This window comes from Carettochelys insculpta, chromosome 10 (assembly GCF_033958435.1).
Source record: "Carettochelys insculpta isolate YL-2023 chromosome 10, ASM3395843v1, whole genome shotgun sequence".
NCBI classification, from domain to species: Eukaryota; Metazoa; Chordata; order Testudines; family Carettochelyidae; genus Carettochelys; species Carettochelys insculpta.
The window spans coordinates 50,575,276-50,714,374 of NC_134146.1; the positions used below are offsets into that span (position 1 = coordinate 50,575,276).

Sequence of the window (139,099 nt, forward strand, 5' to 3'; positions counted from 1 at the left end):
GGACCCCACAATTTCGACGTTGCGGGACGCGGATCGTCTACACGGTCCCTACTTCGACGTTGAACGTCGAAGTAGGGCGCTATTCCTATCCCCTCATGGGGTTAGCGACTTTGACGTCTCGCCGCCTAACCTCGAAGTTAACTTCGAAATAGCGCCCGACGCGTGTAGCCGCGACGGGCGCTATTTCGAAGTTAGTGCCGCTACTTCGAAGTAGCGTGCACGTGTAGACACAGCTCATGTGTTCTACACCGGTCTGACAGGTCCTGGTGGCATCGCCTCTATCTCCGCAGGACATTGGAGCCGCCGAAAGAGAAGCTGCTCCCCGAGAATCTAGTCCAGCTATGGGAGCAGGAGCTTTTTCCAGTACAGCCCTTACAACACACAAAGCACAAAGGCATGTTCCACCCTGAGCGGTTTGTAGTCTTGCCTTGCTGCGGCTGCCCGTGATGCCCAGCATGCTTCACTGCTTAACAGAAGCCAGGAGCAGGGTAATGCCACATCCTTCACTTCCATAAAGGGTCAACATGGGGCTGCTGAATGTTCCTTCCTTAGAGCTACTCAGCCCGCACCCTAGAGCTCATCTTTCCAGAGAGACACTCCCACACCTATCTTACCTGGGTGTGGTAGTGAACCAACTGCCTCAGCGAATCACCACATCCCATTTAATTCTTTCCCCGCAGCATCTGCACCTGCTCACAAGGTGGGGTTGTTTCAGGCCAACACAGCCGTCCCTTTCCAATGGGCCCAGAGCATGCTGGGACAAGACTTCCGGCATCTTGTCAGAGTTGAGGGAGTGCTCAGCCAGCGACATTCACAGACGTTTGAACTTTGCTATTGCGCCTTATTGCTTTGATCTGAGATGACCCCAGTAAGCTGGAAGGAGAAGAGGGTCTTGAGCCGAGTATGAATGGGGAAGTAGTGAAAATGTACCCGTTCTCCTGAACTAAGATGGATGGTGGGAGATCAGCTGGTGTGTGATAAGATCCAGAATGTGGCTATCAAGGTAATGGACACTTGATACATACCCGAGGTAATGCAGAGGCTGGTGTGAACTCCCAGGGCTGGCTGAAATCCTATCCTTTTCTATCATGTTATCAGTTTTTAACACCCATAATTATGGGAGCAGTCCAGAGTCTGTTATATGACTCCCTGTAAGGAAACATGAAGTAGAGGAACAAAGCTATGAGCAATATTCACTTGGGAAAAAGGCTGCAGTGGTTTTCAGTTTACAGCAAAACTGCCCAGAAACAATTTCAAGAGCTCCATCCAGTGAGCATGGCTTCTATTATTGTCTTTCCCACGATGTACTAGGAGCTGTCCACCCACAGGCAGATATGTCCCTGCCCCAAAGAACAGTCACCCAGGCAAAACAGGAGGAAGGGAAAAGCCCTAAAATATAAACTGAAGGGTTTCCTTTATGAACAAACAGAAGCATTCTTGAATAATATTCTGTCATTCCCATGGAGCAGATGCACAGAGGGGCTAACTGACTTGCCTAAACTCAGACAGGAGGCTCAGGGCAGAGCAGGCCTCCAAACTCCTAGGCTACTCATCTAGTTACCTGGTTCAGTTCTCAGATGTACCCTAGTAGAGTTGGGTCTCATGGCAGGATTTGAGCATTGTGTGAGAAGAGGCCAACAGGAGGAGGAGGCTGGCGAGGGCCAGTGACAGAACAAACAGAACAGCCAGAGGTCTGATATGGGGACCAGGAGGACACTGGTGTGAACCATGAACTGGCCAGTGGAAGCAAAAGTTGAGGTGCATTCCCTCTGCCCAGAAGATACCTCCTCTGGAGACTGTCCTGCCTGGGCTCAGTCTTGGACCTCCAGGGCTGCTGGCTGCTTCAGTCATTCAAGGCTCTGGAATCAACCCTACAGGCCTGAAGGTTTCCCTATGCAGAGTCACCGAGCCTACAGCTCCAGCCATTTTCATGATCTGCCAATCTTATGTGGAGAAAGGGAAAACTGGGGGCAGGAGATGATTTACACTGGCTGGAGGGTGGGGGCACATCCATTCACTGTGTTGCACGCTGTGGATATGAGCCTGAGCTGTGAACTTCAGATACAGGACCTGGATAAACACTGGAGTTCTCTGCTCCCTGTGCAACAGACTCCTTCTTCCAGTCTCCTCCTGTCACTGATCCCCACACAACCAACCGCCAGCCCCATCTTGGAGCAATATTCAGGCCTGGCCTAAGCAGGCACAAACCCCATGCAGTGAATTGCAGTTGGGCAGCATAACATAAGGAGTCACTCTGGGTATTGATTTCTGTTGTCTCACCAAGCTCAGGCGACAAGACTCCAGCAGGGCCCTTTGCTAAATCAGCGCTTGCTCCTCTGGACACTGAACCTTTGGGGATTTGTTAGCGGTCCACGTACAAAGTGTACGTCCTTCCCTGCAGCACAGTGCTGGGTGAATCTATGCATCCTGCTAACGTGCAGTTCTCTGCATGCACAGTGGGCGGCACCCTCACCTCTGCTTTGGGAGGACATGCATTTCAAGTGGAATTCTGTTTAAAAGCAGCAGGCCCTTGCATTCCTGGCACGGAGAGTGCAAGCAAATTAATCAGGAGCGCTGGGGCCCAGATGCTGCCCTCAACTACAGCAATGTCGGCCTGCACTGACTAGAGTTGTTTCTGGCAATCAATCAGTCAATCAATCAGATAAAAAGGACACTCGGGCAAACTGAAACATTTCACTCATTTGTGTCCCATTTGCCAAGGTGTTTTGGTCTGACACAAAACAAAGAACTCCGAGGGAACGAAAACTTTTCATTTCAACATAGTCTCTGAGGGGTGGCTGTGTTAGTCTGTACCTTCACAAAAAGCCAAGCAGTCCTGTAGCCCTTTAAAGGCTAATAATTTATTTATTACTTAGATCATGAGCTTTTGTGGGGAAGATCCTCTTCTTCAGATATATCTGAATTTATCTGATTTCTTCAGGTTTGTTAAATCTGAAGAAGTGGGTCTTACCCATGAAAGCTCATTACCTTCCTAATAAGTAAATTGTTAGTCTTTCAGGTGCTACAGGACTGCTTTTTTATTTCAACATGAAACATTTTGCTTGCTCAGTTTACAATGATTTTTCCATTGGAACATTATGTCCTGTATTTTATTTTTAATGGTTGATTAAACCAACATTTTCTATTGGGTCCAACAGGATTATTTTTTTTCCTTCTCTGATTTTTCAGAAGGGCCAGTGAACGAGACACACAGCTCTGGTAGACTATTAACTCCATCCACCTCCATAAGTTATTCACACCTGTGAAGTAGGGAACAGGCTTTGGCTCAGGGCTCTTTGCTCCTTTTTTATTAGCATGAACTGCTGGGGCTACCTGCTTTACAAACCTACCTGATGCAGCCATCCACAATGCAGAGTTCTGGAAAGTCCCCTCGACACACCCCTCCAGTGTTTAGAAGCAGCCAGCGGGGAAATCCCTGAGGAATGTTTCTCAGCTATGTTATTTTTTTTTCCTTTATTCACCGTGGGTCTGGACAGGTTGGGACAGAGCATTTCCTGAGCCGATGGTGGTGGTGGGGAGGGAGCAGGTTTAGGGTTACCCTACTTAAACTTTCAAAAAAGAAGATGCCCCTGAGAGGGAGTCAAGTATCAGAGGGGTAGCTGTGTTAGTCTGGATCTGTAACAACAACGAAGGGTCCAATGGCACCTTATAGACTAACAGAAAAGTTTTGAGCATGAGCTTTTGTGAGCACAGACTCACTTCATCGGATGCTGGTCATGGAAATCTGCAGGGCCAGGTATAAATAAGCCAGAGGAGGGAGTGTTTCTGTATCAGTGTCTACCAACTCACAACCCTAGGCTGCCCAGTGTTGTGTAGCAGGCCAACGGTGCAGGACGTACTCACTGGCTCTGCCAATTCTTCCTGCTCCCCTGGTGACTCTGCTCCCGGCTTGCCTCCTCTCACACTCGCCTTCCCCCTGCCAAAGGTGAGCTGCCTGACACAGGGCAAGATGAAGCCACTTCTGGGTTTTGTGTCAAGCAGCCTCAGCTGTCCTAGGTCTGCTTTACTGTACAAGGCAGGCGGCAGAATACCACGACAAGGGGCATCTGAGGAGCGCCGGAGGTTGCATTGAGGGTGGAACGAGGGAGAGGAGGTGTATCATAGATGCCGTAGCTCAGGCATCCCTGCCTAGGCCCCCCGTAAGCTGTCACAGGCCCTCCTGGATGAGGCTCCCTTTTCTCTGGAAATGGGCTCAGCCTGAAGGTGTAAAGCGCATCAGCACTGATCATTGCGCTAAGGCAAATCTGTTAATAACTGTTCGTCGGTGTGGAACAGAGCTTCAGGTAACCCACAAAGAATAGCTCTGTGCACAGCCCGGGTGTGTGCACTTTGCCCGATCTGAGGGGTTGGCACCCAGTGTGGATGTGATGCCTGGTGTGCACCCACCTACAGGGCATGATGCAGACCCTGAGAAGGGCTGACGTGAGCTGGGAACTCTGCCAAGGGTGTGTCTACACTACACAAAGCAAAATAAAAGAGCTGGTCTCAACTCACTGTAGTAGCTAGGCCCAGTTTGCTAACTGGGTGAAGACAGAACTCAGGACAGCCACTCAAGTTAAAGCCTACAGAAGACTCGCATGACTTTGTCTTCACTGGTAGGTCAGCCTGAGTTAGCTAAGCCGAGTTCACAACATTCCTGTGCTTGCAGCGTAGATGGGCCCAAAGGGTTTGTCTACACCACCTGTGAAATGAGCCACCCAGCACAGCAGGAGAGACTGGGACACACACGAGGGCCCTGAAAATGGCTGTGCAGACAAGCGCTTGGACACTGCAGCTGGGTCTGTAATTTCAAAGAGCTTCTTGCCCTCTTTTCAGAGGCTAAGGAGAATAATTTTTCTCCCTCTTTTTAGGTATGTGAATAGAACAGGAAGGGAACCTCAAGAGATCATTGAGTCCAGGGGACTAGATTCATACCAGGATCTAGCACCACCCCGACAGATGTTTATGCAACCATCCCCAGGGTACGTGAAAGCTGTTATCCTGAGATACATTTGAGGCCCCACCAAGACAAACTCACAGTCCCTAGTTTTACAGGCTAGCATTCTAGCCACTGAGTTACTGATATTCAACCTGGGCTGGAGGCTTACAGCTAAGGGCAGTGCAGACAAAGCCTTTGACTCCATTTCAGACATAGCAGTCTCTGCCTTCCCCCACCTACAGACTGTCTAAAATGCTGCTGTTAATGTTACTAACTCACAGAACCCGTCCACTGGTGTTTAATTCCTGTTATCAGCCAGCTGCCAGGGAGCTCCTGCATGGCCCTTCTCTGCCTCACCCTCCTCTGGCTGCTCTCCCAAGGCCCCCTGTCAGCCCTGCATCTCTTCCCACTCTTCTCTCTTGCTATTCTCTGCATCCCCCTCTTCAGCCATTCTCCGCTACCTGCCTTCTACCTATCCCCTAACTTCCCTTTCCTTTTCTGTGAGCGCCCTCTCTTGTCCCTTCCAATCCATCTCTGCCCTCCTCCCAAGCTCTCTGCTCTTTTTCCCTTCATTAACACCCAGCTTTCCCCCTCCCTCTCCTGAGGTATTTCTCTCATGTGTCTCAGCTTGCCTGGGTTTGTGTCTTGCCTCACATGGGTTGCAAGCGCTCTCTGAAGCTTGGAATTCGCCTCATCCCCTGTGTGCCGAGCAGCTCAGAACCTTGTAAGCCCACCTTTGTGTCAGGCTTCGCCTATTATCAACAATATAAGTAAACCACCTGAGTAATTAAATGTTTCCCAGCACAGCTCTCAGATCTGCCTCCAGCCGCAGGCCTGCCAATGAGAATCCTCCTGGAGAAATTAGACACAGAGCTTTAAGATGGCCACGATAAGGATAATAAAGGCTTGTTTTCGCTTCAGGGTATAAAGCCTGTCATCTGCATTTTGGAGCATTGCACAACGGCCTTGTGTAAACTGGGTAGGGGTGAGGGGTTGTTACTTTCCACTGATGCATCGGGCATGGGCTGTTGCTAGAAGCTGGATGAAGTAGAAGGATCAAAGGGCTGTATCCAGAAAGGTCATTCTAATCATGGTGTTTGTTACAATTAGGCCCTGATATGTGCAGACAGAGGCTGGCATCAGCATGGTCCCGGTAGGCACAGCAGCCCACCAGAACAGATTACAACACAGCATTAGGGCCTTCAGGTGCCAGTAGCATTCAGCAGGCAAGGCAGAAAGTTTCAAAACTCCACAAGATCCCATTCTGGGGAGTGTCACTGCCCAAATGTACATACTCAGGGTGACTGGCTGGTTCAGAGAAATCACCAACTTTTGGTTTAATAGCTGAATTTTGTAGTTTGCCACCTGGGGACATGAAGAACATCAGTTCCTCCGAAGCCCACCATTTCAGAAACCAGAATGAGTATAAATTCTTCTCTCTTCCAAGATCAGGTCACAGTCAATGATCTTTCCTCACTTTAGCACTTAACTGCTGGCATCTAAGAGGGCTCCACCAAGCTTTCTGGGGTTCAATAATATTATCCTTGGAAGAATTAAAGTCAAACACTTGCCACACTTACATCTACTTAACCTCAGTAACAAGCTAAGGGCTTCCAAAATACACTTTTTGAGCTGCCCAGCCCATGTATCTGGGGCAATACAGGATCTTTGGTCTTCTGAATGATCACAATCGATAACATCAAGATATACTGTGTATTTCCAGACCCCTTCTATGAAGTAAACAAGCTATTCTACACTTGCGTTTGGTGCATGGCACATTTTAAATGAACAAAATTGGTGTATAGCTGAGAATTACCAAACTCAAATCCAGTATATCTGGGCGTAGCTTCCAGAATTCCATGCACCAGAACGTTACCCATCTGTACACCTCAGAATCTGAGCAGAGCTGCCTTCTTCCATGTCCAAAGCCCACCTCTCTTTTTCAGCTGCCAAAGCTATTTCTGTACTTGGTACAATTAGGTGTCCAGGTACTGGGTCTGACATGTACTAATGCTCTTGTTCCTGGCACTTCTAGTTTCTCTGCACCATGATTTGCAGTATCCCTGGCAATGTTCCCTCTAATCTTTCCCATCCTTGCGTGAATTTTTTTTCATCCATGTGCAAAATAAATGTTATGTGTACTGAGGCATGTGCGAATGTGCACCACTAGGAGAAATAAAAACCCAGGAGTGAGTGGTCTGCTGACCAGCTGGGCAGTGTTTGAATTTTTCCTGAGCAGCTGCGCAAGCACACAGCTGACAGAGAACACTGTGCCCTGGGCTCTTTTCAGGAATGTTGCAAGTAAATTCTACTGTCCTGAGCTGGCAAATCACAGATAAGCTCCTGGGCTCTGACAAGGAATCTCTGGAGGCTCTGGGTCTGGAATGTCACAGATACGAAGAATCCAGAATGAGCCTCTGCTGTGCAAATAACTACCTTGGTATTGCTGTGCTATGTACGGCCGTATCTCTGTGACTCTATAGACATGCTGACATAAGTAATCTGCCCTGCAACAATGTAACTGCACTGCCTATGCACTCCTAAAACTGATTCCTGCCCCTGTGTGGGATTACACACACTAAGATGCCTTGAACTCAGTTGCAAAACTTCCATTGACTTGTAATGGAGAAGGCTCTAGCCCTTAGAGGAACAATTGTACTTTTTCTTTGCTTCCTTGTGATAAATAAATAAAGCCTGAAAGAGTGGAGATTTATTTTTATTGTTGTCCACTCACTTTTTAATTTCCTTTCCCTTTCTTACATTGGAAAATCAGCACTTACCTGAATTGATGAGACTTTTTAGCACTCATTCTTGTTTGTTTGTGCAAGCATTTATTTAACTCCAGTACCTAAAGACCATTTAGGAGAAGAGATGTCATTGTTAATGTCTCAGTGCTCCAACTACCTTTAATTAAAATTTGACAATTATCAGGACACATCTGCTTAGGCACCCAAGGAGTTCTCTAGGGAGAAAAAAAAAGACGACATTCAAATAGTTCTATGGTAAAGCAAGAAGAAACAAACACACTTCCCCCATCTCTTGTTCCCCCCACTCCTTTTCCCTCTCTGAGAAATACACATTTTTGCCCTTTATAAAGAAGCAAGTTAGGGCATAAGCCCAATTTAAACCTCCATTTGGAAAGGAGGGCATCCAAGCCTGTGCAATCCCTAATAGCAAAAGCAACCTCTGCATTATGCCAGTAGAGTACAATGATGATCCTTTACTGAAGGGCTCTGGCAGTTCGTGTTACATAATCCCATACTTGGGTTTGATTTTTAAAATGAACAGCTGCAAACATGTTGCCACTGTGGTCCCAGTTCCCTGGAATTACACCAGGAGCAGCTTGGCTCCCTCCCTGTGTCTATGGTATTGCTTAGGCTGGTTATAATTATATCTCTTAATTTGCTTCTCCAGTCCTGTCTTACTTGTTTGGCAGCTCTCATCAGACCTGTTCCTTACTGAAGAAGGCCCTACCCATGGTTATTTCATGTTCGCTCTTGTCTAGGCTTCACACTGCAAAAGGGAGTGGGTCTTGATGCTGGAGCTAACAAATATCTACCGAATGATGAGGCCCCTCCATCAACGGGCTAAAAATAGGATTATTAGACTTGACAAAAACCCAACAACAAAATAACTGAGGCTGACCCCTCGTCCCCCTGTGTCAGTTTCTATTGTTTTTTTTTTTTTGGTCCTCTGTGCTTATAAATGTCAGTCTGTACCAGACATACTATTGATCTGATGAAGTGGGTCTGTCCCATGAAAGCTCATCACTGAATAAATCATTTTATCAGTCTTTAAAGTGCTACATTTCTGCTGTTTTGTTTTGTTTTGTTTTGTTGGAGTACAGACTAACCTGGTTACCTCTCAGTTACCTTTAAGAATCAGTTACTGAGTATGTAAACTAGAAAATGTTCAATGTGGAGCTTCCCGAAAGTTCAATTCTGCTCCCACAAGTGCAAAAGGAGCTTGTGCAGAATCGCTGAAGATCAGAGCTCACATTCACCCCTACCCTAACTCCTACAGCTTCAGTAAAGTAACTCCAGGAATAAATTTGGGCTAAGGGGTCATCTGAATCTTGCACATCCCAGATGCAAACACCATTAAGATGAACCAAGAAGTCACTAGGCTTCAGAATCAATGTCCTTCTGAGATAAACGGAGGAAGTTGTAGTGTCCTAGTCCCAGCCTATTAGAGACTCAAGGTGAGGGAGGTAATAGCTTTGTCTGAATCAACTCCTGTTGGTGAGAAAGAAAAGCATTTGCGCTTGCACAAAGGTCTTCTTCAAGTTGGACCAGTAATGTTATGTCTACATTGCGCACCTTACAATGTCACAGCTGTGCTACTGCAGCTGCACTGTTATAAGATAAGCAATGTAGCAGCTCTTTGTCAACAGAAGAGAGCTCTCCAGAGGACAAAATAAAACAAACCTCCAATGAGGGTAAGTAGCTTTAGCACTGGGAGGGCATCTTTCATCAACAAAGCACTGTCCACACTCGTGCTCTTGCTTATTAAAACTTTTGTCAATCAGGAGGAGAGTTTTCACAGCCGCAGGCCTTGTTTACGCTTACTGTAAGATCGGCACTGCAAGGATCGATCCTTCAGGGGTCAATTTAGCAGGTCTAGTAAAGACACGCTAAATTGATGGCTGATCATGCTTTTCGTGGACTCCGGTACTCCACTGAAGTGAGGAGCATGAGGGAAGTTGAGGGGAGAATTTCTTCTGTCAACCCACTGCAGTGGAGCTGCCCCAGTAACTTGATCAAAGGTCGGTTGCCTCCAGCTATGTTACTTTTGTAGTGGGAGTTGTGTGCCTTTGTTCAACATTTCCCCTTTATGTAGACCTGGCCTTAGTGACAGAAGGTTGAAGGAGGGAAGTGCAGCGTAGCCTTGATCTAGAAGACATTACCTCACCCATCTTGCCTGTCTGGGGAAATTCACACGTTTCTCAGGGCTGTTGATTTGCTCTGGGGTTGATCCTGCCTGGCACTGATGTGGAGGGCTGGGCATAGAAGTACGAGGTAACTGTGAGTCAATACGGCTAGCCTGGGCTGGAGGTCAGAGATTTGGTCACTGGCAGGTTGGGGACTAAGCGCAAAAGTTACACAGGATCCATGTGTTCATGACTGATGGCTGAGAGGAAAGGTGCTGTTGGCCTGGCCTGATTTTCAGAGAGAGTCCAATTCACCTTTGATGAGAAGACTAAGGCTATCTCTATACTGTACACACATTGTCCCCTTCTCTCCTTTCATGAGGGGTTAGAGGTGGTGCCACTCCCCACCACAGGAGATCCACCTCCAGGCCTTCCCTCTGTGTCCCACTCTCTCCATCCCATGCCACAGCCTTCTTCCACTTGCTGTTTCTCTGCACTGGGCCATTGCCCATACTACTCTTGTTCTTCAGTACCCTTGGCTTGACCAACCCAGTGGGGACACTTTCTCTGGTTGCTGGTTTCTGGCAAGCAAGAAAGGTCTGATCTGCTCCTCGCCCCCCAGTCCTCTTAAGCTACCACTACACTGTAGCCATAACTCAAAATAACTTATGCAATTTGCTCAATGCAAATTGTGTAAAAAATTTTGAGTTAACTTATTTCCAACTTGGTGCATCCAAATGGCAGAGAAGTTCAAAAAAAGTGGTTATTTTGAAGTTTCCACTACCCCTCTCATGCCAAGGGGTAGTGGAAATGAAATATTGTGCTCAAAATAGCATTGCTATTTTGAGCACTGTGTTTAGCCATAGGATTGCTGTTTTGGAATACAAATGTATCCTGAAATAGCAACCACAGTCTAGACATAGCCTATGTGACCTTTCTCTACCCTGAAGGTTGAACAAGGCCATACATCCCTGCCACCAGCAGCCACTCTATCTAGTACAGTGCTCTCCAGAAACATATCCAGAGCCCAGAGCCCACAATGATGCCTGGGTAGATTAGATTAGAGAGTAAAACCCTGGGAAACTGGCCAGTCAAATGTGGTGTGCAAATACCGGGTGTGTGAATTGCCTTGGCTAGCATTCAATGATTTAAGCGAATGATCCCCAATGAGGTTAGCATGTTACACTAATTGCAGAATACAAAATTCAGATCAAGATCTAGATTCTGAACAGCTCAAAGTTTGCAGGGTTGGTGGATCTGCAGTTATGGCTGAACCTCCACTATGGAGACAATGTCCCCTTTCAAAAGTTCAGACCTGCGGTTGGATTGTGAACGTTTGCAATATGCAGGGGCATTTGTTTTGCTTTGATCTGACCTCTGCTGTACTATTGTCAAAAGAGCAAGAGAGTCCGATTAAAAAAAAGTAACAGTTTCATGATAAATTTCATTCTACCCTCCCCTGCCTGCATTTTTCAATGATCTGGTCAAAAGTTTTCAGATTTCAACCTCCTCCCGAAAAGGGGCCTATGGAGATGAGCCAGGAAACATTCTTGTAAAATTATCTTTTTTCAACCAATTCTTGTTATCAGCAACCAAGTGACAATTTTAATTGTTCACTATTGCTGCAGTCTGTTGCATTGTCAAGGTGTGGGTGTCTTGGAGACAAATAGTGTGGTGAATTTTTTCTCTACTTGACTAGACAAAAGTTTGTAAGCAGAACAGACAAGGTTGCAGCTTCATCAGATTTCCAGAATGCTTCAAAACATGCCTGAATGTGAAGGGGTGGTGAACTAGGCTTTCTGGACACTGAGGTCCAAGGAAGGAGAAACCCCAGCAGAACAAGACTCTGTCTGAGCATAGGAAGCCAGTGAAAATGCCACACTTGCAACAGAAAGATTCAACTGTTCCAAAAATGAGGTGATTCTATCATAGCTCCTGACTATCCTTCATTTGTGACCCAGATTTTGTCTGGTCCCCTCCATGCACCTGCTAGCACCATCTCACCTTTATTACACAAAAGTCGCATGCAGAAGGAGAAAAAGGCTTCCAGACAATGCTCTTTAAACTGTCCCTCTGGCTTCTTTTAAATGTATTGGGCCGAATCCAGATTTTGTTGGCAGTGGTGTAACTTGGCTGGTTTCAGTGAAATGACAACTGATATACACCAGTGAGGTCAGAATCAAGCCTAATAATACCTTTTCTTAAGGCCCTTGTTATAGGAGATTTGTCCCCTGTACTGTCCCATAACTGCAGGGTCTTGGATGACATTCAGGGTTGGATTTTGTCTTGGGAAATAGGTGTTTTAGAGCTGAGATAATTAGGCTCATTTTATTTTCAGGAATGAATGTGCCTCTGGATAAGATTTCCAGGTGTAAAAAAACGGTTTGTTCACACAGATGTAGAAACCTACAACAGAGGGGTCTGCCCAAAGAACTCCTGGGCTCAAGCAGAAGAAGGATGCCCCTTGAAGCTTTCAGTTTGGAAAGTTCCAATGGAAATGTAAAGTAGTAATGGGCTATCAAAGTATTTTCTGGGTCTGCCTCTGATTTATGAAGCCTGGGGCAAAGGTAGGATTCAGAGATGATGATGTCAAAATCTCGTCTGCTGTGCTCGCAAGATTTCAGCTCAAAACTGAAAAGATCTTACTAGATCAGCCATCCTTGTTAGAGTCCCACCAGCTTGAGGTGGCAAAGAGGCTTCTGCTAATTTTTGAAATTATTGCAACCAACCAGGGTGTCTTTGGGGCTGGGGATTCAAATCCACCTCTTTTCTTCCCACTCTCTGGAACTGTGGGGAAGAGAAAGTGGGTTGCATTTGGGTACAGTCCATTTTAAATCCTGTCCAGGTCAAAAGTGACACCAAGTCAGCTGACGTCTGTTCTTCAGTAACATAAAGCTCTTATAAGCCGCGTCTACACGTGCATGCTACTTCGGAGTAGCGGCACTAACTTCGAAATAGCGCCCGTCACGGCTACACGTGTTGGGCGCTATTTCGATGTTAACATCACCATTAGGCGGCGAGACGTCGAAGCCGCTAACCCCATGAGGGGATGGGAATAGCGCCCTACTTCGAAGTTGAACGTCGAAGTAGGGCATGTATAGATGATCCGCGTCCCGCAACATCAAAATAGCGGGGTCCTCCATGGTGGCCATCAGCTGAGGGGTTGAGAGACGCTCTCTCTCCAGCCCCTGCTGCGCTCTATGGTCACCGTGTGCAGCAGCCCGTAGCCCAGGGCTTCTGGCTGCTGCTGCTGCAGCTGGGGATCCATGCTGCAGGCACAGGGTCTGCAACCAGGTGTCGGCTCTGTGGATCTTGTGTTGTTTAGTGCAACTGTGTCTGGGAGGGGCCCTTTAAGGGAGCGGCTTGCTGTTGAGTCCGCCCTGTGACCCTGTCTGCAGCTGTGCCTGGCACCCTTATTTCGATGTGTGCTACTTTGGCGTGTAGACGTTCCCTCGCAGCACCTATTTTGATGTGGTGCTGCCCAACGTCGAAGTTGAACATCGACGTTGCCAGCCCTGGAGGACATGTAGACGTTATTCATCAAAATAGCCTATTTCGATGTCGCTACATCGAAATAAACTACTTCGATGTAGGCTTCACATGTAGACGTAGCCATAGTGAGCAGGCGTGGTCATCCACTTCCAAAGGGGGAGCCTACATCAAAATCAAAATAATAGATGATTCTATAAAGACTACCCAAAACACTGCAATAGTACAAACGTAAACTGGTGTGGTTGGCCATTGCTAGCAAATCTGAGTGATGGACTTACTTACTGACGTAAACCATTGTATTCCAGGTGGAGCTTGGATCATCTACAAGTCTCCTCTACTTCCCTGTGTTTCAGGACAAAATTTGTAGCTAATCCCAGTAGTACCCCAGTTTTGTTGTTTTTCAGTCTAAGTAGATCTTCTCCATGTTGGCTGATGTCGTCTTCTTAGGCGTTTTCTTTGTTGGTTCCATTTCAGAGCTTGACCGCCTAAGCTGGATGATGGTTGTCTGAGAGTAAGGACTAGCCATCTTCACTTTCTTCTCAAATACTTCTTGTCCTGCTTTGTTCCAAAGCTCCTCGTTTGTGACTAAGCCTTGCCATTTTTTGCAAAGGATGTACCTCAGGCAGATGTTTATGAAAGTCTGTAGCTTGTGATTTGAAGACTAATAAAAAGTCTTCAAATCAAAATGTGAGTATATTGTGTCTATACACCTACAGATGGATGTGGGTACACACACACACACACACACACACACACACAGAATATATCTACACCACTGCTGTCACGAGCAGTCATTTGTAATCTCAACAGAGAGATTTGGGTCTGAATGGACCGTGCGGCATCAAACAACTCTCGCTTCTTTTGACTGACACACAGATAAGATAGTGCAGGAAGGCACGTTCCTTGTTCTCATTAGTTTGTGCACAAACACAGGACTTCATGGACTCCATGAATGTTTATCCAGCCCTTTTTGCAACATTCAATTCCCGGGCAAAGTGCCGAGAGGCAATAGAGTTCTGGTTCCCAAAGTGAAACTGTGCTACTGACAGGACACCACAGAGCACTTTGGGAAGCAAAGCACATTCCCAGCAGGTGCCTCTTCTGACTCGCTCTTGACCCTCCCAAACCCAGGGTTGCTCGCCTAACCCAGTGTTGTGTTTGAATGACCGGCTGCATTCTACCATTCCCACAAGAGCCTCTGGACATGTTCATTAGCAAGCACGCTGGTGGTCTGAGTAAACATTCTTGGCCACCCATTCTGAGAATCAAAACAAGGCTGCAGAGTCGGAGAGGCAAAGAGCTTTTAGTATTTCATTGTCTTCAGTGCTCTAAAGGGGAAAACGCACATTTATGCAAAGAATCCCTTCCCAGAGCTGGTTAAAAACCCCTGTCAGTTTGCAGAGGAATTCTGTAACTGTTGTGCTTGTTTAGTTTGCATCAGGATTTTTCATGGAATGGTACTGGGCTTTTCAACAGAAAGAGCTGAATTTTTTTTCAGTGTTTCTGAAAGGTTTGCTTTTAAAAGGACATGATTTTCAGGTTTTGGTTTCTTATTTTGGACGATTTCTTCGTAGCCATTTTCCTGCTATGCAAAATTTCATTTTTTCATGAAAAAAACATTTTGACAGAATTTGAAGCCACGCTGATCTTCTCCTGGACCCCAAACACTCCCCACCACCCCACTTCAAAATGAAATCAAACCAGATGCTTCATCATCTAATTGTTGATTTGTGACCATTCCCCAGGGGGCACTTCTAAACTCCGTAAAGCAGAGACAGATGGTCTTTTGGTTGAGGTATTCAGGTATGGGTTTCAGGAGGTCTTGATAAAATTTCCATTTCACCCGAGACACCTTGGACAAGTCATTTAATTGCTTCATGCCTCAGTTTCCCCAGGTATAAAATTTGCCTCTCATGGGTATGGAAGGCAAGTTATATGGGCCTTTGGTGCTCCACCAACGTTCCACAACATGGACCTGGCTCCACCCGTGTTTGGTTTTATATTTTCAGAGTCATCCCATCCAGGGGGTGGATGAGTGCAACCAGCCCTGTGCTTTGGGGGTGAGGGGGCCATGCTTCAGGGGGACGCAGGGTCCAGGATGGCCTAGACGACTAGTGCAGGGCTTGGTGCCCAAAGCAGCAACCAACCTGACCCCAGCCCACTCTGCACTGCCTCTTCCCGTGCCTGTTTCACCCCACCCCTGCTCCACCCTCTTCTCGCTCTATGCACCCCTTTGCACAAACTCCCACCACTGCCCTGCATCTTTCCATTGTCTACCCTGCCCCCTGAGTGACACCAGGAACTGGTGGGGTGGGACAGAGAATGGTAGGCAGGGCAAGTCACTCACTAACCCCCAGCAGGTTCCCCTGGACCTCACGTCCCACTGAGGTGCAGGGCCCGGGGTGCTTGCCCTGGTCCAGCCTATGGACAGGATGGTTCTGCTTGGACCATTCTGGACACCTCTACAAATGATGCAAATGCGGCACCCAGGGTCTTAGGGTTTTGTGGATATGCCTTTCACTCTGGGTCATTCCTCTAAAAGCCAGAGCAACATTCCTTCATGCAGTGGTGCAGGAACAATTTTTGGAGTGGGTGTGCTGAGCTGCACCCCTCCCCCCATACCTCTGTCCTCTCCGCTCATTGCCCCTTAGAACTGGGGCCGGGACCCCTCAAACGGGGTCAACATCCTGGGCCCAGTGGCTGGGCAGGACCCTACAAGTAGGGCCTGTCAATAGGGCCAGCAGCTGAGGGGGACCCAGGGCCCTCAGGCAAGCCTCTGCCCACAGGAAGAACAGATGAGTGGGACCTGGGGCTGGAAATGGAGACTCTGGGCGGGGAATATTGGAGCCCATGGCTAGGATCTTCAGCAGCCAGGGCCTGGAGCTGGCTGCTGGGAACTCGGACAGCAGGGGCAGCTGGCCAGGATGCCCAAAACCTGCGTGATCTGCTGCACCTTCCACACCTGTACTTCCTGTGCCTCTGCCTTCCTGGAGGACCTGTCCTTTCTCCTCTGTCATGGTCAAAACTCAACCTGAGTAGGGGGGTTGGGCTGGTCATTCAGATTTTGTTAACTTCCTCTTTGTTGTGGTTGGTGTCAGTTCAGCGTAGAAGAGGGTGTGGGCTGCAGCAGACAGGCATTTTCAAAGAGGAAAGTTTTGGAATGTCTTCTAAAGAGGGCCACCAGCTCTGTGGTCTCTCGGTCTCCTCCGGGAGTTTAGTCATGTGCTGGATGAGCAATGCTCTATCTTCAGCTCCCACTTGCTTTGTCCTGGGCCCTGAGAACTGCAGTGTCTCAGAGATCCCAGTTGCAATGGTAGTTCTGAGTTCCTAATTCAATCTCTGCTGTAGCCGAAGTACCCCCTGGCTGAGAAAGGATAGTGGGAGGTTTAATTTATGCATATGTGACCTCTATCTCACATATTAAATTGTAGTTAGTGTCTTCTATCCTTTTGCACATTGTCTGTCTTCTTACACATCGGGTGCGGATGGTGTCTATGCTTATGTTTGTACAACACCAAGCATGACTGGACCACAAGCAATGACGTCATATAAATGATACTGAAAAAAAGCATTTGTGATGTGCTTGGAGAGTCACTGATGGATGGAAAGGAAGAGTGGGTGTTGAGGTCCTCTGAGAATTACAGCTGCAGCCAAGCAGTGTTCATCTGACTACCCAACTGGATAATAGCTGCAAAAGAAAGGCTAAACTTTGCTAAAGGGAGAGGCAGTGAACTGATAAACAAGGAGTGGGCGAGTCAGACTGGATAAAATAGCTTAAGAATCAGCATGAACTGTAGCCAAAATCTAAAACGAAACATTTTTTAAAAACGTGTTTATTATTGTAGCTTTTACCCACCCTGATCGACTGTTGTGATCCTCAACTGCCAACACCCATCAAGTAGGTGGCTGAGTGTTATTTGGAGTGATCCTTGGGGTGTCATGATAAACATCAACAAAAGCTTTAATTTTTGTAGGGCCCATACCAACCAATCAGGGCACCCAGGTTAGCCCTTTTCCAAGCCTGCACGAATGGCCAGGCTTTGTTTATGTTGGAGCAACAAGAAGCCCACCCTCCATTTATTTAATTACTCAGTGCTGCAGGAATCAGCTGGGAAAAGAAACACGTTCGGAATGCGAAGGCCAAGAGCTAACAACAACGAACAAGTTAGACAGGCGTGGTCACATTTTGCACCCACCTTCCCATACTGCCCTTTTAATTAAAGGTTTTAATTCCAACTTAAATGAGTTGCACACCTTGTGCAAAGCAGAGCTTCTACCTGCTAAATCGATAACCTGCTACTGATGGCTCATCAACGTGCCAGACTGCAAAATTAGCCAGTTCTTGGACTAGTGGCTTCCAAAGTAATCCCTGGGAGGGCCTGGAGTTGTGCTGGTAATTCAGTAGTCCAGAGGGGGTGTGTGTATTGGAAAGGAAACACAAATCCAAGATCTTGCCCATCTCTGCTCATTAAGGTACCTATGACATTTTTGAAAACATATCGAGAGCCTTGCTAGCATAACCAAACGCCAGCTTACATACATGGATTGGTGTTCTGTAATTTCTCCCTTATGCTTCTGAGCTAAGTGTGGGTTCAGTCCAGGTGAAAGATGAAAAATGGGACAGTCTAATGGTTAATGTTCTCATGTGAGCTGTGGGCAGAGGTGGCTGGTGCAGAAACTGCAGGAAGGACACTGGTCATGTGCCCCTGCCCTGCCCCCACTCCTCCCATGAACCACCCCTTCCGTGCCCCTGCCTTGCCCAAACCTGCCCCTGCTCCACCCCCACCTGCCTCTTTCAGTGGGTGGTGCTGGGCAGCCCCTCTCTTTTTGTGGATTGGCACAGCCGAGGAGTAGCACGAGCTAAGCTTTGCTGCAGCCTTACAGATTGTGAGGTGCTCAGAAACTGTAACAATGAGGGTCTGGAATTTACGTCAGTGATGTGAGGTTTGTGTCTATATTGAGCTTAGCCTCTCAAAGGCTTACCGTTGAAGGGAGTGCAGACTTCCGGCAGCAGCCCCATGGCTCAGGCTGTGTGTAAATATAATAAGTAATGATTAATGGAAAATCTGTTAGGTGAATAGAGGGACGTGTTTATCACCGGGGTGACAAAGCAGCCCTGTTCCATGGGCTAGGAACAATTAGCTCTCAAATGTCAGCCTTTTGGGGCAGGGAGTGTCTTTTATTCTGTACTCGTACAGCTCCTAGCACCAGGGTGGTCTGGGTCCTATGCACTGCTCCAGTACAAGCAAACTAACAGTAATACCACCGAGCACCACAAAGGCACTGGCAGTAGGTAATCACCATGGAAAGGGATGTTTGTAGGCGGGGTTCCTACAGGGCTGGTCCTATGCTGGAAGCTTTTCAACATTTTCATCAATGACCTGAGCACAAAGATACAATCACAGCTGAAAACAATTTGCAGAGTGGTAAATTCAGATGAGCACAGGGCAGGCCTAGAGTAATCTAGAGCAGTGTTTCTCAACCTTTTTTCATAAAATTATAACTACCCCAGATTTCTCTCACCTCCGTGAAGGGTATGCATACCACCACTTGAGAAACATGGTCCTAAGGGAATCTGAGGTTTGGAAAGAAGTGCTGTTCAGCCTTTCCAGAGTACTGTACCCTTTGCAGGAGTCAGATTTGTTTTGCATACCAAGTTACACCTCACATAAAAACTGCTTCCTTACAAAACCATGCAACAATATCACAGAAGACTCCTACTGAAAACTTGCTGACTTTCTACCATCTGATTATCAAGTAAATGAATTGGAATAGAAATTCAGTGTAAAGCCTACGAAGCAGTAGAAACAAGTCATTGTCTGAATGAGCTTTTAGACTGTGCTGATTTTACTACGGTTTTCTGTGTAGCCTGTTATAAAACTAGGCAAATATCTAGCTGTGTTGATGTACCCCACTGGAAGATCTTGGTGTACTGCCAAGGATACACGTAGCCCTGGTTGAGAAACACTGATCTAGATTGTTGGGTAACCTGGGTCCACTCAAACCAGCTGCTTTTCAATACAGACTAATGCAAAGTTCTACATCTCCTTAGAAGGTGGGGAAGGGTGTCTCCTGGAGAACGATGGTGCTGGAAAGGACTTTGGGGTCATAGTGGACAAACAACTCAACATGTGTTTCTCCCTGTGCCATGCAGTGGCAAAGAAATGAATGTAATTCTTGGATGTACAAACAGAGGAGTAGGAGCAGGAGGAGGGAGGTGGCTTTATCACTGTATTTGGCATTGTTGAGACAGATGATAGAATCCTGCATCCACTTCTGGTGCCTGCTTTTTGAAAAGGATGTTGAAGAATTAGAGAGGGGGAAGACAAGAGCCACAAAAATGATTCCAGGGCTGGAGAAAAAGCCTGAGACTTAAAAATCTCCTTCTGCTCGGCAGAAAGAAGACTGAGAGGTGACGTGTACAGGTACCTCTACGGGAAGAGAGCTCCAGGTACTAATGGGGTCTTTCATCTAGCAGACAGAAGCATAACAAGAGCCATCAGCTGGAAGCTGAGGCCAGACTAGTCCACATTAGAAGCAAGCATTTCTAACAGTATCAGAGAGATAGCCGTGTTAGTCTGTGTCTTCAAAAACAGCAAGAAGTCCTGTGGCACCTTATAGACTAACAGATATTCTGGAGTATAAGCTTTCGTGGGCCTTGTTGTAAGAGATGGTTTAGCCAAATACAAGCTACTGGGCTCAACGCAGGAGTAACTGGCTGAAATGTAATGGCCTGTGATATACAGGAGGTGAGAGTAGATGCTCTACTGGTCCTGTCTCACTTTCGCTCTGTTAATCTCTGAATCTTTGAACCACATAATTAGCCTCTTTTGCTTTCTCTCAGCCCAGCTCTCAGAGGAAGCATTTCAAAGCCAGCACTATGCTCAGTCTCCTGTGCTGAGGTTTGCACTCCCCGCTGCCCACCCTGCTCTGCCAGTGTTCCCAACTTTATCCAGCCATTTGTCAGCCATGCGCACAATCATCTCTGTTCCTTCTTCCACATGGTTCTCTGTGCTTGATAGCCCCTCCCTGCCCACATCCACCAGCTCCCTTTCTTGTCCTTACTCAAGTCCCTTCTTGAGACCCACTTCTGCTGCCTGCATGAATTGGGTGGTCTTGCATTAAAGTTGCCTATTGCTGTCCCCCTTTCCCAAAAATCTGCCTTCCTGGCTGGGAAGGAAATGCTTTCTCAGACGATGCACCATTAACCTGTGGAACTCATTGCTGCTGGATATAATTGAGACCAATAGCTGAGCAAGGTTAAAACTGAGTGGACTTTTATTGGGATAATTAGAATATCTGTATTTACAATAGAAAAGGTTTGAACAAGAAGAATTTAGCAAAACATCATGCTCTGGGGCCTGAGCCCATCTCTGATGGATCAAGATCAGGAGGAAACAGTCCCTAGCACCAAGTTTTTTCATCACTCCCACTGTAGGGCTTCTTGCATCTTCCCCAGAAGCCTTGGCTACCAGCCCGTTAGTGAGAGCAGCCAGAAATAGAGGCCCCATTGGTCTGATGCAGGGACAGATGTGCCTCTGGATTATGAGCTTTTCAGGGAAGGGAACTTCCCTGGTGGAATGTCTGGAAAGGGGCTAGCACACATCGGGCACCTCTGTCAAGATACTGCAGGAATGAGAATAACTGCTGATGCTGTTGAATCTGGTGCCAAAAGCAAAGCAGGAACTCAGGTCTTTGCTGGCTGTGCTGAGGGGTGGGTGTATTTACTGTGACTCTTTGACAAAACGTAGACCATTTGTGACTGAATCCAACAGTCCCACCGGCAACTATAGGTGAGGAAGTAGTGTAGGAACCGAAAGTTTGCCAGATCCAAGAATCGATTCTGACATCGGTCAGAGCCACAGGACTGAACTGGAACAAAAAAGCAGGAAGAGCCCTGCTCTCCTCCCCCTACATCCTAATTCCCAGTTACTGAGAGAGGAAAACTGTTATAAACCTGCCAGGGTTTTTGACACCCACTTGCAACCGCAGCCCTGCCCCTACTGACACAGGAAGGGGGCAAGCCAAAGAAGGTTGTGAGGAGTGACTATAAAATCCTTGTAGCACATGAAGTGCTAATTGAGCATCGGCGCATTCTTGTGCAAAGCCTGTGTGTAAAGTTATCACTTCTTAACAACCTTAACTCTGCCCTTCTGGGATGACATGGCTCCATTACGAACAAGCCAGTTTAGTATTTGTGGGCTGAAGTGCAACTAAATCGGTTTTAAAGACACAGACATTTTTCGTATATTACCCCTTCTCTCAACCCTGCAGGGTAGAGTGAAAGTTGTTCAGTGCCTTAACTATGGCGTCTTACAATTCTTTGAGTTCTTTCCTTAGCATACTTGAATGTCTTCTAAGTGTAACCTTACCACTGAATTTCCATTGTGTTCTCATGCCCTTGCACAAAGCTGTTGATGTTTGGATTGCAAACAGCCTAAGGAAAAGTTTTGTTTTGCCTATTTCCAAAGAGATTTTTTCTTGTTTTTGTTTTTTAAACCCACAATCTTACAGCAGAATGTCTATGTCTAGAAAACCTCCTTTTTTGAGTCAAAGCAGAGCTGACAATTTCTTTTTTAAAAGTGGCTGGAGTTAATGAGGTACAACCTCAACGGGCGTAACGATGAATCCTCCATCAAAGTCAGTGGATTCAATGAGTTCCTGGGAACCAGGACAATTTATCACCCGCTGAGGATCTGACCCATTATTTTTGAAGGATACCTAACACCAGCCTGCTTTGTTGTTGTTTTTTTTTCTGCTTGGGCTGAGCATACTGCAGCTCCGAGGTGAACTCATAGGTTAACATCAACATGCTAAACACATTCCAGCATACAAAAATTACAGGGTGCTGGACTCTCGGTTCCCTTGTGTGCAGAATCTGACAGCTGGGACTGAAGTGACTAGATCAGTCCCTTCCAAAATGCAATCAGGGAGGTCCTTTTATTGCTGCCATCTCTCCCCACACCTGCCTGGACACACTGCCACGGGGCTGCGTCTACACTCGTGATTCCACAATGCCAATGCTTCCCTAGGGATTTTACAGCTTGGAGCACAGAATGGAGGCCAGTAAGAAGCTGTGCCTAGATCCGTTAGCCTTTACTAGCGAAACAGCCACCGGGAAGATAAAGCAATTCATTCGGAAAGCAGAGATTTTGCCACTTTCTCTGAATCCTTCGCCCCAGCTGAATCTATTCCAAGCAGACTGTTGGCATGCGAAGGCTGGTGCGAGGGTTACCCAACTGCCACAACCAGACAGCCCTGTCAGAGGTCCAGCCAAGGAAGGCAAGGTCTGTCCACAATAGTCTGCACACGAACTAGGGTGTGAGTCCGTGAGTGCTCTCACACTCAGGGCCCCCTCCTTTCCAGTTTTAGCACGGATAGTCTAACAGATCTCTCTGCTGTACCAATAAGAAGAAAAAGCAAAACGTCGCAAACCCAAAAGGTCCGTACCTGGACTATTTCACATTTTCACCAGGGATCTGGAAGAAAACCCAAAATATCACTGATCAAGTCTGCAGAGGAAACAAAAATTGCAGACAAGGTAAATAATGAAGGTCGCTGCTACCAAGTGATCTGGATCACGTGATAGACTGAGCTCAGGCAAACTTTTCAGCTTAGAGAAGTGCAGACTGAGGCAAGAGGATATGATAAAGGTCTATAAAATCATGACTGGTGTGGAAAAAGTGAATAAGGCAAAGTTATTTACTTGTTCCCATAGCATAAGAACTTGGGGTCACCAAATGAAATTAATGGGCTGCAGGTTTAAAAACAAACAAAAGGAATTTTCTCTTCACATAGCACATGGTTGGCTTGTGGAACTCCTGGCCAGAGGACGTTTTGAAGACCAGGACTTTATCAGGGTTCAAAGAACTAGATAAATTCATGGAGGTTAGGTCCATCAATGGCTAGTAGCCAGGATGGGTAGGAATGTTCTCCCTGGTCTCTGTCGGAGGCTAGAAATAGATGACAGGGGAGATTTCCAGGAGAGACAGGTGACACTTTTTCTGTTCAGTCTTTCTGGGGCACCTGGCACTGGCCACTGTTGTAAGACTGGACGCTAGGCTAAATAGACTGTTGGTCTGACCCAGTCTGGAATATTCTTATGTTCCTAACATTATGTATTTTAATACAGCTAAAAGTAAATGTACATATCTGGGAACGCGATCCATGAGGCCAACAGATATGGGTCGTTAGCAGAAGGGATTGAACCTCTGACCTTAGGGGCTACAGCCTTGTGTTTCTCAAGCATGAACTAAAAGCCAGCTATCCTTCAGCCACAGCTATACAGCAGAGACTTCACTCTCCCTTGTCAGTGGTCTCAGGGCCTCTAGGTTACAACCATACAATAGGGGGGCTCTGAGTGTGGGCCATGGAGGATGATCACATGAACATGAGCTCCCCATGTGGTACTGTGGCTGAAAGACCTAATGACATCCTGGGGTGCATGAACAGGAGAACCTCAAGTAAGAGCAGAGAGGCTTTTTACCTCTGTGTTTGGCACTGGTGCGACCACCACTGAAATCTTATTTCCAGTTCCAGAGAAGAATGATGCAAATAATTAAAGGATTAGAAAACTTGCCTTACAGTAATAAACTCAAAGAGCTCAATCTGCTTAGAATAACAATTTTCAGTCAACCTGTGGAACTCCCTGCCATAGGATGTTGTGAAGGCCAATGCTATAAAAGATTTCAAAAAAGAAGCAGATAAGTTCAGGGAGAATAGGACCATCAATGGCTATTAGCCAGGATGGATTGTGTTTCTCACTTCTGTTTGCCAGAAGTTGGGAAAAGTGGCACAGATGTGTCACCTGATAATTCCTTGTTCTGTTCATTCCTTCTGAGGCAACTGGCATTGGCCACTGTCAGAAGACAGGATACTGGTCTAGATGGACCCTTGGTCTGACCCACTGTGGCTGCTGTTCTGGTCTTATGAAAGGCAAAGGAGTGATTTTACTTGTCTACATGGGGAACAGACATGTAATAATGAATAGTAACAGAGAGGAAGCCATGCTAGTCTATACATTATCAAAACAAAATTGTTTTGATAATGTAATAATGAGCTCTTCAGTCTAGCAGACAAAGGTCTAACATGATGCAAAGGCTGGAAGCTGAAGCCAAACAAATTCAGGCCTTAAAAAATGCGAACATTTTTAATAGCAAGGTCAATTAGCCACAGGAACAATTTACCAATGGTTGTGGTCGGTTCTCTTTCATGGATAAGTTTTAAATTAAGCTTGGGTGTGTATCTAGAAACTCTGCTCTAGGCATTATTGTGGGACAGGTCTCTGGCCTGCGTTATATGTGAGGTCAGACCAGATGATCATGATGGTCCCTTCTGGCCTTGGAATCAGTGAATCTCAGCATACTGGTGTAAGTGAGAGGGGAATGTGACCAGTGTTCCCTGTAAGCTGAGCACTTGTGTGGCCACACAGGAAAAATTCAAATGCCACTCATCTGACTAGCGGAGAGCCCACTGCTGGCAGCCTGTGTTTCTGTTGGTGGTGCACATCCACACATCCTTTCATGCACATAAAATTTATTCTGCACCTGGCTGGAAAAAGTTTGAGGGAACATTGACTCTAAAACCAAATCTGGATATTTATTTGAACCAAGTTGTTCTGAAAAATTCGCTTAAATCAGGCTCTCTTGTATGGTTTGCGGTACTTCTTGCCTTTGGCAGAAATACCACAAGAAACTCTTCTTTCTCCATAGTGCTAGTAGTTCTGTTTCAAGTTCATGACACAAAGAGAAGAGTCATAGGGAAATGCCATTCAAAAAACAAGATTAAGCTCTTTGGATCCTCCAAAAAGATTCATTTCCAGTTTTTGATGGCGTGTTTTCTCGTGCTTGGTTTTCCCCACAGCAGTGACAGCGTGTTTGGGAGAAGTGCTGATGAGGAGAATGGTTACTCACGTATGTAACTCCATGAAATCTAACTGGAAAAGATCTGCCTGTGGGATTGTGCAGCCACTGACGGAAAGGAACGATGAGCAGAGCTGGTTAAAATGAGGGGAAATGTCACAAAAGTGTTGTTTCTTTTCACTGATCTTTGAAATAGTGCCAGAGTTGGGCAAAAGTAGCAGAGGGGACAGTTCATGAGAGAAAGGTAGCCTCATTTTCTGTTGGCAAATAGCCTGGGAACAGATCATTGGTTTTATTAATTTGCTCGTCATTCTGTATGATTTAGTGAATGTGTTACAGCAAATAACGGGCTACCCATTAACTATTCTGCAGGATCATTATTTGCAGTATGAGTCACTTATAAATCACTCAGTTCTATGCAACAGGCCATCTACATTACATGGTATTGCTTCTTCTGCCTGATTGGACAATAGAAATGTCTTATACTCAGATACGGGCCTGGATCATTCAGTTATGCAAGGAACAGTCCCATGAGTGTTCCCTAACACCATTACTTGTGATACTTTCCCTGATTGTGAATTCTTGTGAACAGCCATCTCCTCATGCTTAGTTTTACTGGTTTAATTTAGAAGGCTGTGAGTATGGTTAAAGTGAATTCATGATTCCTGACCGAGTGGATGCTCATGACTTTGTTGGTTTCAGTGTTTGCCTGGTTCTGCTGAGCTGTCTCCATGGCATTTTCAGCATTCACCTGTCAGTGGACAGCACTCCCTTTCACAGTTTGTGGGGCATCAGATGTTGAATATTTCGGTTGAGTCCCTTTGTCCAGTGTGACACCTATTCAATGTGGGAACCTGACATTTCACATGCATTGTTTTGACTATCACCAGCCAAACGAAGAGCCAGAGGATGAGATGAATGTCTTAACATGGAGAACCCTTTGCTTTTGAGTTAGCTTCAGAGGCAAAGAGAATCAAACATCTGTGGATTTACAGAAAGCACCTCAACTTCTCTGAGCTATTTGAAATGTCACCAGCTAACCTGGAGTATAACTTTATTTTCCATTTGGTGCAAAGGTTCTGTAAATTCCAGCAGTGCCAGGGGAGTCATAAATAACAAATGGATGCCAGTTCTCTAATGAAAGCATCATGTCCTGTCACTGGTATAACAACTGAGATCAGTAAGACAGAGTGTCAGTAACTTTGGCTGGTGGTCTGGAGAGCAGCTATCTCCTGTACTGGGTTCTTCACAATAGCGTTACGGGCAAGTTGCTTCTAGCTGGCACACACCCAGGAGACTGAGATCCAACACAAAACTTCCTCTCAGCATTCTGTCCCAACCCAAATCCCTTTGCTGTGGCTCTGGAAGTGCGGGGGTGGGGGTGGGAGGTGGTGGAGAACGGCATATAGAAATATGTCCAGGAGTATTGTGTGTGTGGCGGGGGGAGGAATTCCTTTTGCATAGAAAGTGCAAGAATGTGAGATATTCCACAGCTAGGCTCATGAAAGGAAAATATGTCCCAATTTCCCAGGGAACTCACCCTCATATCTGGTTTCTGCAGAGATACTCCTGTTTACATGGTGGTGAGATTATAACATGGTCCTGAGGAAAGCCTGCATACTGCACTCCATATACAAGTTGAACCTCTCTAATCCAGAACTCTCTCGTCCAGCAACATCAGTAATCTGGAATGATTTTAGCTATCCGGACGACCCCTTACCATGGATATGGCCAAGCTTCCCATGGTCCCATAAAGTCTGTTTCCAGATACCAGTCCTGGCTCTCAGTGTTCTGTGCTGTTATTTAGCTGTAATTTACCCCTAAATGTCTTCTCAGAGCCCAGTAAGCCGTGGAAGTGGTGGCAATGCTGCTGAACAATATTGACCTACCGTGATCTGGCACATTCTCTCATATGGCACTGGTCAAGCCCTGATGGTGCCAGATTAGAGAGGTTCAACTTGTAGGCACCAGCAAACATCACAGGAACCTTTACAACCTCGGCCAACTGGGCAACCTGGGTGACCCAGTTAGGCATATGAAGCCAGAGTGGGAATTAAAGTCCTGGCCAAATTCCCTCCTCTCCACTCCTGCAGTGCAGTATGATGTCTGTCTGGGGGTACCCAGCCCAGCCCAGCCCTTTCTGCAACCATCAGCAAGTGCAGCCGGACATGCAGATGGGAGGGAGATTTGTTTGCTGAGAACTTGGAGAGGCTCTTGGCTCCACAGGAAACTTCAGCAGAGCTTGAAAAGTCCTTGAACGGTGAGAGAACATGGGAAAAAAATTAATCTCAATGAAAGCCTTGACTAATTGACAGGCTGAAATGAGAATAACCGTGGACCTCAAACTGTGCCAAGGAACCAGTCTGCTCCAGGCAGCTCAAACTAGTTCAGCCAACAGCATGCCTGTCTGGTTTGCCGTGCCAGCTTTACACATCCCTAATTAGCTTTATTCCCTTTGTTTCCTGCACTAAGTGAATAGTTATTGAGAAGAAAGGGAGTACAGGAGACAGCTGCTCTACTGACAGCAAGGAACAAAACAAGGCAAAGTTTGCCTCCCCTTAAACAGTCTTGAAAAAGTATGGGGGTTTCAAAGAAACTCATGATGCAAATTACAAATCCCCTGGAGCCTCTTAGCTTCCATCGTCCATTATGGCTAGACAAGCCTCAGGACTCGTTAGGGCTGGTGATGCTGCTAAGGTGCCTGCTCCAGCCTTGGAAAGGGTTAACACGGCAGCCTTGGCGGGCACCTCTGCCAGGGTAGAATAGCTGGAACTCAGGAACCTCTGGGGAGGAGAGAAGGCTGTAGCCGTTTTACCTCACTGCAGGCTCAGCCACCGGAAGTTACAGCCCTAGAGACCAAACCTTTAGCTCTGCTCATCTCGGAGAAGCTGGGTTGCACAGTGAACAGGCCCAGCCAGGAGCTGGCTCAAAGGGCCCAGCCCAACCACCCAGTGCCTGAGCTCCAGACAATAGGAAATGGTCCCAGGCCTTGGCACTACTGTAGTGGTCTGGACCCAGCACCACGGGCTGATTCCATGGTGCAATGGTGCCCTGTACCAGATGCTTCAGAGGAAACATAACCTGGCTTGCCTGGAGCTGCCATCGGTCGTCAGAAAGGCCACGGACTGGGTGGTGTGGAACTTCAGTGGGTGCCGTTGTGCCTCAAAGGCAGAGAGCTGGTGCTGCAACCGGCTCTGCTTGTAGCCCTGTGATGTGGGCGGTGTGGAGTGAGAACACCTGCAGTACCACAGACCATCCCTTCTCCTTTCCTGCAGGTTGTGCCCGGTGAGCCAGTGTGCAGGGAAGCTGGGGGCCATGGAACTGCCCTGTCCCTCAACCTGACAGCAACTTTTGGGGCACATCATGCCCCCAGGGCATTAAGGTAGGTGCAGCCATTGTGCCCTTCAGCTTGCAGTTGCATCATAGACCAAGGGTGCTGAGACCCAAGCTTCTGGGCTCACTGGTTCTGCTTCCAAGCTCAAACATCCCCACTGTGTCGTGGTCCAGCCCTAGCCATGGCTGGGCCTGGCTCTTCCAGCCCTACTAATGCAGCCACACTGCTCCTTGCAGATGATCTGGTTGGCTCTGCGATGTGCCACATGCCCACACAGCACAATGACAGGGCTTGGACCCAGGTCACCGTGGGACTTGGGCTCTGACTTGCCCCCAGAGTTTTCTGTAAGCTGAGCACTTGGGCGGCTGCCCAGGAAAGATTCAGGAGCCACCCAGATAATTAGCGGAGTGTCCATGGTGGGCAACGTGTATTTCTATAGGTGGTGCCCATCTGCACAGGCCTTCGTGCACATAACTAAATTTATTCCACCCATGGATAGAAAAAAATTAGAGGGACCCCTGCTCACCCCTGAATGGTGCTCGCTGATGTGAGTGTGGCTGGAAAGGGGGCTTATGTTCAAACCTGAGTCAGAGCCCAGGCTTAGCGTGCGGTGTAGATGTACCCAGGGAGACCACACCAGTGGCAAAAGTCCCTGGAGCTCTTTGTCTGCCCCCTCCACTCAGCAGGTCTAACCGATTCAGGGACATATTGTAGAGCAATAGGTCTTGTTCAGCTGGCCCATATCCCGGAGGCCAATTGCTGCTGTGCTCTCTTCTACTCTCTGCTCACCCATCCCGTCCATTGCAAGAATGAATGGCGCAATTTGCTTTTCTTTAAAAAAAAATCCATTTATTGAAAACACTGTGTAACACTTTGTACAAGTTGTCCATGGAAAAATCTGTTCCCCTGTCCTGGCTCAGACCTGAATACAAAAGAATGGAGGCAGAACTCTGCTGCTGACAGCCCCGGCCTGGGTGCAGACTTGCCAGACCGGAACTTCCTGGGCAGTTGTTCACACGTGGTTGCCCTGGAAGTCGTAGGGGTAAGAGGGCTGCAGGACTGGGCGTAAGCCTGGAGCAGATGGATAGGTTGTACTATTGAAGTGTTCCACAGGGTCCCACTGCACAGGTGGCTGTCAGAGCACCCTGAGGTCAAACATCCCACCAGCATCACCTGCATATGTCAGTGATTGACGCTTCCCCCATGAATTGCTTTCCTCAGCAATGCCTGCTCCAGCGATTGCCTTGAGACCAGGGTTGTCTCTCTTTAGTGAGCCTAGATTCAAAACACTGGGACTTGGGATGTGGCCTGGATCTTTCTAGACAAAAAGATTCAAGGATAAAATGGTAGCATACGCCTGGGAGAGGTATCCCCGGGGGTTGCTCAGGCCCTGGACCAGGGCTCAGTTTGGTTCACCAGATTATGAATGACTTGAAAGAAGAGGCAAGCTAATTCATTCCCTGGGAGATGCCACACCAGGGACAGTTGGAAGCAGAAGAGAGGATATATGTAAAAGAAAGCGATCCAGAGAGGTTTGGAGTAAGAGCACAACTTTGGAAACGAGTGAGTAAATTTAGAAACTTGCGAGTTAATCCAGCTGGAGAATAGTTGGTGGACACACTGAGGGAAACAGAAATCAAAGTGCTCAGGAAGCAGCCAGGCTGAAAGAAGCCTGCAGGTGACAGAGGATGGCCTTTGCCAGGTGACAGTGAAACATAGAGCAGTACCAGTGAGTGATGCACCTGCAGAGGCATCATGTCATAGGTGGACAAGGTGCTCATCCCTCTGTGCAATGTACCTGGAACACAGTGCAGGGCTGTCTCACCCCCAGATTGAAGCTGCGAGTTTGGGGACAGATAAATTTAGAAGAAAATTAAGACAAAAAAGTAAAGGAGACAAACAATCAACTCAGCTAGGAGATGACTAACGGCACAGGTGGTGATTGGATAGAGCAGCTGGTAACTAATATTTGAATGGAGCAAACTTCAAGTAGTAGGGGAGTTTTTTAAGGTGGTATCCACCGGCATAGAAATGATATACATGTGTGCACAAGATGCACGTGTGTGTGTGTTTGTGTGTAGTGGTAACAGGTAAGAGAAAGGAGTAAAACTGAGCAAAGTCCAATGTAGGGTAAATAACATCAGAAATAATCTGCAGCATGCCACAGGGGTTTGCTAATGTCTGTGACTGTGATTCTGCAGTGTGTCTCCGGTGTGCTGATCTGCACATACAGAGACAGCGAAAACAGAAAGCCATAGAAAAACCATAAGACCTTATCAGACCCTCTTAGAACAGGTACTATGGGTCAGGTCTTTCCCCGAGGTTAGGGTATTTCTTCTAACACTACTTCTTCTACTACTTTGTATATGAAAAAAATATATATATACACACCACACTGGACTCCAGCTTACAAGGGGCTGAATTGTTACCATCTAATTATTTTTTTATATACGAAGCACGACTATTTGTCTGAGAAGGAGCATCTCTTTCCCTTTTTCTCCCAGTGAGCTGCAGGAGCAAGATTAACACAAGCGTGGAGGCTGCACCTTTCCAATGAGCGCATCCATGTATGAGGCTGGTCTTCCTCTTTGGGACGGGAGAGAAAGGAGGATTCATGTCCAGTAATGAGGAAGGCTATAAAAATACACACATTGGCGGTAATAAAAGGAAGGCAGTATACAGAAGGTCCAAACTCTGCTCCAATCTCTTCTCTACACCCTCCCTTGTATGAGCTTTGTTGCCGACACAGCTGGTTTCTCCCCCATCATAATTACACGTAATCCTTGCCTGTGGAGGGGGCACTCTTTGGGTAGGCTCGGGTGGGTGGGTAGGAAGTTTCTTTGTGGGGACAGGAACAGCACAGGAAGGCACCTCCCAAAATGGTGAGAGAAGCAGCCGCCCAGCCAATGAAGAGGGCCTGTCCAAATTCATATCTGGAGAGAAATCATAAATAACAATAAATATTAAAACGTCATAGGAGCAGAAGCAACAACACCGCAACAGACTCTGGCCAGAGGGCCAACCAACACGCAGCAAGCCCTTCTTCAGTAGAGTCATACTGTTGGTCCAAAATATAAGGCGTCAGGTCCCCCAAAATCATGGTATTGCCTCAAAAAAGTATGCTATTAAAAACAGAAAGCACATGGGGTTTCTTTTCCTGGCCTTCTGGTTTTGGAGCATGGGGTAATACCTGCGTCACAGCGTCAACCCTTTCTTTGCTCTCAGGAAGGTTAGAAATGTACTTTTTTTCATAAGTGAATGACGGTCAAGATTCTCACTGAATCAGATGCCCCCAGGAGCTCCGGCGTTAGAAAAAATCAAGAACTATCAGGAGACTTGAAACCAGGAGAGCTCTTCAACTGTGAGTCCCTAGTAGCCTAGTGGGTTTATGGGTCCCCCTCTGCATGACTAGAACACCTGTGAAATCCACACTCCAGTTGCTTTCGTACTTCAGGCCTCAAGCAGTCATCTGTGCTGAATAGCACACTTTTGCGATTCATGTAGAAATACACATGATGCTGTGTTCATTTTAAAGTACCATGAAGTGGGGAGGGATTATAAAATGGCATGGGCTTAACTGGAGTTTAAGTAGAATTATTAAGTGAAAGAACGCAGCAAGTGCGGGTCAGCAACAAACCCCAGGAGCCACAAGTAGCAGAGCCACACCTTGTGGATGGAGGACAAGGCAGATTCATACACATTCATAGTAATGGCTCAAAACAGATCTGCTCTGGGTGGAAACACCTCTGTGTGAGGCACCCTTGTCATGTGGCAATTTCTTTGATAAGAGATGCACTATTAAGGTCTTGCAAAGAAGAACTAATAAATCTTTACCTCACTCCCAAAACCATCCCACAGTTTATCTACGCCCAAGAGTTGATTCAGTTGGGTGGGGTTCGGGGCACTGTTTAGCGAATCTCCTTCTGATTTCCCCCATCTGAGCTACATTCATTCTAAAGCTGGTTGGAAAAGGGAGGCATGGGTGGGAGATCATGTCATATTTTGTTTCTCCTTTTTCATGGATTTTTTTTTTAAATTTTCCAGGTAGCTCTTGCCAGCCCTTCTGGAAACAAAGATGGTGTGGGTATGGAGGGGGCTAATGGACCCCCCCCTCAAATAACAGCAACATATTTATATAATGGCTTATAATTGGTACCATGGATGGAAGTAGTGAGTACATTGTTCTTCTTCAGTGCCTTTCACCTGTGGAACTCAATGTGTTTCCCAAACAGCCATTTTTTAAGCTTCACAGCTACATTGTTTTTTTTTTTCCCATGTCACAGATGATCAGACTGGGACACAGAGAATGGATCAAGTTTTGTTCAGGTCACACAGCAAATCAATGATGGAGCTAGGAACAGAACTCTTGAATTTTAGCTCTCTGGCCCATGCAATAACCATGAGGCATTACTTCCCCTGAATTACAAACATGAATCATACTTGTATAATGACTTATATATACTTATATATACTTATACATGACTAGGGCTTCTAGGTACTTTGATAATACAAATAATGGTAATTACTTGTCACAGCTAACTCACCCGAATGGCATACAGGCTAACTCTGCAAGGCTTAATCCAAAGATAAAAGTAAAGATGACACTAAAATAACACTAACTTAAATTCTTCTGCTGGTTTTACCCATGCAATCCCACTGAGGCCACTGGCCTGTCACCCTTTACACCACTAGTGTATTTGGCCAAATGGCAAAATATGTATCCTACGTTCTTTTTTCAAATGCTAAGCAGCTTGCATTAGAATTAAAAAAGGTAAAACTGACAGCGTGGAGAGAAGGCTTGGTGGGGAAAACAGAGACCTCAGATTGAGCCAAGAGCATGATTTCAAAGTCAAATGCAATGAGTCACATGAGACTTTGCAAATGAGTTACATTTCATTGCCAACTGCTAATCACCTGCCTTGCCTTGTTGGGTTTATCACTTGGTTTTGGCCATTTGATTGGCACAGGAAAACAGATTAGGTGAAGTCAGATCCCCTCCTCTATGCCAAGAAAATATGCTGTACCACAAAATAGTTTAAAGCATCTATTTGCAGAAACCATGGACGCTCGTTAGAAATAATTGGCAGCAAGGAGGCTATAAGCGTCATAGAAAGGGACATCAAAGGCAAAAAGCTTCTGCGTGGCATCGCTGGAATATTTGAGACTCATTGTTCTGATGTTTACAGCCAACTGTGCTCGAAACTGAGATGCTAGGGCTGGCTCTACCATTCACCTGCTGTGCAACCCTGAGCAAGTCCCTGTTCTTTGCCTCAGTTTCCCCATCTGAGGTAGTCATACTGGCTCATAAAGCACTTGGAGATCTATAGCTGAAAAGTCCCAAACTGAATATATTTCTTTCATGGCAAAATTAAAAATACCCATGATTTTAGCTTACTATCAAGGGACATGCCATTTTAATCACCATTAAAATTTGCTTTAAATTAAAAAAATTAAAGTAAAAAAATTGGGAGAAAAGTGAAACCAGTATGTCTTGTTGTACACAAAGAAGTTGTTTACATTTAATGCTATTTCACTATTTTGTCACACACCGGGCTCTTGACTGGCTTTCCTGTGCTGCTAAATGGGGTCCAGCTAGATCTCAGCTCAGTGAAAAGAAGGTCCTCACTTGCCAAAGGGGTTTGTGGTACAACAAGAGATGTGAAACAGTGGCTTCAAGCAACTTTAAAAAGTTGTGCTTCACTCCACTGGGAGTGAACGGAGCCAAATATGTGAACATTCATGGAGGAGGCTGGTTGGAGTGAGAGACATTCAGGGCTTGGTTCACCCTGGAGCCATGTGTCGGCATGGGTATCTGTGCTGATTGAGTGATCATTCCAGTTTGGTGGCTTTATGCCCTCTTTTTTGCACAGGTGTCAAAATGCAAGGCAGCGAGGAGCCGGGCCCCTTGACCTTTTTAAGAAAACTCTGAAAGTCATGGAATTTATGGTGCAACCAGTGTTCCCTCTAATCTTTTCCACCCATGTAAGGAGTTTTTCTATCCATGTGTGGAATATTTTTATGTGCACCGAGGCATATGCATGTGCACCACCAGCAGAAACAAAAACCCTAGCTGGGGCACTCTGCTAATCAGCTGGGTGCCACTGGAAACTCTTCTGAGTGGTCACACAAGAGCCCAGCTCACAGGGAACACTGGCTGATGCCAGCATGCAGGTCTAAATCCTACTTTTGTGACAGAATCCACGTGGGCGACAGACTCCAGAGAAGTATCAGAGAGGGAGCCGGGTTAGTCTGTAGCTTTGAGAACAACAAGGAGTCCTGTGGCACCTCATAGACTAACGGATATTTTGGAGCATAAGCTTTCGTGGGCAAAGACCCGCTTCACCCCCAACTCATGCATCTGATGAAGCAGGTTTTTGCCCATGAAAGCTTATGCTCCAAAATATCTCTTAGTCTATAAGGTGCCATAGGACTTCCTGTTGTTCTCAGAATCCAGACCGGTGGCTTGGTTTGCAGAATAGGCACATTTCTCATGTTGAATCCTTCTAACATGAGCCCCAGGACAATCACCCAAGTGCTGTGAAGGCTGGGAAACTCCTTTCAGCTGACCTTGTCAATAATCATGATAGACCCATTCTTCCATCAACTGAAATCAGTGGCAAAATGCTCATTGACTGGGAGGGGTCAGCCCCCAACTGGCAACTCATTGGCCTCAGCATTCAGTGTCATTAGGCAAGACTGGCTGTTACCTGGTGTTGACAGGGGTGAAAGGGTTGTAGAAGTCCCGAGCCACTCGATGTCCATACCAGGATGTGGCCACCAAGACAGCGAAACCTGACAATGAAATTCAGACAGTTACGTGGCTGGTTAGCCAATAGAGAAACCACCAAGGAGGTAACATGGTCCTGGCAAAGAGTAGTGCATTGTGGGTCTGCAATCCTGAGAGTCTTTGAGCATCCACACCTGGAGACGAAACTGGCTTGAAGCCACCAGTCAGCAGAGGGTGGGAGATATGAGGAGCCAGTGCCACTGAGGCAATTTGGCTAATTCATTCACAAATCCTAGGTGATCTGGACTAGAGGGAGAGTTCACCTTCCTTGCACTGGGGACAGCTGCAATCTGGTCTCTTTGGTGGTCAAAACCTGGCATCTCTGTGGTACTGGGACGCTAGAGAACAGCCATTTTGGAGAAGGCCAACCAAATGAAAGATTAGCCTAACTATGTGTCTGTAGTTTCCATGGGGTTAATAAGTGAAGGCAACATTTATTTGCAGATGTTCCCATACAACACACAGTTAAAAGCACTTTATACCCTCCTCTCAGCCAAAATACCTGATTGCAAAATAAAAAATGGGCACCTTGAGGTGTGTTTGGTCTTAGAAACGTTACCAACCTGCAACAAGGAAGAGCACGCCGCCAATGACAGCCATCCTCATCTTCATCACCTCATCATCCTCCATACATTTCATGCATTTCATGCCAATCACAGCCACAAATACGGCAATGAGACCCAGGATTATGCCAGCCACCACCAGTGCCCGAGTAGCCTGCAGACTGCCTACAAGGACAAACATAGCATTGTGTTGGTTTAGAGTTATTATGCAGTGATCACTGTGTTGAAAAGAACAGACACACAGGTTGGAACCAAAGTTATTGGGCTTAATATAGAGTTACTGGTGAAGTTCTATGGCATCTGTTATGTACTACAGGTTGAACCTCTATAGTCTGGCACTCTCTGGTTCTGCAATGTCTGTGGTCCAACATGATTTTAGTTAGCCAGATGTCCACTTATCATGGGTGTGGCTAAGTTTCCTTCAGTCCCATGAAGTTTGTTGACAACTACCAGTCTGGGCTCTGATTGTTCTGTGCTGTTATTTAGCCCTACTCCTAAATGGCTTCTAAGAGCCCAGTAAGCAGTGGAGCTGTTGGTAATGCGGCTAGACAACATTTACTTCCTGTAGTTTAGCAAATTCTCTCGTTCACTACCAGTCAGGTCCTGAGGGTACCAGCCAAGAGAGGTCCAACCTGCATGTCCAGGCCTTAAACTCTATGGAGATCTGTTTGGCAACAACCTGATGATCACATAATGTGGTGGACACACAATCACTTCAGAAGAGAAGTTATGACAGTTGAGTGCTCAGCTCCTTGCAGGATTTGTGCTTCAAGAACTTTTGATCCAACTTTTAATTCCAATTAAAAAGAATAAATTTGCTAGTTCTCAAAGGAACTACGTTTGGTTTTAGGCTCCAATTTGGCAAAAGCCTCTAAACGCATAACTTTAAGCACCAGAATAGTTCCATTATGATCAAAGGGAACTGTTGAGCATTCAATACTTTTGAAAGTCAAGACACCTAATTTAGGCATCTCAGAGCTTGTCTATATGGTACAATCATCTGCACCAAGAGCAGGAGGTACGAATTCTAACATGGACCAATGAGCTAACTGGCACCTGTAGATGCTGAAGGACCAGGCTAGAAGTTGCCTTGTGCATGTTAATCCAGGATTGACTGTAGCTTTTCTGAGGCTCATATGATGCCAAATGCCCTTTTTAATTAGAGCTGTTCTGAATACAATCAGCTTTGTTAAAATCGTTTTTCACTGGATGGCCCTGATAGGGCTATTTTTTTTTTTTTAAATAAAGCTGAGCTCATTTCAACAAGTATTTGTTTAGAAAAAAATGGAAAATGTTGCAATGCCCCATCTTGACATTTTTGGAATGAAAAGTTTAGGCATTTCATTTAGTAATTTACTTGATTTTGTAACCAAAAATAAAGGGTGAATACCGGATTTTTCTAAATGAAATGTTTTGGTTCGTCCAAATTTATCCCAGGAATTTTACTGTATAAAATTTGAAATTTTGACTTTTCTCACAAGTTCAAAATTGTTTCACAGGATGGAAACTTCATTTGCCAGCCTATTCTACTTATAACATAATGTCCCTGCAGTCCAGAAATCAAGAAAACATTACTTTTGAGACATTGGATGATGCTGACTTTTAGGGAAAAAACGCACTTGCTTGAGATCTTGCTAATCCAGAAAAAAATAATTTAACTATTAAATTCTATGTGAACTTTGTTAATATCTTATTACACACATTTTTAGCATGTGCACACACACACACACATACACACAATCATCATCGTCTCTATGCCTGATTTTACACCAGAGGAGTCAATGGCTGCAGGAGCAAACCTTATGTCTCAGTAACACTGTTGCTCCTCTATTCCTGCGCCATCCAAACTGTTCTGTGATTATGTTAATGCAATTTTCTTTCATGTAAATGACTTGGCCATTTTGACTCTGTGCATACGTCTACATTGCTGGTAGCTGGATTTTCTTAGAATGGAAATAAGAATAGAATAAAACTGTTACAAGAAGAAATCTAGATTTGCAGGGAGGGATAAAAGTAGATTGTTAATTAAGTCACACATGATTCAAGAACTAGACAAAGCCAGGAGCTTCCCCTCACCCTACATATCGCCCTGTCCCGTATTTGGGACAGGGAGATATGGTCACCCTATCAAGGGTGCTGGATTAGAGTGGTTAAAGCTGTAGTGTCTTTGGAAGAGTCCTTCCTTTAAAGCCAGGCCGCGGTGACCCTGACTAGTCCATCAACCACAAGGGTTCTTGCTTGTTGCGTTACCTCAGAAAGTCACCAATAATTTAAAGGCAAGTCAGGACCAGCCTTTACGTAAAAGTTCAACTTCTTAATGGTGTACGAGTAGGTTGTGCTGTGCATAAAAAAACCCAGACAGATCCAGATCAGTGGGAACTGACACACCCTGCCCCAGAAAAGAAATTCTCAGTTCCCCTGGAGGATTTTCACTTTCAGCATGGTGGGGCTTGGCTGGCTTGTGTTTCCCTGGCTTTCTTCAAAAGGGAAAATGCCCATCAAAGCAATCCAGGTATTTTTCATCAAGATTCCTTTGTGTCACCATTCGTCATGGCCTGCAAGCTAAGCATCCCTTGCTTACTGCGAGGTGACCCTGTGATATCAATGGAGTGTCATAGTTGTCAGTGAAATCAGAATCAGGCTTTAGATGTATAATATTATGCTATTAAACAAGCAGAAAAAAGTCAAGCTCAGTGATCAAGCACAGGTGATTTCAAACCAAAAGACTATTTGGTAACACCCTTTCCACTGGTCGTTTTTTCGTATTTGTCAAGTTATATTGAATAATTGTTGATTCAAATATTTGTCCATGAGCTGTAGCTTCGAGAAGACTGGCATCAAAATCAGCTCCCAATAGTATACTTTTTCTGAAATAGCATCAAAGGCCCCACACGTGTCGCATGCTAAATTTTGCAACATCAACAGCTTTGCAATGGCCAGTTGCTGAGTGCATAAGCCTGTTTCCTTTGTACATGGGGGGGAAGATTGTCAGATGCACTGTGACCATATGTCACATGATGTGGTAGGGTTATTGTGCATAACTGGGGTTCATTCATATTTTTAAAGAGATGTCCAAAAGGGAGAGAGGTTTTGAAAGCAATGAAAGTTTTGTAAGCGGTTCATAATTCTGGGACATAATTTAAATATTGGGCAACTAGGAGTAAAGGCCCAGTTATTTGACACAAGAGGTAAAAAATTAGGAAATAAATTACTGGGGGAGGTATTTGACAGAAAGGAATTTAAATACATTTAGAAGACAGCTGTGGATGGCTGTGGTCACTCTGCCAGTCATCTGGGAGGCACCTGGATCTCTCCTAGGCAGCTGCTCAAGTGCTCAGCTTACAGGGAACACTGTGTAGGGGTCTGTTCTCTTCCCCTCATTTCCCTCCTGCCTGAGTGTCCTGATGTTTTTTCATGGAGGTCCACCATCTACCCAAGAAAGGGCTTTTTTCCTCTGTTCCAATACCTCCCCCCACCCAAAAAAAAAAAAAGGAAAAAAAGGCAGAATCATAGAAAACTATTGTCTCCAGTTTATTTCCATGGAGAATTTCTCAGGTATACACTATTTCTTTCATTTTGCTCCATGGACTTGAAATGGTTGAAATGGTTTGAGCATAGAGGCCAGTGATAGTCCAAGACTATTGGTCATTTAGGACAAAAAATCCATATACTAGAGAAATATGGGATTGTTTCCCCATCTCTTGCTCACACAAACCATCCCATTCAAGTCCATGCAGGTGCAGCGGCTCAGAATCTGTGAAAAATAGGCCACTTTTATTAGTGAGCCTAACAAAGAATTAAGAATTCTGGCCATAGGCACCCGGGTCTGAAAACATTGGCCTGTCCCAGTTGTCCACCAAGAAGTAGACTGACACCAAACCACAGCCATCGGATAGCACCAGTATTTGGTCACTAACATCCACTAGTCAAAAGTGAAGGGCTGTTATTGTCATTTAGTGACAGTGGACCAGTCTACAAACATTTCCTGGTGATGCGTGGCAATACAGTACTGCTGGAAAGGGTTACCTTGAAAATATTGCAACTTCGTGCAAATTCTGGAGGTGCTCTTGCTGAATTTAAAAAGTGAAAAGCAACATCCTTTATCAAATATAGCAAAGCTCTGCTCCATGGAATTTGGTTTTTGTCTAAAGTAGTGGGACATATGAATAGCATGAGGCACAATTTCACTGAAGACTTTTTTCATGGTTTTCAGTGTCCAGCCTAGAAATGTGGGATTTCTTTTATACCATCACACTTCACCCTGGATTTTGTTTATGTCACATGTTAAATAAAAGCTATGTTAGGAAAGTTACTGGTAACCCCTGCACTTTTAAACAAGCTCCTTTTGGTGGCTCTGTGTGTCCACACACACATTTATACAGTGCTGATTCTGCACACAAGCAGATTCCTTCCTTGATGGGTTGCTGATCAGCTGATGTGCCTGCATAATTTTAGCGAGAATATTTTTCTTACAATAGCTGGATATGTCTCTGCTACAAGGCCATGCAAGGCTTATGCAGCCAAGGGATGGCAGGGGTTCAGTGAAACTGACAAATGCTGCACTGATCCCTCTTCCTATGGAAGCAGAAAGGACCTGTGAGTCGCAAACAATCCATGAAGCGTGGGAAAGGTGTTGCTCAAGCTGCTCCAAAGAGCTCAGTCAGGAGTATTCACTTCCCACTGGCTTCTGTGCAAGCTGGAGATGCTCATCACTGTGAAACCTATAAGAATGAGTCACCCAGAGAGGCCGGTCTGACTTGTCTTGCTGTTGTGCCATTGCACCAGTGCTGATGACTAGGAACTTTCTCCTTTGTTTTCATGGGATGCTTAGGGAAAAACTAAACCCCACAGGGTGAGCTTCAAGATGAGGCAACGCCTTCTCTGTGATAAGATCAGTTCTAAAAGGAGGTGTCTCAGAAGCAAGCAGGTTTAAAAAAATAGAGGGATTTTATCTTATGCTGAGTGAACATCTAACATGCTGCAAAATGTGGAGAAAGATTCGCCCAGGTAAAAGGGATGAGTGCTGAACGCCGATCAAAATGGACTTAGATAAAGACGACAGACTGGTAACTCAGGCCAATGAAGTTCTCTCTCTCAAATCATACAAACTCTTAGTGGTAGCAATAGGTGCCTACCCCACACTGCCCCACAGGAGGTGGGTGCATTATCTGACATCTCCAATCAGGAAGGTTCCACCTGTAGTCGCGATGAGGGCACTTAGCTATCCAGGGCACATCTAATTTTAGGTTCCCCTTGCTGGAAAGGAATGATTAAGGATGGTGAATTTTTGTCTAGCTCTTCATCTTCTCAAATGTTAACCAGTCCCCACGACAACTATGTCATCCCCATTGCACAGAGAGTTGAGATAGGGGAAAATCAGCCACCAGGGGGCAAATTAAGCCTTAGCCATGGGAAGGCACCGATCCTGTAGAGCAGCACCTGCTTATTTCAGATCTAAAGATAACAAAGAAGTGGGTGACTTGTCTAACTCCACGTAGCACGTCAGTGGCAGAGCCAGGAGCAGAACCCAGCTGTTTCTGCTACTAGTCCCAGGCTCAGTCCTGTAGATCCCCCAGTCATCACGGTGTGGCACCTCTGACCTGAAAGTGAAAACTTCTCTCCTCCCCTAGGAGGGCTCAGCCCGAGGTAGGATGCTGGGGATCGGGGAAGAGAGGTGTCTGCACATGAGGAACACTGCTGGGATCGTAAGGTATCCAAGCCCAGGTTTGTCGTCTGGGATGGAACGGGGAGGCACACAGAAGAACCCACCTGGCGGTGGCTGTCTCACCGCTTGCCTACAGGGCATTGCCTTTCCCAGCAGCAGCATCCCCCAGGGCGATGAATGGGTTAGGCAGCAGCAGTCCTGACAAGACACAGGAGCAGGAGCTCTGCTGTGAGTGAATGAGCGAGTGCGCAGGAGGGGTTGAGAACTTGCAGTGAAGGTGCCAAGCACGTCCTGCCACTGATGCTCTGGGCCGATTCCCCAGGCTCTCACCCCAGTGCAGAGCAGAGCTCACTCCACAGAACTATGGGATGGCCCTGTCCTTGGCTCCCATAGGGCTCTTCCTATCTCCTTGAGAGGCACACCAACCCATGTGGGCTATCAGGCAGAACATCTCACTGGCTGCTCAGCCATGTTCACAGCCACAAGCAGTCCTGTGGCCCCTGAGAGCCTAACAGTGTATTAGGTCACGGGCTTTTGTGGGCAAATCCATTATTGAGTGTCCAGGGTGGTTAAAGAATTCCCATATAGATTTAAGTGGAATATAGGGGAACACTTACGTCATTATTGAATGACCAGGGAGGCTGAAATGTTCCCCTATATTCCACTTACATCTATAGGGGAACACTTTAGCCACCCTAGACAGCCACTAATGGATTTAAAAGTAGAATTCATCTACAAAAGGATTTTACCACACGATGACTGAAGGAGACATCTAATGGGAATTCATTTGCAAATCTGATGCCTTTAACCTTGGCCTGAACAGAGACCTTAACGGGTGGATGCATTACAAGGGCAACTTCTCCACCTCTGATATTTTCAGGAGTGGGACACACCCTACTTCATTTGCTTCATTAACTGGTCCTACCAGTGACTACCCCTTTCCCCCCTCTCTGTGTAAGCCCTGGGTTCTTTTTTCCACTCCATTCGTCCAAGGAAGTGGGTTTTACCCACAAAATCTCAGGACCTAATACATGTGTTAGTCTCAGAGGGGTGACCCTGCAGCTTCCCAAATACCAGGCAGTCCTGTGGCACATTAGAGACTATCAGCTATGGTCAATAGTTCACTAAATTCATTGCCAAGCTTATCTTCAGCCCCAGGCTGGGCTGTATGCGGAGCAGGGCAGATTGTGCACTCTTCATTTCCCAGCAGAGAGCACTTACACAGAGTCCCGCATGCACTGAAGGAGTGAGAGTTCCTCATGGCTTGGTCCTGCTGTCCTCATGCGGGAGAAGATCCCAGGGATGAAAAGGACTGTGGGGGTCAAGAGGAGTTTCCCTGCAGTATGGACTGCAAAGGTGTTCATTATACATTCCTTGTGGAGAAAGGACATAGGGGCTCAGCCCTGGGCGTGGCACTGTGAAACCGTGCAGCACCCAGCAGTGGGACAGCAGTGGTCATCAGTGAGCTCAGAAGAAATGGGGCCAGATCCTGAGCTTGTTACTCAGCTTGTGAGGAGACATGTGCACACTGAACTAAACCCTCCTGGAAAACCCATGGCTTAAATACAGGCAGGTTCTTTCACAGACATCTCAGGTTTCCAGGGGTCCATAAAATCCCCAACCTCCACTTCCTTTACAGTCCCCAGGACACCAGATAAAGGGTTGGAGGTCTCATTGCTGCACAAAACAAAACTGGATTTGAAACGGTCTCTTTGAAAAGCAGCCGCAGGTGTGCATGTAACCACGCCCCAATTCTCCACTACCCCACACCTCGTGTAGTGCACCGCACTCACTTTGTGTAACCCACACACCTAGATGTGGTTCATTGTCCCTTGTAGTGGCACCTAGACCACTTACAGAGAGACGGAAGGAGACTCCTCTAGTGCCTTAGCTGCGCACCAGCTGGCTTTTACCTCAAGCTGTAGCAGCTCCTGCACTGAGCTCCAGAGGTCCCAGGTTCGACTCTGCCTGCAGGGCAGTTACACTTACACATCGGAGTAATGTGCACTGTGGATTGTGAGCCACAGCCTAGGAGTCACCGACTGTATAATATGCCTGCCATGGGGTGACGTCTCCTGGCAGGGGCAAGCTGATGCATGGCTGAAGGTGGAGACCGGTAATTAAGGTGGGTCACTGCAAGTCTGAGTGTCCAGTAGCAGCACCCAGGAGATGACTGATTCCAATAAACCTGCAACAACACTTGTACCCAGCCCTTTGTAGAGTCTCCATGCCAAGTGTGGTGATGTCTCCTTTCCAGAACAGCACAGGACAACATTGGTGTTATGGCGATTCGCTGGGTTAATTACAGGTAGGAATGACTGTAAGGAGCGCTACAGGGCCTGATCCAGAGCCACTCGCCACTGGAATCCTCTCCCTTGATTTCAGTGGAGTGAGGGCACCAGGACAAAGGGGGCTGTATCTGTGTTGGTCTCAGGGTAGGAGAGAGACAAGGTGGGGGAGGCGGTTCTTGTATTGACCCCACTTTCACTGGGGAAGCTGGTCCAGTTGGAGGTCTTACCTCCCCCACCTTGTCTGGTTCCAGATCAGGCCTGCCGACGGGGTGGGGGCAAAGGGGGCAATAGCCCCAGGGCTTGGTGTTTCAGAGGGACCCAGAGCTCTGGCCACCACTCTGGCTACTTTGGCAGTGGCCAGAGCTCTGAGCCCCTTGAAGTGCCAAGGCAATGCTGCTCCAGCCGTGTGAGGCTGTAGGGAGTTGGGGAGGCAGGCGGCACCGTGGTCCAGGCAGTGCTGAAAGATGACTGCCCTTGACCCCGCCCCTGCTGGGCCATGGGGCTGGGCCTCCCTCCCACCTCGCCCCGGAGCGCACAGAAGCTGTCGGCTCTGCTCCTCGGGATATAGGAGGCTATTAGGCTTGTCCTTCCAGGGAGCAAGGCAACCGCATGGCTCCATGCGTGGGAAGAGCCTGGCTGAATTCAACGTCCCCAGCTTCCTGAGGGAAGGTGCGGCCTGACCCCGAGGGAGCTCCTCAGCTGTTGGAGCTGTACCTGCAGACACAGCCGAGTCAGCCACCAGCAATGGCATGGCAGCGTCATCCGGCCCCCAGAGCAGTTACTCAGGTCCCCCAGCTGGGTTGTCAAGCCCTGGCTGCTGCCCCATGCTGGGCAGCTCAGAGCCCTGGGGAGGTTCCCTGGCCTGGGCTATGCAGGAAGTCAGATTAGCCGGTCACAATGGCCCCTTCTCAGGCCTTCTGAGGGGGCTGGGGAGGAGGCAGTTGGCCCAGGGCTGGGTCGGAGCTCTGGATCGCTACCACTGCTGCTGTAGCAAGAGTGTCCAGAGTCCCAGGTACTGAAGGCTGGCGGGTGGGAAATGCCCCAGTCCAGGTGGCACTGAGGGCTGGCTGCCCCAGCCGCTCCCCTTCTGCTCCAGCCCCTGCCCCTTCCGGGGATGTGAAGCAGCCCCTCCTGCATCACCAAGGGCCCTTCTGGCTTTGGAATCGATGACTCTACAAGAGCTAGTGTGGGTATCTGGGTACGTGCGGCAATCACACCTCTGACCGAAGCATCGAGTGACCCAGGCCATATCCGAGTGAAGGCTGAAGTTAACACAAGTGAGCTGGTCAGGGTAAACTCCAGGCTCTCCTTGGCCTGCTCTCTCCTGAGGAAACTGCCCTGGGCTTCACCAGGCTGTGAACTTATTTTAGCGAACTCCAGTTAAGAGCTAGCGAGTGAAGCTGCATCCCACGGGGCTGCTCGTGGGTGTAATATCACATCCCTATGTACCTGTTCTGCAGGATTGGGGCCATATTAGCTGAGTGGCAAAAGGGTGCAGTTCTTGCTCAGGAGGATGGCTGAATGGATTATACTTTAAGCTCCAGTGGTTGTTTTGGAGCCGCTGAAGACCCAAACAAAGCTTTGCTTATGCAACTGAGTGACTTGATCTTTCTGACAACAGGAGATTTTCTACCGCCTTCACCAGGAGCAAGACCTGTTCCTCGGAGAATATTTTCTGCACCGTAAGAAATCATGTCTGACTCACAACTTGGGCAAGTTTTGCCTCCAATTCATAGGTGCGTGTCAGCCGCTCTGGGAATTTTTGTGCAGAAGTTGAGTTGTGGGTTAAGATGGAGGGGCTCAGAGTACAGCAGTTTTCTCCCTCTCCTGGGCTGGAAACGTTTTGCGTAAATGGGGGAAGCTGGGAAAGTATCAGCTCCTAGTAAAACAACATGAAGCTGTTTGTCAGCCAATTACATAAATAGATCCACTCCCCTCCAACTCATCTGAGGCTGGGGTTGCAGGCACTTCAGGTTCTTTTCCAGATAAATCTCTCCTCCACCCTCAGGCCTTAGAGATGTCAGAGTCAGACCTGGTTTATCCAACAAAAGCAGTTCATAGTCATGCAGTGGTATGAAAAATCCACACCTGTTATAGCTATGCCAGCTTAATCCCTGGTGTAGTGGCAGATAGGTCAACAGAAGACACTTCCATCTGCCTGGCTATGACCACTCCAGGAGACAGAGTTCCTGCAGTGAAAGAAAAGCCCTTTCCATTGCTACAGCCACTGCAGGCTTGTCTATACTTAAAAAGTTTGGGCAACACAGCTATGCCAGTCAGGGGTGTGAAATGCCACACCCTGAATGACACAGGTCAGCACAACTAACTCCCAGCAAAGGAGTATTCTCAACAGAGCTGGCCATGCTCAGGGAGCTGGTGTCCCTAGACCAATGGAAAAACCATTTACGTTAGCATAGGCTGTATCTGTACTACAGTGTTTCAGTGGCACAGCTTTGGGGTCTGTAATCCTCGTAGCATAGACAAGCCCGTAGTCAGGGAGTGTTTTCCTGGAGGAGGTAGACTCTGGATAAGCCCAGATCCATCAAGAGAGCTGTGGTCTACACCTAACACTTAGACGGCTCTAGTTACAGCGGCCTGTGCTGGGAAAAATTCACACTCTGGAGCGCTGGAGTGACACTGACAGAGCCCCAGCATCCATGTGGCTTCTTTGGGAATCAAGGGCACACCGCTTTCCAGGAGGTGCTCAGCACCCTGCTGACTCAGCCCTGTCCCCATGCCCATAGAAGGTTAAGGATATAGACACAAGAATGTGGCCACAGGTGATTGCATCTGATGAGATGAAGAAACAGTCTTCATCTGACCCTTCCCAGTGTACTATGCCCCCTCACGCCCCCATCGCATGCACCCAGGCTGTCTACTGAAAGAAATGTTTAACTGACACAGAACATTCGCTTCAGGGTTGGACGAACTTTAGGGTCATGTCTGATGATCAGCCCTGTTGGTGTGAATTCAGGGTAAGAGGGGTGCCTTAGACTGACAGCTCTGCAAGAGTCAGCCGGTAGGGCGTCTCCTGGTGCGCTATCGTAGCTGCTTAGGGAACTGACAGCATTCTGTGTTGCAGGCAGTTTTTAAAGCTCCTTTTCCTAGACTGCTATAAATAGGAAACTCCCCACAATGAAGAACACAACTAAGAGCAGAAACACTTGGACAGATTCCTCCAGAGCTTCACATTCTTTCCTCCCACACCTTGGCTCATCACAAATTCCATCTGGCTGGAGTTTTCTGTACTTTCCCAAAGTACTGCTCTGCCTGTTCCTGGCCTGTTTCCTTCCAGGGGCTCAGGGCCTCAGTCACTAATTATCGGTTTTCCACCTGCAGTTTCTGACTCCTTCATCAAAATCAGGCACACAGGCCCTGTTCTCCCAGCACTATTCCGAGCTATGCCATGCTCAGACTTCAAGGAACTGCTCACAGTGGCAGTAGCAACCCAGGTGTCCCGTAAACCTGCAGAAGATGAGCTTTTTACCCCTTACAACAAAACAAAAGTGGGATTGCCCATAAGGAAGGAATCAGCAATTCTTCAGACTTTACAGGTTCATATTAGATACTTTAAAAAAAATGTTTCTTTACTGATTGATCTGCTGGCAACTAACCCCAGCTGCAAAAAATTAAAATCCAAGTAGGAGAAGGCAGTGAATCACAGCGGTAGAGCTTCCCTTCACATCCCCCTGCCTTCCAAAACAGATTACTTAAAGCAGGATTGGATGCCAAGTAAACTGAAAAAGGAACCTGTATGCCTGGACACCGGCAGCTTACACTGAAACAACTAGTTCTATTGAAAAAAGCCTCTCCCACGGAGACACGGCCTTACCAGGAGTGACACACTATGAATCCGACTAGAGCAACTCTGTGTTTGCCAGAGTGTGAGAGGAGACAAAGACTTATCTGACCCTTCCATTGCACCCGCTCAACCTCCTCTACCCCAATGCAAACAGAATACAAGAAATACTGGTATTTCCTCCCAAAGCTCCCTCGAGCAGCATGAAAACGCAGACCCAACAGGCCTAAGGATGGCACAGCTCCGACCTGGAGCTACTTACCTTCCAGATTGAGCAGGGAGTCAAACACCTTGCACTGCATCTGCCCCGTGCTCTGCATGACACAGGACATCCACAGACCCTCGTAGATCGCTTGGGCTGTCACAATGTTGTCCCCAGCATACGAGGACATCTTCCACTGGGGCAATGCTGCGCTGATGATGATGCTGATCCAGCCTATGAAAGCCAGCACGAAGCCCAGCAATTGCAGACCTCCACTGGCCATCTCTGTGGACACTTGCCTGCAAATCACTTAAAAAGTCTCCAAAGGGGTCTCCTGGGGCCCTAGATGTTAAATTGGGTTGCCTGGAACTCTAATGCTGAAACTGGTCCACCTGTGTCTCGCCCAGTAATAGCAGCAGCAATGCAAAATAGCCAGAAAAGAGTCTCTCCTTCCTCTCGGTTCTTTTACAATCCAGGCGCAAGAGGCAGTTCGTGGTGCTGGCTGAGAGAGCACCTGAATGAAGGGCAAAGCCAGTCAGGATCCTAATTTAAAGCACAGTGCTCGGGGCGCCCCCATGTGGTTTCACCTCAACTCCCTGCTAGAAACTTTTGCTTCCTCCGAAAGGATGCAGAATTCAGGCCTGGTTGCCCTTTCTGTCAATCAAAGGTGCGATTTCTATTCCTCTCTTCAGTGGGGGAAAGGGCTGATTTTCTCCAGCACTTGGCTCCCATGTTAGATCAACTCATTCTTTAAAGTGCTACTTGACTGCTTTTTGTTTTCATTTAATTTGGATTTATTGATACTGCTCCTCAGCCAATGAGTGCTGAGCGGGAGTGATAGAGACACCATTGTATCTCACTCCACCTTGTTTGTTGCGCACTTGTGGTTGTGGGACACAGCAGCAACTGAGAGGTGACTAATGCTACCCAAAGCAATAGCACATCCAAGTGATCTCACAGTGATACTGAGCGCTGCTGGAGCACCTCCCGTCTGAGGATCTCAAAGCTCTTTGTAGGCCGTGGCCAATTAAGGCACACTCCCCTGTGGGGCAGGTATTCTGGACCATATTTAATAGACCAAGGTGGAATCACAGGCAGACAAACAGGGCTGGAAATAGTTTGCAGCATGCCTTGAAAGTGACAGAATCTCTGATGGGCCCCTCAAATGCACTCCAGCCTGAGGCAGCAGGGGCTTAAGAGAGTGAATTTTGCCAGCACTAACACTGACTCACTGAGCAGCCTTGGGTCAGTCACTTCACCTGCCCCTGCTTCCGTACCCCTCCCCCTGTCTTCCTCGAGAAATTGGAATGCCGGTTCTGAGGTGAGGAGTAGTTAATGTTTGCCCAGTGCTTTGAGTAGGGAAATACTGAGCAGCCTTGTCATAGAGGCAGTACAGGTAGGTACCTCTAGTGCTTGCCTTAGGATTTAGGAGAGGAAGGTGACTACACTAGGGCCTGTGTATTTTGCTTCCTACAGGCAGCTCCTGTAATGCCCCTTGTATTCATTTTGTTTTAAATAAGCTGTTCCTGATATGGTCCTTCTATAAGTGTTTTGCCCAGGCCTCCTTCCTCTTTCTTTGCTAGTTCAGTGGGGCCTGGCAGTGGGGCGTTGTTCCGCTATAGTCTTTATCTGGACCAGACAACTTATGTTCAAGCCCACACTGCCTTGTCTGTACTAGGGTTGTACCCTGTGTTAGTTACTCCATGTTAGTTCCCTCCACACACTTTCTCTGTGGCCTAGTGAAGATGCAGTGATTTGATGAGCAGGTGCAATGGCCAGTGAAAACAACCAGAAAAACAGCAATCAGAGCAGGTCAATTTCACCTCACCACTCCCCCCCGCCCCCACCCCCAAAACTGTTCTTGGTAGTGCATGCTTCATCCCCATGATGCCCACCCCAGTCCCTTAACCCAAAACCACCCTTTGTGTTCCCAGCCCATCTCGCCAACTTTGTGCAGCCTCCCCTCCACTGCACACTCATGCAATGGAGAGGAACTGGCTGCAAGGGCTGCATCTGAGATATATTTGGACACAGTCTGGCATGAGAATAAAAATAGAAGATGTATCTCCACAAAAGTCGCCCAGCCCCTGTCAATCACGAGCACAAATGTGCTTTCAATAACCTAAATCTTTGGACTGTAAGCTGTGAACTCCGCCTTCAGTGAAGCCTGGCCAGTCAGCAGGTTCAGCTCTCTAAAGCTTGCTCTAAAATCTGCACCATTGTTCTGGTTGCCCTGAAATTCCAAGGGCCTCATGGGGGAAGTGGTTTGTGTCCTGAAGATTTCAGTGGAGCAGCATAAGAGAAGGGGCTGTAGCCTCAGTGCTCATGCCTCTCACCAGGAGAGCCAAAAGCTCTGCAAAAGGAGGAGACAGCTGTTTGTACTGCCTTATAGGACAAAGAGGTTACATGATTTGCAAAACCATCTCTTAAGTCAATGGCAGAGCCCAAGCGTCCTGACTCCTACCCCTGCTCAGCCACCTGAGTGCTAATTTGGAAACTGACTGATTTGGGGCCAAAGACGGCTTAACCCTTAACATCAGAACTGAGCGAACCACAAGGAGCCAAACAAGGAAAACACACGTTTGTTGCTCGCAGACTCTGGGACGAGTATTGAATGTTCTGGCTGAGGCTATCTTAATCCCCCACCAGCCAGCCCATAGTACTGACCAGACAGTCTCCAGTATCTTTCCACAGCTTTGGGATAAACATGTGATAAGAGCTCTGAAGGTGGGTCATGAGCCGTGAGTTCAGTAGCATTACTTTGACAACAGGGTTGCTGCATTTTGAGGCCTGGCAGGACTTCAGGAGGCTTTGCAGAGGTGTCTATAGGAAAGCCAAACAAACTTGAGATTACCTGGTCAGCCTTGCACAATCACAGCAGGGAGTCAGAGGAGGAAAAACAAGTGAACAAAGATAAAGCCAGTCTGGACTGGTAGGAAAACACCTGCCACGGGTGGGCCAAATGTCTGGTTGCTGCCTTTCTGTGATGAAAAGAAGCAAAACACCTTGAGGGGATTGCTGAAGGGGTATGGCAGACAGACCAGGTGAAGGGCTGGGAAGAATCTTTGTCTTTTTATACAGAACGCAAAAGAGCCAGAGCCCCTCCCCATGTTTGTGCAACTGTAGAGAAGGGATCTCTGCTGGAGAAGAGGAGAGGGCCTTCAGCTCACAGGACATTTGAGAGGGAAGGTCAGGGCACAGAAGTTCTGGAAGCGTGCAATGGGTAGAAGCATCCCTGTGGAGACCCCTGGGCTGCTCCTGTCCCTGGATAGGGGACACTGGAGTGGTAGAAGCTATTGCTGCTGCTGCTTCTCATCCTGGTGCAAGAAATCCTGGTGGAGAGGTCCCCAGAGCAAAAGGCTGCATTGGAGTGAGAGGGGCTTAATCCCTGATGTTTAACTAGTTGCTTTGATTCCACACTGTAAGGGTGCAGCAATGTTTGGACACCATCTGTGTGGCTGGAAGCACTGGGCTGGGCCATCCTTGATCTCCGGCCCCTAATTCACCCCGGCACAAGCCAGCTGCGCTCCTCTGACTCCAGCAGAGTTACACCAGCTGTGAATTTGGCTGGAGAACTGCAGGCTCCCAAGGTGTATTTTACAGGCTTGGGTCATTTGGACACTGGCCTGAGCAGTGAGGGCGAACTTCAGAGCTCTGGAGGGGCAGCAGAGCTGCTGTGCATGCAAAGCGCTTGGATTGCCTAGTAAACCTGGAGGAAAGCGGGTGTGCAAAGCTCACCCCAGGAGGGACCCGATCCCCAGGACACAGGCCTGCAGTGTACACCTGTGGAAGGGGAGATTGCTGGCATGTCCAGGAGACCTAGGAGAAGACTGCAGTGCATATGAAGAATCTGAGTCTATCCAGGTTGTGAGTGTGGGTCATTTGCCAGGATTAGCTGGGTGTGTCTCATTTAATCACTGCCTTGATATTGCGAGCCCTCAGGCATTGGTGCATCTCAGATGCCCCTGTGCACTGCCTGTGGCACATAATAGCCTTGTCTCCTCTGGGCTGGGCAGTCCTGCTCTGGTTTAATTTGGGTGGTTGGGTTTAGCATGCGGGCACTGCATGGCATGGGTGTCCTGTGCTATACAGAAGACCTGGGTCAGTGCTCTCTGTAAGCTGGGTGCTTGAGCAGCTGCTTGGGAGAGATTCAGATGCTGCCCAGCTGATTAGCAGAGTGCCCACAGCTAGGCTGATATTTCTTCTGGTGGTGCACATTTGCACATGCCTTGCTGTACAGAACAGTTATTCTGCACATGGATGGAAAAGAATAGAGGGAACATTGGTCTGGTTGAACCTAGTCAGTCTTAACATCTATGGTTTGTTAACTAGCAGTCCTGGGGCAACTTAGAGACTGACAAATGTATTAGGTCACAAGCTTTCGTGGGCGATGAAGCAGGTTTTACGCACAAAAGCCCACGACCTAACAAATTTGTTAGTCTCTAAGGTGCCCCAGGACTGCTCGTTGTTACTGAATTTACAGACTAACAGAACTACCACTCTGAGACTCTCTCTCCGTGGGTCACGTTACTGCAGTTTAATCAATGTGTTCCCACTCCAGTTTTAACCACCCATTGCATCACACATCAGCTGAGCTTCCTTTTGTACTTCAATACTTATTCCCCTTGACTTTGGTGTAGAGGGTGGACCACAGTCCATGTTCTAATTCCATATGACCCATCACAGTCACCATCTATTCCAGAGGGATCATCCCTTCCCCTGGGATTTATGTACAAACAAGACAAGACAGTGTAAACAAATTTGAGAGCTCCCCAAGAAGAAAGCCCCATGCATGTCTGAGAGCACATGTGGCTTCTCCCCAAAAGACAGCGAGATAAATAGAGAATCACAGTATTTAAAAACAATCCAACACACCTTCAGCAACTTTTTGGAAGTCCAGAACTCCTGGCGGTTTCATCAGTGTTTCTCCCCAGTGACAAAGCATCACATTACTCAGGAACAATGTGTGACCACTCTCAGGGCTCCAGATGAGTCATAATCTCTTTTAAGTAAGTGAATGTTCAGAAGAATGATTACAATCAGATAATGTTTGACTCAACCCATCCGCTTACTGCACTGATAAACACGAGCTATGTCTCCTGTTAGGGCTTGTGGGAAAGCAGGTAAGATTCTTTTCTGTTGTGTGCATTTGTTAACAAATGTCTAAGGGCGGAATTAACACTGAGCTCCCGCATCATACTGGCTGGAGGCTTTCCTTGAGTTAAGGGCATTTGAACTGGGGCAGATCTAGGGAAAAAAATCAATCTGGATTAAAAATTGTCAGTTATGGAGAATCCACTGCAAACCTTGCAAACTTGTCCCAGTGAATAAGACAAACAATTCAGTGCTTAATATCATGCCTGCTTTTGAGTCTGAAGTTGTTTTGCTTCCCCTTTCAGCCACTACCCGTGTCTACACGTGCACGCTACTTCGAAGTAGCGGCACTAACTTCGAAATAGCGCCCGTCACGGCTACACGTGTTGGGCGCTATGTCGAAGTTAACTTCGACGTTAGGCGGTGAGACGTCGAAGTCGCTATCCTCATCGGGAGATGGGGATAGCGCCCTACTTCGACGTTCAACGTCGAAGTAGGGACTGTGTAGTCATTGCGCGTCCCGCAACTTCGAAATAGCGGGGTCCGCCATGGCGGCCATCAGCTGAGGGGTTGAGAGATGCTCTCTCTCCAGCCCCTGCGGGGCTCTATGGTCACCGTGGGCAGCAGCCCTTAGCCCAGGGCTTCTGGCTGCTGCTGCTGCAGCTGGGGATCCATGCTGCATGCACAGGTCTGCAACCAGTTGTCGGCTGTGTGGATCTTGTGTTGTTTAGTGCCACTGTGTCTGGGAGGGTTCCTTTAAGGGAGCGGCTTGCTGTTGAGTCTGCCCTGTGACCCTGTCTGCAGCTGTGCCTGGCACCCTTATTTTGATGTGTGCTACTTTGGCGTGTAGACGTTCCCTCGCAGCGCCTATTTCGATGTGGTGCTGCGCAACGTCAAAGTTGAACATCGACGTTGCCCGCCCTGGAGGACGTGTAGACGTTACTCTTCGATGTTGCTACATCGAAATAGGCTTCACATGTAGACGTAGCCACTGAGTCGTGTTACACTGTTTGCTATATTGACGAGCTGTCTATTGTCAAGCTTCTATTCTACATGTTGGTACTCATAGAGTAGATCGAGTCACTTTTCTCTCTGAAAAACTAAATGAATGATTTTTCCTTGATTTTTCACCTTGATTTTTCCATTCTAAAGGAAATTTTCTGATCCTTACTGCTCTGAATCCCCCAGTGTATCGACATCCATCTAAAGTATGGTCACCAGAACGGGACACAGGCGTCCAGTAGCAGCTGCCCAGTGCCATTTACGGAGGTATAATAATCACGCTGCTCCTACTTCAGATTCCCTCTCTATACATCTCAGGTTCATTAGCCCTTTCTGCTGCAGCATCACACCATGAGCTCGTGTTCAGCTGATTATCCATACCCCCTTCCAATTGTTTTCAGAGTCCCTGTTTCCCATAATAAAGTGTCCCGTCCTGACAGTACTGTCAGTGTTCTCTTCTCCCAGTTGTACAGATTTACATATGTCCTTATTAAAATTAATATATACTTCTGCCGAGTTTACCAAGCCACACAGATCACTCCAAGTCAGTCTTCCTTCTTCATTGCTCTCTCTCTCAGGCTGTGCATCAGCTGCAGAATAAACCAGTCATGGTTTTATATTTCATTTCAGCTTTCTGACAGAAGCGTTAAATGGTGTTGGGTGAAGAACCAGTCCCTGAAACACATGCAGCAATGATGATTCCACTTTAATGGTTACAAGATCTATCAGTTAGCCAGTTTTTAATGCTTTTAAAGTTGGGCATGTTGGTTAGCTTCTTAATCAAAATGATGTGTGGTACAAAGTCAAAATTTAAATATATTAAATCAACACTATCATCTTAACCAATCCTGTAATTTCATCAAAAAAAAAAGACATCATGGTAATTTGTTTGATTTGTTATTCACAAACCATGCTGATTAGTGTTAATTATATTTCTGTCCTTTAATTCTTTATTAAGTCTCATGTCAGTCATGCCATTGTTTCCTCCAGAATTGATGTCAGGCCAGCATGTCTGCAATGGCCTGGGCCAAACTTTAGTCTTGGTGTAAACGATTTTGATCAAGTGGTTCCTCAGTTTCTCTCCAAGAAACTGAGGAACAACTTCATCAAAATCCTTTGGTCTTGGTGAAGAGGCAGAAGGACACTTGCTTTCACTTTTTCCTATCTGTCTTTTTATTCTGCACCCCTCACTGGGCTTTCCAGACAGAATTTCTGGCCCTGGCAGTTTGCAAAAGCGTCCTTTAACTTGAAATATGGAGCAAGGTTTGCAGCCCAATGAGTGAAAATATTATAGGAGTCCAGCAAAGATATTTTACAGGCACTTTTCACTGACACTTTTATTTATTGAACACTTCGGCTCTGCTGCAAGGTGGGGGGGGGGCGGCTCTGCACCCCTTGGAGGGGCAGCAGCAAGGGCAGAGGGGGCGTGGCCTAGGGTGGAAGGGGTGGGGACTGGAACAGTCAGCTCCTAGTGCCACTCAGGCCACAGCACTGGCCCCCCTCCACCACTGACAGTTCCATGGAGTGGCAGAGCAGTGTGGCACTGGCACTTGAAAGGGGCCAGGCCGTCCAGCCTCTGCTAAAGGAGCAGCAGCGCTGGCTGGAGCGTCAGGCCCCTTTGAAATGCTGAGCCCTGTGCTGCTGCTCCCTTCCCCCAAGTCCCATCGCTGGGCCTGGCTTTGGGTACATCTCAGGTGCGATAAGAAACCCTGGGGTGCCGACCCTCTGAGCCAGCCAACTGACTTGGACATGCAGGCTGCAGGGGTAGCAAACAGCAGGGCTGATGTCTGAGCTGAGCTGAGGTCTTACTTGGAACTAGTTTCTTTAGTGCGTTTAGCTTTGGTCGCGTGATTGTTTCGCTGTTACCAGTTTTGTGCTGTCTGCTCCCTCTTATCGCCACGTAGGTCTTCAGTCCCGTCTTTTCATACTTCACAGACGCCCTTGTGTCGAGAGAGAACCCCAGGAGATGTAACCGCCAGCTGGGCGAGCAAGGAGCGATGTAGAGCTCTTTTTTACATGGAGGAAAAGGGTGACTTCCATGAGCTTACACTGGTTAGTGCTTTAGACGGCGTGAAAGGGATTGATCTTGGGTTCACGTCCAGAGGGGCTGGGTACTGGGAAAAGGTCTCACATGGTGCTGCTCTCAGTCTGTGTCTGCAGCCTTGAGGAATGGCCTTGTCCCTGCGTCTGGCTGGAGAACGGAGCTGAGCAAGGCAGCGTTCCGGGGTACCCAGACTGTCAGGGGAAAGAAGGCTCAGTGGGGGGGTCTCTGCACATTAGGTGACCATCCGAAGGAGGCTCAGATCTGCCGCACCTTCCAAGGGCAGACCAGTTCTCTGGGTTAAGGCCCGGCTGTTAGTGGGTGCTGGAAAAGAGATGAATCAGGGGCTACAAGACCCTTGGGGACTAGCCAGTGGTCTGATTCTCAGCTCCACTGTATCAGCAGTACTCCAGAAAGCGACGGTGTCGCACTAGAGCAGCATTTCTTAAACTATGTTTCCCAGAACACTGGTGTTCCGTGAACAACTCGCAGGTGTCTCGCTGGCATCTGACACTTTTTTGCTTGCATACACTGATGTTCTAGATTTTCTGTTATTCAAACCAGGTACAATGTTACTTCTTCATGGCTGATTAATACATTTCACTTTGATAGCTCAGTGGTTTGAGCATTGCCCTGCTAAATCTGGGGTTGTGAGGCCAATCCTTCAGGAGGCCACTTAGGGATTGAGGCAAATAGATGCCAGGGATGGTGTTTGGTCCTGCCAACAGGGCAGGGGACGGGACTAGATGACCTCACAAGGTCCCTTCCAGTTCAAGGAGGTGTGTGGGTGTGCATGTGTTTACATATGTTCCTGTTTGGGTTTTTTTTTTTTTCTTCACCTGCTGCTTAGAAAGCCATGGACCAATTCTTTCTGCCGACACCTAGACCTGGCTTTGTCTGGATTTTTTAAAACACTGTTGATATATACACTTGATATGTTATCCCAACACTCACAATTTCCATACGGAAGATGAGGTAGAAAACACAACATCAGGTACCGTCAAATGATTGAGCTTTCTAGTTTGTGGTGCTGACAAAGGGAGAAAACAGAATGGGATGTTGGGTCTAAGGGCAGGTCTGCACTTGACCTGAGAGTCAGTCTTAGATACTCAAGTCCAGCTATAGCAACGAGCGGTCCTGTGGCACCTTATAGACTAATAGAAATGTATGAGCATAAGCTTTCATGGGCAGAGACCGAAGTGGGTCTTTGCGCACGAAAGCTCATGCTCACACATTTCTGTTAGTCTTTAAGGTGCCACAGGACCCCTCGTTCCTTTTGCAGATCCAGACTAACACGGCGACCCCTCTGATACCTGATTCCAGCTATGACAATTGCATTGCTGGAATCGAAGTACTGAAGATGGATTTATCAAGAAAGCTGCACAGAGGGAGGGCAACGGTAGAAAGTCTCCCCTTAACCTCCCTGAATCGTTGCAAGAATTAGGAGTACCAGGGCCGATTGTCGAGCTCTGATGGTTTGATGTAGCACACCCCACTAGTCATGCTAAATCGCACCCTGCAAGACTGACCCTGAATGAGTCGATCTCCGCTAAGTATAGACATACCCTAATTCTGCACAGATCAATGACCGACATAAGTGAGCTACAGCATCAGGCCCTTAACTGGTCAGACAAAGGCTTTACACCACATCACTTTGTGCTGTATGGATGTAAGTAATCTTTTGCAAATATATATCTAGAAGGGACTCTCCTTTGGACAGCAGCTACCCACTACTCCATAGGCTGGCCTCCACAAAACCTGGGTCCTAATCTTCATTATCCTCAGTGATTTGGGCTTCATTTCCATCAGTGATAACATCTTCAGCTGTGGCTCACCTCCTCAGCTCTCAGGAACCATGGGGTGCACCAAGGCAAAGCTCAGACTTTTTCAGGACAGCTCAGCAGTGGAGTAAGTGTCCTGGGAATGTCAGGCTTAAAACCAGATCTCCTAGCAGGCAGGCTGCATGACATTCCTCTTTGGCCCAGGATTTCTGCCATAAACCAGACAGCTGAGGTGGGGGAGGGAGGACAAGATGAGGGAAAGAAAAAGAAAATAAGCAGAGAAAGAAAGAGAACGTGTGACTTCTGCTTGGGACCTAACTAAAGCTAATTTCCCTGGAATGTGGTTAGATACTATGCGGATGGGAAGTACAGAAACCTCTGTGATAGGCCAGACAGATGATTACTAATCAAGAAAGTGGAGCATTGCACATACCTACATGGTAGCCCGCATCGGGTGCACCAACCCTCTGACCAAAGAGCTGGATCAAGGAGATGAGATGATCTCTAAGGGCAGCTTTTCACCAGAGTTCAGGGCCAGATTTCCAAGTCCCCACAGTCCATAGAAGACAAATTTCAGAGATGCTCAGTGGGCCAACATCCAGCCTTTTGAAAATCTGGCCCTAGGAACACGGCAAAGCTGGGATTAGAAGTGTACGTTTGCGAGTGGAGGAGGATCAGGAAGACATGCTTTCCAGACCTTTTTGCACATCCTTTATTGCTATGGCTGTGAGAGTACACTGGCAACCAACATCGTATTTCCTTACCCACAGGTGTGCTGAGAACATTGGCTGCTCACATTGCTAGCTACCTGGGCACGGGCCCAGGCCTATGGGTCCTTCTCTCCCATCTTCACTTGACGGACTTTCGTTAGCCCCCTGTGTAGGGCTTCGGAAGACCATCTCCCCCAACTGCAGGTGCAGACACTGCTGGAGGCAGTAGCATACAGGCAAAGAGACACCTTGTGTGTGGTGTATCATACATGGGAGGGCTTGTGTTTTAAAAGGAAAAGTCATTAGTGACTAATTTTATCTCTCCAGGGCAGACAAGGTCACACGGACTGAGAGTGAGCAATTCTGGGCAGCGTGGTCCAACAGGTAGGGTCTGAACTGAGATGTACTTCAGATAGAACTGCTGCTGGAGCACAGCTAACACAGTAGGGCCCAGATGAGAGTTCCTGCTAGTTTTCTCTATTCATGGGCAGAATAAATTTTGTTATATGCACCAAATCATATGCTGATGTGCACCACCGGTAGACACATATGCTTCCAAATGTGGGGACCGTGGGCACTCTGCTAATCAGCTGGGCAGCACCTGAATCTCTCCTGGGCGGCTGCCCAAGCGCTCAGCTTACAGGGAACCCTTTCCCAGACTGAGGCTTAGAGGCACATTCAGACACGGGGTTGGAAAGGCCTCATGGCTACAGAGGCACAGAGGAATATTGGCTGTCTCCGAGGGGCTCAGTGTGGACATACATGCTGCAGGTGCAGCTCAGCTAGAGAAAAGCACACGCATTCACAAAACTGCCCCTATGGCACCAACCCAACACCGGGCCAATACCCAACCCTCTGCTGCACCTGCAGATCTCCTCCTGGCAGGAGGCTGAGAGGCAGTGACACACCAGGACCAGTGTTTGTCATGCCACTGAATTCACGACTGCAAGGCACTCACATGCCAGTGGGAGGAGGAGGCTATAAGAACCAACAGAGAGACATCTTCATAATAACACCAGCTCTGATATGGTGCTTTTCATTCGCAGATCGCAAAGCACGGCACAACCCTGTAACACGTATTTATCTGCGCAGCCCCCATGGGCATGGGCCAGTGCTGTCATCCCCACGGCACGGTGCAGGGGTGGAACTGCGACACAGCAAGGCTAAGGTGTGCCATTTTAAGGGTATTAAGGCATTGCTGCACTCAGTGGGCAGCCTGGACTGACTAAGAAGCCCAAATCTCATTTCCAAAAGATCTCTAGGCCCTCAAGAGCCAAAATCCCACTCACGGTCAAAGAGATTTTGGCCCCTACAAGCGTAAATCTTAGCTGAAGAGGCAGGTTCCCAAGTCAGGCAGGCAGCATCTGGGTGCCTCTAATACACTGGGCTGAAAGCAGCTTTCCAGGGTCTCACAGAAACTTGGGGCAGGGAGCCAGGAGTACAGCCCACATCGGCCAAGTCCTAAGCTAGCATCGCAGCCCCTGTGGCAGCTACAGCAAAACGGGCATGCGCATCCTAGCTGGTGGTTGGAGGGGCTATGCGGCCCTCCCTAGGAGCCAGGCCACAGGCTGTATGTGTGGTGAGGTCAGATTTCTTCTCTGTGCCCTACCTAAGCTGTTTAGCATGTTGCTGGTGTGATAGCAGGAGACACACGGGTGGCCAATAAAACTGCAGCTAATGACACTCCCCAGTTGCCACCTACCAGCCTGGGGCAGGGAGTCAGGGCTTCTGCCCTGCAGTAGGGTGATGGGCTAGGTGCTTCTGTCCAGGGGGAGGAGAGTCTGGGGCTTCAGCCCCAGGGGAGACACCTGCTGAGACATGGAGCTTCAGCCCAGCTTTTCTGAAGCCCCAGCAGGCACCCAGGTTCCCTCTACTTTTCTCCATCCATGCGCAGAATAAATGTTTTTCTGCGCATTGAGGCATGTGCAAATGTGCACTGCCAATATAAACACACGTTGCTGGCTGCAGGCGCTCTGCGAATGAGCTGGCCAGCATTTGAGTGTCTTCTGGGTGGTGGCCCAAGCACACAGCTGATAAGGAACATGGGCACTACCTCCTGCAGGGCTGAAGCCCTGAGCCCCACTACTGTGAGACAGGACACAAGCCCCATGACCCAGCAGGTGCACCTGGCTCTCAAATTTCTGCAGATTCTTGTTTCTAACTTGGAGGGTCAGTAAGTTTGGCCATGTCCAGTCTAAGCTGCACCTATTTTGTGGCTTGAGAGGGTTGATTCAGGGCCATTTCATCCCTTTTAATGCCCTCCTCCACCCCAGGTTGTTACAATCTGCAGCAACAGAGGTTCAGAGGCGAAGCCACAAAGGAGGTGTTTGCAACACTTGGGGGGAGAAGCCAAACAAGCAGGGCTCTGTCAAAACCTGTTCACTCAATTGTCAGGCCAAATGCACTTTTTTTTTGCCTCCCAACAAGTCAGGGTGTGGGTGGGTGGAACAGGAGAAGGCTACAAGTTGTTCTGACTCAGACACCCCCCAGGAATAACTGCCGGGGGCAAGGCAAAATGCGAGCTCCACGGAGGAAGCCCTCACAGAACACACAGCAACGATTAACAGATTGCTTTAAGAGGGGCTGAGGGCTTCCTTTAGCCGGACTACACGAGGTGCACTGGCCTGAGCACACTGTCGTTTGCTTCACTTTCTACTGCAGAAGGTGGCACACAACACCCTTAATCATTCACCAGGGCCCAAGTGTACAATGATTTAAGCTGGGGGTAGGCGCCTGCTGGAAGACTTGTCACCAACCATTAGCATTAGATGTTGCATCCCCATATTTTTCATGGAAATGTGATTTTAAGTATCAATATATCTAACTTGAATTTACTTGATGCAAAATGGGGCATATGACCTAACATTGAAGAGTTTGTCATCCCCTGAATGTCTATATTCTGTTTGAGTGCATATATCATTCCTGTATCTGAAGTTTGAAAAGTGAAGTGTAATCCTGTTTATTAATCTGGGTGTGCTAGCGAAAGCCATTAATGGTACTTAAGGGGCTTAATGGCCCAGTGCTCAAGCAAAGGATCTGGTCTTCCCATAAACCTGGGTTATGACTGGTCCTGTCAAGACATGTGGCCAGGTCACCTGATGCTGGAACCTATTTTGGATGTGGTACTTTTCCATGAGGGGTTTGAATGGGTTGAAGCTGAAGACAAAGGAGTTCCTTATTGAACAAAATCTATTTATAGGCAGGGAAACAAACAATAGGGGAGTTGGAGATACCAAAACACCCTCTGCTTACTGCCAAGATGACTGCAGGAAACATCTCAGACTGACCATGGAGAAATCTCAAGGGGAATCTCTGTGACAGCACCTGTCCCAGTTGGGTTCCTGGATATTAGAGAAGGGGAGAAAGGACCAGTGTCCGCTGATCTCCCTGGCTCTTCAATGGAAAGAGACTGATCTCAGGCTACCCAGTCTGCATGGGCAAGTCCCTCTCGATATGCCCAGGGGAAAGTCCTCGCAGATCCCACATCAACGGTGTTCCTGTTAACGCCACGTGCCTTTACTCTGTTGGTTTCAGGGATGAGCTTTCCACTTGACTTGTGGTTCATTCTTCTCCATGACATTGGCTCTGTCTATTGGGGTGTGACTGGATTTCAGTTTATTCACCCCTAAGGCCATGGGAAGCTGTGTGACCTAGTGGTTACAGCAAGGTGCTGTGATTCTGGATTCATGAGTTCTGTTCCTGACTCTACCTCTTGCAGGCAGCGTCATCCTGGGCAAATTATTTCAGCAACCTGTGCCATTTTTGCCCCCTTCAGGGAATGGGAATATCATCACTGCTTACCCACTTTTGCATAACGTGAGGAGTGAATCCCAGCATTGCTGAGGACCAGAGGTACCCAGGAATCCTGTTACTGGGCTCAAATTTTGACTGCCTCAAACTGTCAGAAAATTGGGTTTTGGATCCAAATCTAGGTCTGCCAGAACCACCCCCAAGTGTAATAGCAAGCCCATTAAACACATATTCTGCCCCAGGATTCACAGCATCTGCCATTTTCCAGGACAGTTACTATGAAGCAACTTGCTTGACAATGGATGCTGATCAGTCATCCACTCCTTTCCTCATGCGAACCCTGGCTGGAGTCCTGTTAGTAGACTGTCCATTCCTAAAGATCCTTCCGCATTCCTATAGCATAGACCTCACTGGCCTAGATAATAATGATCCAGCTGGGGATGAAGGGCACGTTTCCTTGCCCCTTACAAGCAGAGCCAGGCAAGAGATCAGATTTCAGCTGGGAGAGGGCAAAATGCACACACACTCTCCCTAAGGGTTCTTGCTTACACTAGTAATCCCTTGCAGTAGGCAGAGTGCAGGCAGGGAAAACCATCCGCCCTATGCCTGGCTTTCTGACCACACCCTGCCCTCTGTGAATTCCTCCTGGCATCTGCTGCGGTTACCACCAGGAAAACAAACCCCACTCTAGTTCTCTTACATTGTTCTCTTCTTCCAAGCAGTATTCACTGCGATTCTGAGCCAGGGCGAGAACAGGATCATCTCTGAGTAAGAGGTGCTGTGCTGGAACACGTTAGTGTGTCAACAACTCCCAAGTCTTCAGTGCGAGGGGAGAAGGCTGCACTTTAACTGCAGAGATTCCAGGGCAGGGCATGGTTAACCCAACTACCACCTGTCCCACCCACGTAAGCCAGACATGTTCGGACAGCAGTGTGCACTCCGGGTGACTTCTTCCCAGAAAAGCTAGACGTCACAAATCTGTTGTGTGTGATGGTACTACCAGGCTCAGACCTCTCTTGCAGTTCTAGCAAAGGAGCTGCAAGGTAGGACTTGTGTGCTCGAGTCCCAGCTCTAATCACGTATTTGAGGCACAGACAGTGCCTCAGTTTCCCTATCTGTAAAATGAGGATAATGGTTCTTTGGTGGGGTTACCTACATCCCAGGTGTGGGATTTAAATAGTGGTTAGAAACAAAATGCAGGTGCCAATAAGAGTTCGCAAAGTTTTTGGCGATCCTCAAACGACTAAGCTCCAATTCTTATTTATTATTATGTTTGGGATTACTCCTCCCAGAGTGTCTGAAAAAAGATCAACCTTAAAAAACTATCCCAGGCATTACACACACACACTCACCAGCCATTCTTATAATTTATAATCCTTTTAAAGCAAGTCTGTTTAAAAAGTACCTCTCTTTTTTCTTGCGATGTCCCAGGGCCTTGTTAAGGAAACGCAGGCCTTCCTTGCTTTGTTTAGTTTTCATTGATAAATTATCCCAGAAGGTCACATCCTCTGGCTGTAGGGCATGTGTGTATGCCTGTGCATACCCGCAGGCATGTACAGATCCGCGTGGGCGGGGCGTACATCTCTGAGTGTGTGTTTGTGTGTGTTTCTACAGGAATCATTTTGCTTTCCAGGTAAAGTGCTGGAGTCAGGAAAACATAAAGGCCGCCACAAGTAGGCAGCACCGGACTGAAATGACGGGTGTGGCCAAGCTGCAAGGATCATCCCAGGAACCAGCTGTTCAGCTCCAACATCTGGGTGCTGAGCCAGCTCCAGCAGCATGGACATCCTGACTCCTTGGAGCCTAGCCAGCCAAGCGTAAAACCTGGCTATGCGTGAGCGTGACATTAACCTTGGTGGTGCTGATCTCGGGTTGCAAGTCGGAGCTCAGCAGTCCGTGCTGATGATACTAGAACTCAAAGCCGCTTCCGATGCCGTTGCCCATGATGTACTAGGAGTGACTCGAATTGTTGATGCAGCTGCAAGATTTGGAAGGGAAGCAGCCATTGAGTAGGGGTTCTGCTCGTTGCAGGAGAGGTCATGGGGATTCCCCCCATTTTCCCAGGCTCTTCAAGCACATGAGAAGGAGGTGGCAGAATCTCCATCCTTAGAGGTTTTTAAGGCGTGGCTGATAGGTGACATATGGAGGGCAGTTCACTGGGAGCCACATGCACCCCTCATGTTCCCCTCCGTACACCAGGCACTGCTTCTGATGAATGCAGGGATAGTCCCATCCCTCCGCCACAGCGGCACAGCCCGAAAGCGCTACGCCGAGGCTGCCCTGCTCCATGGGAGCGGGGACTGCCCCCGCACCCACCAGAAGCGGTGTGGCACTTCCGCGGGGAGATGACAGTGAAGTATGGGTGGAGCAGGGGAAGGGCATGGATGAGGAAGGGGTAGGGAGGGGGCACTGAGGCAGTGTCCCCCATGCAATCCTGGCACCCGTTGGCACTGGCCTGGCTTGACAGAGGCGTGGATGAAATGATTTCGTTGGGACTGGCCCTGCTTTAAGCAGGGGGTTGAACTGGATAATCTCCTGAAGTCTCTTCCAATCCTAATCTTCCATGAGTCTATGAATGTGCAAGCCACAGCGTCACCAGTTATAAAGCCAGAAGCGTATCTGGAGTATTGTGTCCAGTTCTGGGCTTCCCAGTGCAGAAAGGGTGTGGATGATTGGAGAGGGTCCTGTGGAGGGCAACAAAAATGGTAAGGGTGCTGGAGCACATGACCTATGAGGAGAGGCTGAGGGATTTGGGTTTATTTAGTTTGCAGAAGGGAAGAGTGAGGGTGATTTGAAAGCAGCCTTCAAACTTCCTGAAGGCGGGTGCTAAAGAGGATGGAGAGAGACTGTTCTCAGTGGTGACAGATGACAAAACAAGGAGCCATGGTCTTAGTTTTTTCTAATATCCAAACCACACCTCGCCTACCGCAACCTATGTCCCCAGGTGGGTGGTGAAGCACTGGAATGCGTTACCTAGAGAGGTGGTGGATTCTCCATCCCTACAGGTTTTTAAGTCCCAGCTTGACATAGTCCTGGCTGGGATGACTTAGTTGGGGTTGGTCCTGCATTAGGTGGGGGGCTGGACTAGATGACCTGCTGCAGTCCCTTGCGGCGCTCGGACTCTATGATTCTATAAGGGACTGTAGTGACTGAGCGTGACCTCAGTCCCCTCACACCATTCGTTCAGTTTCTGTGAGAGGGTCACAGGCAGATGGTGAGTCAGTAGAGGAATGTGCCAGCACTGTACTTCTGTGAGAAATCCTCAGGGAGCTTGTGAGTCAAGAAGGTGAGTGTGCCAGCAATACACCTATGGATATGCTTGTTCAGCCTTGTCTGCATTGGAGTTCTAGCCTGTGTTGCTTAGAACACGCTAATTAAGTAGCCTATTCAGATTGTACACAACTTGGATTGCATAACCGTTGGGGTGGGGCTTGCTTTTTGCTCTGTGTTTTTATAGCACCTTGCACAATGGGGTCCCGGCCCATGATGCGGGTTCCTAGCTGCAATACAAGCAGTAAATAGTAATAACGCCACACATTCTAAAAATACTTTTGATCCTACTCAAGGCAAACCCTGAACCTAGACACACGGCTCCTGGGCTTTGCCTCAGTAACTAGAAGTGCCTTACGTCCTCAGCACTTGGTCCTTTCCTGTGGTCCAATTTTCTTCCATCCATGGGTGGAATAAATTTTGTTACATGCTCCAGGGCATGTGCTCATGTGCACCACCAGTAGAACACAGGCTGCCAGCTGTGGGCACTCTGCTAATCAGCTGAGCAGCACCTGACTCTCTCCTGGGCAGCTGCCCAGCTTACAGGGAACTCTGGTTCCTCCCTCTGCCTAAACAGTTTTTTTGCCCCTTGAAGGGTAGGCTAGAAAGGCGGGCAGTGAAAACAGTGCAAGCCCTGTACGGATGCAGTCGTATCGTGATGACTATAAACCACCCGCCCCCACCACATCAGAAAGAGAGAAATCGGTCTCTAAAAAGTGTGAGCTCTTGAACCAAACCGACGTGCAGGCAGGAAGCTGTCCAGGCGCCCCCTTTGCAAGCCATCATGCACTAGCTTGTGCTGCCGATGTGGAGATTACAGCCATACTGGGTTTTATGGCAGCTTCTGCCTCTGGAAACCCCAGCACAGGTTCCCGGGGCAGAAAGCTTGCCAGAGGGAGAGGTCCCCTTCTGATGGGCAGCAACTGGTGTGGGGCTGGCAGGGAAGGAGGCTTGTGTGGAGCCAGCCCCCCACAACAGTGGGGCACAAAGCAGACAACTCTTCTGGGGCCTGCTGATTCAAGGGGCTCGGCTCTCCTGGCGGTGGTGGTTGCTGGAGGCTGAGGCCATGTATGTCGCTGTTGCAGTCCTGTGCTGTGTGCTAGTGAGGGGGGCAGGTTGGCAGCACACTCCAAGGGGTGCTGAAAGCTGGGTGCCCCAGCCCCGCCCCTTCTGCCCAAGGCTCCACCCCTTCCAGGAGTGCAGCGCTGCCCTCCAACTTACCCAGAGCCCCGCCCCCGCACCATTTAGCACTTCCCCAATGTAGCTCCTACATGTCCCTGGGTGCAATTGAAACCTGCTGCCTCTTGGTGAGAAATTGAAAGCAGTGGGACAGCAGAAACATGCCAGTCCTCTTACAGGCAATGCCAGCTGGCACCAGGGCCGCATCCCGGGGCAGGTGACCCAGGTGACCGCTTGCGTGCTGGGCTTATGGAGCACCAGGAGCTGGTTCAGTTGTTAGTGCCAAAAGGGAAAATCAAATGCTTGACGTAACTTGTTTTGAGGCGCAAGTGGTGAGTGGAGCTGTTCAAAACTTAGGTTCGTGAAAACACATCTTCTGTACAATGACTGACCAGAGACTGACCCCGCTTGCTGCTTTATCACTTGCAAGTACCAGTGGCCAGTCTTGGGATCTCTGACGCTCCCGTTCGGGAAGGCAAAGGCGAGAAAGGCAATCTTCTGACCTAACGGCCTCGGGTGAGAACTAAGGCTGTCAACTACTGTAATTCTGTCTACTCCTGACAGGTGCAACGCTGGTGCAGTTTAATTTCTAGATGTTAACACGTTTTAATTATTCTGAAAATTAAAAAAGTTGCTATACGTTTAGAGAAAACTTTTTTTTTAATTTGTTGATACTGAGCATGAATCAATAGAGATTTATGGGTCCTTGTGTGCAAATGTCTCTTAGCTCAGGGGCAAGCACAACGTTTTACATCAGGCAGGGGCGGGGCTGGGGCAACCAGCTTTTCATCCCCTCCCCACAACCTGTCTGATGTAATCCAAACCAAGGGAAATTTTGGTTATGTTCATATGGAAAAAAATAAACAAAACCCTTCTGGCACGTGTAAGAAACAAGTCTGTAGAATGAAAAACATTATTAATTGCTCTAGAAATGTGAGTGCACAGACATAAGAACAGTTACAGATTTCAATGTTTTCCATGAGACTGGTAAGCCTGAGACCCAGCAGCTGGTTTTGCTGCGCCCCCCCTTATGAAATTCCCCCACTTTGCACACCCCTGTCTTCCCTGGCAGGGATGAATCAGGCCTCAAGGTCATGCAATGGGTTACAAATGTGATAAAAAATAATGTGTTCAAAAGCTTAACAAATGGAGGTGGGGGATACTGAAGACACCTGGGCCTCCATTTTCTCTTGCGCCAGCTCCGGCTGGCGCTGGGTCTAATTTACCCTCCCTTTGCCAGTTCTATGGGCTGGGGCTCACTTGGACCACAAATGCACAAGTAACTGTCATATCCTCTTCTGCCAGCTGGGCGGATGGCAGCAGGACAGGGACACTGGCTTGCCTGGGGTTTTGGTCTGATTCCCTCAGGCAGCAAAGGGGTCAATATAGTGCATTGAAATCACCAGCTGCTGCAGTCTCCGGAGGGAACATTCATGCTGCTCACGTCGCCAGCTCCTGCATGTCGTTCCAGCAGACAGTGTAGAGACAGGGGAGGGGACGGTGTCACACCTAAACCCACAATGGCTACGTCTACACTTACTAAAAACTTCGAAATGGCCATGCTAATGGCCAGATCGAAGAATACCAACGAGGAGCTGAAATGCATATTCAGCGCCTCATTAGCATGCCGCCAGACGCGGCACATCGAAATCGCTGCATTTCAGGCATGCTAATGAGGTGCTGAATATGCATTTCAGCTCCTCATTAGTATTCTTCGATCTGGCCATTAGCATGGCCATTTTGAAGTTTTTGGTAAGTGTAGGCATAGCCAATGTAGCCTACAGAGCAAGATAAACAAGGCCCCAGTCAGGGCCATCCTGAGAGCCAGGGCAGACATGGTGAAGGTGCAACACATCCTGGCCTCTGCGACTCAGGGATCTGGTGGTTACACCTACACAGAGATCCACTGTCCAGGTGCAGAGACAGCTCCCAGCACCTGAGCTGTCTGTGACCCTCCAATGTCCCAAACCCAACCTCTGACAAAGCTCCGTGATGCTCTGCTTTTGGGAGGCTGCCTTCTCCGAGGGGTTAGGGAATGGAATTAAAGGGGTTTTCTGGGAAGACCCACCAGGTGGGCTCTTCTGTGTCACTGTGTAACCTGTTCTACTGTAAATAATAATAATAATAATAGTGGATTAAATATAAAAGCAGTGTGGCTGAAGCCTGAGCTTTGAGCAGCTCTGATAATAGTACAGAATTGCTGCCACCTACAGGTCAGAGTTTAGACGGAGGGGAGACCAGGCTCAGAAGTGGTACAAACCAGACAGATCATCATGGGAGATTTAAAACCACAGGAGAACCAATGAGCGAGGACTGCACCAATTGGAATAATTTTAGCCTGGCAAGGGGATGGGTGAAATGGCCTCCTAGGTCTTTTCCATCGCTAATGTGTTTAAAACACAGGCTGGTTTAAATCTCATGCCCTCTGAACAGCCAGCAAGGAAGTGAACAGTGGTAGCAGCACTGTTACAGTGCTGAGGGTGTTGCTGGCTTTTAGGGCATGGTGTTTACTGAGGGTGCAGATGCAGCAGGCCACATCCTGTGATCTCCACCAGGATAACTGGTATTTTCCCTGAACTCTGAGTTGCTGGAATCAGGTTACTCCAGAAGAATTGCTGCTTTTGTTTAAAAGAAAACGTAACTTTCTAGTCTTCCTAGAGGTGGAGAAGAGCTTAAAAATATGTGCTGTAAAAGCTGCAACACCTGAGAGTAAATATAAAGACAGATTCATAGAGGTTAGGTCCCTCAATGGCTATTGAATAGGAATGGTGTCCCTAGTGTCTGTCTGTCAGAGGCTGGAAGTGGATGTCAGGAGAAGGATCACTTGATGATTACCTGTTCTGTTCACTCCCTCTGGGGCATCTGGCATTGGCCACTGATGGAAGACAGGACACTGGACTAGATGGACCTTTGGTCTGACCCACTATGGCCGTTCTTATCTCCCAACTGTTGGCTGTCAGTCTCATGATTTGCAAGCCAGTCTCACGATTTTGGGCAGCCTTATTCATGACCTTTGAATGCTTAGGGCTGACAATACTCTTGATCTTTAACTGTAGTGTATCCCTAGAACTCCAGATGTCCCACCCCTGTTAAAACGGATGACGCTGGTAACTCAAGTCTCATTTTCCATAGCTAGGCAAGCATTGATTTGTAATGATGTTTCTGTTTAGGCCTAATGGGCTTAATTTTTAAAAGGTGGTTTTGATGTTTACACCAAGCTAGTACACTTGGGAACGCGAAAGAGGAGAGCCACATAAGCCCTGGGAATAATTGTATATGTGGTTTTTGCACCTGTCATCATTAACAGGTACTCTGTCACTTGCACTTCTTAATACAAGATTTGTAGGCACAACCTGGTACTGACACATATATGCAGCATCCTAAGTTGTGCATGCAATGAATGGGAGCCTGATTTAAAATCAGGCCCTGTATGTGTGCCCATGGCATTTGTAGTACACCCTTTACTGCAGGATCTAGGTACTATAAAGTCCTTTCTCTCTTCAGAATGCTCCGCTAACATTGGCTAATAAGCTTTGCAACCCTATTGTGAGCGTGGCCTTTACTCGTGTCTCCGTCTGATATATAAGGGACTGGAAGTGTGGAGAGGTTAAGTGACTTGCTCAAGTCTCACAGAGAGTTGGTCTCAGAGCTGGAATTAGAGTTAAGGAATTCCAGGCTCCCAGCCAGGTGTTTAATCTGTCAGGAAACTCTCTAGTGTTGGGCAAATTTCCAAACAATCCAGGATTTACTCCCACTTATCTCCCCTCTCCCCGCCCACCAAATAAAAACAGAGAAGCGCGGTGTGTGTCTCGGTGGACAGGGTGGGGTGGGGGGTGCTTCCTGCTTGTTTGTACCTGTGACATGTCAGGAATTCTAATGTTAATCTTCCTTGCTTTTACAGAAGTCTCAGACGAGGACAGTGAGTACAGCTGGTTGGGCATATTTACAACAAAACGTTTCACTGACAAAGCACCGATTCATCAACACGCAAAGGGTTTGCAGAACGGGGCCCCCTCTGAAGACTTGTCTGACTTGAACAAATGTTGAAAACTAAGTTCTGCTGTTGCAGGAGCTACGAGGCTGGAATGAATTGGGGGTTGGGGGGGGAAGGGGAGAGACGGGGAGGCTCCTAGTTTGTTTCTGGCGAGGCCTGTAGTAGGCCAAGCAGTCTCTGGAAATCGGCCCAGCACTAGAGAGTTGTAAAGCCTGTATATCGCTGGAAACAGATCACAGATAAAGAACACAGGAGCTGCACCAGTCGGAAGTGTCTCAGATTTGCTGGGGAGAGGGACCAAAGGGATGAATTTAGAGGAGCACGACTCCTTCCTGTCACATGGGGGGCCAGTCCGGGGGTCACAAGCTGTCCCCAGGGAGTGGCAAGCTGAAGGTGGAGGGAATCCTGCAGTGCCCAGCCACACAGCGGCAGAGGACCCTGCAACTTTCCTGCAGTCCCACCAGGTGGAGAGGCAGGCTGAGAAAGAGAAGACCTTCCAGGGCTTCCTCAGGAATCAGGCCAATGAGAGCAGCAGCCCCTGCACAGATAAGTGCATGAAGGGGGCATGTGTCCCCAAACACCCTGGGCAGGAAGGGTAAGGGGCCAGCAGCTGGTGGAGCCAGAGCATCTGGGCAGCTTGAGGACTAGTGAGGGACCTGGCACTGGCAGCAGGGCTCCAGTGCCCCTGAACTCACCAGCAGTGGTGGGGGGAGCAGAGCAATGTGGTCCCAGTTTGCCCTGCTCTCCTGGCGCATTGCCTGGGGTGGGAGGGGCATGCTGCCCCTGCACTCACTGGCAGGAAGGGGACCAACATGACCAGGGACAGAGCCTGGGGCAGAGGAGGGTTGTCCCAGCCCTCCCCAGGCTTGGGAGACTGGTCAGGTGGCCAATGTGCCCCTGGGTCCCCCTCATCAGTTACCCCTGGGACTCGCCTCCTGCTTTCCTGGTCATGGAGCGCACCTGCCAGCCTGGTTAGCAGGAGCTATACAGTGGGAAGGCAGCAGGAGAAAGTGGGGCAGAGACAAGAGAGGAAGGCCAGGCTCAGAATGGAGCAGGAACCTCCTATTCTGTTTCTGGCTGGGTGTGTGGTAGGCCGAGCAGCTGTAAAGTCTGTCTATGGCTGGAAACCAGTGGTGGGAAGCTGATCACAACTAAAGAGCACAGGAGCAGCCCCAGAGTGAGAGAGGGGCAGAGGCTGACTGCAGGGGCACAACAGGTGCTCATCACACTGAACTCTCATTGCCACAGGTTCAAGGGAAGCGTTTGCCTTGTTCAGTTCTTCTGCATGTCATTTCATCTCTACCACAAAGAGGCCAGAAATCAAAAAGAAACATTTGTGAAATTAACTAAACGCTTTTCAATTGACCTGCATGGATATGTTTTCCTGGGTTGCTGGTTCAGGAAAATTTTCAAGGTCTCAACCTTGTGTCCTGATTCTGGGTGGGAAATGTCAAAAATTCTCACAGGACGAGAAAACCATTTCCAGACCTACCGGTAAGTGGCTCTTGTGTAACGTGGTGGTGAGGAAGGAAACTCAGACAAGGAGATCTCTTCTCTCACCTGTCTGTTCAGGTGCATGAGCATAAAAATGGCTTGTTGACCCCGTAGTTGTTGTTACTGTAGCATGTGCTAATGTGTCGCTCACTTACTGACATGTGTAGACCCAGGTGCTGAGAACTGAAAAGTCTCGAGTGAACCTAACGTAGTCTTGTTTGAATGTGGCCTAGATAAACATGTGCGAGGTCCCTCTGAGTTTGCATCAGCGTGGTCAGCATGGGACAGAGCTAATGTGTGCTGCACTTCACATCTCCTTTGTCTGGCCTGCACTATCACGTAGGCAAAGAAAGGAATTACCAGCTCTCTCTCATAGCCAGTTATGCCAGCTGTCTACTTGTCTATAGCCGTGGTCCCTAAGCTTTTCACTAGTGTGGACCGCCAATCACCCCCACAAACCTTTTGCGGACCCCCACCAAAGCCAGTTCTAGCCTCTATGTACGCTTCATTAAATGGAAAAGGAAACCACAACATAGATTTTCAGACAGCAATTAATAGAATTATTGGAAGAGATTTCATCTAAAAATAGTAATGGATTGTAACTTTGCTATTTATTTAAAACTGGTTTGCTATGATCACTTTTATCTATCTTTTATTTTTTTCATGGACCCCTGCAAGACCCTCACAGAGCCTCAGCAGTTTGCAGGTTAGGAATCACTGATCTATAGCCTTCTTCAGCTAAACCAAGGCAGACCAGACCTGAATTTTGCATGAAGAGAACGAGCAGACAAAGCTTTTAGCAGAAGTTTGTTCTTCTGGCATATGAAACTGCAATCAGATTGCGACCAACCTAGAGCTTCTGGTATCTGGAGCCCAAGTGTTCGTTTGCAAAGTCTAGCTCCAGATTTCAAACATCACCGTGTAGGGGGGTTCTTTTCCTGGAGGCTGTGTGTGTCTCGTTGGCTGGACCTTTATGTCCTAAAAATTTCCTTCCTTTTAAAGCTACCAAAGTGGTAGCTGTGTTAGTCTGTGTCTGCAAAAGCAATGAGGAGTCCTGTAGCACCTTAAAGACTAACAGATTTATTAGGGCATAGGCTTTCATGGGTAAAAACCCACTTCATCAGATGCATTAGGTTTTAACCCTGAAAGCTGATGCCCAGTTAAATTGGTTAGTCTTTAAGGTGCCACAAGACTCCTCTTTGTTCTTCCTTTCAAAAGTGACAGAGATTTCCATACTGAATCAGATCAGCAGTGCATCTAGCCTGACACACCACCTCCAGCGTGTAGTTGATGATTCAAAGGAAGGTAAAACCTAGCCTGGTTTGTAAATGCACCTCATCAGTTGCCTAATGCTCTGACCTGGATGGAAGGAGCTGGGGGTTGTGGGGGGGTTTCTTCTTGATTGCTAGCAATTAAAAAAATGTATCTTCTTCAGCTTACATTTTGATTCCTCTTCTACCATTTCCCCAGCTCATAGAAAAGCTACACATAGTATGAACCCTGCCCATCATGCCAAGAAAGTTCTGGACACGTTAATTGCCTTTGTGCACTTTTCTGCATAACTTCAATTGCTTTCGCCCAGCCCTAGCAAACGTAACCTGATCAAATCTGATTGGTGGCAAGAGCTCTGTTGCTACGGTTGACCTCTCAGACCCTCCTCTTCCCCTTGCAGCCTGTGTCTGTTGCTCTCACCACAACATTAACTTTTGTGAAGCTGAACCTCAGTGTTTGGAAACAAGAAGGGAACTTCACTCACTTGCTGGCCATTGAAAGACAGGAGCAGTGAACTGAACCCTGGAGGCTCCTGGGCAGGGGTTGGTTTTTATGCCTTGGCCGTGGTGAGCACTTACTGGGATGAGGTATCTTCTCCAATACATCGCATGTTTCTTCGCCTTCTTCTCTGCTGGGTTTTTGATAGTCGCCACCTGGACAGATTGCTGGATGGTGAATACGGACGACTCACTGGAGGTAAGGTCAAGTGGAGGGCAACCCAAGCACTCCAGCGGCAACCAAAGAAAAGTCTTGCTGCCTGGGGACAAGCGAGTAAAGCTGCAGCATGAAAGCCCCACAGATCAGCCTTTGGGAGGCTACATCACCCAGCAAGATGATGGGGATATGGTACCACCCCCTCAGAGGCAATCTTGAGATGGGGAAATGCTACTGATAGTGAAAGGCTGGGTGGGGTTAGTCCAGTGTACCGGTTTAAGCTCAGCTCAGGGTAAAGCCTGTCACTAAAATCTTTTCCCAGGACAGGCTGTCAAACGCCACCGCAGTCTGATTTTTCCTTTTCCCCATCTGGGACAAACCACACTGCCAGCTTGCTCAGGAATCCTGCAGACTGAGCCTGCCAAGAAATCAGAGTGAGTGGAGGCCTCCAGTCCCTAGTAGCTTTTCATTGTTCTGCTGGCTGATACGTCCCCAAGTCATTAGCTGCTTTGCACGCAAGATAAAAGGAGGCTCCAGAAAACTGATTATTGCGACAAACTTTAGAGCCCAGGGTCAGTGGTGTAGGTGCAGAATAATCTCATTGGCTTTACCAGCGTTATTCAGTAACAGAATGTAACACCACAATTTGGCCTTACATTTCCAGTCTAAATGGATGTCTTAGAGTGGTTGTTTTCTTCTTGTTTTGTGACTCAGATAGATCTCTGTGGTATAAAGAATCCAAAGTGTGGACTTCTGAAGGCGTCTCTGACCAGAGGCACTTCTGGGGCTAGCAGAACTTCAGGGAGAGGCAGAGACTGGTATTTAGTTCTCAGACTTGAACTCTCCCTTCTGACACTTGCATGGATTAGCACACTAGGAAAACAACAAGCAGTCCGGAGGACTCAGGCACCAGACTGACACCCCAGCCTCTCACCTTGCAGTTTCTCCTGCCCTCCTATCATCACTTTCACAAGCATAGTGTCTCCCATGTCTGCATTATTGCTGCCTTTGAAACCCTAGAATGAGCAAACCCTTCTGTATGGTTAAAGGTAGAAGAGCTGCAATGAAAGGGTCACTACGCACAGGTAGGTTGGTTCCCCACAAAAAGACAAATCCTACTTTGTCTCCAAGCCTAAATGCTTTTGGGGCTGATGGTCAGAGACATATAAGATCTATGAACTGAGAAGATTGAACATGGCTGAGTGTTAAGCTCAGATACGTATAAGGACAGATCCCCAACAGGTGTAAGTGGATGTAGTCCTCCTACACCAGCTCAAGCCCTGGCCCTGGATTTTCAGTCCATTGTTGTAGCTTTGTTTTAAAATTACTGCCAGCAGAAGTGAGAAATCTGAAGTCATTGGCAGCTTTTTCTCTCCCTGGCTTCAGCAGCAGATGGTTTGAATTCGATGGGGCTTGGAAAGTTTAAAAGACGATGGAGAACCAGCAGTTTAGATCATCCGAGAATCCAGCTGTTTACCGTTAAGCACCTAAATATACTGACTGTCTCAGAACCAGATTGTGCCTGGCTATTCGTTTGTCACAGAACTGAATTCATTCTGGATAAAACAATTCCTACAATGAATCCATTCTGTGAACAAGACTTATTAACCTTGTGTTCACCCGCAAGCGGGTTTCACCTAAGTGCTCCATTAACACGGAGTTGAGTGACTGGCAGCCACTGTTCTCACATACCTGCCCTGAGTGTGAATACCAAACCAAGCAGCAACGTGCCCACAGCATTAATACCTGATCGAGTGAGCTTCTTAATTCCCCTAATGAGCTCATTGCCTTTCTAAATAGGGGCATGCAGGTAAATCATCAATTGCCGAGGAGCTCAGGAATGGATATTGCTGCTGGTTTCAGCTGGTGACAGAGAATGAGTCAAATAGTGTTCAGTTTGCAGAGAGAAGAGCTGCTTTTCCAGTAAGGCTGTGTCTACACGTGCACGCTACTTCGAAGTAGTGGCGTCAACTTCGAAATAGCGCCCGTCACGGCTACACGTGTTGGGCGCTATTTCGAAGTTGAAATCAATGTTAGGTAGTGAGACGTCGAAGTTGCTAACCCCATGAGGGGATGGGAATAGCGCCCTAGTTCGAAGTTGAACATCGAAGTAGGGCACGTGTAGACGATCTGCGTCCCGCAACATCGAAATAGCGGGGTCCGCCATGGCAGCCATCAGCTGAGGGGTTGAGAGACGCTCTCTCTCGAGCCCCTGCGGGGCTCTATGGTCATCGTGTGCAGCAGCCCATAGCCCAGGGCTTCTGGCTGCTGCTGCCGCAACTGGGGATCCATGCTGCATGCACAGGGTCTGCAACCAGTTGTCGGCTCTGTGGATCTTGTGTTGTTTAGTGCAACTGTGTCTGAGAGGGGCCCTTTAAGGGAGCGGCTTGCTGTTGAGTCTGCCCTGTGACCCTTTCTGCAGCTGTGCCTGGCACCCTTATTTCGATGTGTGCTACTTTGGCGTGTAGACGTTCCCTCGCAGCGCCTATTTCGATGCGGTGCTGCCCAACGTCGATGTTGAACGTCGACATTGCCAGCCCTGGAGGACGTGTAGACGTTATTCATCGAAATAGCCTATTTCGATGTAGTGTGCACGTGTAGACATAGCCTAAGAATCCCAGAGCACTTTTTGTGCAGGGCTGTGAGTTGGAGCCAGAGTTAGTTTTCCTTTGGGGTGAGCATCACTATGCACACGGCTTGGTTGGGCTAGCAGTGCCCTGGAGCTGGAGTTCCCTAACTGGGAGCATGTGCCTCGAGCTGTACGTCTTCACTAACTGGAAAATAGACCCAGTCAGGGTCGGTCTTCTGAGGTTTGATTTTGCACACCTGGTGGCACCACACAAAATTGAACTGTCTGGGATTGGCAATTGACCCCTGTGCTCCTCAGTATCACAAGGAATAAGGGAGGTTGATGGGAGAGTTTCTCCCGTCCATCCCCCTCAGTGAGCATGGCCAGGTAAATCGACTGTAGGTGAGTCGAGTCCAGCTGTGCAGTTGCTGTTGCTGGAATACATATCTCCAATCCACTTTAAGGTCTCGTGTAGAATGACTGAGGGGAACACAAGCTCGAGATCCCCTCCATTCACTTCACAACCTTCTCTTAAGAAAGTGAAACATGAACCAATGACGTTTGGGAGCCACTGGACGAGAGGGTCAGTTCACTTGGGATAAGTTTGAACGTGTCTCTCAACCAGCACAAGCCCAGAAACTGCTGCAGATGAGGCCTCTCTGGTTGCAGCCGGGCTAGAAGTGATTGTTTAGTGTTGTGTTGTAGTCTGTAAAAGTTCTTTGACCACACTTAGCACCGTAGCGTTGCACAGCCCTCCAGCCAAGCTTTCAGAGGTACCTGCCGTGTGTAGGGAGTGGAGTTGAGTGTTTTGTGCACCTGTTTTTCAGCTACTCTCTAGATCTAGAGACATGATCTATGCATTGCTCTGTGTTTGTGTTAGGGAAGGCAGGCCAGAGAACCAATTGGAGCTGCAAGTGGTGAGGGCCTGGCCTGGCTCCCAAGGATGCTCTGTCTTGCTGTCCAGTTTATTGTTACTGTAGAAATTTCCCTTATACCAGAAGAACCAAACTGTACACGTGGAGCCAGGACCCCCTTTGGCCTGGCAGAGTGCCAACATATAAGGTACACGCAGCCTTTGCCCTGAAGACAGAAGTGTGGTTGCACTTCTCTTTTTAGGGAGGCTCCCAGGGACTGTTGTGGTGACAGCTGTGTCAATACCCACCTAAATGCAATCTAACTAACAAGTTGAAAAGAGAGATGACACAGGAGAGGTAAGGGGAGAACGTTAAAGTCAAAGAGATTACCTGTTGCATAAACCGGAGCAGCATGAGGATGAAATGGGCGTGTTACAAGTAGAATGTCCATGATCTGATATCATTATCCTTGTTCCCTCAACCAAGCCAGGTCAGATGGCCCATACCTGACCGGCACTGCCACACAGGTGGATCTGGAGAAAAGAGAGGAACATGGAGGGGAAATTGACCTGATGGGTACAGGCAGCGAAGGCAGGTGCACAGGTAGGAGGCACCATGGGAGAATGCAGGGAGACAGGAGTCTCTCTCGTGGTGTTTTGGCCTGGCTGTCGCTGCCCGAAATGGGGACAAGGAGAGGGGGTGACCGTCACAGCACACCAAGAAACACACAACTCTGACTGAGCTCCGTTGGGCTAGCAAAAGGCTCGGTTCTGATTTCAGGCCTGGAGGGAGTTTTGCGCATAAAAGGTGCATATTCTCCAGGCAAGACCCGGTAGAACTTGAGATTCAGAGGACCGGGCTGCCCAAGATCACTCATTTTGAGGGCAGTACGGGTTGAACCTCTCTTGTCCGGCACCCTCAGGACCAGACTGGTGCCAAACAAGAGAATTTGCTGGACTACGGAAGGTCTATATTGTCTCGCACACCACCAACTCTTCCGCAGCTCACTGGGCTCTTACAAGACATTTAGAGGTAAATTACAGCTAAATAACAGCACAGAGCTCTGAGAGCCAGGACTGGTGTCTCTAAACAAACTTTATGGGACCTTAGTAAACTTGGCCACACCCATGATAAGTAGTGTAAAGCATTGTGTTTGAGTATAAATATACCCCTTCTAGGGGGAGCCCAGGTGGCCATGATTCAGCTAATATGCAAGAGGGAAAGGACTGGTTGAACTGAAAGGGCCAAGACTGAAACTCTCAGTTCGGTGTGTCATAATAAAGAAAACGAGTAAGTACCTTATGTCAAGAGAGGGACATTATATACCCAGTCTCCAATGTTTAGAGCTCTCTGTTTCAGTGTAGAGTGGTATCGCTTTCCCTGGCTCGCTCACGAGATGTGTGTAACATGTGCCATTAACTGGGCTGGTCCCCGTTATTCTCCGGCTGACCAGAAGGCTGGTATTTGGTGCATGCTGCTGTCCAAAAGAGATGATTGTCTTATCATCCAAACATGAGCTCCCGTTCTTCTTTCCTAGGTGCTTTAATCATTTGTTCAGTCAGGCTGGGGTTCCTCTGGCAGCCATAACACAGACTCCAGTCCAAGGTAGCACAAACGTCTGCCCTGCTCCATGGTGTATGTCCCAGCACTTCCAAGAGTACACAGGAGGTGCTTCATTCCCTGGGCCTATTTACAGTGCTAACAAATAGGTCTTTGCTTTAGATTGACTTAGGAAGGCTGGGCAGAAAGGCCTGTGGGCTGGAACTTGGCAGCCTTTGCACGCTTAGGTAGCACTTGAAGTCGTTACCTGCTGCCTCTGGTTTGCAAACTCCCTTGGAACCTCTGGATCATACCCATTCCATAGCTGTGACACTGATGTTAGGCCCTCTTTTGTGTTATCAGTCTCTACAGAGACTGCAGTGAGGGGGCATGAATGGTGAATGACCTCAGTCCTAGCTGTGGTCCAGGGTGAAAAGGCAACCTGGAGGGAAGCCATTGTTGCTGCTGGCCACCTTGTTAACCCACTCAGCAGAGGACCACAGGCTCTAGGGACGTCAGTCCAGCAGCTGTCACTCCCACTAAGTTCACTGTGAAACAGGAAACCCCTAAGGCACAGGCAATGGGCTTCCCCTTCCCCCAAATTCCTGCTGGCTCCAGAGAAATTTTAGAGGCACAACCATTCTAATTTAAAATAATGCTCACTCACAACCAAGTTAGAAAGTGACTTTTCAGTCCCAAGTGAACCGAGTTCTAGGCACGTTGGTAACCCACAGCCCAGGACCCCATGCTGGACGTGGCAAACGTCTGATTGGTATTAGTTCTCTGTCTTGCAGTGGCACGTAGGCATCCCAGGCATGAACCAGGGCCCCACTGTGTATAAACAAGACAAAATGACAGCCCCTGCTCCAAAGATCGTACAATCAAAGTGTAAGAGAAGAGGTGACAGGTGACTGAAGACACCCAGAGCAGCACAAGAAGACAAGGAGAGAACACAAGAGGCAGTGGTATCACATCACTGAACCCTTTCTCCTGAGCGTTTGTCCACTGACGGTCTAGCTCAGTGGCAGTGAACAAGTGCTTTGCCATTGACTTTGCTGGGCTAAGGCGTCACTCCAGCTCTCTCCTCTGCCCCTGGCTGCTCTGTTTGTGTGTGCTCTCGTGCTTCTTTTTGACTTCTAGGTGAGCACGAAGTGTCGCGGCCTGTGGTGGGAATGTGTCACAAATGCGTTCGATGGGATTCAAACCTGTGACGAGTATGACTCTATATTTGCCGAGCACTCTCGTACGTATGCTTCAGTGTTTGATCATAAAGTGTGGCGGTGGTGAACGTAGAATCATAGAACCATAGATGGGACCACAAGGGTCATCTAATCCAGGAGTTCTCAAATGAGGGGTCATGACTTTTCAGCGTGTTGCAAGCTTATTAAGGGGGTTTGGGTTGCGACCTGTCAACCCCATGCATACTGGGGCTCATATCATCAACCTGAGTCCTTCAGAGCTGGGTGCTTGGCCAGCAGCCGCTGCTCTCCAGCTGCTCAGCTCCAAAGACAGTACTGCTGCCAGCAACAGCACAGGCAGGAAGGCAGCATGGTATCAGAGGGCTTGTCAGTTTTTGGGAAGGAGGGTCATCACAGCCTGAAATATTTTCCAAGTGGGCTCCAGCAAAATAAGTTTGAGACACTCTAATTGGATGTAACCCCTCTGCCAAGATGCAGAGTGTGTTGTGTCTAAACCATCCAAGCCAAATGGCTCTCCAGCCCCCTTTTGAAAACCTCCAGTGCAAGAGCTTCAGACAGGAGATTTTTACCATATTGCAGGATGTGGAGTTGATTTGATACTGTTATAACCCCGCAGACTTAAAGGCTTGTTTCCACTGCACTGTTAGTGAATTATACCTCGAGTGTTGTGCTGAACTCCAGTCCTGTCCACACACAAGAACCCTTAACTCGAGTATGATGTTGCTTTTAACTGAAGCCAGTTGACTCACCAGGGGTCTTAGCTAACATTCGAGTCAGCAAAACTCATCAGCCTCGAGCACAACTGCTCAGTAGTATGGACAGACGCTCGTCCCACCCACATGCTGCTAGTCCTTCAGTGCCTTCCCAGAATTCCCACGTGTCCCAAAAGGATACAAATTCTCCCACGAATCACTGGGAAAGGCTTCCTAGAGTGGCTCATCTTAGAGCAGAACCATAGGATGTGGCCCCAGAACACTTTCATCCACTTCCAGTGTGGACACACGCAGCTGAAACAGGATTTCACAGTATGGCTGCTCTCACTTGAGCTGGGCTAACAGGGAAGGACTGTCTCCAGTTATCCACTCTGCAGTGAACCCCGACCCTGAGACAGGGAACAGTGTGGGCCTTGTGGCTGTCTGCATAGCGTCAGCTTCACCTTCTCCATCTGTCTGGAGAACTCCCCTGGAATGCACAGCTGGCTGGGGCTGCTCAGGGCAAGATGATGCCCCCTCCCATGTTTCTGGATACCTCTGCATCGCACTAAAAAGGCCTCAGCAAAGGTGCCTGCTCCAACCCACTGGGTGGGTGGCCAACTTTCCCTGGGTCGTCTTTATGAGGCGATAAATTTCCCCTCTACATTCTGTGCTCTCACACTGCTGCTCTTGCCGGGATGCCCCATTAATCAGCGGGGAGACAAGTCGTTCTCCTCTCCCCGGCCAACCTCGAGCACAGCAGCCATGTTTAGGAAAACATGTCAGCACGTCCCATGAACCTCACTTTTGCTGAGCAGCGATGGTCTACGCAACACACACGCTTCCGTGTTTTGCTGAAACAGGGCCCTTGGGAGACCACTGCTGGCAGCGCGCTGCCAATCCGGCAGAGGAAGATATGCCGAAAGCCCAGAATTGAGCTCGTTAACTCTTCTCCACGACCCAGAGTCAAGAATCTGGCTCTCCCCAAACTCTAGGTCAGCTGATTCTGCAGAACACTAACACATGCTTGAGTCCTGTTAGACAAGGGTCAATAAGGCCTGAACCCGAGGCACTCGGTGGGAGTCTGTTGCTTTCAGTGGACTTTGGTGTTCAGCTTTACTCATGCCTCTTCTCGGTTGCTTGAAAGGGATGGGAAAGAGTCTTTGACAATAAATGTGGCACCTTATAGACTAACAGATATTTTGCAGCATAAGCTTTCGTGGGCAAAGACCTGCTTCATCAGATGCACCTGACAAAGCAGATTTTTGCCCAGGAAAGCTGATGCTCCAAAATATCTGTTAGTCTATAAGGTGCCATGGGACTTCTTGTTGTTCTCGAAGATACAGGCTAACATGGCTGCCTCTCTGATACTCGAAAATAAATGTGTAATTGAAAGCAGCTTATCGTTAACATTTAAATTGACAGGTGTGGCAGAAGGCCACTCTGACTCCCTGACCATAGAACACAGAGTCAAAAATATCCAAAGTTCAGCTACAAGGGAAATTGATACACCAAATTCTTCAGACCAGGGTTCATTTCTCCGGGAGTGTCCAGTATACCCTCATGATTGAAGAAAATCAGCATATATCAACTTTCACCCATAGAAAAGCTCATGTGGGGCCTTTCCTGCCTTCCCATGGCTTTGTAATTCAAGCCCCCTATATAACAGAATAAACACAACAGAGGTTTGTCCTTTCAATCTGTCCCTGTCTCATTCTGGTTTTGGGGGGCTGGGAAAAAAACCTTCCATGCTAAAGATCGGCAGAAAGCTCAGGCCTGTGAGGAAAGATGACTAGCAGCTACTTTCAATCCCAAAGCACATGGATCAATTCAGCCCTGGAAGTACGAGCAGGCAACATTTTTTCCTTTTGATTTGTGAGAGCAAAATCCAAAATTCTTTCATTTTCATTTTCCTGGGGAATTTACCCACCAAAACAAATGACAGTTTTGGGATTTTATTATTTTCTTTTTCATTCTGAAAGTTTTGTTATTAAAAACAAAATTACAAAAAGTTTGAACAAACTTTTTTTTTAAAAAAAAACCCAAAATACCCCTAGAGAACAGGCAGCCAGATGTTCTCTTCTTCAGTTTCTCTTTGCTAAGATGATGGCACCTTACTCTGATCTCTATACGTGCACCCATCAGTGCATGCTGTAATAAAATCTCAGGGTCGTATCCCATTGGCATAACAGATGGGCCCAAACCAAACCCATGGACCCAAATCGACCTTTACAAGCATCTTTTACAATCAACTTTGTTCACGCCCAGGCCAGTGCAAAGTTGTTCCTTTTTGGTATGTCCCTGATCATCTGCACTTGACCATTGCGTGGCTTACAAGAGTCACCTGTACAGCAGTAGCTCATCCTTGCTGCAGCTATTGTTAGATTAGCTGTAATGCAGCAGGATGAATTGAGGGTGTTTTACCAGGTGGGGGGAGCGGCTTTCTTTCTGAATGCCCTTCATACAAACAAGGTGAAGGATAACTAGCCTCAAAGTGGGCATGAGGGACTTAGTCTCTGTAGAGTGCAGTGCTACAGCCACTCTTTTTTGGGGATTACGGGTGGGAAGTGCCGATGTCGGCAGATCACCTCAGCTAAAGCTTGCGCTGCTCTGGGTGCTTTGATTTCCCTGGGGCTGTGCAAGGCGTGAGGCTGGTCAGTGGGTGAAGGTGGCAGAATCTAGTTCTTTTGGATCCTTACTGTGGTTCCTTGCTGCACTGTGCCACTCTGCCTTCTCATGCAGTGAAGTTGGTGCTGACCAGAGCCATGATGATCACGGCAGACATCCTGGCAGGGTTTGGCTTCGTGTTCCTGCTCCTGGGACTGGACTGCATCAAATTTCTCCCGGATGAGTCCACCATCAAGCTGCGCATCTGCCTTGTGTCTGGGGTTATGTTGCTCATAGGAGGTATTTGTCCAGTGCAGTGTCATGGATGGCCTGATTTTAAAAAGGTAGTACCTAAAGCAAAGGAAAGAGAGTAGTTTAGTGGGCAGAGACACACACTCTATGCAAGGAAAGATGATTTAATAGTTAGGCCACTAGCCAGAGAAACAAGTTCAATCCCTGGTATACCACTGACTTCCTTTGTGACCTTGGGCAAGTTACTTAGCCTTTCCCATCTGTAAAATGGGGATAATAGCATTGCCCTGCCTTAGCTTCAGAGTACTCCTGTTGCAAGGCTAGCTACTTTAGAGGGTGAGATTCTTAGATAGTGGGGTCAGGGAAGTAACTAGGATAACTAGGTACCAAATTATAACATTAACTTACTATCAATAAAGTTACTTTATTTGAAAACAACAAGAAGCCCTGTGATGCCTTATAGACTAACAGATATTTTGGAGCATAAGTTTTCGTAGGCAAAGATCCACTTCATCAGATGCACGAAGCGGGTCTTTGCCCACAAGTTTATGTTTCAAAATATATGTTAGTATATAAGGTGCCATGGGACTTCTTGTTGTTTTTGAAGACACAGACTAACTCGGCTCTCTCTCTGATGCTTTATTAATTTGACTTTACACTAATATTAAAAAAGCTCTCCCAATTTTACTGTATCTAGCTATCTGTCGCAATGCCAATCATTGGGAGGCTTATGCATACGTGTGTTTGTAACATGCTCAGAGATCCCCTTCTTTATAGCCCAGTGCCTGTCAGAGTCCATCCAAAAGCACTGTGTGAACGTTTTGTTGGCAGTTTTCTCCAGGTGTGTGTCCAAATTCAAAATCTGCCTGAGAAATGTTCAAATTCGAAAACTCCTGATCATTTTACAAGTTGATAAACAAGAGGTGGTGAGAAAGAGGAGGACGGTGTGGCTCAGGGGTTCCCAACCTTTGCAATAACAGGGCACACTTCAATGAGACAAACACTTCCACGGCACACCCACTTTATTCAGCTAATTCGATTGCTCATAAAGGTCACATTTACTGATATGCACTATGGTTACAGTCTTACCAGAGAGGTTTACAACACAGCAGTGCATAGAACAAGCTGAACAAGGATCAAATGCATGAGTGTTTCGGATCCAACACAGGATACGCCGCCTGAGACAGTGAGCACAGACACATTTTCCATATCTGCTCAACACCATGCTAGGGATGTTGAATAAACGAGTAACCATTGGAACCAGCTCCCCTCCCCACCAGCCCATTCGGGCTGCAAAGCAGCATTTCAGCTGCGTCCTGGTGTGAATGAGGTACTGCAGGGTCGGCATTTCCCCTCAAGGCTGCTTGAGCCCCACCTGCCACGGGATTTGTCAGTCTGCTTCCCTCCTGTGCAGCAGCTCTGCAGAGTCACAGCAAGGGGAAATTGACAAAATTTCACAGCACGTTTGAACAGTTCTCTCAGCACACCGGTGTGCTTTGGCACACGGGTTGAAAACCACTGGTGTAGATACATCCACCTACCCCCAGCCTCACACACTTTAGAGACTTCCAAGTTTGGAAGATGTCTACTGGCTAGAGTGTCGATGCCTAAGAAAGCAAAACCCATTGAGGATGAACTGCCCTCAAGTGCACATGGGACATGCCCGATGAAGTCCCTAGGAGCTAACAGGTGCACTAAGAGATAGCAGACTGTTGTACGTTCATGGTATTCACCTTGACAGCTCTCGCTGATGCTCTTCTCTCCTGCCCCGCAGGCTTCCCAGGCCTCATTGGCTCGGTGTGGTACGCTCTCGGGGTGTACGTGGAGCGCTCCTCTCTCGTTTCCCACAATGTCTTCCTGGGCATCCACTACAAGTTTGGCTGGTCGTGTTGGCTTGGAATGGCTGGGTCACTGGGCTGCTTTATATCCGGGGCTGTGCTCACCTGCTGCATGTATCTCTTCCGAGGTATGAACCAACTGCGTCAACTAGACACGGTTACAAATCTGTTGGGTGTTGTTACACGTTCTCAGAACAATAGAAGATTGTTTAGGGCACAGAAGAGATCTCAACTGTGTGTGTCTATTAGACACTGCTGAGAATACCACTGTGGTTCTGACTCCCAGGATGGGGATCCTTAGCAACTTAGAGCAGGACCAAGGCTCTTCACACGGTCCCTAAAGCTCTCCAGTGGCCTATCAGGTGCTTTGAGCCTGGAGTCATTGGAGTATGTGTACTTCATGTGTTTGCTGTGTCCTTCTAACTGGCTGCATAAATCAAGAGCTCCATAACACCCTGCCCAGGTGCTCAGTCCCTAAAGGTTCAACAATATAACAAAGCCTATATAAAAGCTTCATCTCCTAACCAGCATCATTATGTGTGAGGGTTAAGTGCACACCAGTCAGTAAAGTGGGGAGTGTAGTCAATGTTCCTGCTATTTTTCCCAGGCATCTGTGGAATAAATTTTGCTATATGCACCAAGGCATGTGTGGATGTGCACCATGGATGCTTTGCTAATCAGCTGAGTGTCATTTGAATCTCTCCTGGGTGGCCGCCAAAGCACTCAGCTTTTGTAGTGATTTTCCCATCTTTGTAAAGTGCTTTGAGAGCCTCAGATGAAAGAGGAGGCCTAAGGATGAAGTGCAATATTATGTATCTTATCCCCAAACTGGGAGCACCATTGCACTGCATTCTGAGGGTACTTTGCTGATGGAATTGGCTGTGCCACTGCTAATCAGATTTTCCTCTTTCCTTTTGCAACACAGACGTTGGCTCTGGGAGGTTCTACTCCAGGTCCTTGAGCAAGATGTATGCCCCAGGTGGGATGACCATGGCCAACACCTACTCTCCAGCAGCTCGGACAGCTACTGCCAAAATGTACGCAATGGACACCAGAGTGTGATGAACAGGAAATGACGAGATTAAAACTCAGCTTTTATTTGGAACTGCTTATTCAGAGGCCTTGTGAACAGGTGGCTGTGTTGCCCCTCACAGCTACGTGCAGAATGGCCTCTGGGGCAGCTTGAAATAAAATCACCTTTGGCAACCCAACAAGTAAGCAGTCTGCAGGAAGGCTCCTGAATGCAGGACGGCCACTGGGTTGAATTCCGAGATGTGCTAAATACCAGCTGGATCCCATACCTCGTGCTGTTCAGCATCAGTGAGGTGAAAGAAAGCAGCTCTGTGAAGGAGTGGTCACCGACACGTTGCGTACAGAAACCAAAACAATATGAGGAAAAAGACCCAGAGCTAATCATGATAAGGGGCTGACTGAGCATGGGGACCACACATACGGGTCTCTGCTGCTGGCAGGATGGGTCACAGGCTGTCATTTGGAATCCATGCAGTGAGGATGTGGATGTGCTCTCTTCTTGACAGAAGGGAACAGGCTGTACTAACCCGCACCCGCCCTGCTGCCTGTCCTTAGGGCTCGCCTACAAAATCACCAGCTGGAGAAAAGACTATGTTCAGAGGCATCCTACCCTGGCAAATGCACACCTCTTCACCAAATGTTGAGTAGGCTGACCGACCAGCCATCTGGGATTCCCAAATCTGGAAATCCTACTTTGACACTTAATCATTCCCTTACTGAGATAGCCAAGGACGAACTGGGTGAGAATGCAGAACAGCCATGATGAGTGTGTTAATCAGGAGCAGGTATAACCAACTAGAAAACCCCTTTGATTGGAACACCCTTTAGATTAAAACACCTTCTTATACAATTCAAAGCTATCTTGCTGGGCATGAAGTCTGCAGCCCTTATGTACGTCTCTGGTAGGCTAGAATTTAGACATTGTCTTCATTGGGGGAAAAAATGTGTTTTTAATGAATTAGCTAACACAAATTAACCCCCTAGCATGGCCAGCAATTTTCAACATGTGTGCTGGTAGCCGCAGAACATAAGTGGGAACTTCAACTCTAACTCAACCAGTTTAACATGTGCTACATCCACACAAGAGTTTTTCAACACATTAGCTGTGTCTACACGTGCACGCTACTTCGAAGTAGCGGCACTAACTTCGAAATAGCGCCCGTCGCGGCTACACGCGTCGGGCGCTATTTCGAAGTTAACTTCGACGTTAGGCGGCGAGACGTCAAAGTCGCTAACCTCATGAGGGGATCGGAATAGCGCCCTACTTCGACGTTCAACGTCGAAGTAGGGACCGTGTAGACGATCCGCATCCCGCAACGTCGAAATTGCCGGGTCCTCCATGGCGGCCATCAGCTGGGGGGTTGAGAGATGCTCTCTCTCCAGCCCCTGCGGGGCTCTATGGCCACCGTGGGCAGCAGCCCTTAGCCCAGGGCTTCTGGCTGCTGCTGCGGCAGCTGGGGATCCATGCTGCAGGCACAGGGTCTGCAACCAGTTGTCAGCTCTGTGTGTCTTGTGTTGTTTAGTGCAACTGTGGCTGGGAGGGGCCCTTTAAGGGAGCGGCTTGCTGTTGAGTCCGCCCTGTGACCCTGTCTGCAGCTGTGCCTGGCACCCTTATTTCGATGTGTGCTACTTTGGCGTGTAGACGTACCCTCGCAGCGCCTATTTCGATGTGGTGCCGTGCAACGTCGAAGTTGAACATTGACGTTGCCAGCCCTGGAGGACGTGTAGACGTTATTCATCGAAATAAGCTATTTCGATGTTGGCTTCACGTGTAGATGTAGCCATTACGTGGCATTTTTTAGCTAATGTGGCAGCAAATGTGCTTTTTAACCCCATCTAGACAAGGCACTGAGTATTTCCTACAACTATTGGAATAAGTAAGCCTCTTCCACTCCTACGTCTTGGAGCGTAGGCCACTGATGACCATTCACTGGCATCCCTTGTCCTGGGCAATCTTTTCCAGTTCTGACCAGGTGGATCCCATCTTTTTAGTGTCCACCTTCAGATCTCTACACCAGGTGTTTCTTGGGCACCGTCTTTTCCTTCTTCCTTGTGGGTTCCAAATTAAAGTTTGTCTTGTAATGTTGGTTGCTTGTTTTCTGAGGGCATGGCCAATCCGTCACCATCTTCTCATCCTGATTCCTTCTTCATCAGGAAGTTGGTGAGTCAGTTGCCACAGGCTTTGGTTCTTGATGACGTATGGCCAGTGGATCCGGAGGATTTTTATTGATAAACATCTGGATTTTTTGGAAAGCCATTTTTGTAGTTCTCCAAGTTTCTGACGCATGTTGTCTTCAGTTCAAGGGACCTGATGAGTGCTCTATAGATGCATAAATCCAGATGCTTTCTGGAAAAAAATATAGATAACTTGTAAATAACCTCTTGATTACCTTATTGTCTTCTGTGTAAACAGATAATGATTTCCAACTGTAGCACACAATAAAGTGGTCTTATAATAAAACAATTACAACCACTTCACCCATTTGTCAATAATATTACACCCTCTCATTATTTTCCTCACACTCAGTTAACCATGTAAATAATATACTTTGCTTATTGTTATAATGTCACAACAATTTGCTGATTCAGAGGTATGTGTATGTATTTTAAATAGAGTGTTTCCTCACCCTGTTTTCATGAGTTAAGTGCACTGGGTGGTGGTGATTTTATTAGAATGAAGGTGTGGATCCAGAGAGCACAGTTTTACTTAACTATTTTAGAACTGTAAAAAATGCACACTTGCAAACCAGTGTAACTTCCAATTGTTAAATCACAATCTGTGTGATACTGATAACCTCCCTCCTGGAAAAGAGGAGCAAATGGCAGCAGCACAAATAAGAACAGGCTTTAGCCAGGGGAGGTTTGATCCAGGAAGCTGAATGGTTGTGCACCGATTGTTAACATTAGACCCCCACTGCTCAGCACCAGTGCTTGCTTTTCAAGCACAAGCAGGCTTGGCGGGGAGCTTTCAATGCATCCATGCTTTTGAACCTGTTTGTAAGGCTTCTAAATGGCAAACGCCCTGAGGACAAAATCCACAGAGGAGGAGAGTTCATGCAGGCCGCTTTATGCACCAAGTGCACAGAACTGTAGGCAAACCCAAGATTAGTGTGTACAACACACTGACTGAAGCATGAGCTCTGGTGCTCCACTTCTTTAAAGGGGAACTCCAAAGCCTTTCTACCTACCAGGATCCCCAGGATATGGAGTTCTCCCTGCACATGTTGACAGCATTTAATAATAGAGAACACATATATAACAACCATAATACCCCTTAGCATTGGAAAGATTCTGTCTTCAAAGCTTCACAAGCAACAAGAAATGTAATCTCTTAACAGGCAGGCAAGTTCTATTTTCCCTCTTTCACAGAGGACGAAGCTGAAGCCGGGAGTTAAATGACTAATCCAAGGCAACAGAGAGTCAGTGTCAGAACTGAAGATCGAACCCTGGAGGTCCTGACTCTCGGTTTCACATGCACATCATTAAACCCATCCCTTATATAGAGTCAAAGGGTTACTAAGAAACACCTGAGCTCCGGTGCTGTGTGGAGCCAGCTGACTTCAATGGAGCTCTCTCAGGGTGGTGCCAGTAGCCAGTTGCAGGGGCTCCTGGCAGAATTGCAGCCTCAGTAACGACAGAAAGGAAACAGGAAAACTTGCCTTCACTTCCTTGCAGTATAGTTCAACAGCCTGGCCCTGGGGCTAGTTCCTGCAGGGTGCTCAGCACCACTGAGAGCGAAGAGCGCTCCTCTAGTGGTAGCCAATACACACACATAACCTTGAGCCAATATTCACAGTAGCATTTTCAGCTCATGCTGTGAAAAAGCTGGAAATCATGACATTGAATGGCACAGAGGAGAACAGCTGCCTAAAGCTGCCCTGCAAAACTGATTCCTGTCTCTCTCTTTGCCCATAAGACACCATCCAAACAAATCAGAAGGATTTATCCACTGTCGAGACTTAGTGACAGCGGACCCCAGAGCCTAAATATTCACCCGCTTGTCATCCGTGGTTCTTTGACATGCTTTCCATTTCACTGGATTGTTAACATACAGCAACAGTTACATCAGCTGGACAGCAGTTAAGGACTGTCAATGTTTTTCTCAGCACTATTACCTCTGAAAATGATTTTTTTCCCCCCATCTGAGCCTTTATAAATCTGCCTCATCTCCTATGGTAACGCCTGGAAATACAGCCCAGCCAAAAAGCAGTAGCTCAGTGGGGACTGAGCAGTGCAGGGGAATGCAAGGAGCAAAGCAAAGAGACTGCTGTCTGAGCAGGTCACCTCGGGAACTCAATCCACCCCTGCGGCTCTGGGGCAGCTCAGACAGGGCTGGGACTGAGCAAAGAAGCGCAGCAGAGAAGCTGCTACTGGGTGGATCCACAAATACATCCGTGCACGTAATTAAGAGTAACAGTCACCCCTAGGAGAAAGTGTAACCCACACACCTACTGGCGTCCCACGGAACAGCACCTAGGCCACTTACAGAGAGAAAGAATGAGTCTCCTCTACAGCCTTAGCTGAGAGCCAGCTGGCTTCTCCCTCCAGTGGAGGAGGCTCAGGCACTAAGCTTCAGAGGTCCCAGGTTTGGTTCTGCCTGTTGAGGTTAAAAAAGCAACTCGCTACCCCCTTTGTACTGATAGGGAAACTGAGGCACGGGACAGTGACATGACCAAAGTAACGTACGTCAGTGCCAGAGTGAAGCATAGACCCAAGTGTGGTGACTCTGAGCCCAGTGCCCTACAGGGGCACACAGGTTCTAGCTATGGTCACAGACCACTGGTTGTAAGTGGTGTAGCTGTTCCACACCCAACTTCCTGATGGGAAGGAAAGTTCCTTGCTGCTCAAGCCCTCTTGGATCCATGCCCTGGGATGCTCCCCATGGGGACAAGCAAGCAGCCCTCCGGCAGGGTTCCATAGGTGGAAGGTGATGGATTGACAACTTTGGAGAGGTAGGTCTTCCATTTACGTACCATACGTGTACAGATCAGTTGGGGAGTATCAACGACCACTTTCCCAAATCTCAGTACCCCGATGGGAGTTCGGCTCCTCCCCGAGTGCAGCCTGACCTGGTGTGAAGTGTGTAGGTTACCAGAATCAGCAGACTTGTATGAGAACTTGCACACTCAGACCAGGGAGGATAGACTGCCAAAAACAGTGCTAGTGCATTGAGTTTCCTTCGAGAGCTAAGGTGTGGGAGGGAACATCTGTTATTGGACCTACTTCTGTCAGTGACAGATGTGACACAGAGTTCTCCTTCACGTCTGGGAAAGACACTCCCAGCCGCACAGCAAAACGCGAGTTTCCCTGCTCACTCCCAGACGTCACCATATCCCTCAAGTATTAGCCTTGTACATAAAGAAGCCAGTGAAATAGGGGCATTGTCAAATATATGTGAGTCTTCTGGGCTGGCAATTTCAGATCACTGAGCCAGAGAAGGGCACACACTCTCTCTCTCACTCACTCACACTCACACACCATGAAACAAAACCAACCCCAACAACTACACCAAGCTCTTTAGTGGATGGACCTTTCTCCCACATGCTGCCTCTCATGCCCCCATGGTGTTAGAACAGGCTGCATGGAACTTCTCTGGTCACATCTGTCATCTCATGATCACAAATCACTCAGAGTCTAGTTCTGTGATCTCCTTGGTCTTAGTTTTTTTTCCCCTAGGAAGGGGGTTGTTACTGCTGCAGATCAGGTAAGCCACTGAGTTAAACAGGGTTAAGCCATTTTATTTCTGGAATAAGAAAAGCACCCAAGTGAGGAGCAAAATCAAGCCTGAAAACCCTGCAAGAACACAGCAACCAGAACCTGTTCTCTGTGGCACGCTCAACTGCATTGCCAACAAGCCTCAGAGGAGGAGCCGTCTTAGCCTGTACCTGCAAAACCAAGGGCTCCTGTGGCACTTTGAAAACTAACTGAGTCTTTTGGGCATCAGCCCACGAAAGCTTATGGCCAAATAAATCGATCAGTCTTTAAGGTGCCATAGGACTCCTCACTGTACCAGCATTGCTAGTCTGTATTGCCCTCTGCTGGAAGCTGGAGAGAAGCCTCACCATCTTTGAAATGAACGTGGATGACGCATTCAACAGGACAGCCTACGGTGAAAACCTGAACCCCGCTGGCTTGGTCGCTTCTCTGGTAATACGGCCAGAAGGTGATATTTGATGCAACTCAAACTCTCTCTTCTACGCTCAGTCTCCCTGCTGCCAAGGGGGAAGCATTGCCTCGCAGAGGCACCGAGGGGTGGGACGTGATTTTCACAGGCTACTGGGTGAGGGCTCGAGCCAGTGTTGGATGGCTGGAGAGGAACCCCTCGATATTGCACCTGGCCCTGGCTGCTGCTGGCTACCCCTGGTGCCCCAGTATCTGCCATACTTCAGTCACTAGGCACGAACAATGGTTTTGCTACAGCAACATTTAGTTCCTTACTAAGGAGAGTCACATGTTCAGGCGGCTTCTACCCTTGGATGCTCTGGAGATAATGCGTCTCAGTGCTGGCACCATATGTGTCTCCCATGGGGCATTTTTATTCATCTGGCCATGTTCTGTCTAAGCAGTTGTGCCACCATCCCCACTGACGTATGAAAGCAAGTCGGTCCCTTTGACGGCTTTCTCTTCACAACACCCCACACAGGGACACACCACTACACCCTATTCACAGCACGGGGGGATTAAGTAGCCTGCGCACCTCAGCACAGAGCTTCACCAGGAATTGAACTCAGCCCCCTTGAGCTCATGCCCGTGGCCGAGCCATTACAGCGCACTTCCTATCCTCTGGTTGAAGGGGAGGGGCAACCTATTTGTTCAATTAATTGTACGGCTGCGATTTCCCAACCCAAACTGGAGTCTGGCTCTTGGCACTGGAGAGCTTGGGAAGTCAGCAGGCTCGCAACATGGCAACCGCTGGGCCGGTATGCAGAGCTGCAGGCCTGAGCACCGCTTCCTTCGGGGAATGCCAAATACTTCAGTGGGGGAGTCTTTAATTTAATAATAATAATAAGAGTAAGAGATACACATCTTCTAGAACTGGAAGGGGCCTTGGGAGGTCATCTAGTCCAGTTCCCTACCCTCTTGGAGAATCCTACGGTGCGCACCCCTGCTCCACCACCTGGAAAGCTGCTGCCTTTTGCATGGTCTGGAGTTTTCAAACCCTGGAGGCAGTCAGTCCACCACCCACACGGGGCACGTTCGCATCATGCTGCACAGAAGAGCCACATGATGCTGCTACAGGGCACCGTGCTGGCTCACTGCCAAATGACAGAAGCAAACCCTTTCATGTTTACCTTGCGAAGCCACTACCTAGTCATTTATTAGCCTTCGCTCCTGGAAGGAGGTGAGTCGTAGGTGCCTCAGAGGACTTAGGACAGTGATGGACAACCTGCAGCTTGTGGGGCTCCACCCGAGGCCCTGCTGGTTGGTGGCTATTCAAGTTCTAGGAGGGAGGAGACAGAGCAGGGACAGGCCGTGAATCAGGCAACTTGTGGCACAGTGAAAGTGCTGGGCAGGGAGGGGCAGCGGTGCCAATAGCTGCCACAGGCCCTGGGACCAGGTAGGTGGGGGGCTCTGCTCTGTGCTCCAGCAGGGATGGGACATAGGCCAGAACTAGAGCCCCCCATCCCTCCCACACAGCTGTGTGCAGCAGTGCAACAACACTGCCACGGAAATGCAAAGGGGCCCAGAGCTGCATCCACAGCCACTGCCTATGTGGCTGTGGTGGCTGGAGCTCTGGGCCCCTTTGAGATGCTGGGCCCTGGGGCAACTGCCCCCTTCATCCCCCCATCAGTGGGCCTGGTGGGGGAGGAGTAAGAAGTGTGGGGTCCGGGGCCCCAGTGTGAGAGCCATGTGTGGGATGGAACAGACGTGGGTCTGAAATAGGATATGGACTAAATTGTTAGGCTGAACCGAAAGAGCTCGGCACAGACGGAGCTAAATGTTGGTGTAACCCTTCTGTTAACGCCAGATGCCTGCCAGAAGGGCCGGGTTCAACTCTTGTGGGGTTTTCCTATCAAGGATACAACCAACCGGCTCGAGCCCCCACCCAGTGGCCTGGGACAATTTCACCCCCGTGCTGGGTGCCTGTAAGGCGGTTCTCCCCCCCTTCGCAAGCACAGAGTCTGAGATAGAAATGGCTTGTTTAATGACCGTAACCTACCCCAAGGTTACAGCGACAGATGCAGTATATCTCAGCACAGAAGAGACAAAACCCCTTTTACCCAGATACCATCCCCATATGCAGTAGAACCCAGTCTCTTGCTGGGGCTCTTGGCCCTTTTCCACACACACACACACACACACACACACACACAGTTACAGGGTGTACCCTCTGCGGTGCAGTCCCAAACTCAAAGCCCACAGATACATCACCAGGGCAATACTAGCTGTCCACTTGTCTGTAGCCTCCCCTTGCTGTCACCAGCCGCCCGCCGGTTGCTGTCGTCCGCCGCCGCTCCTACCGGCCACCCGCCGTCGTCTACTGCTGCTCCACCGCCACCACTCCTACCGGCCACCCACCAGTCGCCGTCGTCCGCCGCCGCTCCTACCGGCCACCCACCAGTCGCCGTTGTCCGCCACGGCTCCTACCAGCCGCCCAGCAGTCGCTGCTGCTTCTACCAGCCACCCACCGGTCCTAACCCCACTACTTGGGACTGCCCTAAGGCAGAACCCAGTAATTTCAGCTCTGCATGGCCTCAGCTGCCACTCTGTGATTTCAGCTCTTGGTATCTCTAGTGTGGGGTTTCACAAACACCCTAGTATCCAGCTCTATCTTTCAACAGGTGGGGAGGGTTAGTCAAGCCAGGCTTATAGCTATATGGCCAAGGAATAGGCAGGGCCAAGGCACTCAGCAAGCTGGCTCAACCAGTACCCCTCCCCTTCTCTCTCACAAGGCTTTAAACCAGGGAGCCCTGTGTAATCAATGTCTTACACGGCTAAGGCGACTGCCCTGTCCCCCACAACAACCCAGAGCATTGGTGAGATCTCACAACTCCCGCATTAAGTGTCAGCTTAAATTGTGATTTTACAACGACATATTTACAATAGACCAAATCTCATGGCTGACTTGCTACCCATTAGGCTTTGCCTGAAAAGGTATCACACCAGCACACCTTTTGCATTCTCATGCAGATGACCTCTGGGAGACTCATTCCTCCCAGCCTTCAGCAGCACTGCGTTCCTTCTGCCACATTCCCTACAGCGGGAAAGCCTGAAATGCAGAGTCAGCTCCTGGGCTGCAGGGCAGGTGAAAACGCCTTATCTGCACACAGGTCCTTGGGGGTATAAAGGAAAAGTGGGGGGTCACCATTTTGTTCCCCTTTTTACTTTAAAAATAGGGTATTTCCTCTCTCTCCTCTTCTGCCTCGTGTCTGCTTCTGTTCTCAAACTGGAGTAGATCTGGAGTAATGGGGGTATGACTCAGGCCCCTAATATTTGCCTGTCTTCATAGTATCCTCACAGGAAGGAGGTGATGCAGTCCCTTGAGTGCTGACGGGTGGGGAGGCGGAAGACCGTGGCTCATGGTTGGGAGAGCGAGTGCACCCTCTGGAATAGGCACAAGGGGAAGCTTCACCTACAGGCAAGAGAAAAATGAAGGTTTTCTTGGTAAACAAACACCAGCCTTGAGTGAAACCACACAAGGGGAGGGAGGGAGCTGATGAGGGGGAGGGGGTTAGGGGAGAGGCCCCAGTGACAACATGAGAGTTTCATTGGCTTGAGATACTGAGGTATCATGTAGTTCCCATCACTTGAAAGGAAACTACATGAGGACTCACAGTGTACAACAACAAGTGCCTGTCAGAGTTCTGGGACCAACTAATGATACCTTATAGGCTAGGGAACTGGAAATTCAAGTTGCCCATCCTAGATGAAGCCAAGAGTTTGCTTTGGTGTGATTTCCCCAGAGAAATTGTTTGCTCTGACCCTTTATCCAGCAAGCAGCCTGAGTTCCTCTTGGATTATCAGGCACACACACTTAGCCTGAGGGGAAATCCTTGGCCTTTCTCCTGAGGGATGTTCGTTTAAGATCTGATCCAATGCCCATTGAAGCTAATGGAGATACTCCCAGATGGGAGACGCTGGGTCCTATTAACCTATAGTCCGTTCCATTTAAATGAACGTGAGGACTAATGATTGTTTTAAACGTCCCACGAAATGGACAGCTCTCCAGGAAGGAAACCCAGGGCTGTAACTCTCAGCTGGGTGGGAAGCAAGATTACTGAACTGAACACAGCATCCCTTTACTGGCTGAGTCAGCAAACGATGGACCTGCCATCGAGGTCTGGGCTGGACCCAACAGGAGCAGGTGGAGGGAGGAGAAGCCTGCGAAGATCAGGATGCAAACTAACCGCCAAGAGAATCGGAGTCACTGAGCGCAAAGACAGCAAGCGTGTGCCTGGAGGTGACACTGCTCCGGCATTTCAGCCAGCACTGCACACAGCCGAGGATCCCGCAGGACAAGATAATGGCCAGAAAGAACAATGTCAACAACCTGAGGCAGAGACACAGACATGGAACAATCAGCAGCAGGTGACAGCTGCAAATGCTTTCAGATGTGAGGAGCAGGCGGGCAAGATTTAGCGGGGAGGAGAAGGTTGGATGTGCCAAGGAGAACAGACCTGCTGTGTAAGAGAAGTTAAAAAGCTGTGTCAATTTCAGAAAGCCTCCTGAATATTTTTGCACAAAAAAAATTTTTTTTTCCTTTTTGCTAAACGTGGAGGAGGGAGGGACAGTCAAAAATGAAAAAACAGAAAAAATCAAAATGGTACATTTCCACAGGAATCAAAATGAAACCTAGCAATTATTTCATTTCAAAATGGCATTTTATTTAGAAATTTAACCGGAATTATTTACTTTAAAGGCTGAAACAACCCCAAAATACAAAAAGTCCAACTCCTCAAGGCCCAAAACATTTCAGTTTTGATCCTAACACCAAATTAATTTGTTTGGGGATTTTTGGTTTGGCTCAATGGCTCGTTCAGTGTTCCTGTCAGCTAATCAGTGTATCGGACTTTTTGCGGTTTTGTTGTTAGAAGGGGTTCAGTACTTACCAGACATACCAGGCACTGAGGCTTTCCTCACCGTAATTAACGCACCTAGCAATTAAAGAAACAGACAACATGTTGGCACAGTGTTGAGACCAGCTGTATGAAAACAGCTGAAGTGCTGCCCTAACTTGTGTGGTGGAAGAATCATCTGTATTAATGAATTTAGAGCAGTACATCATTTAATTAATGGAAAGTGTATGAATATAAGTGCAGAACTGTTTTCCTTTAAGTGCATCACAATCATTCTGCATTAACACCACAACTGAACTCTGCATTATCCGAGGAAACAGCTAGATATCTCCCCTTTATGTCTCTGTCTTGCTGAAGAAAAATTGTCAAACCTCCATTGTTAGCATGCTTGCTATCCTTTGCATATTAATGATATGATACTCGTTTAGAGCATCTTGATTATTTTGTGTATTCCTTCCTTTGCATTGCCTACAAATGTCCAAATACAAAATAAAAATCCATGAGAATGTGAAGATTACTTACAGTTCAGCAAGTTCACATTTCGGATCACACTCTGCTAACTGAAATACACATGTAAAGCAGTCAGGACAAATACAATATCTGACAAAGTGGGTCTTTGCCCACGAAAGCTTATGCTCCAGTAAATCAGTTAGTCTATACGGTGCCGCAGGATTCTTGCTATCTTATTAATATAATCCTTTTACATCTGAACTGAAAAGCTCCTGTGGTTAATTGCAGGCCTGATTCTGTGACTGTTACTTGTGTGAGTATTCCCATTGGTTGTGTGTGTCTAACAGAAGACTAACAGCCTTGACAGAGCCAGTTGGATTGGGACCACATATTTTTCTGTTAATGGCGTGATCCAACTTCTGTGGAAGTCAGCTGAAAATCTGTGTAGTTTGAGCAGATTCTTAGTTTTCTAATAAAAGCTGGAAGAAAGACATACTGTTAGAATGTTCGTTGTTAATGGGGGAAATACGTTTTTGCTAAGTGACACATCAAAGGTCAACAGATACAAACAAGTACAAGCAAACAAACATTTACAGCATTGGCTTTTTTTTTTTTATTTTACTCAAAATTTGTTGGCGAATGATTTCTGTGAAGAGTTGAGAGTTCTTTGTACAGTGACTCGTTTTGACTGGACACATAGGGGGCATGGGCTATTTCTGTTCCATGACTGACAGAATGTCCAACTCTTAGAACAAGGTCTTTAGGGTGAATCTTTGCAACTATGAATCTGACAGGTGCTGTGGGGGAATATTTTATAACATCCACTTAAATCTGACAAACATTCCTGTGACTAACTGAATTTCCCACCTTATGTGTGGAAAGGGAACAAAACACTTGAGAGGCACAAACTGAATCGAATCCATTACAAATTTCAAACCAGTATTCGTGGACATTTTTGGACATATTTTCCATTTGACTCTGTTGCAGAAAACTTTAAATCAAATATCAAATTGCAGTCATACAAGGTTACAGTACAAATACAATGTGAGAAATCAAATTTAGGTGTTGGATAAAAAGTGATGTGTAATTTGCAGATAATTACTATATTTTATATTTCTTTTTTGAAAGTATTTCACCGGCATGTAGATTTGTGTCTTCTTTGAATGAAAGCTCATAGTCTCTTTGGCATAGAAGACAGATTTTTATTTAGACAGATCAAATATCTCACTTCCAAATCAGCGGGAATCAGTTTAAGAGCAGTGCAATGACCTGGACAGCAAAAATCAGCTTACAAGTCTCTATAAAGGGCCCAATTGCGTCTGCAATGCCATTAATCTCAGTGGGAGCAGGATCAGTCCCCAGGGACAAACCATAGTCCCTGTGTGTAACAAATCCTTCAGATAAAATATTATCTATGAAATTTCATGGCTGCTTTAAAATGAAATGAGGACAAGAAAGAGATAGAGGATTGAAAATGAACTTTTCCAGACGTGCCCTTTTAAAATTGTGCTCATCTGCCAACTCTTTCACACACGGTAGCGTAGCATTTTTTAATTGTTTGCTTCGCCTTTGCCAATTATGAGGAAAGCAGGTCAAAGAAACTGGAACATTTTATCACCAAGATCATGAGCAGTGGTGAGTGCTTTTTCAGGGTGACTACGCATGTGACTTCCCATTCTTTAAATGTCCCTGTGGAAAGCCATCACTCCTTATGTAACTGATGCACATAAATATCTGGATAACACTATAGATAAATAGATGAACGGTCTTAAATTAAATCCAATTAATTCAGCCAGAGATGTGCATGTTCTAATTTCAAAAGCAACATATTGAATACAAGGATTCATATGCTAGAAGGAAATATCTACACATTAGAGGGAATTGGCTGTGAATATAAAATCCCAACAACTCAGTAGGTCTTTAGAAATATCTTTCAGATGTTGTTATTGCCATGAGATCCCCAAAGGAAACCATGCCCAAAACAGCCCTAAAATCAAGCCAAGTCTGATGCCAGTTCAAGATTTTGTTACCTGGAATAATGTCAGACATAAGCCTCCGATTCCTGAGATCAGCCAGGTGAGACATGAAGCTTTGGGTGGCCACATGGTTAACAACAGAAGCCCTTGCCAGGCTCTGATTGTAACTGCATCTATCCCCTTGTGATCTGGAACTTTTACACATCCTTATAATGTGCCCTTCGAGCCAAGGAATACATTATCCCAGAGCTCCTTGTGACTCAGGAGTGAGAGCTGGGGAACAAATGTTGCTTTGCATGAACACACTTCAATAGCTAGGAGTCCTACATGAATATTACTTTGAGGTCAGCACCCTGCTAATGTTCTGATCCCTTTGTCGCTCTCGAAAGCTCCTGTTGCTAATGCTTGCGTCCATATTAATACCACATTGTACCTTTACCTGGATCTCTGCAAATAGAGGACTACCTTCTGCAAGCTGAACACAGAAAAAGTCCTTATGCAAGTAATCCTGGGGCACTTTATAGACTAACACATATTTTGGAGCATAAGCTTTCGTGGGCAAAGACCCGCTTCATCAGATGACAAAGCAGGTCTTTGCCCACTAAAGCTTATGCTCCAAAATATGTGTTAATCTACAAGGTGCCACAGGACTTCTTGTTGTTCTCGAAGATACAGACTAACAAGGCTACTTCTCTGGTACTTATGCAAGTAATGCAACTGACTTCAGTGAGAAAGAGAGAGGATGGCTGGTTTGTATGCTTGTCTGACTCACACAAAGAGTCCTCTCAGCTTCAGTGCATAAGCACAATCGAGTGAGTTGAATACTGCATGGAGGGGTTATTTTTGGATACTTCTTCCACTTTTGTGTGAGCCTTTGGGCTTTGGATCCTTGTACTTTTATTTTATTGCACATAATCTCAGAAGGAACATAAACGTATGGGCTGCCTGATAATCATTAAGCCGTTATTCAGCTCTGAGAGTTAAAGAGAAAGCATTTCCCTTATGCCTGGATCCAATGCTCACTGCAGTAACAGAGAGGAAGCCGTGCTAGTCTATACGCTATCAAAACAAAAAGCCGTCAAGCAGCACTTTAAAGACTAGCAAAATAGTTTTTTAGGTGAGCTTTCGTGGGACAGACCCACTTCTTCAAGCCACAGAACACTAGAACTACAAGGGACCTCGGGAGGTCAAGTCCAGTCCCCTGCCCTCACAGCAGGACCAGGCACCAGCTAGATCATCAAAGACAAGTGGGTAGTGTTTGACATGACTGAGAAGGAGGAGAGACAGGAGAGATGCAAAGAGTGGGTGACAGTCAAGGCAAGGAGGATGATCTCTGTAGCAGCATTCTGCACGGCTGCCAGTGGGAAAAGACAGCATTTGTCAAGGCCAGGGAAGGGCACCTGAGTATGATGGATATAAATGGGACTTGTCTTTGCTTTTGAGGTTCTTCCCTGACTTTCCTCACCCTATCCCATCGGTCAGGATCGAGAGGTTGATGCTGACCTCTGACTAGCTCAGAACCCCAGCCTCCATCATCCTCTGGGTCAATTTTCAAACAAACCATCAACTTACTGCTTTCTCCCGTGCTATCCCGCATACTTGGGAGAATCCCCGCAAACATCCACAGAGCCACGTCCTCCTCCTCTCTCAAAACCCTCCCCTAAACTCACTTTTGCCACGATGCTCTCAGAAGGCTTGACCACGGTTACACTACTGGTGTATCAAGACCAGAGCCAGCTATGCGGCCAATATTGATTCATTGGTTCCTTGTGCTCCTCCAGCTGTCTGCGTTCATTTGTTGTCTCTTGCCTTATACTGAGATTGCATAGTCTTTGGGAAGGGACCATCTCCTCATTCTGTGTTTGTGCAGCACCAAGCACAGTGGGTGCCTGACCAGGACTAGGGGTCCCCAGTGCTCTAGTATTAATAACGATGATAATAATAATGATAATAATAATAATAGGGCATAGTATATTGTGTATGTAAAGCTATGTGCATGAACAGCACCAATATTTCAATTAAGGTGCAGTATGTAAATTACATAACACTAATGTGAGCAAAGGGTGTCTGGAAAGCAAAGGTAAATGTTGCTTACATACCCAGGACAGATGCATAGAACTGTTATCGCCAAAGTGCAGCCGGAAAACTCTTTGCACTTTACTTTGTTTGCAACAGAACAACCAGCTCTGGTTTGTTTGACATTCATTACCAGGTTGTCACTGAAGCTTACAGCCCGTGACTGAAATGGCCCATTAATTTTGGTCCTTGCAGATTTCACACCAGGGTGTTGCTGTGAATGAGTTTTGCCTTAATTTGAACTTAAACATTATGCAGCAATGCCATCATTTGGGATAATGATTGACAAAGCTATGGTATTAGTCGGGGTACCTCTCTGGGTTTTTTACCCTTAACTAAAGAGGTCTAGGCATGCAAAATCAGTCCAATCTTGTTAACTATTAATACAGCTTCCTATGGTCCTGATTGGGATCCAGCTTCCTCCAAGTTTGGGCTGTTTGACTCTGGGTTTGGTTAGAGCCCATCTCACTTAGGGGCAAGCTTCTGCCCGGGTGCTCTCCGGAAAGGATGTAGAGGAGACAAGCTGTAGCTGGAGTCCCGGGGAGAATTCTAGCTGATTGAACCACAGCTCCTGCTGGGGCTTGTGGGATGGCGATGCTGAAGAGCTGTGCTCGAAGCACTGTGCTCTGAGCAGTGGTATTCTCACATCAGAGGGAACATATGCAGCACCAAGCCGTAGAAAAGGCTGAATAAGCCAATGCTGTTTGTTCAACTGGTTCTATTCAGCTTTGTTACAGGCTTCATTGTCAGACCCGTTCCTTAGCTTTCCTTTAACAAAATAAACCTGACTGCACAAGAATGTGTCCCCGGCATTGGCAGGAAAACCTCATTGCTTGTACAATTTGGACCTTCCCAGGGATCATCCATCCCTGAACTAATTTCAGGTTTCTTCCTCTTGTAATTATCTCCTTGAAATTCCCTCTCTGCACTTCAGTGAGATACTATTATTAACCACTCCTGCGCAGAACACACAGAATGGCTTCAATTAAGAGCTTCTCAATGGATCATCCCTGCCAGGTTTCTGTAACTGGAGCGAACTCCCTTACTGGCAAGTAAAAACTTCTTTTCTGGGTTGATTGCCTAGCTACCTTCCTAGGGACAGGACCGGCCCAGCTGGTGGGTGGAGCCGAAGGTGGCACACTGATGCAGGGCCCAGCTGGTATGTGGCGAATACTATAATCAGTTGGATCCCTGGGTCCTGAAGGCTTGGAGCCCAAGGCAATCACCTTGCTTGCTTTGCCCTAGGGCCAGACCTGCTTACAGTCATGGGAAATTGACTCCTCCCATTAATCCCAATGGATGATCCCGGCTCTAGCTGAAATTCCTTGCCGCACATCCTCGTAGAGTGGTTTTCAAACTATAGTTTCTGTTGTCAACCTGAGGAGCATGTCCTGGTGCCTCTGCTGTGCGAGGCACATCCCCAAAGCTGCGATGGACTGAGAGGTGGGAAGGGGAGGGGGGACCCAGGAAAAATCTGTTTGCTCAAAGTCCAGCCACTGGAAAAGTGGAGAGTTGTTGTTCTACACGAAATTGCTCCCGGGCTTCAATTTGCTGATCAATTTGAACCTGAGAATCTAAACAAGGATTCCTCTACCTCTCGTAAGCAATGGCCTGAAACAAAAAAAGACCAAGGCCAGCGGTGTTCCAGAGAGATCACCGGAACGTTCCCAGTAAGATTTCCAGGGTCAGAGCCTGATCCTGCAGGCGCTGCTGGTAGAATCCTCTCTCCCATGAGCAACCCCAGGTCAGTCAGTATTTGCAGCACCAGGCATCTCATCTCCTGCCTACAGAGCCGTGAGTGTCAAGTGTTTTCTCACCCAAGAGTTTCTCCCGGGATCTCTCACTTCTTTCCCTCCAGAAGCACAACATTTGCTGAACAATCCCACAGCTCCCAGGGCTTTCACTGGGGAGCAGGCTGTGTTTTCCCTCTTCCCGCCTGAGCCGTGCTCCTCCCCCAGCCAGACTTCCCGTGGCTGCCGTTCATGGGCTGCCGCCTATTGTTACAGAGGGCCAGCCACTCTTTGGATGGCCATCACTACCGCGATGCACCGCTGTCTGTGGCCATCCACTAGCCCTCTGCTTATAGGGCTTAGCCGGGGGGCGTGTGGGGGGGGAGAGGGGATAGCTGCAAAGCTGGAATTCACTGACAGAGCTTCTGGAAAGGGGAGAGGGGATTTTTACACCCATCTCTCCTGGGGCAGAAGCACACCCGGGACGTTTGCTGGTCATAGGACCAGAAGAGAGGTCTGCGAGGTGGATGGATGGACAGACACATGTAAGCTTTCACAAGTGAGGAGAATGTTTATTCCCTCAGTTATTTAGCTAAAGCTAGAGAGAAGTTTTCCTTTTCCTTTATTAAATGCAATGTGATCTTTAAGGACTTGTCTACACTGGGGCTTTTATTCTGTGAAAGCCCCTCCCTGTCTTGTGTAAGAAAGCACCTTGCGTCCACACGGCTGAGCCTGTTATTCAGGAACAACAGGGCATTTAACTGGCAATAGTAACACCACCAAAATGAATGACTTTCACAGACTCCCTCCCCTTCAAGTCCGTAATTGAGTCAGTGCGTACAAAGCATAAGCAATGCTCTAGAGTTATTCCCCAGGGACAGACATGCCTCTTCCCCTGGGCCTGAAGGTTTGTTATTCGTATATATAATGAAATTCATTTTCTACTTTCGCATGAGACACACAGAGCCTCAGTTATCTGGAGCCTGGTGTCAGACCAGAACTTCAGCCACCTCTGGGATTGTCCAGCTCAGAGAATTGGTTGCCGGCAGCCATCAGCACCTAACCTGGGAAGGCTCAGCCCCATTTCCCAAAACATTTGAAAATTGTGGCTCCCCGAGCCCTTGTCTCCTAGCCAGAAGGAACAGAACTTGGGGGCGGGGGTTTACAATGGGAAGCACACAGAGTTCTGGTGGGGGTGGGGACATGGGGGAGACGGGGAGAAAGGGGAACGAGGGGGCACACTGAAGCACAAGCCAGGGGAAACTGGGGACTCTGGCACAGATTAAGGGGGAAAAGGGGAGCACAGAGCCCCTGTATTGGGGGAGGTGTGGGCTGCAGGGCATCCTGGAAATAGGAAGGCATGGGAGGCTGGGGCACAGGACCTGAGGGGGGGAATTAGAAGAATACAGGGACCCCTGGTGCCTCCAGTGTGCTGAGCCTACCGAACTTGTAAAGATTGTGTGGGTTTTTCATGCTGGCATTTTCAGAGTAGCATCACTATCAGTTTTGCTCCCATCCAACTCTCCTGGGAGTTCTCCTCTCCCACCCTGGTTTCACTGTCCCAGTCTCAACGCTGGCGGTAGCCACGCTGAGGGGCTGCCCCATGGATGTCGGCTCAGATGCCCTTAAACCAGCTGCAGCTACAAAACTGGGTAACACGGCCCTGTGCCCACCTGAGCAATGAAGTCTGCATGCAACCTTCTCACACTGCGTTTGTTACAGTCCATTTGGACTGCATCAGCGACTGCCACTAGGTGACCATGACATCAATGATTCTAGTGCATCACCTGCTGAGATGAGGGCAAGCAATTTGTCTATACAGTGAAGAAAGCCCTGAAGAGCTTCACAAAGGTTTTGCAGGTCACATGTGGCCCCATGTTACAGTTAGACAATTCCACTGTTCTTTGCCTTCCGTGTCCCCCAGGCAGCCTCCTTGTTTGCCTCCATGCTCCATGCCAAGGGCAGTAAAACTGGCAGAAAGCAGGGCTGAAAGATTCCAGCCTTATTTCTGGTTCAGAGGAAGACCCAAGAAATACCATATCTCGGGCAGCATGAGTCTCCCTTGTACCTTTCTTTTAATACCATACAAGTGCTTAGAGCTATCAAGACAACTGCTTTCAACAAATAGCCAGCTATGGAAAGCTGGACTCCGTAATGGTACACTAGTGGGATGTGCAATGCTTTGTACCTCCAAAAGTCTCCAATGAGAGTTTGCAACGAATTGTCCAAACTAGCAGGTTTTGGAGAAAACATCTGGCAGACAGATGTTCTGGTGACTGAGGCCTGAAGCATAGACTGATTTGCACAAGAGCCTTCTTCCTAATTCATTCCTAAGGGAATGCAGCTTATAAAACAGCATCACTCCAGCAACAGTCTATTGCATGGCTTTGTGAGTTTGATATAGACTCTGCCCTTCACTTTTCCAGGAGAAGCTTTGGCTTTATGGCTCTTCATGTGAGCTGGGTTGGGAAAGGTGGATGACAAGAGGCTAAAAGAAAAGGAAAAAAATGCCTTTTTTGGTTTTGGGGTCAACATCAGGAGGACAGGTCCACCGGTACCTGTTAGCCAGGATGACTAGACTTTTTTGCTCCAGTATTTCTTGCTGCCAAAAGAGGCAGCTGTCTGGGGCCCCGTGATTTAAAGGGGCCAACAGCTCCAGGGCATCAACCAGGAAGGAGTGGCTGGAGGGGAGGCATGTGTTCCCCCTGCTCCGCTCCTTCTGTCCAAGGCTCTGAGAGCCAACCTCCCTGCCACTCCCCTTGCAAAGGAGCTCAAACTGGCGCTGGGGGCACCAGTAAGTACAGATGTCTACTTTCACTCCTGCCTATCCTCCTGTTTGCCAGAAGCTTGGAACGGGCAACAGGGGAGGGATCACTCAATGATTCCCTGTTCTGTTCTCTCCCTCTGGGACACCTGGCATTGCCTTCTCCGAAGACAGGACTCCGGGCTAGATGGACCTTTGGTCTGACCCAGTCTGGTTGTTCCTATGCTCTTTGAATTTAGAATAAATAGGCTGCACGTAGTAACAAGATAGGGGCAGGACCTCAAGGTGCTGAGCCTTACAGGCTTGGCTTGGAATCCTGCAGGATTTGGCCTGATTTTCGTCATACACTAGTAACTGAGGTGTGCAATGGGAAGCCTGCAGCTTGCTCCTGGCTCGGGTATTGGACAGAGCCTCAGGAGATCTGAGTTCAGTTCTCAGCTCTGCTATTGACTTCCTGTCTGATCTTGGACAAATCAGCTAGTTTTGGTGTTGCGGTTCCACTATCCCAGTGGTACAATGGAAGTAGGAACCCTTCCTTTCTCCCACTCTTTTGAACCATGTGTTCTCAAGGGAGGGACTGTCTCTTGACATGTGTCCCTGCAGGGATTAGCCCAAGACTTGGCCTCTTTGCATTATAGTAATGCAGAGAATTACAGCTAAAGCTCATGGAAATAAAAGATGATGGGATGAAGGTGAACTCTGAGGAGCGGTTCAGAAATGCAATCCATTAATCAGATGAGAAAATTTCTCCCCTTGATGTTTTTAAAGTGAACTTGCAACTAGTGGGTGCCAATGGCCTGGAGCCTAAACTCATCTGTTTGTGCTCAAACAGGGTCTTTTATTTTTAATTGCTTTCAGTTGCACTAGTATATTTATTTTTTCCTGATTTTTTTCTCCTTTACTGCATTGCAAAGAGCGGAGATTTCCAGTTTCAATATTAAATTGCTTTTGTATTTTAATCTTCTCTAATCCCCATTGCTGTTGAATGGCAAAAGACAAAAAGGAGAATAAATCACTTGCATTTTTCCAGCTTTTGAGGAGGCTTGGATGGCAACATTAGAGTGAGGCCACCTGGCAAAGCCTGAAACACATTTTCAAGTCAATTTCTTAGGCGGGATCATGTAACAGTAAATGCTGCATATCTCATGTCTGAAGGTCCATTACCAGCTGACACAGGCAAGGGGGAACACAAGTCCCACAACTGCACCGTAGTGAATCAACCAGTCTGTTGGCGCTCCCAGGAGGAACCAAGAACTAAACTTGGAGCATTGCTGAATTAAGGCTGGGCTTTCAGGGGCTAATTTCCAGTCAATTCATTTTCCACCTGCCTCTGGCATCGGAGGGCTGCAAGCCCAGTTGGGAACACCACCTTAAAAGACTGGAAGCTCTGCTCCCCAAAGCCTGGTATATGCTAGGAAAAGCATCCATTGCTCACAGAGCATTCGGCTGACTCCTTGCTGAACGTGGGCTCGCTGGTCGGGCAAACTGGGATTCTGACCTCCCAGGCTGTGGCTTCTGAAAGCCCAAATGAAACATTTTTAAAATGAAAGATTTCCTTGGGCTACAGTAACAAATCCGGCACAGAGCGGGTCTGTTCCTCCCCTGTTGCTTTGCAGATGGGGTGTGTGTTTGTGGGGGTGGGGTGCTACCTATTGATTTAGGCTAGTGGAGGGCTCTCACTGCTTCATGTCCTCCCCTTGCTCCCTGAGTCACAGAAAGGATCCCCCTGTAGTAGCTGGGTAGGTGAGGATGGTTAGAAATAGGTGGAAAGGAACAGCAGACTGGACAAGCTCCCACACCTGTGGGGCAAGCCAGCCCCAGTCACACCTGAGGAACCTGCAATAACCACTCTGATTTAAGCACCTGTCTCTTTAGTACCAGAATGGGAAAAATTAGCTGCAAAGAAGGGAAGAGGTGGTCCCAGCAGGTGTTTTGCTCAGATTATTCTCCAGGGCTTTAGCAGCATGTGTTATTCAATTGGGTAAAACAAAGAATACAGGTGAGACTCAGTGGACAGGAAGTCAGGGCCTTTGGTTTTTTGATAGAGCTAAAAAAATCCTCTTCAAGCCTCTTTGTTTTACTTCCTTCATGTGCATAACTACCCACAGGCAGACTCCAGCCTGGACCTCTGGAGCTCAGTGCAGGAGCCTCTATGCTACAGTGTGAGCCAAATGCCAGCTGGCTTTCAGAGGAGAGGAAACCCGTTCCTTCCCTCTGTAAGTGGTCTAGGTGATACTTCCATGGGACAGAACAATGCCCAATGGGTGTGTGGGTTACACATGTACTAGAGAACAGGGGATTCTGAATGATTCTCACAACTACTCAAGAAATCCTTCTTCATGCTGAGCCTCATGCTCATCCTTCTTTTCTTAATTTTATCCCCTGACCTGTCCTGCGCTAGACCCCTATGGAGATCACTAAGCAGTGTCTCTTTCTCTCTCAGACACAGCCCATTCACGCATATCTACACTGTCCTCTTGTTCCCTTCCTTGAGTAGTTGCTGATATGCTCTGTACATTTCTCTCAAATCTTCCCTTCTAAACCTGTTGCTCTTCTCTGAGATTCCCTCCACTTTATCAATAGCTGTCCATTAGTGTCACAAATGCTGCAAATAATCCCTCAGAATCGCTAACTCAAACACAGCTACAGAGTCCCTCTTCAGACTGCCGCTGGAGCAGTGGGGCCTTTATAACCTCCCAGCTCCCACAATGCTTTGCAGCTCCAGAAAGCAAACAATAAGAAGGCACAGATTTCTCCTTTGGATAGGTGAATTCAATTTAGCCTTCCCCTCCAAATGCTTACTTAATGGGAGGGGACAGGGGAATTGAATTAGTTATTTCTCTGTCCTGGTGAGACAGGAGTTTCCTCCTTCTTGTTTCCCAGTGAGCACGCTCCAGTTAGCTGTCTTTATAACGTCTTCTTTATAGTCATATCTATTATTTGCACTAGTACCTAAAAGCCAGAGCTCTATTTTGCTAGTCCCTGTGCAAACCTAGAAGACAGTCACTTGTCCCTTCCTTCTTGTAGAATTGCAGAGAACAAATGCACTAGAGATAGAGGAATTACCAAGCTACAATCACCACTCCTGCTGAGCAAGGTAGGCAGTGTCCCAGCACACCTGCTGGGTTTTCAGCTGGCCCAGCTTCCAAACAACCACCTGAAGGTGGAGCCTACAAACGGAGGCTTACTGCTTCCAGCTGAAGAAGTGGGTCTGTCCCGCAAATGCTCATCACCTAATGAATCATTTTGTTAGTTTTTAAAGTACTGTGTGACTGCAGGTTTGTTCTGGTGGAGTACAGACTAACATGGTCCCCTCTCTGTTACTATCCTTCCAGCTGGCCATGAGAGAACCAAACACAGACCCTTGCACCAGGTAAGTCAGACAGTCCTGCTTCTGGCTGAGCCCAGGGTCCGTGTAGCTGCAGGACCTGCTACTATCTGAGGATTCTACTGAGACTCCCACAGGAGGAAAAAGGGTTTGACTGCTCCAGACAGGGCAGTATCCTCTTTTGTGGTCTCTGTAAACCCCAGTGTTTCTCTCAGCCTGGCTGCACTCTTGGGACCCCACTCCAGAAAGAAGGCAAATGAGTTCTCTTAGTGTTGCACCTGGCTACCATTAGCACTTCCTGGGGAGTTTTTCAAAGCCTGTTAATTCTCCTGCATTTCTTCAGCAGGGGCCTTTCCATGCCTCTCAGAGCAAGCTGGAAGGGGCTCCTGAGTGGTGCCGAGGGTTCCCAGGGTTCTGGCCCCGGCTCTCCAATGACATAAAAGGAGGATGGAGTCATTGCCCTGAGACTCTTTCCATTCCTGGGAGGTGCAGCGGTAGGGTGACTATATTGCCCTATGGCAAATATGGGACACTGCCCCCCAGGGATGGGCGCTCTGTGGCCTCCTAATGAGGGGGAGTGGAGGATGGGAGTCCCCAACCTCCCAGCAGGGGGGCACTGGCAGGACAGGCTGCCTCCATGGGGTGCCAGGGAATGGGGCAGCACCCCAGCTGAGGAGCTCCCTGACAGTGGGAGGGGGCTGCCGCCTTGAGATGCTGGGGAACAGGAGCCGCATAAAATACAGCACTATTAGCCCCTTTTCTTAAAAAGGTTGGGGCGTCTGTGATTCAGCTCAAGTAAGGGACTGCCGTGGGAAAAACGGGACAGATGGTCACCGTTCATGGGGAAGGAGATTCCCTGTGGCCACAGGAACACTCCTCCTCCTGGGAGTATTGGGTGGGTTCTTCTATTTTTTGCCACCTCTGGTGCACCAGCTCATTATAAGCAGACTGATGGCCTCAGAGCAACCTCTGCAGTAGCAGTGTCTGAAAGCCGTACTGCTGCAGTGTCTGTCTCCACAGTCGCTGGCCAGATGCAGAACTCTCAGGGGCACCATTTGGTCCAAAGAACTGTGTTGAAGGGATATGCACAGAGTATCTGTGCTGCTCTGGTTGGGTACTGGTGACTTCTAGAATGCAGCAAGTGCCAGTAGAAGGCCTACAAACCACAGAAAGGGGTGCATCCTGCTCCTAGACATGACACTTATGGGGAGAGGCATGACGGGGTAGCTACCTAGGGGAAGACAAGATGACCAGAATGAAAACCCCATATTCTGAACCCTGCTGGAGGGGCATGAAGAGTGAACTGAATCTCTGGGAGCAAAGGCCCATAACTCACAGGGCAGGATGAGTTCTATGTCCATTGCTGAGCCCAACCCCCAGGGGAATACAAGTAAGTCTGGTGCAGCCCACCGCTGCCTTGCAGACCAGGTAGAGAAAGCTGCTTTGCGGTGCATTTTCTAGCTACTATGCACTCACCTGTGATGTGAACATCCTCCCCGCACCCCGCCCCAGTTTGCATCCTGGTTAGGGAGAGCAATGTGTGTGTCCCTTTCCTTTTCATACACTTGTAATTCGTTTGCCTCCCAAGCCCTCGTAAGCGGGGAGTTATATGGGCTGCCAGCATCCCAGACCCAGGAATATTCAGGGCTGGGTGCTCAGAGATCCAGGTCTCTCGCTTTGAAAGCTTCTTCATACAGAGCTGCAAAGGATCCTGCCTGAGGCAGCCGCTCACAGCAGGTGATCTCTGGCTTCTCTACCTGTGTGACTGGAAGGAGGAGGATGTGACGTGATTGGCAGTCCCAGCCCCACCGCCAGGAGTGACCACCTGGGGGGATCTCCTGTAGAGCCAGAGGACAGGATAGATCTTGCAGCTGACCAGCTGCCTGGGGGAGCTTCTTGGGTGAGTGTCTTGTGTAGGGCAGACCTTAGGGGAAAATGGCACCCTGGGCACACTTGCATTTTGGTGCCCGTGGTCTCCCCCAGCCCTTGCTGCACTATGCTCCCTTTGTCCCTAAGGAAGTGACTGCACCCCACCCCCTGCACTGAGCTCGCTGCACTGTGCCCCTTCACTCCTGTCCCTTGCACCTCCTGCACCGCTAACTCCTGCAGCCATGTAGGGAAACTGACCTGCCTGGGCACACACAGCAGCTGGCAATGCAGCACCTTCCTGCACTAGATGGCTGCTTCTTCACCCCCACCCGGCCAGGGGCTGCCCAAGGAAAGACGGGAAGAAACAGCTGCTGGTTCCTCAGCACAGCCCAGGTGGGGAAGTGACCTGCGTGTGGGGAGCCCTGAGGTTGTCTACTGCGGGGAGAGAGGAACTGTTTCCAGTTCAGGCTTATGCTATTTTAAAATAGATATCTCAGCTAGCAGGGTAGGTGCAGGGCAGGGGAGGGACTTGGGATCATTCTGGGCATTGCCAAAACTTACACAAACCTGCAGCCCCTTCAAACTCTCTTTCCCCTCATTCCTGCAAGTCTCCTTTGCTATCTTGTAACAGCGTCTTCTGGGGCTCCCAACGTGTGCTCTAGGGACACCCTGCTCCTGGCCCCTGGAGGTGGGTATTAGCGTGGTTGCTGTAGGTAGTGGGAAACTGAGGCAGAGGTTCACTGGCTGTCTGAGGTCATGCATGGACGTGTGTGTGTGTGTGTGTGTGCATTCGTGCAGTGCAATGAAAATCCCACAGCAGCAAGTCTGAGAGCCTGGGCTAACTGACACTAGGAACAGCAGTATAAACACGGGTGCTCGGGCTGGAGCCTGGGCATGAAAATGAGCCAAGGGTGGAGGCCCTAGAGCCCAGGCCCTGGCCCAAACCAGAATGTCCACACTGCTGTTGGTAACCTTGGAGTGTGAGCCCAAACCAAGTGATCCTGGTTCTGAGACTCGCTGCTGTGTGTCATTGGGCTGGAGAAGTAACTTAGGTAGTACATGTGCAATTAAAACCCAGGAGTCCTGGTGCCCAGCTTCTGTCCTAACCACTGGCACAAGCCGCCTTGCATGAGCAGTTGGTGAAGGCCCTGCTGGGGAAGGCCGATCCCTGCCCCGCCCTTTTCATGTTCCCCTCCAGAGCCAATCCTAGTCCCCACCCCAGATTACTGCCTCTGATCCCTGACTATCCCCAACCCCTTAGCATCCCCTGTCCCAGGGGTGGCATGGTCCCACCCTTCCTGGCTGCTCACAAGCACCTGGAGGACCAGAGAACCCCAGTCCTCCCTGGGCAGCTGGAGTACGTAGGCAGTTAGGGGAAGCCAATGCCTTCCCTTGCCTACATTACCTGCCTCCCAAGTAGCCTTGTGAAGGAAAACCTCATAGAAGAGAACCCCTGTTGCATGGGAACGAGTCATTCAAATCTGTAACTGCTGGTAACTGCTTGTCCACCCATTCACCTCTGGGGATTTGTAAAGGCTCCCACCTGAGTTCAGATTTGTTCCTTGACCAATAAGCCCTGGTGTCAGACAGGGCCTAATCCTGCCAGAGGCTGAGCCTCCAATGGAAACAAGGAGAAGGCGGCACTGGGTGTTTCTGAGAGCGAAGGCCCAATTCGTTGTTCCTACTTGGGAGCATGCCAGGGCAGCAGGTCAGAGCCTGGTCCTGGCACCCACAGTGGTCTGTGGCAGTGCTTGTCATGAAGAGAACGGGAGCAGAGTGTGAGCACCTTTGAATTTACTGGTCTGTCCCAATGATAATTAAATTAGTTATTTACATACAACTTGGGGCATTTTAATTAGTCACGCTAAGTTAGGAGTCGCAGAAACGAAGCCTTAAAAGCCTATTCCGTGAAGCACTTACTCAAATGAAGCCTGAAATGGCATACGAGGAGAGTCCCAAATCTTTAACTACAGCAGCGGGGAAAGTGGGAGAGCAACGCTAAACTTTGAATAATGCACCAGAATTGTCTGCGCTATGTTGGCACAAGGCTCCGAAGTCCGACCTCAGCAGTGATGAGCCTTGCAAGCCCCAGAGTTCAGTGTTCCTTAGCCCCCTGGGTTGCAGTGACCAGGGCTGATACTGTTTGACACACCTTTTGAAGCCCCATGAGAAGTGAGTGAGTGAGATGGGCCATTTCCTAGAGAAGATGCCTGTCCCATTTGGGACCCTAGGGGGGGCCCCCCTTGACATCCTTAGGAGAGCAGGCACAGGGGAGGAATTGCTCTTGTTGAAGATCTGGGCCCAGATGGCCATGGAGACCATAGGAAAAGCTGGGGTGGCTGCCCCAGGTGCTGTGCTTTTGGGGCCCCACAGCAGCTGCCCCAGCCGTCCCCTATGGATGTGAGGGGGGGATTACCTGTGGCTGGGGGTTGTGCACGGTGGTGGTGGCAGCAGTGGCCAGGAGGGTGGCAGAGCAAAACAGGTTGCTACTCCCACCACTCTATTGCAGCTGCTACCTGCAGCCCCCGGCTCCAGGTGATCCCCTGTCCCGGGGACAAGGTGGTGGTGGCAGAGTAGAGGTGGGGCAGGGCCTGGGTACTTGTGGAAGGTTGCCTCAGGCCCCTGCCTTGGGACAGCCCTGCTGCAGACTGACCTATTCGTTCAGGTCTGGTCTGGGGCATTCTTGCAGAAGGTTTGGCAGCAGAGTTGCTGCCTAGGTTTTGCCTGTTCACTGGGCAGATGGAGGAAGACTATCCTCCAGTCCCAGACTTCCATCTAGGGCAGGCACTAAAAGTACTTCAAGCAAAGCTGCTGTTGTGTGGTTAACCTGTGACTCAGTCAGTCCGGCTGTGAGAGTCTAAATTATACCACCCCTATGAATCCCAAGGTAGGGAAAGAGCCCAGGAAGCTAGGTAATAGCGCAGACTGCCCGGAAATTTCATTTGCTGGGGAAACCTGCTTTCTGTATAACAGGCAGCTTGTGGTGCCTCCAGAGGGTAAGCGGCAGCAGGTTTCCACAGCTCTGGAGATAACCCAGACGTGCATTTGCCTAGAAACGGACTTCTTTGGAAGAGGGTATGATACGGCATCGGACCAAGCCCCTCTAGCGCTCTTCTGCCTGATTGACAGGCATGAGATGAGCAACAAAGAAAGGGGAGATTAGGGTATATATGGGACCCTACACGAATAATTCATTGGTGCTGAAATTAACAGCGTGAGAGCACCACAGAACAGACCTGACTTTAGTCTATGATGAAAAATATATTCAAGGATACTTGGGAGACCTTGGGCTATTTCCACATAATTATCTTAATATATAGAACTACAGAAAATATGGACTAAAAAGTTATTCACTCCATTAAAATCCTGATGGACGAATTTAGCTCGGTATATTAATTTGCTAACCCTTTGTCAGCCTGGGGGGATGAATACATAAGAACAGCCATGCTGGGTCAGACCTAAGGTTCAGCTAGCCCAGTAGCGTGTTGTGAACCACACCCACTACGTGTGCCGGTTACTGTCCCATGCAGTGGTACCTAGACTGACTCTCCTCTGCAGCCTTAGGGGACAGCCAGCTGTCTTTTAGCGCCAACTGGAGGGGCTCCTGCACTAAGGGCCGGAGGTTACGGGTTAAGTCCACCTGTGGGCGGTTACACTGTCTTCCAACAATGGCCAATGCCAGATGATAGAACAATAGAGCGGGAAGAGACCTAAAAAAGCCATCGAGTCCAGCTCCCTGCTCTAAGCAGGACCATCCCCATCGGATGAGCCTCGCCAGGGCTTTGTCGAGGTGAGACTTAAACACCTCCAGGGCTGGAGACTCCATTTCTTCCCTGGGTGGGCCATTCCAATGCTTCACCACCCTCCTAGTGAAAAAGTTTTTCCTAATGTTCAACCTGGACCTTTCCAACTGCAACTTGAGACCATCGTTCCGTGTTCTGCCATCCGTGACCAATGCCTCAGAGGGAGTGAACAGAACAGGTAGTCATTGAGTGATCTGTCTCCTGTCATCCATTTTCAGCCTCTGACAAGCAGACGCTAGGGACGCCCTTCCTACCTGCCCTGGCTAACAGCCATTGATGGGCCTAACTTCCATGAATGTATCTAGTTCTGTTTTGAACCCTGTGAATGGCGTGTTCTTCACAACATCCTCTGGCGAGAAGTTCCATGAGCTTATCGTGTGCCCTGTGAAGAAAACCTTCCTTTGGTTAGTGTTAAACCTGCTACTCATTAATTTTATTGGCTGAGCCCTAGTTCTTATGTTATGTGAACAAATAAATAACTTTTCCTTATTCACTTTTTCTGTACCACTCATCATTTTATAGACCTCTATCCCATCCCCCTTAGTCTCCTCTCTTCTGTGCTGAAAAGTGGCGTGTATCTTTATATGGCACCCTGCCAACCCCCTAAACATTTTTGTTACTCCCAAGAGAGTATTTCCACAGCACAACTAGGGGTTCCAGCTGCTTCATTCCCAATGGGGTGTCATGCAGCTATTGTCCCCCTCCAATGATTTGGAAATGTAAGTTTCCTTTCAGAGGTAAGAGCAAATAGGACCCCTACCTGCAACTAGGAACGAAGGGATGAGAGAGAAATACAGCAGTACTGAGAGCAGATTCTAAACTTTGAAGCTTATTAGGCTGTGGAATAACCTCCCAGTGGAACTGTCAAAGGTCCTGCTGCTGGAATCACCGAGAAGTGGAACAGACCAAGCACCAGCATCGGTCGCAATCCCTTCCAAGCTGCGAAAGTGGCTGCATTTGTTTTTCCAATAGGTGTTGCCCGATTCTACCTTCTTCAGCTTTAGGAGACAGGGTTCAAGGGCCTGACCCCATGTTCAAGTCTGTGGGGCTTTTCCATCAAGGTTTGCATCAAGCCCTATGGATACTGCTTCTTCTCCCTCTCTGTAGCTGGGACGGAAACCACAGTGAGCATTTCTGAGGAATCCATCGCTTGTGTCACAAGGACATGCAAAATTCCCCTGTGCAAACACTTGTTTGATAACGATAGTGGAAAGGTAGGAAATGACATCTAAAACCACCTCCATCCCTCTGACTGAGTTCCTGGGCGTAGCCAGCCATTTAAAACTCATTAAAAGAAATGTTTTTACTTGCAATGCACAAATGACCTGTGGAACTCCTTGCCACATGATATCAAGAGATGAGCAGGATTCAGAAAGGGGTGCATATCTGTTCAGCGAGACAACAAGCAAACAAGAATTCTGACAAGGGCATAAACCTGACTGCTTCAGGGCATTAAGAGGACTCTTACTAACTGGGTTAGGTATTGTCTGCCTATATTGCCCCTTCCTCAGAAACAACTGCTGCTGGACAGCTCTTGGATACGCTAGACTGGATTAGACCAGCCCTGAAGGGCAGTTCCCATGCTTCCATTCTTGGTTGTTGCCAGGAGTGCAGCTAGCTGTTTGGGGGGGTGGGGGGGGCCATGCAAGAGATGACTTTGGGCCCCACTTCCCTCCCCTCACAGTTCACCTCTTGAGCATTACGGCTTGGCTAGCATTAGTTATTTTACCCTATCTTCTCAGGCTATTAAACAGTGAACAAATACGTTTGTAGTTCTAATTGTGCCTAGTATTCCAACCACCCAAATGACAAACCAGAGGACCCTGGCTTCTGGTGCACTTGAGTGGTATCCCTGGTGCACTAGCAGGGCTTGGTCTGAAGCGCAATTCTGTACCAATGGCACTAATACAAGCTTATAGCTAATGGTATTGTTCATCTTTACTAATCACAGATTCTCTCTGTTCCCTCATATCTCACTGCAGACAAGGGAAACCATCATCCCTTATACTGTAGCAGTGATTCTGCCATCTAATGACACTCATATGGCACACCCACAGAGCTACTGCTAGAAATGAAACCTGTAAGTGAGGTCTGGTGTTTCTAAGGTCAGTGGAGTTCTACATGGCATGGTACACGGTATTTCCCCCTCACCATTCATTCTACACTGCTAGTTGCATTCTTGAGATGCATGATACTTAACAAAGTCATTTGTTTTGTTCTCCAAGGTGGTTTGACATCTGGAGTTGTAATTTGCCTTATGGCAAGATGTACTTAACTTGTGGAAAAACAGACACACAGCTCAGCTGAAAAGTATCTTTTCTGCTTGGTTTCTGTATTCTGGCTAATATTACCTAAGATGGGGCCGAGCCAGTGCAATTAATCCTCAGACTTCCAGTGATTCCAGAGGTCAGGATCCCCTATTGTATCAATGGCTCTACTATGCTCCTTGGAATATATTCCCCTATGTTTGCTTTCCCTATGGCGACAGTACAGTGATCCAGGTGCACTAGAAACGTGGGAAAACTATTTTGAAATAAGGAGCTAGTTTGACTCTAACACATGTCTGAGTCAGCATGCTGCTTGCTTGTCTCAGCAGTGCCACTGATGTTCACTGGGACCTTGAGCAAGTCCATTTAGCTCTCTTCACTATTGTTTCTCCTTTACTGAAAATGGGGATAACTATTCTCCCCTGCTGCTGTTAGCTGTTATAGCAATACGTTATTTTTATATTTAAAATCTGCATCACTAAGAGCAGTGCCCAGAGACTCCTGCTGAGAGCAGAGTCCAGCTGTGCTAGGTGCTGTATCATGAACAGCGAGAGACAGCTCTTTAAAGGGGGTGGGTGGGTGGAGGAGGGGAATTTGGTTAAATGGAGAGAGGCCAAACAGCTTCTGGAAGTCATGGAGGATTGGTAATTTAATGGATTAGGAATAAAGGCAGGGAGAGATTAAGTGGAATCACGCCCCCAGAGATGCAGAAAGTCTGTGGCAGAACCAGGAATCAAACCAGAGCTGCTGATTCCTAGGTCAATGCCTTACCCACCAAACCATCATGCTCCTTTTCACAGTGATGAAATACAGGGAGGATTTCTGAAGTTTCTCGGTGATTTAGGACCACAAGTCTGCCTATGGACAGTCCAGCAGACTCAAACTCCAAAGTCATCTATGTGATTCTGAGAATCCCACGTGACAACATTCCAGTGTTCTTATATTTTAAACAGGCCACCTTACACTCAAGGGTGAAAGTTACATACGTTTCCTACAGCAGGAGTGGGGAACCTCTTTTTGGTTGGGCAGCCTCCTGCCCACTGAGAAACCTGTCAGGACCATATCAGTGAGAAACAAGAACCAGAAATCACGTCTCCCAGATCTGGTCCCTGACAGAAAAACATAAAAGACACTCCCCTTGTTCCCTGGCACACCAGCCCCGGAGCCTGGGGCAGGGAGGGCAGATTTTGTGGGCTTCCTACGTGCTGGGGTGGAGGACCCCAAAATGAAGGATTCAGTGTGGGAGAGGCTGCCAGGAAGTGGGCTTGGTGTGAGGTGTCTGGGGAGGAAGGGTGCTGGAGTGGTTGGGGGCTGAAGGGTGGTAGGTGCAGGAGCAGCTGGGGGGTGGGTGATCTGTGTGGGAACGGAGCGCAGGACTGAGCTAGGGATGGGGGAGTTTAAGCCAGGAGCAGGGTGGAGGTGTGGCGCTGAGTGGGAGGGGATGCAGGAGCGGTCTGGGGTGCGTGGTCTGGGTAAGTGGGTGGGGCTTACCTAGAGCAGCTCCCCACCACTGCTCAGATAGGCTGCACCCTTCACACCCCTTGTATATGGGCCTGGGAGGGCACACCCCCAGCCAGACCCTTTCACATGGCTGTTTGCTTCTTAGCAAGAGAGCCCACAGGAGAGCTCTGGGAGCAGCTATAGCCCAGCTCTGGATTAGGCCCCCTGGCTGTGGGCCCATATACATGGCATGTCCTGCATGGCCCCTAGCTATTGCTATTTATTAAGTATTCTCTTCATTGACCAGTTGCCTGTCACAACACATTGAATAAGTGAGCAGGTCAAAAGGACTCAGTGCAGCTTTATGTTGTAGGCAAACATATGGTAGAGCCACTTACTTGAGGACTTCCAAATGCTCTACAACAGTGAGCGCCATACGGCTCATTTAACATCTACCTGGGCCTGGGGGACCGAAAAGCAGCGGGTCCGAGGTGACATTTATGATTATGGGACTGCAAAGGGGAGAGAACTCTGCTTTACCTGTGTGATCCCTCGTATCTGCTGTTCAGGGGTAGCCACAAGGTAACTTCCTTCTGAGCAGCACATTTTTGCTAACAAGTCCTTGTGCTCCCCGTGTCTTAGCCGCTCTGCCACATGGGATGATGTGGAGGGTGGCTACCAGGAGGCTGGGGACAGGCTGACCACCTGCGCTGCTGTTGGGGGGTGGCTTTCTCAGATGTTGGCCAACAGATGACTGCTGGCTTGGTTCCAAAGAGCCCTCAGCTAAGTAGCCACAAATTGGGTTGAATGAATCAGGAGAAGAAGAGGCAAGAGTGGAATCAGAATACAGTGATTTTTTTTTTTTTAAATGCCTCATATCTCACAACGCCCCGTGCCCCCCCCCACCCCCCCGGGCTGGAACAAACTTGTGAAATCACCAGAAGAGCCACAGCCTATCGCCTCTTTTCCTGGTGAAACAACAAGAAGTCTTGTGGCACCTTATAGACTAACAGGTATTTGGGAGCATCAGCTTTCGTGGACAAAGACCCACTTCATCAGAAAAAAAAAAGAAAAAAAAAAAAACACTCATGCATCTCACGAAGCAGGCCTTTTCCCTGAAAGCTGATGTTCCAAACTATCTGTTAGCCTATAAGGTGCCACAAGACTTCTTATTGTTTTTGAACATACAGACTAACTCAACTACCTCTCTGATACTATTCCCGGTGAGTTCCGAGAGCTTGTACCTTGGTCTTATGAACCAATTATCTCAGCCTGTTACCAGGTAAGAAGGTATGCTTTCAGCTTGCCGAGCATCCGGGGTGGTAGGCTAGAGCTCTAACAGATATGCAAATGGATCGTCTGCACCTGAGTGAATCTAAATTTATCAGAAAACAACTTTATGATGCTTGTGTGTACAGATGCTGAAAGACGTTCCTTGCTTAGCACGCACACAATGCAGGGCACCTACTGTCAATTCTTCTTCAAAGGGAATCGCTAACTAAGCTTCCTGCTTGAATTCTTAATGTTTAGGGCATAATTTATTAATTTAATTTGACATTAGTTTTACTGCTAAACAGCCACATTAGGAAAGCTCCATCAAATACATTTAAACATTAACCTCTAAACATCTAATTGTGAAATATTTGAGATACCAAGCTGAGGTCTCTCTTTCCCCAAACATTGCAATCAGATATGCGGAGATGCTTCCTGCTACATGTAGTAACGCTGCTTTTCAGCCGAGACCCAGAATTGGTGGAGAGAGATGCAAAATAACAAAAGGTTTACTGAAACTGACTGACAAATGAATTTCGTTAGGTGTGAAATTGAACAGCTTTGTTATTAGTGTAGCTGTCTCAAGGATATTACAATTGTCTGCTCTTGTAACTTACCCTTTATCTGAGGATCTCAGTATTTCTCAAAGTTTATTAAGGCTCTGCTATGCTAGGGAAGGAAGGTATTTACCTGGTGGTGTGCAAACGGATACACAAAATGTCATGAACATTTGCAAACAAAAATATTGCTTTTTAATCCTAGGGTCAGTTGATGTTCCAGAAATTTGGCTTTGTACTCATCTTTGGCAAAATGGAGAGGATTTCTGTGTCAAAGCCCCATAAAACTTCAATTTTGTGCATGTATTTAACTGAAAATGTGTTTCCTCTTGAATTAAATCCTTGCTGATTTTTTTTTTTCCCTCAAGCGAAAGATCCTGACTGTGTTTTCTCTCCACCTTGGAACAGTTTACCAAATTTGCATTAGAATGTTTTAAAAACTGGGGTTCTAATTCACCATAGCCTTACTCCAACTTTACACCTCCATGGCATAAGACTGCATTGATGAGGTGGATGCCTGGATCACCACATTTCAAAGGTTTTTAATGGCATTGTGAAGGTTTCATGGTGCCCTATTGTTCGTCCCATTGTACAGATGGGTAAAGGGAGGCACAGCTATATGTGACTTGCTGAAGATAAATCAGTGAGTGGCAGGGAACAAAGCCTAGAAGCTGAGTCCCAATCCCTTATCCCCTGTTCTAACCAGTACGTGTGCTCTGCCATCACACTGGAAGCCTATTACATTTGAGAGGGACAAGATGGAGAGGGCAGCAGTGTCAGGGAACAGATTGGCAAAAATCTAAAGGGGTGTTTTGAATATGCACCAAGTGGATAAATAGCTGATGATGCAAAATATAGGAAAACATCCCCTCTCTGCCATCATTCATCCTCACAAGTCCTAGCTGAAGACAATCCCTGGCACGTTTTTCCCACAAGGAAAATTTTGCAGCCAGCCCATAGTTCTGTCAATTTGCATGCCACAGCCCTTCTGTCCTGCAAAAAGGTGCCCACCCTCTGTTCCTCCTCTATCCCAGAATTCCTCACTACACCCCCAGCCATAAAGGCATAGAACTCCTGCAGCAGCTGCAGCACCTAGCAATAGATTGTCAGTACACCCAGGCGCAATTGTGTTTAATTGGCCAAGCCTGCCAAAAGCTGGAAAACTAAAAACAGCCAACCTCCAGACCTAGCAAGGGACTAAACTATGAGCAACTAATGAAATCTGAAAAGCTGTGTCTTAAAAATCTAGGACAATGAGACAGTCTCTGATTCTTAAAGTGAGTTCTCAATTGGCTTCTACTGGCAGTTTTCTTAGCTTTTTTTGCAGGCTTCCACCTAACTTTAATTCCAGGCTCGAATGCCACAAATTTAATCCGTCTTTGCTTCCCCCTGTTCTGGGAACGTGAGACAATTCAAAGCACTTGCATTAGCAGTGTTATTAGGCCACTGTGATTCAGCAGCTGTGTTCATACCCTGCATTCACTGCTTATTACAAAGCAATAAAAAAAAGATTAAATGCTTATTGCTCAGTAGCAGCTTGCCAGGTAAAGTCCTGAATAATGTGTAAAAACAGCGTGATTGGAAAAAAGCACAAGATGTCTACATGTCACTTGACTCTGGAGAGGCTAATGACAGGAGGATAGCAGGTCTTCTGTGAACTGCTGCTTTTCATGTAAACCTTCGCAACTAGTTGGCTGCAAGGCGAGAGTACTGCTTATTTGATTGCAGAACTTGGTAAAGGTGGGATTGTTTGTGCAGAAAAGCCTTCCTGCCCCAAAAGCATGAGGATGTTTGAGAAAGAAGTGGCTGGTGCTGTCAGTTCAGTTCTGTTGGCATCTTCGCGGATGCCAGTATCCAAGCCTTGTAAATGTATCCACTTTGTAGCATGTTACATGCCCATGGAATTTGATTTGTTGATGGAAAGAAACCTCCAGGTCAATCCCTTAACAACTCCCCATGCATTATTTTTCATTCTCCAGAAAATAAGCATGCTTAACAGCCTATTAAATGTTCTGGTGGGTGTTTGTTAGAATTTTTTAACCTGGTGGCCAGAGGCATCCTGGGAAGATGCTGGATGTGAGGTCGTGAGATGGAAAAGATAGAAAGCAGCGTTCCCTGTAAGTTGTGTGCTAGTGTAGCCCCCCGCAAGAGAGAATCAAATACTGCCCAGCAGATGAGCAGAGTACCCACAATCTGGTTTAAGAGTCATTCAGCTCACCCACCTCTGAAGCAGGGATCAGAACTATGTTTCTGCCCTTGTGTAAGAGGCACTGAGGTGGCTTCTCGGATTTTCCTCCTGATCAGGATGAATTCATTTAACGATAACTATTTTTAAAGCAGGTGGAATGTTGACCTGCCACATCCAAAAGAAGCTTGTAAGAACCATGCTCTCCGTTACATGTGTGTTCCTTTCCTCGCTATGGAAAGTGGCCAAAATGTCTCTCGGAAATAAGACTGGTGAGGAATTTAGCCCCTTTTGTAGTAGGAAATACATTACCCCTCTTATCCCAATTGTCTCTGAAAATCCTCACGTTTTAAAAGTATTCACTAAATATTTTGGACAAATAATTTTCAGACTGTGGGTGGTTCATGTAACTAGGGTTCTGTGTTTTGTTCCAAAACACACTTTACTATTTCTGCTCCTTGAATGGATAACAGAAACATTTTATCGGAGGGGTAGCCATATTAGTCTGGATCTGTAACAGCAACGAAGGGTCCTGTGGCACCTTATAGACTAAGAGAAAAGTGCCACAGGACCCTTCATTGCAGAAACATTTTAATGAAGAATAAATAATAATGAGTAGTGTGGCACTATTTCCCATATTCTTCTGCTGTAGCCCATAAACACAGCAAATGGGTTACAGAAACCAGCAAGATCTTTAATAGTTGTAATGTTTGTTACACTCCATGATGCAAAAATATTTCCATAAATATGTTGAACCTCACTGAACACTTTTAATTCAGGTACGTACTCAGATGCGTGCTTAAGCCCATCCCTATTAAGGAAAGCATTTAAGCATGTGCTGAACTTTGTCCTTTTGAACTTATGTGCTTTTCAGAATTAAGTGCCCTCTCACAGTATCAGTCACACAGATTGCAGCCAGCTCTCAGCCTGGCACTTATTATTTATGAAAATATTCTTAAATTAGGCTTTTTGCCTGTTTGACCAGCTCTAATCATAAGCAGCACACATTGCCTGCCGTCTTCATCATTCAGCTGGCTAGGAAATAAAAGATAATTACAGCACGTTTGGTTTGTAATTCTCTAGTTCTCTCTTGGAGTTTGTTTCTCATGCTAATGAATGTGACTCCATTATGCCATTTACTGTGCTAGGAGTCAGGTTGAGGAAAATTTTTAATCAGAGACTATTTTGGTTTGTATGAGAAATAACACCGTTGTGCCATTAATGAGGATGTGAGAGTGGAAAAATCCCCTGGCTGAAAATAATGGGCTAGGTAATTTGGCAGAATAAAAAGCTCCAGAAAGAGTCTCTATTCTTCAGCAGCACAGCATGTTCTTGTTTATTAAGGGGATATTTGTAGAGTTCCCTCACTTCCAAACACAGATGTCTATTAAAGAGACTTAAATGTTACTAGATGACATTAATTTTATCTCATCCTGATTTACTGTCACTTGCTGAATGTAGAACAGAACTTGTACATAGCTGTGACTGTTCCTAAACTTAATACTAATGCTAATAGTAATGCTAAGCTTTTTAAATTCACTTCAATGCAAGCAAAATATTTCTGCTGTTACAGCTGAGTGGTAGCAACTTGCATGAACCTGGAGGGAGAAACACAGATTGCCAGACAGAAGAGTTTGGAAGAGAGCCCAGGAAGGCAATCTAGGTCTACATGGCTAGAATCTTGCTAGCTGTGATTGCAGCACCTCTGTATACAGTGTTGTAATAAAGAACCTGTTTCGGTTGAGGGCATGTCTTCACTACGCAGAAGACTGACCCAGTCAATTTCATGCTTCTAGGAAGGAAATCAAATGATTTGGGGTGGGCGGTCAACCCCCATACTCCTCAATCGTGTAAGGAGTAAGGGAGGTTGATGGGAAATTTTCTCTCATCAACCTCCGTCTACGCGGATGGCCAGATACGTCAATTGCCGATAAGTCGATTCCAGCTGCACAATTCCAGTAACTCAAATCATGCATTTATAATTCACTTCAATGTCTAGTGTAGACCTGGCCTGGGCTATCACCCCGTACATGAAACACCACGGACTAGCACAGCCCAGTCATCCACGGGGTCACGAACTGTTCTGCGGCTTGCAGGTAACGATGCTCGGTGGACAAGAGTCTTTCTATGAGATGGAAACTTTGCTCTGCTGGGTGTAGCACACAGGCCAACATACCAGGATCTTGCAATTTACTGTACATGGTGTCTTCCACCTCAAAACTATTTATCAATAGCTCACTGTGTGGTGAAATCTCTCAAGTGGCCATCCACAGGGCTTCTCTGGTATGGAGGGCTCTCCTAAGAACAGGGGAGCAGGCAATGAGGGTCCTTAAGGTGGTGTCTTAAGACGTGGTTGCCCAGCCAGAAGTCTCTTCTGTACACAGCACATAAGAATTCCTTTGCTCACCACTGAAATGAAACCACCTCTGAGTGAGACACAGGGACTGATTCAACAGCACTCAGTGGTGCAGAGCTAGACATTTGGGTGGGAAGGGGGCCAGGATGGCATGCCCCTGCTAAGGAAATTACACCTGGCCTACACTAACGAATAGCTCAAGGGATCAGATTGGCCCTCAGCTTATACCACTGACAGTTCTTACGGACCATGCCAGGGCTGTCCATAGACTTTTTAGTGCCCTAAGCAGCCCCCAGCAAGGGAGGGGAGTGGCTGTTCTGCTTGGTGTGGTGGGCTGTGCTCAGGAGCTGTGGGGGCAGGTGCAGGCCAGGGACGCAGCAGGGGTCAATGCCAGCACCCTCTCCCCTGTCCTGTGGGCCAAGTCGCTCAAGGGAAGGGGTGAAATGGGCAGGATCAGGGGGGTGTCCTGCGTGCAGCAACCCCCATTGGGGATGGCCCTGCTGGGCACAACCTGCAGAGGGGCCAGCCAGGGGGTGGGATTGGCTGCCAGAGCTAGCACCACCCCGGACACAGCACGCAGTTGCCTTGGGCACAACAGAATTTGGGCAGTTTTGTGCCCTACATGGCTTTGCACTTTGCCTAGTGGAGGAGAGGGCCCTGGGCCTTGCAGCCTATCTCAGGGGTTAGGTGGGGGGCACACAGGGAGTTGCATGCATTCCCCACCTTCTGCAAGCCCCACTCACCGCTTCCAGTGAGTGCCGGTGCAGCCCCACCCCTCTCCCAGGGCGGCGCGGCGTGGCGTGGCGTGGCGCTAGAGGAAGCTGGGAAGCTCGTGTTACTCTAGGGCCGTACCACGCCGGGGAGGGGTGGGACCTCCCTGCACTCACCAGCTGCAGTGTAGCATTTCTGGAGGAGGAGAAGCAGGGGCAAGTGGCAGGTTCACCTCCTTCACCAGTCACTGCTGTCCCATGCTGAAAGGTGAGGTGAAACCTTCAGCCACCAGTGTCAGCCCAAGTGTCCACACCACAAAATTCAGTACCACCCCTGGCCGTAGCCCTGCGTGCACCTTCCTCAAGGCGAGAGGCCAGTGATTTTCCTGGTCCATGGAGAATGAGAAGCATCTTGCGCCACTGACGCACATGCTTCTTGTGCTCTTCCAGGGCCTCTTTAGCAGGACGATAGGACAGGGGGTCCCCCCTGGGCCACATCTGGTCTGTGGATGAGCAGAGGACTTTGGCTATCAGGGCTGGTCATTCAACAGCACCAGGCACAGAGAAATAAAATTAACTGCAAAAACCCCTCAGAACCTTTGTTTTCTGACACAGACCAAACTGGGCATTGTGTCACTTTTTTTAAATTAAATCTATTTGTCCCAGATCTCTAAGTGGCCCCCTCAAGGATTGCACTTGCAACGCTGGGTTTAGCAGGCCAATGCCCAAACCACTGAGCTATAGTTTTGACCAATTACTCTTAATAGAAGCTTCTCTGCTACATTGTGAAACCCAGCTGTGAAACCCCTGAAGTCTGTTAACTCTCAACCTGTAAGGCACATCTTTAAATTGCTGGGTAACAACTGGAAACCTCATTGTCAGAAGCTATTGCAGCTTAACCTCTCCTAGTTGAAGGCTTGCTGCCAGGAGCCAAGAAAAAGCACAGGCTTGAATGAGTCTTGCCTTTGTAAGCTTCAAGGGCTCCATTTTTCTGTCCTAGTGGTTTTCTGTCCATAAATGCCTTTCTTTTGTGCCTTTCTAGCCATCACGATTTTCCTGGGTTCTGCCGCTTCAGAAAAAGATGCAGCTGGACATAGATGCTGGAACTGAGAGTACTGGTGGCTGCTGCACTGCTGGCTTGAAGTGGTGCTCGTTATATATAGGGTTTACACTTTGGTTCAATGGCTCTTGGCACCCCCACTGTAAAAATTCTTCCAGGACCCCAGCCTCTGGCGAGCCACTTGCCAGCAGAGAAGGGTTTCCTATGGAGTGTTCTGTGCCATGAGCCTGACAGCAATTCCACCTAATTTCCTAATTGGTCGAGCTAGCACATCAGCTATTCCCCTTTGGGCCACCATCCCAAGTAACTGTCCCTCCGAGGCCCTCCCTTGCAGCACTTTGAGAAAGGGGTTCTTCAGGCTAGCCAGGCAGGGACAGTTCTTTGATTTTTCTTCCTGTATGTTCAATACCTACCCCAGTGACTGTTACTGCTGCTTGCTGAATCCTAGCTCAATTAGTCCAAGTTTTTGCAATATTCTCCCAATGTTTTCAAAGACTTTTGTCCCCAAGAGGCTGATAATGTGATTGCAGATTTACTAGTATTTCCTCCCTTCACAGGCAAAGCAAATAGTCTTTGTTTTATGCTTCTTCATTAGCATGATGGAAATGATCTGTCAACAGATTTGAGGCTTGATCCAACCACCTTTAAAGTGATTGGGGAGCCTGACTGTTTAAGCTAGGGATATTGGCCCTAACTGCAAGAGTGACTTGTTAGACCAACGCCTTCCCTAAAGCCAACCCACTGAGGTCAGTGACGTGACGACAGTAGGAAGGGTCTTGATGTCTGGGCATTCCAGAGACAAAGTCTGGGCTTGTGGTTAAAGTGTTAAACTAGGACTCCAGTGAGTGAGGTTTCATTTCTGATGCTGGCTCATGTGACCTTGGGAGAATAAATTAAATCTCTCTTTGTTTCCACTCTCCTTCTGTACAGCGCAAACACTTTCCCTCCCCTTTGGCCCGTCGCGCGCTGTACGCTCCGGAGGTGATCCCAGTAATTATAGACCAGTAAGCCTAACGTCAGTACTAGGCAAATTGCTTCCACTATTATGCTGCAGAGAAATTAAAATTATGTAAAACACACAACTCTCTCTTACTATGTACCTGTACGGCATGCGGCACAAAGGGGACCTGAGCCAGACCTCGGCTGGAGCCCCAACATGCCACTGTAATAATAGTAACAGTATGTCTGGAAATACATTTCTCTCTGAAACATACTTCAGATGTGCCCATGGCCATTCGGTGTGGAAAAAGGAGTTGTGCCCTTTCAAACATTGACCATTGCCAAAACTTCTCAGCTAGTGTGAGCCGCTGTAGCACCAACAGGGGGGCAACAGTCACCAAGGGCTTCAAGGCAAGGCGTGAGGGGGCCGACTCCACGCCTCTGTAAGAGGCGGAGCCTCACGAGGCGGGAGTGGGACCAGGGCAGTTAGCCCTTAAAGCCACCCAAAGCACGGTGCTGGCCTCCCCCGGCCCTCAGAAGCCACGCAGAACAGTGGAGTGTTGCTCCCGTGGTGTTTCAGAGGGGACCATAGCAGCGCCAGGAGCTCTGGGCCCCTTTGAAATGCTGGGGTCTTATGAAGTTGTCCCACTTCCACCCCCAACCTCCATTGACGGGCCTGATCACCAGTGGTTGTGTGCTGGTTTATGCTAGCTTGAGATCTGGCCTATCAGCTTCAGTGGAGCTACTGATTTACATCTGCGGGAGGACCTGGCTGTCTATTTAGAATACACCGTCATATAAGCAAAGTGGTCTAGATATTCAACTTTAAAGAACCAGCGATATTAATATCTGAGCCCTGCTAAGCCCTGGCTTCCTTACTCTAAAAGAGGGAAAAATTTTCTGTGAGTTTCTTTAGCTGTGTAACCTTTTCAGGGTATTCTGAAAGCAATTCTTAACTCACTTATACATAAATTGTGAGTCTAAAGGTTAACAATTCCTTAGTAGTGCTGAAGGGAAATCAAAGCTTTAAAAGGCCATTGTAAAAGAGAGATTTTTAAAGACAACAAGGAGCTGCTATTGTAATAATCCTTGCACAGCTGGAAACAGAACTTTGGTCCCCTACTGTATATATATGTTTCCTCCATTGCATGACCACACTCATTTGTTATTGTTCTAGTTACTGCGCAGGATGATTGCTTCTGCAAGAGGGGACTCCAATAGCTTTTGTTTTCAGAATAAAGAGGATTGAAATACATATTCTAAAAACCCCACACAAACGCATGAGCTTTACAAATAAGAGGAAAAAAGTGTTTATGTTTTTGCCCACTAGCCATGCTGAGTACCATCTGGGCAACATGGACCATTGGTTGGACCCAATCTAGCCAGTCTTATGTTCTTAAGATGAGTTTATCTGCACGTTCCAGATCAGACAACATTTACAACAACTGGTACAATTTAATTTTGGGTCTGGCTGGAAACAGAGTGGGGATCTGTTTTCCATGTGCTACTTTGGCAGAAAATTAAAATACAGTCATACCCCGAGATACACCCATTTGGGTTACGAGAATTCGACTTTACAAAGAGTTTCATTTATTACCCCTACTTCGGCTTATGAGGCATTTCTTCGCATTTACGAGGACTGATTTGGATTTCGCGTGCCTCAGCGGGACGCAGACGCCCTGCAGTGGGAGAAAGGCCAAGGCTCCAGGCAATGGCTGCCCACAGCTGCATCCCACCTGGCGCATCTCTCTGCAGCGCCTGGTGGTGGTTTCCCAGAGCCCCCCTCCCAGGAGCTCTTCAATTTCCGTTCCCCTCACAGCCCTGTCTCTGCACCTGGGACAGTCCCCGAAAGCAGGTAAACAGCCATATTATAGAGTAATTAATGAAGGGAAAATGCCTTCTTAGGTTGTGTTATGATAACTAATGTTAACTATTGAAGTAATTGTGTTCATTTTAATGGGATTTGGTGTTGTTTTAGCATAAATGGGTGTAAATTTTGGGGCTCAGAAACACATAAATTTTTTTCATATTGAAATTAATGGTAATTACATTTTCGACCTATGAGAATTCACCCTAAGAGGGGTTTTTCAGAAACGAATTACGCTCGTAAGGTGGGGGAAGACTGTAAAATTGCTTATATTGGTGGAGTTCATTGAGATGACAGTATGGGCGGTCAGAATTATTGGTGAGCTATGATGATGTGTTCCTTTAAACCTCAAATTTGAATCTCACCCAGATGGGTATGAATGATTTGTGTAACGGGGGGACAGTTAGGTGATATAAGAGCAGCCTGAACAGTTGGGCTATGACTACACTAGAAGCATCTGGCAAAAGTCTATTGACATCGTGCAGCTGTACATTAAAGTGGATCAAAAGAACAATCTGCTCTGTCAACAGAGCGGCTGGACTGCCTGGTCACTCTTGACAAAACAGCCAGTTGGAAGGACAGCAGACAGGGCTGCCCAGTGTCCTGGAGGCCCCGTCTGTTGACAGAAGCCCCCCAGAGCATCCACACAGCTTTTTTTGTTGACAGAATCTGTCAATAAAGGCGCTCTTCCTCATCTGGGAGAGGCAGAAGGCTGTCAGTGAAAGTGCTGAGTTTTGTTGACAAACTGTTGACAAAATGCATTCTGTGTGTGTGGATATGCAGCGAGTTTGTTGACAAAGCTCCAGTGTAGTCATAGTGTCAGAGTCCAATTCCTTCTTGGAGGTATCCTACAATCAAAACTACAATTCATAACTGGCCAGGGAGTGGAGAAGCTATGAATACTTAGACAGTGGAGATTTAGAGCAACTGTCCTCTTACTACTTGAGGACAAATAGAGATGGATCTGAATGGAACCAGAGAGATGATCTTTTCCATTCTCAGTTTTCTAGGGTCTCAGGTTATGTCTTGAGTTGGAGACAAAATTAAACACAGAAGTGGCCTGATTCCAGATCTGGTTTGGATGCAGGTGGCCCATGATGGCAGAAGTTGTCTAAAATCATTTGATTAGGAGGAAAAAAACAAACAAGGCCCTGACATATTGTAACATGAATCTCAGCCCTGAATCTTCCTATAAACTGACCCCCAGCCTCAGCCTGATCCAAACTGCAACATGACCTCATCTGCCTACCCCTAGTTATAACAACTTACAGAATCATAGAACACTAGGACTGGAAGGGACCTTGAGAGGCCATCGAGTCCAGCCCCCTGCCCCAAGGGCAGGACCAAATACTGTCTAAGCCATCCCTGACAGACATCTATCTAACCTGTTCTTAAATATCTCCAGAGATGGAGATTCCACAACCTCCCTTGGCAATTTATTCCACTGTTTGACCACCCTGACAGTTAGGAACATTTTCCTAATGTCCAACCTAAACCTCCCTTGCTGCAGTTTAAGTCTATTGCCTCTTGTTCTATCCTCAGAGGCCAAAAAGAGCAAGTTTTCTCCCTCCTCCTTATGACACCCTTTTAGATACCTGAAAACCACTATCACATCTCCCCTCAATATTCTCTTGTCCAAACTAAACAAGCCCAGTTCTTTCAGCCTTTCTTCATAGGTCACATTCTCTAGACCTTTAATCATTCTTGCAACTCTTTTCTGGACCCTCTCTAGTTTCTCCACATCTTTCTTGAACTGCAGGGCCCAGAACTGGACACAATACTCCAGCTGAGGCCTAACCACTGCAGAGTAGAGCGGGAGAATGACTTCTCGTGTCTTGTTCACAACACACCTGTTAATGCATCCCAGAATCATGTTTGCTTTTTTTGCAACAGCATCACACTGTTGACTCATATTTAGCTTGTGGTGCACTATAACCACTAGATCCCTTTCTGCTGTAGTTAGTCCTAGACAGTCTCTCCCCATTCTCTATGTGTGCAACTGATTGTTCCTTCCCAAGTGGAGCACTTTGCATTTGTCCTTATTAAACTTCATCCTGTTTACCTCAGACCATTTCTCCAATTTATCCAGATCATTTTGAATTATGAACCTGTCCTCCAAAGCAGCTGCAGCCCCTCCCAGCTTGGTATCATCTGCAAACTTAGTAAGCGTACTTTCTATGCCAATACCTAAATCATTGATGAAGATATTGAACAGAACTGGTCCTAACACAGACCCCTGTGGAACCCCACTTGTTATACTTTTCCAGCAGGATTGAGAACCATTAAGAACTACTCTCTGGGTATGGTTGTCCAGCCAGTTATGCACCCACCTTATAGTAGCCCCATCTAAATCGTATTTGCCTAGTTTTTTTATAAAAACATCATGCGAGACCGTATCAAATGCTTTACTAAAGTCTAAGTATACCACATCTACTGCTTCTCCCCTATCCACAAGGCTCATTCTCCTATCAAAGAAAGCTATCAGATTGGTTTGACATGATTTGTTCTTTATAAATCCATGCTGGCTGTTCCCTATCACCTTACCACCTTCCAAGTGCTTGCAGATGATTTCTTTAATTACCTGCTCCATTATCTTTCCTGGCACTGAAGTTAAGCTGACTGGCCTGTGAAATAGCTTGTCTGAAAGGAATGCAGTGAAATAGCTTGTCTGAAAGGAATATGTGTCTCCAGAACCTTACAAAGGCTCCTCTTTGTAATCTGATGTATATCTGAAATGCTCAGCCATGATGCAAACCAGCGGCTGGCTGCCTGTTTAATTACTCTACGGTATGATAGTGGAAGGACCTAGTTCTCATGCCTGTGGAAAGATATCTCCCATTGCCAGCTCTTCTCTAATGTCCTGACTTTACTGAGAACATAAGAACAACCATATTGGTCTGGCAAGCCCAGTATCCTGTCTTCTGACAGTGGTCAATACCAGGTGCTGCCGAGAGAAGGAACAGAACAGGTAAGCGTTGAGTGACCCATCCCTTGTGGCCCATTCCCAGCCTCTGACAAGCAGGCTAGGGACACCAGCCCTGCCCATCCTAGCTAACAGCCATTGATGGACCTGTCCTCCATAAATTTATCTAGTTCTTTTTGAACCCTGTTAAAGTCCTGGCCTTCACAACGTCCTCGGGCAAGGAGTTCCACAGACTGACTTTGCATTTCATTAAGAAATACTTTGTTATGTTTGTTCAAACCTGCTGACTATTAAGAAGTCAGGTTACTGGACATGGTCTTCCCAGGGACAGGGTTTCTGTGAAATGCATCTAACACCTTAATTTGTAATTCTATAGACTAGAATTTCATATACTCTCGCATTTGTTTCTTGGAGGGAGAATAATGGATTAGATGAGGACAAGGACAGCAGCAAACATGAGTTTGTCTTCTGAGAACTCTAAAAGCTTGCTTACGCTTGCAGGTTTTTTCAGAAAAAAAAAACAAAAAAAACCTTTATTCCAAGAAAAAAAAATGAAAAAAGTGAAGTGTTCACACTGCCATGCATGAAAAGTTGAGCTGAGAGGGTTTTTTCCTTGAAATAATAACTCCAGTTCTGTGAATGAATTTCATCAACCCCCCGCTTTCCAGGTCAAAAAGGAATGTGTGTGAACAAAGCACAGCTATTGTCAGTTTATGTGAACACTCCTTTTGCAGTGCTGTGGCTGTGAACAGTGGCTGTAAATGTGAACACCCCCTTTTGCAATGCTGTGGCTGTTTGAACACATTTTTTTGACTTTACCTTAGGACGTTGAAAAATATACCATCCAAAAAAAACCCACGCAGCGTAGACACAGCCCTGGTGTAGACATGGCTTTGCGGGAATATCAGTATCTGGATCTTTAGAAGTTCCTGAAACTTGTCCCAATGGTGGTTGTGCCAACCCCAATGTCTTGGATTAATTTCCACCCATTTAAATTCCCTCCGTGGTTTCATTTGGATATCCCTCACTGCTGCACAGTATTTTCATGCCATTTGCTGTGAAACAGCTACTGTACTTCAGCCTGAGTGAATCATATAAAAAACATAATAATTGTAATTAACATCTTTATACTATCCCGGTTTTCCCAATTATGTCAAACAACGTATGCAAGGAACTGCTCTTCAGACAGAAGGGTAGTCACCTGTAGGGTGTAATCCCTGTGCTGTCTAACAGCAAAGCAGAACAGCACAGGGCAGGCAATGAAGAAGAACATCAAGGTATCATTACAACATCACTGAATTTAGGTGAGCATTTAGGTTAGCTCATTAGTTGATTACATCAGTCGTTAGCATTTTTAATTTACAGACAGCAGATGTATGAAATGTTTGCTGTGAAACCACAACCGGCCGGCTTGGTGCAGTGTTTCAGTACCATCTTTAGCTTTGTATCGTACACCCGAAAGATTTGCTGATGTTCACGAACCTTTCAAGCGTGTCTGATGCTGAATTTCATCAAGATCAGAGCAGGGAAGTGAGTGGGGGCAGAAGAGAAATTCTTAATTTTGCTGCCAAGACCTAAGTACGTGTGATGGAGTTCTGGCTTTAAGATTTTAGAGTTGTTTGAACCACAGGTTGTCAGTGTGTGCATGCCAGAGAGAGAGAGCACCAGCACAAACTCTGTTATTGGAGCTGTACCAAAATCTCTTCCACAAGATTAATGACTAGGAAGGATCCAAACCAAAGTGAAAGCAAGTCCCTGCCTAGGGAAGCTTGCAGTCTGAGCAGAGCATGGGAGGATGAGTGGCACAGAGGATCAAAGCAAAGTGTTCAGGGTGTAATCAGACCTTGGCTTTTTAGTTCCATTTTTAACCCACAACCTCAGCAAGAGGACATAGAGACAGTGGTGGAGAGAGAGCAGTAACGTGAAAACAAGTTCTTCAGACCATAGCCAGACATGGTGGGAAGAAGTGGGTCTGTCCCACGAAAGCTCACCTAATAAACTATTTTGCTAGTCTTTAAAGTGCTACTTGACTGCTTTTTGTTTTGATAGTGTATAGACTAGCACGGCTTCCTCTCTGTTGCTGAAAACAAGTGTGTTGTTTCTATGCATTCTTTATCTGCGCGTGGATCAGCTCCCAAAGAAACCATTCACAGGAATGCCTGTGAGTGAAACCCCAGAGCTTTCCCTGGCTCAGATTTTAGACGTGCTTTCTACTTGTCGCTTCCCTGTGACGGGACACTTACAGTTAGGAAAATAAATTCAGACAGTGGAGGGCGCCATGGTCCTGTTGTCATTTGTAACCAGTCATCTTCTACACCCGGCCCTGCAAACCAGAGATGCTTTCAGTTGAGGAATAAGAAGAAGACCTTTCCTTTTTCTCGGTGTGCGGCTTGTTCCCTGTGAAAGGGAGACCTGCTAGGGGGAATCTCTAAATCCCAGAAGCCGTCACCCCAGTAGGGCCATTGGGACCATTCTGTAATGTGCATGTGATACTTCATTGGTGCCTGGGGGCTCCATTTGCTCACAGAGGCCTCTCGTAGAGCATGGAGGGTGAATTGGTCCCACAAGCTGACTCCTACTTTTTCTCCTGGAGCAGTGTTTCCTAAGTGGCATTCTGCCGCAGGAAGCTGGGAGTTCTGCAAAATGAAAATAGGGGTTTTGCGAGAAAATTCCATTACAATAGCTGACTCCTCTGTGGATCCGTGCCCTGCTGCCACTGAAATAGTAGAACTACATTTAATTGGTTTAATGGCTGGCAGGTGGCAGGAGGGACCTGGCTGTTAAACCAACTGAAATTAGTTCTGTTATTTCTGCAGTGGCAGGGCAGGGAGCTGCAGAGAGCCCTTCACTCACCCCGCTACCTGAGTGGCCACATCCTGCCAGTGGGTGTGGATTGCCTCACCCCCGCCAGCAGAACACCTCCACACCAGCCTTCCTTCCGCTGGGTGCATGGGCTCCCCTCTTAGGCTCGCCAGCCAGCACCACGGATGGGTTAGTCCTGGGGGAGCTGGTTTGGGACTGAGACAGGTTAATCCTGGGCATGGGGGAGGAGGGTTGGGGGTGAGAATGGTTAAGCCTGGGGCTGGGGCTGGGTTTGTGGGATGGGGGTATAGCTTGAGGATGGGGGGCGGATTTGTGGGCTGAGGCTGAGGCAGGTAAACCCTGGAGATGGGGGGTGGGTTTGGGGGCTGATGGGGTAGAACCTGGGAATGGGGCTCTGCAAAATACTTTCAAGTTTAAAAGGGCTCCATGGCCAAATAAAACTGGGAAGTGCTGTCCTATGGGGATGCGTCCAGCCTAAGGTAAGGGTTGTGGGCGCCACCGGAAGGCACAAGACCCCACAACTCCCATTTGGGCAATACGACACCCTGAGAGAATAGGGAGATTTTCCCAGGTTGTGGTTATTATCATGCTTGTGTTTAATTACCTGGGCCCAAAAGTTTGCAATGGAAGTCTGCAAATATGTAGTAATTATAACTTAAAGGTGCACGGCTTCTTAGTGTGCCTGTGATCCATCAGGTGTGTTTATACTACACAGGCATTTGCACGTTTGCCATTTATTAATGCATGAGCTGCTGGGAGTGGAGATGAGGGTAGGATGGAGTGGTTCGGGACAGTCCTGTCTTTATGGGATGGGGGCCACAGTGGTGGGAGAAGCAGTGACATTTCAGTGGGGTTGTTTATCTGCTGCTGCTGCAGCTGCAGAAGATGTGATACGCTCTAGAGCCAGGACAACGAGAAGTCCTGTGACACCTTACAGGCTAACAGAGTTATTGGCATAGAAGCTTTCATGGGCAAAGACCCACTTCGTCAGATGCATTTTGCCCATGAAAGCTTATGCTCCAATAAATGTGTTAGTCTGTAAGGAGCCACAGGACTTCTCGTTGTTCCTGCCGATACAGACTAACACGGCGACCCCTGGGACACTTGTCTAGAGCAGGGTTAGGCTATAATTTTTGATGGGAGGGGCCACTCCAAGAGTTTGGTAAGTGGTCAAGGACAGCACTTCTCTGTGGAGGGGTGCAGGGTCTGGGCTGGAGGCTGGGTGTAGGAGGGAGCTCAGGGTAGTGTACTAGAGTGCAGGATAGGATGTGGAGTCTGTGAGGGAGTTTGGGTGAATGAGGGGATTGTGACCTGGGCTAAGGTATTCTAGTGCAGGGCCTGGGGGGAGGGAGGACTTGGGTGCAGGGGAGGGTGTTGGGAACGTGCGGGAGTTGGGGTGCAGGAGAGGAGTGTCAGAGGCAGGCTTTGTGGAGGTGCTCACAAAAGCAGCTCCTGGCCAGCAGGACTCTCAGGCAGACTTCCCTGCCAGCAGCAGCCCCAGCCCACTCGCTGTTCCCTGGGACTCCTTGCACTGGAGGCAGAGGCTTCCCACGCTGCTCCAGCCCCCAGCAAAGCCTCTCATCTCACATTGGTTGGCAAGCAGCCAATGGAAGCTGCACTTCCTCGCCCCTGGCAAAAATCTCTCCACTCCCGTTGGCTGGTTTCTGGCTAAAAGGAAGGGAGAGCTTTTGCTGGGGGAAGGGGTAGCACATGACTCTCTCCCCCCTCCACAGTGCAGAGAGCTATGGGGAGCAGCCAGCTGCTTTGAGTGGCACTGCTCCCTGCTGCAGGGGTGGGCCACAGGCTGGATTAAAAGGCTTTGGGGCAGGGCGGGGGAGCGGGATATGGCCTGTGGCCCTTATTTCTCCTGCCCCTTCTCTAGAGGAACTTCTGGGGTCTGTGTTATACAGTAGATCAGACAAGACAACACCATGGTCCCTCGTGGTCTTGGAACCCCCAAAATGGCAAAAGCAAGTAATAAGTTGTCTTTTTTGTTATCCTGACTTTTCCTTCGAGCCACAGCTCTGTGAGAAGAGTCACCAGGCCTCTGGCTTCTCTTCTGCCTCCCCCATGCTGCTGCTGAGCCCTCCAGCCCTTGCTCCACAGCCTCTGAGCAGGCCGTCCACCCTTTGTCCCCTTGAAGTGCTCTTTTGTCTCTTGCGTACACCTCCACCCCTCGACACACATGCAGCAGGGGCTGCTGGAGCAATGCTGGGCAGAGCTGCCAAGCCTTCCCTGTGTGCATTTGTTTTATTTTAAGGCAGTTTAAGAGATTCCTGTGTGGGAGGCTTTTATTTAATTTAATTTAATTTATTTCAACAAGATACTTAAAATTTCCCTCTTGCAAATAATTCCAGCCTGACACCTGCAGCTCTGTCACTTGGGATGACTGAAGGGGATGTATGACCCAGGAAGGGACTACGGCTGAAGGGACAGAGAACAAATTTTCCCCCATTCCAATATCCCTGCAAGGCCAGCAGGAGAAGCCCAGTCCCCTCCTGGCTGCTGAACAGCTGGAGCATCTGGAAGAGGAAATACTCTCCCTCTCGTTTGTAATATCAGGAAAGAAAGAATCCCCTCCTCCCTCTCTTGCAGGTCCACCTCTAGGAGCAGAATCTCCCTTCTTTCCCCTTTGCCCCTTCCCTGCCACTTTGCTAGAGTGACCACATTGTCCTATGGCAAATATGGAACACCATCCTTTGGGGATGGGGGGCTGCTGCCCCATGTCCAGGCTCCTCGGCGACAGGGGCTGCTGCCCCATGTCGGGGCTCCTCGGTGATGGGGGCTCCTGCCCCATGGTGAGGCACTGGGAATGAGGGCTCAGCAGCCTCCCAAAGAGGGGGAGCGGAGGATGGGGACTTGACAACCTCATGGCGGTGCGGGGAGGGCGGGGAAGGAGGTGTTGAGAAAAAGGGCTTTACAGCCTCCCAGCGGGGGTGGGGGACAGGGAATGTGGCAGCTGCCCCACGGAAGGAGTCCCTGGCAGCCGTGGCTGCTGTGCCGGGGGGACGGGGCAGCCACCCTGCAGAGGGGCCGCTGCCCTGACGCACTGGGAACAGG

At 47.9% G+C, this 139,099-nt stretch overlaps 3 protein-coding genes across 3 annotated transcripts; 1 reads left to right on the forward strand and 2 right to left on the reverse strand.

Moving 5' to 3' along the window:
- Positions 1–31,255: 31,255 nt before the first annotated feature.
- On the reverse strand, positions 31,256–48,300 carry CLDN1 (claudin 1). The gene is made up of 4 exons (XM_075003993.1): positions 47,864–48,300; positions 35,847–36,011; positions 35,204–35,288; positions 31,256–31,429 (listed from the first exon to the last, which is right to left on the reverse strand). The coding sequence occupies exons 1-4, from the start codon at positions 48,084–48,086 to the stop codon at positions 31,267–31,269; spliced, it is 636 nt and encodes a 211-aa protein (XP_074860094.1). The 5' UTR covers positions 48,087–48,300; the 3' UTR covers positions 31,256–31,266.
- Positions 48,301–73,812: 25,512 nt separating this feature from the next.
- Positions 73,813–89,109, forward strand: CLDN16 (claudin 16). The gene is made up of 5 exons (XM_075004129.1): positions 73,813–74,086; positions 80,147–80,249; positions 83,640–83,804; positions 85,531–85,722; positions 86,520–89,109. The coding sequence occupies exons 1-5, from the start codon at positions 73,973–73,975 to the stop codon at positions 86,654–86,656; spliced, it is 711 nt and encodes a 236-aa protein (XP_074860230.1). The 5' UTR covers positions 73,813–73,972; the 3' UTR covers positions 86,657–89,109.
- Positions 89,110–95,822: 6,713 nt separating this feature from the next.
- TMEM207 (transmembrane protein 207) lies at positions 95,823–100,304 on the reverse strand. The gene is made up of 5 exons (XM_075004627.1): positions 100,125–100,304; positions 98,167–98,204; positions 97,678–97,722; positions 96,976–97,118; positions 95,823–96,200 (listed from the first exon to the last, which is right to left on the reverse strand). The coding sequence occupies exons 1-5, from the start codon at positions 100,197–100,199 to the stop codon at positions 96,055–96,057; spliced, it is 447 nt and encodes a 148-aa protein (XP_074860728.1). The 5' UTR covers positions 100,200–100,304; the 3' UTR covers positions 95,823–96,054.
- Positions 100,305–139,099: the final 38,795 nt, after the last annotated feature.

Coding starts and splice junctions, on each gene's coding strand:
- CLDN1 (XM_075003993.1), bottom strand. CDS start 48,086: ATGGCCAGTGGAGGTCTGCAATTGCTGGGCTTCGTGCTGGCTTTCATA. Junction 36,012..47,863: donor CTCCCTGCTCAATCTGGAAG/GTAAGTAGCTCC, acceptor TTGTCCTTGTAG/GCAGTCTGCAGGCTACTCGG. Junction 35,289..35,846: donor CGTGCTCTTCCTTGTTGCAG/GTTGGTAACGTT, acceptor TTTCATTGTCAG/GTTTCGCTGTCTTGGTGGCC.
- CLDN16 (XM_075004129.1), top strand. CDS start 73,973: ATGAGGTATCTTCTCCAATACATCGCATGTTTCTTCGCCTTCTTCTCT. Junction 80,250..83,639: donor TATATTTGCCGAGCACTCTC/GTACGTATGCTT, acceptor CTTCTCATGCAG/TGAAGTTGGTGCTGACCAGA. Junction 85,723..86,519: donor CTGCATGTATCTCTTCCGAG/GTATGAACCAAC, acceptor TTTGCAACACAG/ACGTTGGCTCTGGGAGGTTC.
- TMEM207 (XM_075004627.1), bottom strand. CDS start 100,199: ATGTGGCCACCCAAAGCTTCATGTCTCACCTGGCTGATCTCAGGAATC. Junction 98,205..100,124: donor TATGTCTGACATTATTCCAG/GTAACAAAATCT, acceptor TGTGTATTTCAG/TTAGCAGAGTGTGATCCGAA. Junction 96,201..96,975: donor TGACTCCGATTCTCTTGGCG/GTTAGTTTGCAT, acceptor TCTTGCCTGTAG/GTGAAGCTTCCCCTTGTGCC.